Below are 141,083 nucleotides of genomic sequence, written 5' to 3'. Positions count from 1 at the left end.
TTCCTGATGTTTAATGAGATCTCCATTTATTGTTTAAATGAACACGCTCACTTACTGTACCATGATGAGCCTTGAATACCTTATGTTCACTGAAAGAAGCCAGTCACAAAAGCCTGCAGACTGTACAATACTATTTTTATGAAATGTTCAGAACAGGCAAATCTATAGAGACAGAAGGTAGATTAGTGGTTACCAGGGGCAGGCTGGGGGGCAGGGAGGGGTGACAGCTAATGGAACTGCTAGTGGGAGATCCTTTTGGGGGTGATGAATATATTCTGAAATTGAATCGCAGTGGTGGCTGCACAACTCTGGGAATACACCAAAGGCCACTGAATTGTACACTTTGAAAGAGTGAATTTTATGATGTGTGAAATATATTTCAATAAACCTGTTATTAACAAATGGACACCTATTCAAGTGAAGAAAGAGTAGAAAGAAATACAACAAAACACTGGATGGTAGTTTTGGGGGGAGAGTTACAAATTTGGGGAGAATAACTCCCAAGGGGGCTGGGAGTTACTCTTCCTTTAATAGGGAGGCTGCACGATCACATAATGGGGGTAGGGAAATACCGGGAGAAGTGAAGAACTGAAGCCAGTAATTTTACCTACAAAGAAGACAAAACGGAATGGAAGGAATCGAATGGCTGATGCAGAGCATCCCTGGTGTTCATGGGGAAGCTCTGGGGGGACAGGGTTCATCCAGATGTCCCACCAATGATACCACACAGGGAACAGCTACTCGAGTCTACTGGGCTAGGTCCTTCTGCAGAGGCTCCTCCGGCCTGGGGCTCAACTCCTCTAGGCTTCTCAGCTCCCGACCTTCCTACAGGATCCTGGACCCCAACCTGGTGAAAGGGATGAATTTCATCAGTGTCGGAGGAGAGTGGGAGGGAGTGAGGGGTAAGCTACTTCCCTCTTCCTTCCCTGGAGCCAACCAGCTCCCATCCCGGGCAGGGAGGTGACTTCTAAACACCGTGACTATTTCAGCAGAGACTTGATCTCAGGGTGGGCTGTGCAGGCAGCAACAGGGACAGACTCTAGGCAGTCAGAACCTGAGCTCCCAGGAGATGCAGCTGTTTAAGTCTTTGGACCAACCCGTTGACTTACTTGGAATCCTCCTCGACGTCTCCTTGAGGAGAACTAGAGAAGCAGAGTTAGAAGGAGTTACTCAGACCGCAATAGAAAGACCCCAACCATGTTATGAATTTAGGAAACATAACACTCGGGAGGCAGTCAGAGAAACAATAATGAGCTTCATTGAATGAGGGTGGTCTTGGTTGTTACTGTCACCAAATAGTTCTGCTTCTTCTGAATGCAGAAGAATTCTTGCCCCTTGGAGTTAGGGATGATGTTACTAGCTTTGACCAATGAAATGTGAGCATCCGTGGAACGTACCACCTTGGAGAGAGACTTTGAAATACAGGGAGTGAGTCACCAGATCTCCATTCAACGGCCATGGTCCTCACAGGAGCAGGCATTGAAAGGGAGTTCCCATGCACCTGAGTACCGCGATCAGAGCTCTCCTGATGCTAGTCCTGTCCAACTCTGTGACGCTGTGGACCGTAGCCCTCCAGGCTCCTCTGTCCATGGAATTCTCCAGGCAAGAACACTGGAGTGGGTTGCCATGCCCTCCTCCAGGGGATCTTCCCAACCCAGGGATCGAACCCGTGTGTCTTATGTCTCTTGCATTGGCAGGCGAGTTCTTTACTACTGAGCCACCTGCAAAGCCCACAGCATACTGTGACCCTTTCCGATCGAAGTGGATTGATTCTGTCCACCTCAACCAACAAAAAATGTATCCAAATAAAGAATTTGAGAATGACAAGGCTATGATTTTTAAAATGACGATACTAACAAAGATTGATGATAAGCTCTTAAATATAAAACTAAGACTAAATAATTATAGGGGTTATGCTTATGGGAAGGACGTATACGCATTCTAAACCTTGAGAAATTAAAAGGACCCAGAGACTGTCATAGAGAATGAAGTCAGAAAGAGAAAAACAAATATCTTATATTAACACATGAATGTGAAACCTAGAAAACGGTACAGATGAACCTATTTGCAAAGCAGAAATAGACACAGACGTAGAGAACAAACAACAGACACCAAGGGGAGAAAGGGAGGTGAGATGAACTGGGAGACTGGCATCGACACAGATATACAACCATGCGTAAAACAGAATGAGAGCCTACTGCATAACACAGGGAACTCTGCTCGGTGCTCTGTGGTGACCTAGTGGAAAGGAAATTCAAAAAAAGGAGGATATATGTAAACATATAGCTGATCTTCTTTGCTGTACAATAGAAACTAACACATTGTAAAGTAACTATACCACAATAAAAAAAATTTTTTTAAAGCAACAATAAAACCAATTTAAAAATGAGAGGGAAGAAGTGAGTGTCGATTTCCTTCCCCCCCCCCCCACCCAGTGGAAGTTTATACTGTCTAATATTGAAAAACAGAGTTTAAAATAAACCTGAGGATGCTAACCTCTCTCTTACTGTTTGCCTCACATTATTCTTTAAACTCAGGAGAAATGAACTTAGAAATGACTATATCTAGTGATGAAGAAAAAATTCAGTAAAGTTCAGCAATTCTTTCAGCGCTGTTCCACCTTTTTTCTTCTATTAAAATTAAGTCTTAACACGGTTGTCTTAGTTAGGGTTCTTCTGGAAGCAGACTCTAAATTTGAGTATTTCAGTGTGTGTGTGTGTATGTGTGTGTGTCGGGGTGGAGGGGGAGTTACAGGAAGGCTGGGCAGGCTATTGGAAACACAGGATGTAGGGGGGAGGAAGTGGGGCTAGGTATTAAAAAGAGGGGGCCTCTCTTTGTGGGAAACCTGGCTCAGCCCCACTGGGGAACTGGGGGAACTTCCTCAGAGCTGCCCCACCCACGGGGAGAGGACCTGGGGCGTTTGGACAGTCAACTTCCATCAAGACCGAGAGCTCCCTTGGTGTCACCTTCCCGGTATTTCTTCTCTTCCCTGTGCGTGGGCTGACCCACTCCTGCAGCCAGAGACCCCTCAGGCCGAGGAGATTTCGGTGCTTTTGAGGGAAGCACTATCCCCAAGGACAGTGATTGTCCACGGGATATAGCTGGACACCAACAGCAGCTGCTAAGTTTCTTAAGTTGAAGAAACCTGCATCATGGATCCACCCTCACTGAATTATGCCAAGCGACAGATGCCAATCTCAAACAGCTACATATTGTGCAATTCCATTTATATGGTTTTCTGGAAAGGTCAAAACTCTGAGGACAGAAAACAGATCCTTGGTTGCCAGGGGCTGGGGAGGCGTGAGGGGTGATTAAAGGAACTCTCTGGGGGTGGATGAAGATGTGGTGGTCCAGGACAGCACATTTGTCAACGTTCATAGGACTACACACCTGAGAAGGACAAGTTAGACCATATGTAAATTGTATCTCGAAAACTTGTCTGTGATGCTCTTAGAAATGTTTGCACACTAGATATCCGGTCCCATCACTTCATGGCAAATAGATGCGGAAATAGTGGAAACAGTGTCAGACTTTTTTTGGGGGGGCTCCAAAATCACTGCAGATGGTGACTGCAGCCATGAAATTAAAAGACACTTACTCCTTGGAAGGAAAGTTATGACCAACCTAGACAGCATATTAAAAAGCAGAGATATTACTTTGTCAACAAAGGTCCATCTAGTCAAGGCTATAGTTTTTCCAGTAGTCATGGATGGATGTGAGAGCTGGCCTATAAAGAAAGCTGAGCACCGAAGAATTGATGCTTTTGAACTGTGGTGTTGGAGAAGACTCTTGAGAATCCCTTGGACTGCAAGGAGATCCAACCAGTCCATCCTAAAGGAGATCAGTCCTGGGTATTCATTGGAAGGACTGATGTTGAAGCCGAAACTCCAATACTTTGGCCGTCTGATGTGAAGACCTGACTCATTTGAAAAGACCCTGGTGCTGGGAAACATTGAGGGCAGGAGGAGAAGGGGATGACAGAGGATGAGATGGCTGGATGGCATCACAGATTTGATGGACATAGGTTTGGGTGGACTCCGGGAGTTCTGGGAGGCCTGGCGTGCTGCGGTTCATGGGGTCGCAGAGAGTCAGACACGACTGACTAAGCTGAACTATTTGCTGTTTTAAGAAAAGTTTAATTCTCCCTTGAGGACGTAGGGACTTGGTTCTAAAAACAAATCAAGGCAGAAGTGAGGCTGTGTGAGAGTTGAGGTCATGAAAGATGGTGGCCTCCTGCCCTCTTACTCCTTCCTGGGTCACCTGCTTTGGGAGAGCCTAGAAGCCAGGTCATCGAAGCCTGAGAGAGGCCCCCTTCAGAGAGCAGCTGAGGTCTCAGGCCACCAGCTACATGAGAAACCATGTGGCTTCTCCAGCCCAGGCCAATCTGCTCCCTGGCCCACAGTCTGTAATCTCACAGGGGGCCCTGAGATAGACCCACCCAGCCAAGCAACTCAGTTCCTGACCCTCAGAAACTGAGATAAAATGACTGTTCCTGTTAATAAGCAGCTGCATTTTGGGTTCCTTTGTTCTGCAGCAGTTGATAACTACTACACTGACTTAAAATTGAATTCCCATTTTAAAATAAAATTATCCATTCCTGGAGATAAATGTATGCTAAGAAATGGCAACCCACTCCAGTTCTCTTGCCTGGAGAATCCCTGGGACGGAGGAGCCTGGTAGGCTGCTGTCCATGGGGTCACACAGAGTCAGACATGACTGAAGTGACTTAGCATTCATGCATGCATTGGAGAAGGAAATGGCAACCCACTCCAGTATTCTTGCCTGGAGAATCCCATGGACGGAGGAGCCTGGTGGGCTGCCATCTATGGGGTCGCACAGAGTCGGACACGACTGAAGTGACTTAGCAGCAGCAGCAGCAGCAAGAGACAGCGGGCATGATATCGGCATAAGGCAAATGTTTGTGGGTGGAATCTGGAGGTCACTGTGCTAGTATTTGTCTTCTTTTATTTTCTTGAGCTGTTTTTTATAACAAACCTGTGTCAATAAAGCAAAAAGGGAAATAACGACTTGGAGCCCGGGTCGATGCAGAGGCATTGTTTTCCGGGAGGCGCCTCAGGGCCAGGCTGTGTCTACAGGAAGCAGGAGCACCATTCCTTCAGGCAGTTGGAACACTCCCGGGCCTCAAACTCGGTGGCTCCGCAGCAACAGATGAGCCACTTCTGAAACTCGGCTTCCCTCTTGTGCATCAGGAGGAACTGTCCCAACAGGACGTAAGCCTGTGGGGAGAACACAGGAAAGTACTCAGCTATTCTCTTCCTTCCCCAGTGTGAGGACACCCGAGAAAACCAAGGATCGGACACAGGTCAAATCCAAGGGGCAGTGGCCGTCCCTGAAATGCTGACGTAGGCCATGGGAACTCTATCCTGACCAGAGCCTGGTCCTGGCTGAGAGGTGCCTGTGTGCGTGCTCAGTCGTGTCCGACTCTGTGCGACCCTCTGGACTATAGCCCGCCAGGCTCCTCTGTCCAAGGGACTCTCCAGGCAAGAATACTAGAGTGGGTTGCCATTTCCTCCTCCAGAGGATCTTTCCCGCCCAGGGACTGACCCATGTCTCTTATGTCTCCTGCACTGACAGGCGGGTTCTTTACCACTAGAGCCACCTGGGGGGCCCCAGTGAGACCAATGGAGAAATGCAAACTCCTTTTTGTCCATGGGAGGAACATACAAGGTGTGGAGCATGCTGAGCCTTGCCCCTCTTCCCTGCTGAAGAGTCTCTGTGGATGGATGAAAAACACACTAGTCAAAGTTCTAGGCTGTTCTCTGTTTTTCTGAGTCCTGGTCCCACAGCTTCTCATTCCTCTCATGCTGTTTCATCACTGTTACTACTGAGGGGAAAGGACCACATGGAGAAAGAGACATCTGAGATCCACAGACTGGCCGAGCCACTGAACAGGGAAGGCTGGAGATTTAAGGTCGCATCCAGTGCCCAGCTTTCCGGCCTGGAGTGAATAGGAACCAGTGTCCAGGCCTTAAGTCCTGGGCCCTCTCCAGGAAAACCCGCTGGTGTCTGGGTATTTCACTTACATAAAACCAAGCAAACTTCATTTGAACTATTGAAGGGATGAATTCTTTAAAAGACATTAAATAAAAGCTGAATTCCAGTCTTAAAATATACCTAAGCATTGGAGTTTGGTGGGTTTTTTTTTTTTTTTTTTTTTGCCTAGATCCAGTTTCTGAAAAGAAACAAAGGCCAGGATTTCATGGTCATTTTATCTGGTGTTTTAATCATCTTTTGTAAAAAGTAATGTTATTGCTGAGAATCACCTCATTTTACTTATCAGTATCCTCATCTTTTCAAGCGTGATTTTACTGAGTTTTTTTTTTTTAATTCAACTTTTTAAAACAATGAACATTTACTGAATATTGATTGAGCCCATTGCTTCAGTAAATGTGGGCAGTGCAAGATTAGGAAACACAGAGCTTTGTCCCAGGAAAGAGAACTCGATGATAATAGTAAGAGGCCCTTTTGAACTTCATCAACAGGCTCCAGACCCCTGAGACGGTTTCCTGCATTCCATCCACTCTCCGAATAGACTCACTGAAAACCCAGGAGGTTAGGACTCCTGTCCTCGGCCCCATTCCAGCGCAACCCAACTGCCGCCTGGCCTGGCGCCTCTGCCATCTGCTGGCATCCATCGCTGCTCTGGCCATCAGAGTCTCCAGGTCCCCTCCATGTTCCGCAGCCAGGATGCCAGGGAGTGTGTGGCTCTCAGGACCAGAGGTGAACTTCCCAGAAATCCTGCAGGCAGGAGGGCCTCTGGAGCTGGGTAAGTCAGCCTGCTTCTCTCTGCTCCCAAGGGAAGCTGGAGCTGTGGGCCTTCATCATGGCCCTAATAGAAACCAAACCCTCTTGGTTTCTCTCCGGGCTCCAGAGAGTGAATTCCTACCCAGGGAGCCACCCTCTGCCTCCTTGGGAGCACAGGAATCTGACCGCAGGGAAAGGGATGCGGGCACCCTGACGTACTTCCCCACCATCTCTCCCATGCCAGCCTTTGCCCACGTGACGGGATGGTGGCTCCAGGGAAAATGTCCCCTCAATGCCACATCCCACCTGTGAGCAGGTCTGGACCAGGCTCTAGCTTGCGTGCCCATTCCTTGCTCAACAGCAGTGATATTTGAGTCTGGGGTCCCTGTAGGTGACCCACGTTGGCACCCAGGCCTTGTACTCCGAAGCCCCACTTGTTTTCCTGTTGTGCTGGCGCCATCTTGAAATTCCTAATGAACTTGCACCAGGGGCCTCCCATCCTCATCCTGCACTGGGCCCGGCAAATTAGCAGCTGGTCCTGATCAACGTTCATTCAATATTTCAGTCTCCACAAGCACACCCAGACTTCTCAAGTACAGACATGCAGCCCCTCACTGTCTGCCTGACTCCTCTGCCAGCTCCCAGCTCCTCAGCGCCTGTGGTGAATGCATTTCACAGCACCAGGCACTGTGTGTGACCAACAACTTTTTCTGTAACCAAATGCTACATTTATGCTGTTGCTGTTCAGTCGCTGTTATGTCCAACTCTTTGCGGCCGCACAGACTGCAGCACTCCAGGCTCCCCTGTCCTTCACCATCTCCCAGAGTTAGCACAAATTCATGTCCATTGAGTCAGTGATGTTATCTAACCATTTCATCTTCTGTCTCCCCCTCCTCCTCCTGCCTTCAATCCTACCCATCATCAGGGTCTTTTCTAATAATTCGACTCTTTGCATCAAGTGGCCAAAGTATTGCATCTTCTGCTTCAGCATCAGTCTTTCCAGCGAATATTCAGGGTTGATTTCTTTTAGGATTGACTGGTTTGATCTCCTTGCAGGCCAAGGGACTTAAGAGTCTTCTCCAACACCAGTTTGAAAGCATCCATTCTTTGGTGCTCAGCCTCCTTTATGGCCCAGCTCTCACATGGGACGTGGCTGAGGAAGCTGCCATGAGCAGAGGTGGAAATTGAGAGGGTTCCTGTTCACAGCCAAGGAACCCCGGGGATCCCCAGCTTGGGGGAGGGGCTGCCATGCTCAGACCTCCTGTGGGCAGGACACAGAAAACCAGGAGCTCAGAGGATTATGGGGTAGAAGAATAACTCTGTAGGACATCACCATGGTGGATACTGGCCTTTCCTGATGGCTCAGATGGTAAAGAATCCACCGGCAATGCAGGTGACTTGGGTTCGACTCCTGGGTCCGGAAGATCCCCTGGACAAGGGACTGGCAACACTCTTCAGTATTCCTGTCTGGAGAATTCCATGGACAGAGGAGCCTGGCAGGCTACAGTCCCTAGGCTCACAGAGTCTGACATGACTGAGCAACTCTTTCATTTCACGGTGGATACAGGTCATCACACATGTGTCCAAACCCATAGAATGCATGACACAGAGCGAGCCCTGATGTGAACTGTGTACCTAGGAGGATTCATGTCCATGTAGGTTCTCCTGTAGCAAAGCTACCACTCCGAAGGGGATGCTGATGATGGGGGAGGCTGGATGCACACAGGGGTATTTCCACACTCTGAACTTTCTGCTCTATTTTGCTGTGAACCTAAAACTGCTCTAAAAAGATATAGCCTGTGGAAAGCACTGCAGGAGTCTGACTTTCTGCTGCTGCATCTGAGCTGGCTGCCCACAGTCCCCTCCCCTCTACAGACCTGTGGCCCCACCCACAGACTTGGCCTCCCCCCTGAAGCACCTGCTCATCTTATAGATACTACATTGGGGTCACCTCCTGGATCCTCTTAGAGGCTCAGCCAGGCTCAAGGAGGTGATACAGGATCTCAGCATAAGCCCCCTCCCTGTTGAGATAACTTCCTGGCAGCAGTCTTCTTGTGTGATTTTTGATGAAATAACCCATGGCCGTTCTGTCCTCACTCAGGACCTTGATCAAGGCACTCAGGCTCCAGGGCCTCTGTCTCTTCCTTTGTAAAGTGAAGATGGCAACCTCTCATCTCATTCATGGCTGGATGAGGAGCTCAAAACTAAGGCAGAAGGTGAAACCCCTGGCGTTAGTGCCTGGAATCAGTGGCCCTTGCAATAAGTAGATGTGGAGAGCCGGTCACAGCAAGCCAGGAGGTGGGGGACACAGAGGAGCAGGTCTCCAGAGACCTAGCCAGTTCCGTCTTCCCTGTAGCCCTAACTCTGTGTTTCAAGCTCTCAGATACCTGGAAATTTCCCATTATTCATTCATTCCTTTGTCTTTAATATGCCTGTCATCCTATCTATCTCAATTGAAACAAGTTGGAAAAGGCAAAACAATAGGGACAGAGAACAAATCTGTAGTTGCCAGGGCCTGAGGGTGAGAAATGTGAGAGGTAAGGGGAAATATTTTAATGCGATGGGATTGCTTCAGATCTTGATTGTGGTTGTGGCTATACAACTGCTAGCATTTGTCAAAAATGGCAGAACTGGGTACTAAAAAGGGTGAAATTTACCACATGTAAATTTAAATATTTTTTGAACCGAGTCTGGCTGAACAAGAACAAAACCTCACAATTACAGAGACATTAGACCAATGGTGGTAGAAGCCGGAATAGCAGTTATTTGTGGGAGTGGGGAGGTGGCGTTGACCTGGAAGACACACGGGGGAACTGTCTGGAATTGCGGAGGAGCCTGATCACTGGATGAGGGTGGTGGGGCTGTGCATGTGTGTTATTGTGAAAACTCACTGAGCTGAACCATCACATCAGTGTGGATGTGAGACACCACAATAGAAAAGTCAAAGGGATAATAATTTCTTCTAAAAAATAACAGAATTTCAAATGTCTCCCCTAGTCAGACTTGCCTGCTTTTATTCCTGCTCCCAAATGCCCTTCCCACCTTTATCTGGAAGGAAAGAAGCAAATTCACCTCTCTCCACCTTCCTGACAATCCCATCTACCAGACATTAAATTGTGGCAGACTAGGGTGATGTTCCAGAGAAGACAATGGCACCCCAATCCAGTACTCTCGCCTGGAAAATCCCATGGATGGAGGAGTCTTGTAGGCTGCAGTCCATGGGGTCTCTAAAAGTTGGACACGACTGAGCGACTTCACTTTCACTTTTCACTTTCACTTTTCACTTTCACGCATTGGAGAAGGCAATGGCACCCCACTCCAGCGTTCTTGCCTGGAGAATCCCAGGGACGGGGGAGCCTGGTGGGCTGCCGTCTATGGGGTCGCACAGAGTTGGACACAACTGAAGCGACTTAGCAGCAGCAGCAGCAGCAGCAGGATGATGTTCAGAGTGTTTAACGAATGGCTCAGGGCCGCGTGTCAATCAGAAAACTACAGAACCAGCCATCCCACCGTCCCTGGACACAGCCATGCACTGGGCCAGTGCAAACCAGACTGTTAGTCACACACGCAGTGGCACCGGTGTCCCTGGGTGTCTCTGCAGCCCCTTCCTGCCTGAGCCGTGGACTGGCTTTCAGAGCTAAAGGGAATGACCAGCCGTGGCCCTGCTGGTGGGGCCTCTGTCGACCGAGACCCTGTGGATTCCCGCCTGCCCACTTTCTCCGGGAAAAGCTCCCAGTCCTTCCTAAGGTACACAAAGCCTTGTAACAGCATCATAAAAACAATTATTCACACATAGACCTTTCTGATTCCATCAGCCACCCTCGAGGCCATGCCTGGACAGCTAGTGACATCTTACAACAACTCACTTCCTCTTACTCGGGTGTAGATGCCAGGCTGCTATTACTCCACCTGCCAAGGCCTAATAGGAGGTGAGGGATCTGCCTCCCCAATCCGAATTTCTTCAAGGCGGGCGGGGAGATCACCCAGGTCACCCATCCTGACATCTCGGCTCCAGACTCTGTGGCCGGCTCACCTCTGTCCGCCCCTGGGTGTGTGAGCACCACGTGAACCTCGCACAGCCCAGCTGCTCCGAGACACAGTGATTCAGTTTATGCATCTTCTGCAGACCCTGGTGGCTGCCCAAGCACGCGGGTCAGTGACACTGAAGCCTGTGGCACTCGGCCAAGTGGCAGCTCTGCTCTCTGATGGCCGCTGGCAGGGACACGTGGCAGCCACTGCCACCTGGCAGGATTAGGGGAGGTGGGTTAGGAGGAGAAGGTGGAGTAACAGGAAGAGGGATTACCTTGTTGAAACCTTTGGTAACCAAGTTGATTGCCAGCTCATGGCTGATCCCGTCCACCCAGGCAACATCCTTTTCTCCGATGGGTTCAGAGAGGAAAGCTCTCAGCCTGGGAGACATGTGGTCCATGTCCTATAACAGCAGTGGGGGCAGGGGTGTTAGGAGGCTGGAGAACACCCTCAGACTTCCGAGGGCGGGGGGCTTGGGCTAGTGATAGTGGGCGGCCTCCCACCATCCAGCGTTTACTGGAAATTTTTAGATGCCAAGGGCAATGCCCTGCTCACAAGCCTTTCCATACCCATCCCTACCTGCGTGGACTAAGAGAGGGGTAACAGTGGCCTCAGATGAGCCCAGTAACTCCCCATGAAAAGGGTGGGCTGGATGCTAAGCAGGGGTCCCCAGCCTGTTTGGCACTAGGGACCAGTTTCACGGAAGACAATTTTTTCACAGACTGGGGGAGGAAAGGGGATGTTTTGGGGATGATTCAAGGGCATTACATTTATTGTGCACTTTATTTCTATTATTATTACATCAGCTCCACCTCAGATCATCAGGCATTAGATCCCGGAGGTCGGGGACCCCTGATGCTAAGAACTCTGCTGGGTTCCTTTCCAACCTTCCCACCCTAAATGCTTGAAGAAACAGCTTGCTTCTCTGAGCTAATTAATCTATGTTCTCCAACATTTTTTTCATATTTTTATTTTAGCCTTTATCACACTCTATAATAGCTGGTTGTTTGGTTGCAAGGAACAGAAAACTCTAACTGGCTCAAATATTAAAAGAGACATTATATAAGGCAGAAGCCCAAGAGTGAGATTGGGTCTGATACAATCAGGATTGTGGATTCATTTCTCTGAGTTTTTCAACCTGGTTTCAGTTGGGGTTGGTTCCCCCCATGGTGGTGAAATGGCTGCTCCAGCACTCAGATTTTCACCATCCCCACCAACATCTCTGCTCCAAAAGAAGTTTCAAAAGAGAAGGGATGTGTTTCTTAGGGGTTCTGAGCAGGCTTCATCCAGCTGGACTCCCCGTCCTAGACCTGGAGGTGGAGTCAGCTTTCCCTAAGCTGTAGGAGCTGCACAAAATCAGGATTATTATGGATAGAGGGGCAGGTGGTGTGAAGGCTGTAACCATAATGTCCCATATGATCCACCTCTTTGACAAACTAATGTTGGTACCCTCACTTTCCCTTACATAAGCATCAGAAATACCCATACTTGGGTATTTAAATAGACTTACCCCCTCCCCCAAAGGGTGAAACCCCCTGATTCATTCAATTACTGCATTCAGATTTGAGTTCATATTTTCTGGGAGATGCATCAGACTCCCCATCATGTCTGGAAGTATTTACTCACAGGATGGTCACCTACGAACCAAGTTCTGAGGTTCACAGTCATCAACATAGTCAGCAATGTTGGGAAAAACCAGGCTATCTGCACCAAAGATTTCTGGGGGAGAATTCTCCCTTTTGAGAAGGAGAAGACGGGAAACACACTCCATTGCCACTGGTCAATAGCAACTATGATACTGGAGGTTGCTTGCCCTGACAGTAAAGGCAGGTCTTCCATTAGACAAGAAGGCAGCCCCCAGTTCTGGATGTTGGTGGACCTCCCGTGTCCACTGCCTGGTTAACGTCCTAGTGGGCTTGGGGTCAATGCCGCCCAAGGAGAGCCACTGCTGTAGCACTCTGCTTCTGGGGGTGCGAGCTCAGAGACTGGCCCGAGGGACAGGCCATCTGAGGTCACGAGTTGGCCACTTCCTTTGGCATCTCAGCTCCCTTTGTTAGCTGGGTTTCTTCTATACAAAGCTATGGCTGGTGGTTGAGGTGGAGGGCTTGACAAAGGTCTGTATCCTCGCTCTGTGCCTTGCCTGCTATCCTGCTCCTCAGACTTGGAGCATCTGACCACATCTCTGAGGTGGGGAGGCACCCCAGATTTCCTCCTCACCCCACTGCATCCCAGGGGGCATCTTCACAGGAAGGCAAATGCCCCATTTATCAAGCATGACCTCCTTCAGACAAGATTTCTCAGGAGAGACTTGGGAACCTGGGGGCAATGTTCTTCTGGGCCCCCCATCCTTTCTCATACTGAGTCACCTGACTTGTCCCTCATGTTCTAACTTTAGTCGGTTACATCCCCTTTCCCAACCCAACAAGACATGCTCAGGTCACAGGTAGAAAGGCCCTCTCCTAACAAAACTGCATTTTCATCTCTCCGCATTTTCCGATGGGCCTCCTTCCCCTGAATGTGAGCCTCCTGGGGTCTCAGTGAGGATGCAGAGGTAGCCAGTGTCCTGAGTACCCCATCAGATCTCCAGGGGTCCAGTCTCCATACAGGGTGAAGCGGGCCCACCAGAACCTGCTGCTTTGCTCCACGAGGGTCGCTGTCCTTCTCATTTGAGGGCAGAGAGACACAGAATTTCTGAGCGGGAGGAGGAGCCCAAGAGTGCAGGCCGGGTCAGCCACTTTGCCCAGGGAAAATTCCACTCACTGTCTGCACTGGCCATCTGTTAAGTTAAACATCTCTGCCTATTTAAAGAATACATGGAAAGTACAACATTGTTATCAGAGCCCCAGTGGCACGAAAGAGCCACTGAAGAGCAGCACCTGTGTGTTTGCCTTTCTCACACACCTGACTCCACTTTGGTCCTCAAGACACCAGTGCATAGGCGGCGGTTTTTACCCTCCCCAGGCTCACTGAGAAAACGTCCTTGCATTTGTTAGGGAGCCTTTGTCTGCGACAGGTGTTCTCAACTGGGGGTGAACACTTGGCAACGTGTCTGGAGACACTGTCACAGCTGAGGGGGAAGCGCCACTGGAGTATGACGGTAGAGGTCAAGGTTGCTGCCACACACCCTGTAATGCTTGCAGAGCCTGTCCACAACAAAGGATCATCCAGCCCCAAACGTCCACAGCGCCAAGGCTGAGGAACCCTGGGGTGACCTCAAGGGTGACCCTCGTGACCTCAGATGGCCTGTCCCTCGGGCCAGTCTCTGAGCTTGCGCCCACAGAAGCAGAGTGCTACAGCAGTGGCTCTCCTTGACGGCGGCATTGACCCCAAGCTCTCTAGGACGTTAACCAGGCAGTGGACACGGGAGATCCACCAACATCCAAAACCGGGGGCTGCCATCTTGTCTGATGCCATCTTGTAGTCCGAGGCTGGGCTACAAGGAGCAGAGAACCCTGACTCGACCATACAATAAGTACATTTCTAATCTCATAACCAAGAAACCCACAGTGAGGTGGACCCAGGCTCTGTTTCTCAAGAACGAGGCTAGCTTGCCCCCGAGGTCCCAGTATGCCTACAGAACTTGCTTGGGACCCTTCCTGACGTGGGAGAATCCAAAGGAAGGAGGGGCCGTGTCTGCGTGGATGTCTGTAGCACCTCTGCAGCAAAACTCCCCTTCCTGTTGTTGGCCAGAACCAGACCACATGCCAGCCCTGAACCAGTCACTGGCCAGGGGAGTGGGATCCCAAGAGGGGGATGAGGTCAGCCTCCTGAGCATGTGGCCTCTTGGAAAACACTGGGTTCTCCAGGAAGTAGAGAGGGAGGGACCCAGGTAGACGAATGACCTTGTTGGCTCCATATTCGAAATCCTGGACTAATAGTCACACTAACTAAGGTACACACCAGTCACATGGGGGTCTTGTTGAGAACTGCAGGTTTGGATGCCTCAGGTCTGGGGTGGACATGAGAGGCTGTATCTCTAACTGGTTCCTGGAAGATGTTGATACCGGGGCCCACACATCACACTGAGCAGCGAGGCATGGCGTGATGCCACTTATTCTTTTCATGTTATTTGATGTTTACTCATGGCAGAATACACAAAGCATAAAATTTACCATCTCAACCGTGTTTAAGCGTACAGTTCAGTAGGGTTAAATACGTTTATGTTGTTGTGTGGCCGATCTCCAGAAGTCTCTTATCTTCCAAAACTGAAATCCTTTTTTTGGGGGGGAGTCTGTTCAAGTTTTATTTCATGTGCAAGTGGGGTGTGCCCATTTCTGCCTTTTGGCTATTGTGTATAATGCTGCTATGAATACAGGTATACAAGCATCTCAAGACCCTGCTTTAGTTCTTTTGGGTATGTCCCCAGAAGTGGGAGTTTTGGATTCCATGGTGATTTTATGTCTAATATTTTGAAGAACCATCATCCTGTCTCCCATGTTGGCTATACCAATGGCATTTATTCTTAAACTTAACAGCACATTAGATCACGCTGGGAAATTGACACGTTACTGATGTTTGGGTGCCTCCTTCTGCACTTGAGTTAATTAGCATGAAGTGTACCCTGAATATTGGAATTTTTAAAAACTCCACAGGTGATTACAGTATGCTTCAAAGTTTGAGAACCACTGCTGCCTTGTCACTGGCTTCTTTCTCATAAAATTATAAGCAGGTTTTCTAGGAGGATGGGGTTCCAGCTAAGAGGCTTTGCCAAGGTCTCTGAATCATCTGTGTCGCTAGATGGCCTAAGAGCGATGACACGACGGCAGTGTCTACACCCCGCCCCGATCACCAGACATCATATCCTCACTAGCCATCAACAGGAAGATTTAACTGTGACCCTGACAGCTTTGAAGGGCTTCCGCAGTGGCTCAGATGGTAAAGAATCACTTGCAATGCAGGAGACCCGGGTTTGATCCCTGGGTCGGGACAGGGAATCCCTGGAGACAGAGGATGGCTACCCACTCCAGCATTCTTGCCTGGAGAATTCCATGGACAGAGGAGCCTGGCTGGCTACAGTCCATGGGATCACAAAAAGTTGGACATGACTGAGTGACTTTCACTGATGGCTTTGATGTCAGAGAATTCCAGAGCAAGCAGATCTCAATAATGACCAATGCCCCCCTTTTCAAATTTAGAAAAAGGGGGGATCTTTACTTCAAAGGAAATTATACCTGGAATCTTTTTTATATACAATAGATCAAGACAGAATTATTCTGTTGACTTGGGAATGAGCCGAGAACACCAACGCTCGCCCCAAATGCGGATCCGTGGCCTGGTCCCCTGGTGCTGCCCCCCGGTCCCCCTCTTGTCCAGCCTAAACCCCTCATCTCACTCATGAGAACACAGAGGCCCCAAAATGCATGTAGCCAGCTCGAGACCACGCACCCAGCAGAGCATGGCTGGCTCTGGTCCCCGGAAGAGGATCCCGTTCTAGTCAGTGGTATTTCTGGGCAGTGGGGAGGGGTGGAGGGGGAGGTCAGGAGTGGAGGCTCCAGTAGGGTCTGATTAAGAGCTAGACGGTCATGTGAGAAAACCACTGCAAATGCCTTAACAAAACCCTGTCCCATCAAAGACTCCTGTATTACAGGGTGTTCTTTCCAGTGACTTCATTCTGAATCTCCAACTGCTTGGGGAGGACACAAGGCGGAACGGGCTTCCCTGGTGGCTCAGCGGTAAAGAACCTGCGTGCCAAGAAGGAGATGCGCATTCAACCCCTGGATCGGGACTTTCCCCTGGAGAAGGAAATGGCAACCCTCTCTAGTATTCTGCCTAGGAGATCCCATCAACAGAAGAGCCTGGTGGGCTACAGTCCATAGGGTCGCACAAGAGTCAGACATGACTTAGCAACTAAACAAAACATCAACTAGAGAAGCTAGCATGGAATAAAACCTCCCCTCTTCATACATATCTTGTTTGCCTCTTTTACTCAATGCCTCTATTCTCTCTTTCTATGTTTATTTTATTTTTTTGGCTGAATGGCCTGCAGGATCTTAGTTCCCTAACCAGGGATTGAACCTGTGCCCCCTGCAGTGGAAACGCAGAGTCTTAATCCCTAGACCACCAGGGAACTGCCTCTACCTTCATTTAAAAACTCAAATCCAAAGCTCTTACACTCTGTATCAAAAAGCTGTGCAATGCTTGAAAATTATGGAGAACATAAATAGTTCCTAAATTAAGCAGATTTATGGATAAATTCAGGATCCATCCCTATGTCCTCAAAACAAAGCAGCCAATGAAACTAGTGATCACTTTGGCCACAGGGACTGGTTCATAGGTGAGTGCATTCCATAGCTGGAGCCAATTCTTTTTCAATTGCTGGTAAAGAGGCTTCCTTTCTCTGCAACGGTTACTCAGCTGGCAGAATGTCACACCAGAACTGCTGTAACCATCTCTGCCATCACCTGTTCTCAAGAACCTTCCCTTGATGGAGGATGACATATAGGCAAGTCAGATCTGAGATAAGGAGAGAGATTCCCCAGTAATCATTTGCAGGCCTGCATCTAGCCATGCCTAAAGGCAGGAGCCCCTCAACTTTTTAACTACATCGGGCAATATTTTCCACTTTTTAAAATTAGTTTCAGTTGAAATTGTATTTTGTCAGCAAAGAGTCCTAACTAAATTCACCCTCTGGTGTTCATTCCTTCACTCACTCATTCAACAAGCATTTGTGGTGCACTGGGGCTTCCCTGGGGGATCAGATGGTAAGGAATCCGCCTGCAGTGCAGGAGACCTGGGTTCCATCGCTGGGTCAGGAAGATCCCCCCGAGACAGGAATGGCTACCCACTCCAGTCATTCTTGTCTGAAGAATTCCACAGACAGAGGAGCCTGGCTGGAAATAGTCTATGGGATTGCAAAAGAGTTGGATATGACTGAGCGACTAGCACTTTCACTTTTTCACTTTACTATGTGCTGCTGCTGCTGCTGCTAAGTCGCTTCAGTCGTGTCCGACCCTGTGTGACCCCATAGACAGCAGCCCACCAGGCTCCTCTGTCCTTGGGATTCTCCAGGCAAGAATACTGGAGTGGGTTGCCATTTTCTTCTCCAATGAGTGAAAGGGAAAAGTGAAAGTGAAGTAGCTCAACTGTGTCTGACTCTTCGAGACCCCATGAACTGCAGCCTACCAGGCTCCTCCATCCATGGGATTTCCCAGGCAAGAGTACTAGAATGGGGTGCCATTGCCTTTTCCTACTATGTGCTATGTACTACTATAGGTATGAAAGCATCTTCATTCTACCCAGTCTTAGGGCAGAATCAGTCCCATGACTTAGGCATCAGGGATGGAAAGATCATTTTCAATGACCATTAATGTTCATCATTCAAAAATAATGGTGAGGAACTTCCCTGGCGATTCAGTGGTTAAGACTTCACCCTCCAATGCAGGGGGTGAGGGTTCAATCCCTGGTTGTGGAGCTAAGATCCCACATGCTTTGGGGCAAAAAAACCAACAAAACAAACAGCAGAAGCAATATTATAACAGAAGCAATGTCGTAACAGATTCAATAAAGACCAAATCTTAAAAAAATAAAAGTAAAAAAAGAAAGTCCTCACCCTTAGCTCCAGTTCTACAATAGCAAACATCTTTGGTGGCTGTCTTACACATGACCTTTTAATTACAGCTCTTTCTCTGGATGGGTCTACCCCTGATGCATACCCAAATAACATCAATGATTTTGCAGGTCTTTACTGAGCACCATGTGTATGCAAGTCTCTGTGAGCTGTCTATGAACCTGTAGGACAAGTCCTCCCGTAGGTGCCTTGCCCAGAGGAAGCTTGACTGGCCTGTCCAATAAGAGAGGCTGTTCCCCGAGGCAAGAGGGCCACTCTTAAAGGAACTAGAAAGGAGGCAGGTTGGCTCCATGGATTGTAGACCCCACTCCAAAGGCAATCTGGGTCTGAAGGCCATGGCTAGCCCCCTGCTGGGCATCCTGGTTGGGTGTCAGAGACTTACTTGAGTCTCAGCCCAGCTCTGCCCATGACTACAGTGTGAACCTGGGCAAGAAACTTTCATTTCATATTTATAAAATCAGAATGTTGGGTTCACTGGAACACACCATTCTGGTCCCTTCCAACATGGTGTGTCTTTGTTAATTTACAGTCTGCGGATGGTACGGAATTCACACAGGTTTCCAATCCCTATTTTGCCATTTTCAAATCCCAAATCCAAAAAGCTCTGGAAACCAGATATTTTTTTTAAACTTCTTGGCAGCAAAACCTAGTCTGAACTGACATGAGGCTATTTATAGTCTTTATTATGCCACTTGGTGTGAATATTTATACATTTTGCCACAGGCATATTAATGGCTTTGTTTACAGGGTACTGAGCCAGACTCCACTGAGAACGGTCTCGGACGCACAGAATAGGCACTGTATTGCTTTTCTAAAATTAAAAAAAAAAATCTGAATCCCCCAAAACTTCCACCCCCAGCGGTTCTGAGAAAGGCTTTACAGACCCTGAGCTAAGATCACTGCCTGCAGCCTAGACCACCTGCGACGGTCCCCTGGAGAAGACACCTATCTCCCCTGCTCACCCAGACATCACCTCTCTTGTCCGTGACTCTCAGCCTCCTGACCCCCTTTCCCTAAAAATACTTGCCCCTTTGTCTGAAATCCTGTCTGCCACACAGCCTTTGTCTGAGGGTGGTTCTAGCTGGGACTGTTCCTGGCTATACTTTTCTTTCATGAAAGTATTTCCTCTTCTTCGGGGGCCTGTTCTTTCCAAAGGATCCAGGGATGATCTAATAAAAAAAAAATCACCTAAGGAATAGATGAGTATATTAGCTACCCTCCATAGACAAGACATCTGCTTTGGTTACAGATGCCTTTTTTCCTTCACTTTTAATTTTTAATTATGCTACAAAATAAAGTAAAATTTACCATCCTAGCCAATTTTCAAGTGTACAATTCAGTGATATTAAGTCTATTCACATTGTTCTGTGACCCATTCTCAAATCTTTTTCATATCCATTAAACAACAGCTCCCAGGCCCTGGCAAACACCATGTTAGTTTCTGTCTCTAAGAATGTGACTACTCTAGGGACCTCACAGAAATGGAATCGAACAGTATTTGCGGCTGCCTTAATTCACTTAGCATAATGTCCTTACTGCCCACAAATGTCCGTCTGGTCAAAGCTATGGCTTTTCCAGTAGTCATGTATGGATGTGAGAGCTGGACTATAAAGAAAGCTGAGCGCCGAAGAATTGATGCTTTTGAACTGTGATGTTGGAGAAGACTCTTGAGAGTCCCTTGGACTGAAAGGAGACCAAACCAGTCAATCCTAAAGGAACTCAGTCCTGAATATTCATTGGAAGGACTGATGCTGAAGCTGAAACTCCAACATTTTGGCCACTTCATGCGAAGAGCTGAGTCATTTGAAAAGACCCTGATGTTGGGAAAGATTGAAGGCAGGAGGAGAAGGGGATGACAGAGGATGAGATGGTTGGATGGCATCACCGACTTGATGGACATGAGTTTGAGCAAGCTCTAGCAATTGGTAATAGATAGGGACTGGCATGCTGCAGTCCCTGGGGTCAGAAAGAGTCAGACATGACTGAGTGACTGAACTCAACTCAACTAATGTCCTTAAGTTCATCTATTTGGGTTCCCAGGTGGCTTTAGCAGTAAAGAACTCACCTGCCAATGGACACATAAGATACTTGATGCCTAGGTCAGGAAGATCCCCTGGAAGAGGGCCTGGAAACCCACTCCAGTATTCTTGCCTGGAGAATCCCATGGACAGGGGAGCCTTGTGGCCTACAGTCCATGGGGTCGCAAAGAGTTGGACACGATTAAAGTGACTTAGCATGCATGCACACATGCTGTATGTGTTAGAATTTAACGCTGAATCATAATATTTCATTGTGCGCACGGACCACGTTTTAGAATCATTCACCCGTTGATGGACTTCTGGGTTGATTCCACCTTCAAGCCATTGTGGATAATTCTGCTATGAACATGGGTGTCCTATAACAGACACATTATTTTAACTTCTTAATTTATACAAAGCTTTCAGATTCCTCCTCTCACTGCCACTATAACCCCAGAAAGGAGGGGGCAGCAATGCTGTCTTGGGAGAAGCTTCCCCAGATGGAAGAAGATTCTAGAAAGAGGAAAAAGAGAGCTCACCCCATTACTCACCAGAGGAAACAGGATGTTTGAGAAGCAGGTAATAAGGGACAAAATTCTCAAAGTGGGCAGACACATTGGATTCCAGAGGGAAAGTTCTGGCTCACTGGCTGGGCCATGGTGATACTGCATGAGACCCAGTGGCCTGCTTCCCTGGGCTTCCCAGGTGATGACGAGAACAGGCTCCTGCCAGGGGTGCAGCAGCCAAGAGCAAGAGCTGGGTAGGTGAGCCTGAGCACCAGGCAGAAGATCCTATAAGGGCTGATGGGTGAGCCAAAGCCTGGAGTCAGGATGAAGCAGTCCTAGGATTGGGGACCTAACAACTAGGGCAAATGGCCGAGCCATAGACTACAGCACTGGGTGCCAAAATATCCCTAGAAGACCAGAAGGGGCTGGTCACCCCTGCAGACCTCAGGGGTCAGGCCATCATCCTGCAGATACCACTAGGACTCAGAGCTCCCCGCACCCCCAACCACTGCCATCAAGAACTGTAAGTGTTGTCCCAGCCCCACAGCCCGGAACTCCTTAGGGAGGCTGGAGACGGGGAGAGCAGTCGTAAGAAGACTGTCTCTGAAAAGAGACCTTTTAAATTGGCCTGGACAGTGGACCGCTCACACTGAAGGGACACAGCCTGAACTTGAACAGAGGATGTGCCTTAGGTGCAGTTGGCGCCAGGCCCAGATCCCCTGGACCGGCCCAGCTGCTAAAAGCGCTGCCTCCAACAATCAGCGGAGGCTCTCCCGGGGTTATCTGCCTGCAGAGGATGTACCACACCCAGAGACGCCTGGGAGGCTGAGGGCAGCAGCGACCCTGACACTGAGTGCAAAGCCCGGTGCCCTCGTCCTGGGGCGGGACCAGCTCCCTGGCGTGGCTCCCACTCCCGGGCTCTTGCGAGGTCAGCCTCCCAGCCGTGCTCACTCCTCCCCCTCCTGCTTCTCTCCTCCCCTGGGCCAGGTGCACCTGCATCCTGGTCTCAGGTCGGCTTCCAGGAACTGACCTCTAGCCTGTGTTTGCCTGGATCCCAGTGCGGAAGAACAAAGTGCATTTTCTTCGAACATCTAGGTGCGGTGGAGTGCGTTTATGACCGACAGTTCAGTTCAGTTCAGTCGCTCAGTCGTGTCCAACTCTATGTGACCCCATGGACTGCCGCACACCAGGCACACGACAATACGGTCACAGTGACCCGGTTAAGGGGTTGTAGGCCCTGGGGTGAAGCCCCTGGAGACAGAGACGCTGTCAGGCGGCCGATGACCCTTCTCAGCCGCCTCGGACTACAGGGCTAACTGGATGGTTGCTGGGCTGATTTCAAACTCAAACCATCGGTGAGGGTTTGTGTCCCCCTGACAAGGGTGGCCAGGTTTAGGAAACAAAGACACAAGGTGCCCAGTTTAATTTAAATTTCAAATAAACAAATAACTTGTTAGTATAAGCCTGATCCAAGAATTTCACAAAGTATACTTACTCTAAAGAACTTATTTGTAGTTTATCTGAAAGTCAGATTCTACCGGTGCCTCCCACATGTCTCCGAGCCGCCCTCTCCCCACCTCTGACTCCACGGAAACCCCTCCATCCACCCACACTCTGGCCCGTGAGCTGCAGAGTCAGGAATTCTTCCAGTTGGGATTTTGTTCCTGGCTTGGCCTCCCTCGGGCCAGCATTCTGCCTCCCTCTCTGCATCTGAAAGCCACAGACCACGGAGCTGGAGGGGAAACCAGCTGATAATACAAGGCTGGGGAGATAATTGCGGTTGAGCACACAGATGACCCATCACTTAGAAGTCGCCTCGGAGGCAAACACGAGTCTGGATTTAGCATGTCCTGCTCATCTGGAGAGACGGTCAGTGCCAGCCCGGCTCCCCCTGGGGAAGGAACAGAATGTCTGCGGTGGGCAAGTGAGGGACACAGAACCCAGGGACTCACGTTTGCTGGGCACCTGCTGCCTCTTCACGGTCATGGTCACACTTAATCCTCAGAATTAATCTGGCAGCACAAGAGGACTGTTCCCCTTCTGAGCGATGGGGAAACTGCAGCCCAGAGAGGCAAAGAGGGTCACGAAGCCAGTGAAGGGCCGCGAGGGGATGTGAGCTGAGGTCTGCTGCTTTAGGATCGGAATTCGAATAATCAGAACCATGAAGGCAATTTTCTCAGAGGCAGTTCCTGCCCCACCCACATCCCCTGGGGCTCGAAGCTTCCACTGCAGGGACCTGCAGGTAGATAAACACCCAATTCCTCCCCCATCCTGACCCCCCCAACTCCCGCAGGTGGACAGCCCCAGGCAGCCACCTGCTCTGAACGCAGCTCCAACTTCCATGGGCTTCCCAGTTGGCACTAGCAGTAAAGAATCCATCTGCCAATGCAGGAGATGCATGTTCAATCCCTAAGTCAAGAAGATCCCCTAGAGTAGGAAATGGCCACTTACTCCAGTATTCTTGCCTGAAAAACTCCGTGGACAGAGGAGCCTGGCGGGCTACAGTCCATGGGGCCGCAGAGAGTCGCACATGACTGAGCAAGCATACAAGCCTCCCACCCTCCCTTCCTGGGCAACTCTGCCCCCACCCCCCATCCCCGTATCCCCTCCCAAAAGGCTTCTTGCATTTAAGTCAGATTCAGTGACTGCTAACTAACAGCTGGCTTCCAGTGTTTGAAACTCTTCTCCTATATCATCTCATTTAATCTCCTCATCAGGGTGTGGAGGTAGGGTCTACAATGATCCCCTTTTATAGATAAGAATGCATGAACAGGCCCTGGGCACCGAGAGGCCTCAAAGCCACGTGTGCTCAAGCTAACATCTGGTTCCCAAACACTGAGTCATCAAGAAAGGCTTTTGCTGCATTCCTGGACAGTCACTCTCTCCCCATCAGCTCTGGACTGAATTCCTCTGCTTGGGTGCAGATAGATACCAGCGAGGTCTGCAGCTGTCAGCCGTGGGACAGGAGGGAAGCTGTGATGTGCTGCGCTGGGAGCCGTATAGTCAGTCAAACACACAAAGCCCGTACGTATGTGTGCGTCTTCCACTTGCCCTTTGGCAAGATTCCTAGACTCTAGTCCAGGTTCTGGTCTAAGACTCCTCTTTATCCCTTGGCTCACATGAGTGCTCCTGCCCATGTCTGGTTCTCAGCACTGCAGGTCCAGCCCCTTCCAAGGGCTGTGAGCCGGGGGACTATGCTCCTGTGAGTCTCAGTGTGAAATTAGCTGGGAGTGACTCGCTCTATCTTCCCAAATGCAAAGTCCTGCTTAAGACTCAGGGCTTCCCAGGTGGCATTACTGATAAAGAACTTGCAGGAGACTTATGAAACTCGGATTCAATCCCTGGGTTGGGAAGATCTGCTGGAGAAGGGCGTGGCAACCCACTTCAGTATTCTTGCCTGGAGGATCCCATGGACAGAGGAGCCTGGTGGGCTATAAGTCCATAGGGTCGCAAAGAGTCAGACACAACTGAAGAAGTGACAGCATGCATGCTTAAGACTCAGAGTCTTGTTAATTCTGGCTTCAGAAAGCTGCTCTCAGCCAGAGACTTCTGTTTGCGTTCCAATCTGTCCCCTTTCAAAAGTCATAAAGAAAGGATTGCCCAAAGGTTACCATTGGTTTCACTCACTGCTTGATTATCTGAGTAGAACATGAACTACCTGTCTTGTACATAGGACCTTTGCAGAGACTAGTTTCAGGAATTTCTGGACACCTTTGGGTGTTTCGTAGCCATCCCGAGATAAGCCTGCCCATTTGTAAACACACATTCCTTAAAGGGAAGAGATTCCAAATGCCCTGGCAGGGCTGTAATCTGCCCCTACTAAGGGTCAGTCTCCATCCTGGATCAACAGGGAAGAGTTTAGGCTGGAAGCAATCTCAGTTGACCAGATACCATGGGGAGCCTCTATTCCAAGTTCATATTAAGAGGTTACAAACGCAAAAGCCAGAGGATCCAAGCAAGTGAACATAATAAACCCGCGAGGAAAAACAAGGTAAGGGTGACGGTAAGTGTGGGCTGATGTTTGCGGTTGATTGGGGAGGCCACAGAAGGTGCAGATGCCCCACCAGGGGCCCCACCCCCACCTCAACCAGGGAGCCCTTCTCAGGGGTGTGGGTCCCAGGTGGCCAGAGCTTGTGAGTTATTTCGAGAGACACCAAAATTTTTGTTTTTATGTACAGGTTCCTAATTTTTAAATGTTGGACCTGAATTCACATAATTGAAACACAGTGCGGACCCAACAAAGCTGAGCTGTGCCACCAGCTTGCCTTTCCTACTATAGACTTTCTTTTCAGAAAAATGCCCCACTCGCACATAGAAAAAAATTTGATGTCCATTTTCAGGGTTTGGGAACCAGTGCCTCAGACTGGGCACCCCTGCTGCCATGTCGATCTTTCGAGAAAGGCACTCATTTTCAACTTTGGACGTGGCTTCCTGGGGACATGTCTGACCTTCCCCAAGCAGTGTATCTGCAAGCAGGTAACCACCGTGCCTGCCTCTACTCCCTTCCCCACTCAATGGCTAGATGCTCACAGCACCTCCCCTTCAATCCCACTGGGACTTTCACCCGGAAGCATCTGCCAGTGAAGCTTTGACTTCCTGGGCTTGCAAACCACGCCTGAAAGGCTAAGGCATGGTCCCCGGTCCCTTCCCTCTGGGCGGCCTTGAGGGCTGATGGCCAAGCATTAAGCCATGCTTGGCGCTGGGCTCTGCTCTAAGAGGTCAGATACAAACACCCCACTCTGCTCATGACATCTGCTTCTCTGCCTGGCCTTTGGACCAGGTCACTTCAAAGTGACCAGAGACACATATCCCACCCCCTGCACCCTGCCCCGTATACAGAAGACTCAGACCAGCCCTTTGTCCTTTCTGGGCTCTAAGCCATTGCCATCTTCTAGTGAAGGCTGCTCCTCTCTGAGTAGCCATGCCAGGGCAGGAGGGAGCCACACCAAGGCTTTGGGTGGACCAGGTCTGATCTTGGCTTTGCCCCTTAGCACCTTGGAAGCTGGCCCTGATCCCACCTCTCTGTTCCCGCCATCCCTTCAGGAGCCCTTGCTGTGGATGGACCAAGAGCATTCCCGTTTCACAGGCGTAATATTACTAAGGGCTTCCCCCAGGGTTCAGCGGTAAAGAATCTGCCTGCAACGCAGGAGCCTCAGGAAATGCAAGTTCTGTCCCTGGGTCAGGAAGATCCACCCGGAGGAGGGCATGGCAACCCATTCCAGTATTCTTGCCTGGAGACTCTCATGGACAGAGGATCTTGGTGGGCTACAATCCAAATGGTTGTAAAAGGTGTGACTACAACCGGTGACTTAGCATGCCCGAAATCTTATTGAATCCTCCCAACAAAACTGGGAGGCAGGAATGCATTTCAGCTCCATTTAACAGGTGAAGAAACTGAGGCTTAGAGTCTACACAGCCGAGATGGTACGCTCAGCAGGGAGTAAAGCGTGGCTCCTTCTTGTGTGGCTAATATTTGTGAGTCCCACTGACTAACCAACGGCTGTGTTCTCTTCTTGATAAACATGAGTCTTGGAGTGGCAGAGAAGGGCCAGGACCAGGTCCTCAACAACAATGTTGTTGTAGCTTTCACGCACGTCAGCGCTCCTCGGCAGTGACGCACAGCCACTTCTGGATTTAGAATGCATGCTCATCTCCTGAGCGTGACCTTCCCTCGGGGTCCTCCTGCCTGGCGCACTTGGCACCGCTGGTGGTGGCCAACTCTTCTACATCTGCCCAGGCATCAAGTCTCTTCAGCCTCACAATGTGGGCATCTTGCAAGTCAGGTAGCCACGGGCTTCCTACACTTTCTGCAGCCGTCCAGATCTGCAATGCTAGGGCCGGTCCCAGGCACAGGAGGTCCTCTGGGTGCCTACCGCCCCTCACAGCACCTTTGTGCAGGAATGTCTGGGAGAAAGAAGAACACTCTCCAGTGGAAGGAAAAACCCCAGGGCTGGGGACGGGGCCCCCGAGGTACAAGGTGATGCTTCTATACAGCGTCACTTAGGCCACTGAGATAGCAGCTAGGACTCAGCCTGAAATTAAACAGCGATATGACCTTGTCCAAGTCACTTCCCTTCCTCGGCTGCTTCGTCCATCAGGTGAGAGGGATGGAGTTAGTTTAATTTTCCAAAGTGCGCTTAACAGGAGTATGGTATCTAATCTTTCCCCAGCCCTTAGAGATTCGCAGTGTCCGCCAGCTTATTCAAGGCCCTGACAAGTCCTGCACAGAGAGAGAGCAGCTGACGTGGCCTAACCCACTGTCTCCTGACTCTCCTGGACCACTCGGCCTTTGAAATAATGTCAGTTAGCATCCCTGTTAACTGTCAGGTTGTGAGGAAACTGCCATGGCTAATTTCCAAGTCTCTTCTGGAGTTTAAGTTCTTCTTTAAATCTGCAGCCCCTCTGAGTCCATGCTGGGAGACAGGAGGCCTGGGTAGTTCTCCAGAACTGATAGGGGGCCTGCCCTCTGCTTCCCCAGCCATCACAGAACACCTGTCTCTTGCCAACCGTGCTAATGTCTTGGCTTCCCAGCAGTGTTCTCTCCTTTCCAGTTTTCATGAAGAATCTCCCCTTTCCTGCCCTCATTCCACGAGGCTCAAGGGTTCTGGGCCTCACTGCCTGGCTCCAAGGGCCAATATGGAACCCAGGCCTGGTCGCGAGGTGACACAGCCTCCTGGCCACGATGATGGGGACCCCATGAGGTCAACCAGAAAGAACTCTAGCACATTAGCTAGAAAGATCAGTGAAGAAGTGGGGCCTCCTTCCTGCTATGGGTGCAAAGCAGGGCGAGGGGAGGGGGGCATCTCTCCATTACTTTGGAGTCTGCCAGTGAGATCTCAGGAGAGGCAGATCTGAAGATGGGGACAAACAATTTTCTGGCATCTCTGAGGGCCTGGATCCAGCCATTCCTGAAGCCCTTGCCTATTCCCTGCTGGGCTGTACTCAAAGAGAGTTTTGCTACTCCCTGTGTGGGTGTGGACCCTCACAGACTTGGCACCTCCTGGGAGTTTGTAGAGGAATGTAGAGTTTCAGGACACTCCCTAGACCCACTGGATCAGGATCTGCATTTTAACAAGACCCCAGGTGGTCTGGGGCAGATTCCAGCCTACAAAGGCCACATGGGATTATGGCCATGTGGCCTCCTCCCTTTTATTCAGGGTGCATCCTGACTTGCTAGGGCCAACAGGATGTGCTGAAAGTGGTGCTGCTGGGCTATGCTTGGCCCTCCAGCAGTCTGGTGGCTTAGCTTCCTCTAGTAGAAGCCAGCTGCAGTGTGGCTGGTGGCTGAGAGGTGGCCACCTTTTCACAGTGCCACAGTTGCCACACACACACACAAAATCCCACATGGAGAGGAGCCCTGCCCAAAGAGCTGACCCACAGAATCAGGTGAAATAGCTAATTATTGCTCTTGTAAGCCACCAGTCAATCCTAAAGAAAATCAACCCTGAATATTCATTGGAAGGACTGATGCTGAAACTGAAGCTCCAATACTTTGGCCATCTGATGCAAAGAGCCGACTCATTGGAAAAAACTCTAATGCTGGGAAAGTTTGAAGGCAGGAGAAGAAGGGGGCGACAGAGGATGAGATGGTTCAATGGCATCACTGACCCAGTGGGCATGTGTTTGAGCAAACTCCGGGAGATAGAGAAGGACACGGAAACCTGGAGTGCTGCAGTCCATGGGGTCAAAAAGAGTCAGACAAAACTGAGCAACTGAACAACAACAGCAAGCCACTAAGTTAAGGATTATTTTGTTATTTAGCTGAGGAATGGCTGCCCAGCCTTCTGAAGGGTTTCTCTTGCTCTAGACACTGTGCTGAGCACTTCCTATTTGCCAGCTGCCATTCCAGGTGCTGTTCCAGATGTAGGGAGGAGAGGTGAGCGCAGATAGCACCCTGCTCTGGCAGGACTGACATTCTTGTCCAGGAACAGCAATAGATAGGAGAACACACAAACCCAATGTAGGGCATCTGGATGTTTGTGTCACCTCCAAGTTGACTGGTTGAAATCCTAACCCCATGTGATGGTGTTAGGATGTGGGGCCTCTGGGAGGTGATTAAGGTGTTCAGTTCAGTCGCTCAGTGGTGTCTGACTCTTTGCGATCCCAGGAACCACAGCACGCCAGGCTTCCCTATCCTTCACCATCTCCTGGAGTTCACTCAAGCTCATACCCATTGAGTCAGCGATGCCATTCAGCCATCTCATCCTCTGTCATCCCCTCTTCCTCCTGCCTTCAATCTTTCCCAGCATTGGGGTGTTTTCCAATGAGTTGGCTCTTCGAATCAGGTGGCCAAAGTATTGGAGCTTCAGTGTCAGTCCTTCCAATGAATGTTCAGGATTGATTTCCTTCAGGATTAATTGGTTAGATCTCCTTGCAGTCCAAAGGACTCTCAAGAGTCTTCTCCAGCACCACAATTCGAAAGCATCACTTCTTCAGCACTTATCCTACCTTATGGTCCAACGCTCACATCTGCACATGACTACTGGAAAACCCATAACTTTGACTATATGGACCTTTGTCGGCAAAGTAATGTTTCTGGAGCCCTTGTAAACAGGATCAGTGCCCTTATCAAGGGAACTCCAGAGAGCTCTCCCTCTCTCTTTCCACCATGTGAGGGTCAGAGAGAAAGTGGGCGCTTGCAACTTGACAACAGATAGTCACCAGACCCTGACCCGGCCAGCACTGCCAGACTTTCAGCCTCAGGAACTGGAAAACATTAATTTCTATTGTTCAGAAGTCACCCAGTCGATGGGATTGTGCTACAACAGCCTGAACTAAGACGCATGATGATTTCAGAGGGATAAGCGGTGATTTGGAGAGGAGGGTGGGCATGACTTTAGACAGTGTAGGGAAGGGCCTTTCAAGGGGACACACTTGACCTGAGGTCCCAATGTTGAGCCAGAGGAAAGGGGTGTCACCAAGGGATGGGGAAAACGCTTAGGCCTGTTTGGGGCAGGGGCAGCTGGTCTGGTAGGTGAATGCAAAGAGAGAGAGGAAGTTGAGGGTGGGGATTAGGTCAAGAAATGAAGTCATAGAAGCTGGCAGGGCTATAGTGGCACTTTACAGTTTAGCGGCCGATGGTCACACTGGGCTATTTTACTTTGAAGTTAAACTTACATGAAGTGAAGTGAAGTGAAGTGAAGTCACTCAGTCGTGACCAACTCTTTGTTACCCCATGGACTGTAGCTTACAAGGATCCTCTGTCCATGGAATTTTCCAGGCAAGAGTACTGGAGTGGGTTGCCATTTCCCTCTCCAAGCTTTCATGAAGGTGAAGTATAATCAAAAATGCGGTTCCACAGCCCCACGAGCAACGTTTCAAAAGCTCAACTGTCACATGTGGCTCGTGGCTACCGAACAGGGTGGCATGGATGGGAGTGAAATGCACCAAGTCCTACTGGCCAGCACTGGCTATGGAGCAAATCAGTAGTGAGCCAGGGTTCAAGGTCAGACCGGGTGTTCTGGGGCTATCCGTATATATCCTGTGAGGTTCTGGGTTTCCCTGGGTTTCACTGAGGTTCCTCCAGCCCTGTGACCCTCAGCAAGAGCCAAGCCCACGGATAGCGGAGCCGAGGTGTCACTTGGAGAGCACATTCTAGGCCTTACACCAGGTAACTGGCAGCAAAGAGGCTGTTTACTGGCCTTCTTTGCAAGCTCATTTAAGCTGCCAGTTTGGGGCTCCCTGATGTGAAAAAAAAGAACAGAGTGTGGCTACTATTTCAGGGCAACTAGCAGAAGGGAAATTGCCACAATTAGTTGGAGCTGTTTTCGATTAGCCGTATTTTCTTCCTCAGCACAAAACATCTGCTGGGGTCCCATCAGAGCCAGACGCACGGGCAGTGAACCAGGCGGGCCCATGGGGGGGTACCCAATGTCAGCCAACTCAGAGTTGGGGGCGGGGGCTAAGACAGCCCTGAGGCAGTTTGTTATTTGGAAGGGTAGGAAGAACCGTGCTTCCTTGCCCAACCTGGGAGGCAGCAGGTGGAGATGCAGACAGAGATGCAGGTGGAGAGCAGGCCTTCCCTCGAGTTAAAGGACTGCAGGTCCTTGGTGTCTATGACGTCTCCACAGCATCACCCCACTCTGGGCAGACACCCAACCATCCTCATCTGAGAAACACAGTGGGGATACCCACCCGAAGGGCTAGGGGAGGATCGCATGAAATAATCTCTGTGCACACACTTGATATACAGGAGGTGCTCAGTGAGTGTCGGCCGAATCGTGATTAGATAGGCAAGAATCTTAGGAGAGGAGAGTCAGGCTGAGAGATGTTAGATTCACGTGCAGGCTGGCTCCAACCTGGCGCCGTCACTCCTTCATTCATTCAACAAGTATTCACTCTGCAGACTGGCTGCGGCCTCTCCCCTTAACCAGCCTGGGGCCCCGGTTTCCTACCTGAGGCCCAGCAGAGCTGATCCCTCAGGTTCCTTCAAGCTCTCCCCCCTAACCATGTTTGCAGCCGCCCTGGGAGGCCTGACCCAGTTGGACTGAAACATGGAAAGTTAGCCAGGTGCTGAGACCCAGATCCTGCATCCAAGATACAGATCGGCCTTTCAAGATCTTTTTGGTCCAGCTCCCGATTGATCACAAGGGTCCGACCCCAGCCCTGCTGGCCGAAGGCACCCAGCTTGTCTAGACGCTTCGAATGGCTGCCTCGCAAAGCAGCTCATTCTATTTTCAGAGCTCTCTCATGCTGGACAGCTCGCCTGTACATGGAGTATATATAAATTCTAGGTTAAAACCCCTCTTAAAACATAGTTCCTGGTTTCTATGTCTATAAGCTTTACCTTTCTGTTGGCAGGATTTAAGGCAAGGACAAGGGGCAGCAGGTCTGATACACAATGGGTGTCTCGTACGTGTTCCCGCCCTCCTCTCCAACTGGGGGCTGGCATGAGGGAGGTGGGAGGTGGGGATACAGGTGGCCCCTGGGGCCCTCTGGCCCCTGGACTATACTTCCCATTCGGTGGACCTCGGGTGGAGAAAGCGTTCTCAGCAGACTTGTTGACAACTGACACCTGGGACCCAAGTGTGAGACGTGAACATCAAGATCTGGGTCAGCCATCCCAGGAAGAGGGAGGCGGGATGGCAAAGCCTCAGGGTCAAAGGTCTCTCCATGAATCCTCCTCGCTTACTGCCTGACGCGCTCAGGTAAAGCCAGAAGCCACTGAAAACCACGGGCCCCAGAACAACCGGCCCGTGGGCACCCGTCACAGAAGGCGAGTGGCCGTCTGGATGCCTGAAACTGATGGATGGGCAGGCAGAGTAAAAGCGTGGGGGGTGGCATGGCGAGGCTGGCCCTGCGCCCTGGCGTCCCTGCACGGAGTCCGGCTCTTGGCTGCAGACCATCCTCAGCCAAGGGCTGCTGGCCCAGCTGGAAGAGTCAGGGTCCTCTTGGAGAGGTGGCTACGGTCCCCATCACCTTCCTCTGATTTGCCTGCTCTCCTGGTGTGCTGAGCCATCTACCCTCTTCCCACCACCGGCTCACATCTCCCTCATTGTCCTGGAAGGGGAGGAGGAGACCTGACACACTGAGGGCTGTGGCGAGTTGGATTTAAAGCCTGCAGAGGGCTTCCCTGGTGGTCCAGTGGTTAAGAATCCGCCTGCCAATGCAGCAGGCCCGGGATCCATCCCTGGTCTGGGAGGAATCCATGTGCCATGGGGCCATTGAGCCTGTGCACCGCAACTACTAAGCCTGTGTCTAGAGCGCACATTCGAAACAAGAGGACAAGAGAAGCCACCCCAGTGAGAAGTCTGTGCATCACAGCTCCCCTCAACTACAGAAAAGTCCTTGAGCAGCAAGGAAGACCCGGTGCAGCCAAGAATAATAAATAAATTAATTAATTAAAAAAAATCAGAGACACAGAGTGTTCAGAGAGGGCGGGCCTTGGTGCATGTTTCTGGAGGGGTGGTGGTTTTGGCATCTGGTGCACACCCAAGGCTCCATCTGCTCAGCGCCCATGAGGTGTGTCCTCGACCGAAGATAGCCTATGACTTCCGTTCACCAGGACCAGGAGGTCAGGGGTGCTGTGGTGGACCTGCCATCTGACAGCCTGCCTCCCTGCCCCTGGTGTCTATCAACACATTGCTGGCCTTTGCCCAGGGAGCTGGGGCAGGTGGCAGAGTGGCCTGGAGGTGATTAGAATATCACTTCCTGCAGCTGGTAACCCCTCAGGCAGAGGCTGGAGAGGGGGTGAGGGGTTGGGCAAGCAGCTTCCCAGGAAGGGTCCCCAGGCTGGATGATGCTGTCGTGACCCATGAGACCCCCCAGTGCTTGGCCCACCCTGCCTGCCTGGTACTCACCAAGGGTGCCTGAAACTCGGCGCTGAAGATCAGCGTATCTGGGTTGCCTGGCCTGTAAGCGTGGGCCAGCCCTGGGGAGGGTCAGCTTATACCTCAGCCCAGGGGCAAGTCAACTCCCAGACCCTGAATGGACTACATTGTGATGTCACACCCTGGAGCAGCCTCCACCCGACCTGCTGTCCCCACTTGTATCAGAGGGTTCCCCCCAACCCCACCTAGAACTGAACCTCATCTGGGTGCTGGCCTGGGCCAGCTCTGCTGAGAAGCAGCGAGGTGTCTGCCCCGCAAGCCTGGAAGCAGCTTTAAACCTTTGGATACCAGGTGTTCTCCGGGCCAGGATCAACACAGTTAGACCAATTTCCCAACATGGTTAGACCGTTCATCCTTTATACATAAAATTTCCCACATAAAGTGACTACAGGGGGTACCTCCCACCTTTACCTATTCCCTTTTCATGTCCTGTCTGATTGATTTAAATATACAGAGCCAACTCCTGGTTTCTTTCCCCTACTGCCCACCTGGTGTGTTCAGAGGACAAGCAGAGGAATTTAAATATTAGCTCAGGAAAACAAACAGGAGCAGAGGCATCCCCCACCCTCTCTGTCGCTCGTCAAATCCAGCACAGACCTTTAACTTCCATAGCACTAAACCTTCACCGCTTTCCTTTTGAGGTCACTGGTAATCAGGTAAAACTTCTGTCTGATAAGCCCCAAAAGAAAAGGAAAACACACAAAAAAGGGGTCGAAGTCTCCAAGTTTTCTAGTGATTCCATCTCCTTCTGCCTCTGCTGCTGGAGGCTGGGAGTGGGGAACAGTCTAACCAAAGGGCAAATGGCCTTGCCTTAGAGACTGTCCTGGATGTTAGAGTCTCAAATAGTGGATTTCAAACTGGGGGCCGGGGAGTGGAGTCAAATCAGCTGCAAAGTGAATGTGAAGTCGGTCAGTCATGTCCAACTCTTTGCAACCCAGTGGACTGTAGCCTACTAGGCTCCTCTCTCCATGGGCTTCTCCAGGCAAGAATACTGGAGTGTGTTGCCATTTCCTTCTGCAGCAGATCTTCCCAACTCAGGGATCAAACCTGAGTCTCCTGCATTGCAGGCAGATGCTTTAACCTCTGAGCCACCAGGGAAGCCCCGGCGGAGGGCTTGTTAAATACAGATTCCTGGGTCCCACCCTTGAGGATCCTGATGCAGCAGGGTTGGGGTAGGGCCGAAGAATCTGCATTTTTAACAAGTTCCTGGGTGTTGCTGGTGGTCCAGGAACTACACTTTGAGAATCAATTACTCAAAAATGTAAAGGGTACTACTGATCTCCGGGGTCTGGTCCTGAAGGAGTGCTGCTGGCTGCTGGCCATACTGAGGGGCTCCAGGAGAATGGATAGGAGCTATAGCTTTGAGGGGCTTCCCTGGTGGCTCAGCTGGTAAAGAATCCGCCTGCAATGCAGGAGACCACGGTTCGATTCCTGGGTTGGGAAGATTGCCTGGAGAAAGGGATAGACTGCCCACTCCAGTATTCATGGGCTTCCTGGGCTTCCGTGGTGGCTCAAATGGTAAAAAATCTGCCTGTAATATAGGAGACCTGGGTTCCATCCCTGTGTTGGGAAGATCCCCTGGAGAAGGGATTGGCTACCCACTCCAGTGTTCTGGCCTGGAGAATTCCATAGACAGAGGAGCCTGGTAGGCTACAGTCCATGGGGTCGCAAAGAGTTGGACACGATGGAAAGACTAAGCACAGCACAGCACAGCACACGTAGCTTTCAGCCCTCTGGACTCAGCCACCCTGCCCCTGTTCCTCACTGGTGCTGAGCTGTACTAGGGAGGCACAGCGCCACGTGGCCTCCTGGTTCTACCCCTTCAGTGCCTGAGGGAGCCTGACCTCCAGCTGCTAGCACCTGTGTCTCTTTGATGGGTGGCTTTCTCCAGCTGCTGGAGCCCACCCTGCCTGCAGGCGGTGCAGCTGCAAGGCCAGGGATTAAAGTCTCCCAGGGGACATTCTCAACCAATGACTGTTGGTGGTTGGCACCCTTCTGCTTAGGTGTGGTCATTTGGAGGACTGCTGTGTACCATCCCTCACAGGTCCCCCAGGACGAAGCCCCTGGTGCCTACAGCCTACAGGGAACCGTTTTGACTATACACCCTGTCTTTTTGCTCCCTCTCCTGGCTCACTTCCACCCTCCCCCATCAGGACCAGCCCCCTAAATAAATGACTTGCCCTTGAATTCTTATTTCAGGGTCTGCTTGAGGGGAACCCAGACTAGAACATCATGAACAAGAAATGGTTTTTGTCCTTGATAAGGTCACATTTAGAGGAGGAAAGACAAACTGGCTGAGTAGCATCGGGAGTTTTTGGGAATTGCTGGCAGGTGTCGGGTCTCAGGGCAGAGACAGGTGGTCTGCTGGTGGCCCTTTGGGGCGTCATGAGGGTGCCCCGAGGAAGTGCAGGAGCTCAGCTGAGACTCTCTGGGGGAGGCCAGTGGGGACAAGGACTCGGCAACCTGGCCCGAGGCCTTTTTTTCCACCCAGGAGGCCTGAATGTGGTACCCTCAGGGGACTGAGTTGCTGTGTAAATTCCTCCTGTTTTCACCTTCCTGGACAATTCTTCCTGAAAGAAGAATTTAGAGGGGGACCTGGAACCATATAAAATATGGCTCTTGTTAGGTTTGGACAGCTTTCGGATGCTTGGAAGGGAGTTGATAAGAGTCTCTGCTGACCCGATGGGATGAATATGCTTTCCCGGGTGCCCACCTCATGTCTACACTGAGGCAGGATCAACCGGCTGTTTTTGCAGGGGGCTGTGGTCCCCCCAGTTCTTTTCTCTCACCCCTCCACATTGTTACCAGTCCTCCCACGGTCCCCCAAACAAACATGTAGCTTGAATGAAAACACTGTGCCTGGCATCAAAATATCCTTCAAGGCAAGTTCTCACCCCCTCAGTTGAACGCTTCATGTATGGAAATTCTAGAACTGCCACTGAGGAGCCCAGTGGCTGTTTGGCTGGGCAACTGCACAGGTGATTCTTAGGAAACGAGGCACCCAGAGTTCTTCTTGTCTCACATTTCCTTGTGGCTGGAGGGAGAATGAAGCCCATTGTACTGCCATGTGAGGTCAATGAGTCCGTACCTTCTCAGCATCACCCAGGACTCAAAACGTAACTGACTTTCTCTTTCTGATACTAGGCCGTAGGTTCATCTACCTCATTGGACTGACTCACATTCTTTTTCTATAGCTGAGTAATATTCCATTGTATATATGTACCATAAATTCAGTATGCATTCATCTGTCGATGGATGTCTAGGTTCCTCCCATATCCTAGCTATTGTAAAAAGTGCTGTAATGAGCATTGGGATACACATGTCTCTTTCAGTTATGGCTTTCTCAGGGTATATGCCCAGTAGTGGGATTGTTGGGTCATATGGTATTTCTATTCCTAGTTTTTAAAGGAATCTTCACACTGTTCTCTGCAGCTGGTGGGAATTTGCTGTGTGCTCTGTGACAACCTAGAAGGCTGGGATGGGGTGGGAGATGGGAGGGAGGTTCAAGAGGGAGGGGACATGTGTATACCTGTGGCTGATTCATGTTGATGTATGGCAGAAACCAGCACAGTATTGTAAAGCAATTATCCTCCAATAAAAAAATTTTTTAATTGCCTACAAAGCTGCCATCAGCTCTGCCTTTCTACAGAAGGATTGCATTCATGAAAGGGGCCCCCTTGTGAGACCCTAGCCCAGAGCTGAGATGGGAAGGGGGCTTAGCTTGTGCCTTTGAAGACATTAGTCTTGATGTTCAGTTCATATTTTATGCTCCCAAAGCCACAAAAATGCCTTGGACCTGGTCATTTTATTTTGCTATTAATATAAAATAAATAATCTATAATATGGGGGAAAATCTATGTATTCATACATTAATTTCAGTGTTATTCAGAAATGTGGGATGCTGGAAGTCCTATAAATGTCTAATAGAAAGTGAAAGTTTCTCAGTTGTGTCCTACTCTTTGTGACCCCATGGACTGTATAGTCCATGGAATTCTCCAGGCCAGAATACTGGAGTGGGTAACCTTTTCCTTCTCCAGGGGATCTTCCCAACCCAGGGATCAAACCCAGGTCTCCCGCATTGCAGGTGGATTCTTTACTAGCTGAGCAACAAAGGAAGCCTAAGAATACTGGAGTGGGTTAGCCTATCCCTTCTCCAGCAGATCTTCCCCACCCAGGAACTGAACTGGGGTCTCCTGCATTGCAGGCAGATTCTTTACCAACTGAGCTATTAGGAAAGCCCATAAATGTCTAAGAGAGGAATGTTTAAATCAGTTATATAGAATTCCCTTGTTGAAAGATTAGAAGCCATTAATGCAGTGATCATGAGCACTATAAGGCAGCAGAAAAGAATGGTAATATTAAGCGTAAATTTTAAAAGCAGTGAACACAAAGAATTACAACTATGAAAACACATGCCTGTGAAATAACGCTCGACATCATTAGTGATCAGGGAAATGCAAATTAAAACTACCACACACTCCAAGGGGGCTTCCCTTGTAGCTTAGTCAGTAAAGAATCCACCTGCAATGCAGGAGACCTGGGTTCGATCCCTGGGTCGGGAAGATCCCCTAGAGAAGGAAATGGAAACCCACTCCAGTATTCTTGTCTGGAGAATTCCACGGACAGAGGAGCCTGGCAGGCTACAGTCCATGGGGTTGCAAGAGTTGAACACGACTTAGCGACTAAACCGGCATCACCACACACTCCAACAAAGAGCTAAAATCAAAAAGCAGCCATACTAAGTGCTGGTGAAGATGTGGAGCACTTAGATTCCATCCATTGTAGATGCTGCACCAGTTGGAAAATTGTTGGTTAGTTTTCCACAAAGTGATACATACAGACCTACGCTATGTCCACTCCCAGGTATTTCCCCAAGAGAAAGGAAAGCATCACAAAGAGATGCACAAGAAGCTCATAGCTGCTAGATTCAAAATATCTCCAGACCAGAAACCAGAAACAACCCGCATGTCCATTAACAGGTGAATGAATGAACAAATTCTTGTGTATTCTTTAAACGGAATGTTAACCAGCAATACAAAGGAATAAACTGCTGGTGCATACATGCTGACATGATAATCTTCAAGAGCACCCTGAGTGACAGAAGCCAGAGACGGAAGAGCACACACTTGACTGCATTTATGTGGAATTCTGGAACAGGCCAACTAGTTCAAGGCTATAGATGTGAGTCAGTGATTACCCGAAGGAGGGAGGGAGCCCCGGGGGGAATGGGCTAAAGGGTAAAGGGAATTTTGGGGGAAAGGAAAGCACTCCAGTCTTTAGCACAGCAGTGGTTACTCAGGTGCACACCTGACAAAGTCAAAACTTATCAACCTGCACACTTAAAATATGTGAATTCTAAAGTACATAAATTATACATCAATAAAGCTGAGACTATGTGTGTATTTGTATTTGTAGTGTGTGTATATACAACACATATTACATATAATGTGCTTAGTCACTCAGTCGTGTCCCACTCTTTGCGATCCCATGGACTGTGACCTGCCAGGCTCCTCTGTCCATGGGATTCTCCAGGTAAGAATATCGCACTGAGTTGCCATGCTCTCCTCCAGGGCATCTTCCTAACCCAGCGATTGAACTCAGGTCTCCTGCATTGCAGGTGCATTCTTTACCATCTGATGCACCAGGGAAGTCCATATCACACACACACACACACACGCATACATACACACATTCTTATATAGGTATTCTCTCTATATATGTATAAATACATAAATAGACACACACAAATTACTTCCCTGGGCAAAAAAACAGAAGGGACTACACTAAAATGTGAAAAGTAGTTGTTTCATGAATGAGATTATAGATGATTGTTTTCCTCTTAGGTTTGCCAAAATTTTGTCTGTATGGTTCATTTTTCACTTGATAGAATAATAAATGTTCATTTAAAAAAATTGGCAGCTGCTGGAGACAGGCTTTTGTGATGGTCTACAACAGACCAAGATTTCATTGTGTGTTCCTGTGGTGAAGTTGTATGAGTTGTTTGTGTTTTTTTTTTTTTCGCCTATATGTCCACCAATTAAAATCTTCAAACCAGGTACAAACCTCACAGCCCCTACCAAATCACTCATAATGTCTTTGCTGGAACAAATACTGTCTATTACCCACTACCTTTTTTTATGTTCTTTCTCTTCAACTACATCCTATGCTCATCAACAGCTAAAATAATATTTTTTATTCTTTGTATTTTCTATAGCATCAGCACAGAAAAAAAAAGAACAGAAATTTGGAGAAAATAGACCTGAGCTGACACAGGGTGACAATGCACAGTGGCACAGACCGAGCACTGCACAAGCTCCAAGCAGTGATACAGACGGCTCCCCCGGCTGTGTGGATAGCGCCCTCTGGAGTTGTGCAAACAGAGTCCTTGGTCAGAATTCTGTCCCACCACTTCCTGGTTAGTGACCTTGAGGATGCTACCCCCTCAGCGTCAGTTTCTTCATGTGTTTGGTAAGGAATATTAATAAGGAAAACGACTGAATGGAGATAGTATATGTTTAAAGCCCTCTGCAAACTGTAGCACACTCTACAATGTTAGACGTGATGATTCCTCTAATAAACCTGGTCTCTGCCTGGTGCTCATCACCACCATTTCCTCACCAGCTCTCACTCAGTTCCCTGAAGTTGTCAAACATGTTGCTGCCTTAGGGCCTTTGCACAACCTCTGCCTGGAAAACTGGTGTGCCTGCATCTTCCCTTAGCTGCTCCTTCAGGTGATTCTAATTTTAGTGAGTGTCACTAGAAGCTTCCACTGAGAATCCTGAGACAAGCTCCCCCCGCACACTCTCATTTTCTGTCTCACTGTCTTGTGCTATCTATTAGTACCTGAAATTATTTTGATTGTTTAATGCCAATGGTCACCCCTGCCATCCCAAACTTCCTTTCATGGAGGGTCTGTGTCTGTTCTGTTCACAGCTATGTCTCCAACCTCTGGAGCATAGGTGGTGCTCAAAAACCACATGCTGAGAATGAACAAATACTTATTGATAACTAGGCGACATGTCGTGTTTATTCAGTCAGTCTGCCAACTGTTTTCCGAAAACCAAAGACTGTGAGGCAAACATGGCTTTTTCCTCCTCTGCTGAGAGTGGAAACCACCCCAGTGGCTGAAGGAATCTGCCTGAGACGTGCTGGCGGCCGCAGGTCTGAACATTTGCCGGGGAGGCTCCACGTCAGCTGTGGTGATGACCGGGGAATAAGGAGGGCATTGTGCTGCCTGCAGAGACGGATGGTTCCAGAACAGCTTGGGGAAGCACCTCTGTAGCCAGGTGCTTTGTTCCTCTCTCTTTTTTTCTCTCTCGACTGTGAGCGAGGAAACCAGGCCAGCCAGCCTTACCTTTGTTCCTCCCGGCTCTCAACGTGGGCTTTCTTTAACGACTTGGTGTTGGTGCGAGCCTTGCCAAGGCCATGGTGAAATTTTCTAACCCAGGCCAAAGATGGAGCTCATTAACTTTCGTGTCTGCAAGAAAGCACTTCTTTAGGAATTGGTGGATTTTGCTTTCTGCTAGAGAGTGAGGCATCTCTGCAAGAAAGATGAATCTAGGTTTGTAGGTGGGTCATTAGAGGGAAAAACGCAGTGGACCCACAGAGCTCACAGGCTGGCCAGCGCCGGGCATTGTCCACACCAGAGGCTGCCACTGCAGTGGCCTGATGGCCTTGAGCAAGTGCCCACCCAGTGCATTTCCAGAAAGTCCTCTGCCCTCTCTTCCTTCCTCTTCTAAAATGTGCACAGTTCCTGGAAGGCTCACACCTGAGGCCAGGTGAGCCGTCTCCCCTGTCCGGACCTGACACCACTGTGTAAATTGCCAGGATCTTTTTACATAGCAGTAAATAATGTAACACTTTATCTTATTTATATATAGATGAAATGTATATTATAATGTTAAATATTTAATATGTATTGAAACAAACTATGTGTATTCATTAATAGAAAATAGTATAGAAGGGGGCTTCCCTGGGGGCTCAGTGGTAGAAAATCTGCCTGCCAATGCAGGGGACATTCAATGAAATGATATTTTTGTTTAGAAAATCTGCCTTTGTGTATATGTTGTGGAGAAGAAGAATGCAAAAATCACATGGATCTTTAATATAAACTTGAATGCCTTCCTGATGCAGATGGGTTAGAGGCTGGTGCCCCATTCTCACTGCCTGCCTTCACTTTCCTCTGCCTTTAGGGGCATTGCATGGTAAGTCAGTAATACTTTAGTGTGAATTACTCTGAGTTCATCTCCTTCTCTTTTTCTCTCACACTCAGGCATACACTCAGACACACACATACCACAGGTGGCACCCAGAACTCTTGTGAGAGTCTGTGAACTTACAAAGGAAGAAGGAATAAAAGTTGCCTAAATTAAACTGGCTAATGAAATTCTGCTGAGGACTGAATTTTTCTGCCCGCAGTGGCCAGCAGCAGTCTAAAGAAGAGTATCAGTGGGGCCACAGGCTCTGTCCTCATCCCCACAGATCTAATTTGTCTGCTGCTCACATTCAGATCGGAGACTGGATGCTTGGGCTGATCTGAGACAGTCTGCTTGATCTATTAGCTGGTGGAAGGGCTTGCCAGGCCAGAGGCAGAGAGCTGAGCCCAGTCACCCTCGTAAGCCCTTTCTGGATTTTCTTTTCTTTTTTGCTTCTGGTTTAAAGACGTTCTTCAAAACTCTCACTAATGATTAAAAAAGGAGAAGAAGCTTATTAACAGAGTTCAAGAAGAGCCACGTGATGATTAAGAGATTCAGGAAAAGACACAGGGGAAAAAAGGCTTAAGGAGCTGCAGTTTTTAGGCCTGGAGAAAAGAACCCAGAGAAGGGGATGGAATAATGATTACTAAGTGCCAGGAAGTCACTAATCAACCAATATGCACTCCATGAACACTGAACAGACACTGGAGTCGTGTGGGCATGCCTTAGTTGTGCCCTAAAGCCAAGAGAAATAAGACTTTAGACAAAAGTACACAGGGAAGTAGAAGGGATTTAAGACAGACACGAGAAAGGACTTCCCAAAGTGAAAAGCAGATCCTTGGCAGAACCAGAAATCACAGAGGATTCAGCAGGACCAATACATGACTTGGGCCTTTTATAAGTTACTAACAGTAAAGATTCCTGTACACAGAATCTCCCAGCAAACTAGTGCTCAGTTGTGTTGGGGCAGCCTCTCCAGGGGGCCAGTGATGGGGGAAAATGTATTCAGAAGTTTGGTGGAGGAACTAGTCCTATGAGCTGTTCAAAGGAAGAGAGAAACCAGAGTTGATCCAGCTCTGCTCCCACCATGAAGCAGGGTCTGGAGAATGCAGTGATGGCTCCAGAATGAAGCAGCAAAGATAGCCGTTGAAAGGGGGCAGGAGGGGAGGGTGTGAGACTGTGCAGAGGCACGGCGTGGGCACAGGTGGCGAGGGGCAGGGCCTACTGAATGTCTGGGGCACCGGGCTATGGGGAATCCACAGCAGTCAGGCAGAGAAAGGAAGACCTGACATCATGAGAACCATCTGAGTCTCCCGAAGGTGAAGCAGGTGTGAGATGGAGACAGTGGTTTTGGAGGGTTGCATTTGCTCAAAGTGAGGGGATTGATTGGAAAGAGAGAGAACACAGCTGGGCCTTTCGGGGCTCTGTACACACTTCATGCTGTTTACTTTGGAGCATCTACCTCAAGCTGGACGTTAGTCTAATGAATTATTGATTGCCTGCCCCACGCCTACCACAAGCTCACTGAGCATAGGATCCTGCTTTTCTTGTTCTCCATTGAGTTCTCAGCCCTGAGCATAGACTCTAGTGTGCAGCAGGGCTCCCTAAATGTTTATCAAAGCAACAAAATCAGGTAGCGGGGATGAAGTTCTGACATCCTGAGCTCTTTGTCGCTGGTAATCTTAGAAGAAAAGAGTCAAGGTGTCTAATGAGCTAGGCTAGTTAAGGAGGCTTTCTGCTCAGGGAGAGCCTTTCAACTTGATGGGCCTCAGACTGTGAATCTGCATGTCCAGTGTGAGGCATCTAGTCAAGCCAGGTGACCTCAGAGCCATGAGGTATTGCTTATGATTGGTGCATCCCACCTGAGATGGAGGGGTATGATTCCAGGATTCCTAGGACAATGAACCTGAGCAGCTCGATAGAGCAGTGTCTGCAGTTCACCAAATGCTTGCTGTTACCTGAGGAGCAAGCTTAACGGGGAATGCATGCAATCCCAGATGAATAGTTGACAGGAGGAAGGTTTCATTAATTCCTGTAGGGTCTGTTATACCTGCTCATTATCCCCCTGGCTTTTCCACAGCAATAACTTTGTCATTTATAAGTGTAATGTCTTGAGTGAGCTACTTAACACATCTCTGAACACCAGCTGCCTTACTGTAAGCAGGTAGTAATAGTAACACTTCTTTCTTATGGTTCTAGTAAAGATTGCTTGCAAAGCACTTTGGAAATAGGAAAGTACCAGGCAAACATCATCCATCTATTTCCCCTCCATATTTCCTTTGGGGATTCAGCCGGCATCAGGGCAGTCCTCATTTTCACAAAAGCTTCTATCTCTAAGCTCACTTCCAACATCAGCCACACAACAAACCAAACATTTTTGACTCAAGTTATCTTTTACTACCACTAGCCAGCATAAAAATTAGTAATTTGGGATCTCTCTTGCCATCTATTTTCTTTGTGTGAGTTTTCTTTTTTCTTTTGCCAGTTGCTATAATTTATCTACAGGCTTCCCTGGCGGCTCAGCGGTGGCTCAGCAGTCTGCGTGCAATGCAGGAGATGTAAGAGATGCAGATTTGATCCCTGGGTCAGGAAGATCCTCTGGAGGAAGAAATGGCAACCCACTCCTGTATTCTCGCCTGGAGAATCCCATGGATAGAGGAGCCTGGCGGGCTATGGTCCATAGGGTCCAAAGAGTCAGACATGACTGAAGCGACTGAGTATGCACACATAATCTATCTACCGAGGTGTTTTTGTAAGTGTACAACAACATTATTCTGATTTTGAGTAATGCTGCTGCAGAATTTAAATCGTCTGGGATGTTGTAGGTCCCCTGCTCGAGATTTTGCTAAACTATCAGATAAATGTGCTGACTGTGGAGTGTTACTGTTTCAAAACCTTTAAATCCTAAATTCGTGTTTAAAGGAGCTCATAGGGCCCTACATTCATTCATTCATTTGTTTATTCAAGAAACATTTATCAGTTTTGGATCAACTCAGTTGGTATGCTGTTCACCTCTCTTCTGCCACTCCTTTGCATATTCACAGCCTCTGATTGCAGACGCCAGCAACCTCTCTCGGGCTTTTCTCTAGGGGCATGCGCTGGAAACGCCAGGAGCAGTCTTCAACCAGCGACGGCTGGGAGCTGGTGAATAAGTATTCTGGCTTCCTCAGTTCTCAGATTGGGTACCTCTGAGGCATAAAGCTCCCTGTCTCCCAGGGCTCTTCAGCAGGATTAAGCTTCAGCTGCCCATGGTGGAAACTTGCTGGTGACACACTGTTTACTGGCTGTCTTCCTTCACCAGCTCACTTCTCCATACCCTTCCTAGTGATTCCTGGGATCACCTTCCACATAAAATGCTTTCACTCACATCTTCTTCTTAAGGTCTTCTTTAGAGGAAAGCCAACCTAAGGTGTTTTTTTTTTTTTTTTTAAACTAGAATCAAGGCATTAGGTTAGGGGTTCAGGGCACACAAGGATCCATCAGAACAAGCTATTGCCTCCAACAAGTCCACTGTTCAGAGAGGGTGTGAGACGTGTGTTGAAATGTCACCATAAGCACGTGCCATATTTCATATTCTGACATTTTCAAATCTTGTTGAGTCTGTTTTACACACACACACATACACACACACGCACATACCCTCCATTCCAGTCCAGGTGACTCTTCTTTTTCAGATTTTTTTTTTTTTTTGATGTGGACCATTTTTCAAGTCTTTACTGAATTTGTTACAATTTTGCTCTGTTGTTCCTGTTATGTTTCTTTTGTGGGGGCGCGCAGGAGGCATGTGGGAATCTTAACTCCCCTACCAGGGGATCAACCAGCACCCCCTGCATTGGCAGGTGAAGGCTTAACCACTGGATCTCCAGGGAAGTCCCCAGGTTACTGTTATATTCAGTGGTGTGAAGGAGTCAGCTGCCTCGTAAGAGCTGATTGTTGCATTTTCAGGAATTTTTAAAGCAGTTCATTAAATACAGTCACTATTAAACATTTTTATCATATAAACTTACAATGGCATATATTATATTTTAAAAAGTAATAGATACTCATCCTCATCATATCCTAATTATCTGACTGCATTTTACTATTATATCTGCCTTTAAGATGATTTATGAGATTATCTGATGGGAGTATTCACACCCCAGAAACTGCCAAATGCTACAAATTAGGAATGCTCCCCTACCCCCCACCTCCCATTGCCAACTGTTAAATATTTACCAGCACATCAACTGTATCTTGCCTGGAATCTTACAAAAGCCTTCAAACTGGTTCTTGAATCCTCTATCACACATCCTAACGATTCTGCCCTCCATGGATAAAGTAGATCTTTTTTTTTTTAGAGTGTTTTTGTTTTTTTTAATGTGGACCTTTAAAAAAGTCTTTATTGAATTTGTTATGGTATGGCTGCTTCTGTTTTATATTTTGGCTTTTGGTCGAGAGGCATGTGGGACCCTAGCTCCCCAACCAGGGATGGAACCAGCACCCCCCTGCATTGGAAGTGGGGTCTTAACCTCCAGGACTTCGAGGAAAATCCCTTTTAATGTGCAGATCGGATGACCTTACTCTTTTGCTCCAGGTTCCCACTTCCCCTGGCTGGATGGATCCTGAGGCCCCTTATCCTATCTAGCACCTTTCTGCCTCCTGGCCTTTGCCTTCCTCTCCCTTCCTCCTTGAGCTTCAGTCACACAGCCTTAAATATATGCATGTATGTATTTATCTGGCTGCACTGGGTCTTAGTTGTAGCACGTGGGATCTAGTTCCCTAACCAGTGACTGAACCCAGGCCCCCTGTATTGGGAGCACAGAATCCCAGCCTCTGGACCACCAGGGAAGTCCCCACACAGCCTTCTTTTTGTCCCCTGAAACAGCTGCCAAGCTCCTGTTTCAGGGCACAGAACTGGCTTTTTTCACTTATTCTTCCTTCTTTACATAAGATCAGCTTCTTCTCAACTCAACCATCACCTCCCCAGAAACATTTTCTCTGACCAGCCTCTTGCATCCTCGGCACCCCCACCCCCAAAGGCCCACCCCTCTACTACATGAGCCCCCTCTCCTTCCTTGCAGCCCTTGGCACCATCTTGGTTCACCTTGCTTATTTATCAGTTGTCTTTTTCTTTTCCTACTAGAATGTGGACTCCATGAAAAGAACCCTTTGCTGTATTCAAGGCTGTCTCCCCAGCACCTTGAACAGGACTGACATGTAATAGGTACCGCGTTGAATTCATCTGTTGGATGAATGGATCATGTTTCATCCCCTGTTTCGTTTCTCAGCCCCCACAGTTTGGCGGCCACCTTTTCACCTGCCCCTTCCTCTAAAGCTGTTTTGCGAAGGTCCCTCATGATTCCTGAGTTGCCATGTTTGATACACACTTCAGCCTTCATCTTGCTGAATCTCCAGGCTGCATTAACCATTCTTCACTTTTTAAAACTCTCTCTTCTGCAACCCCTCCCTCTCCTGATTCACCTTTTCCTTGTGTTTCTTGGTCTCAGTGGTAGGTTGCACCAGTGGCACCTTTTCTTCACCCTGTTCGTGTTTATTCCTCCCTTGAACCTGGGTTTGTCCACGTGAATGCTTTGACCAACAGAATGAGGTAGAAACAAACAGCTCTCAGCCTTCCAGGGACCTTGTGCCCTCCTGCTTGTTTTCTTTTCCTCTTTCTCAGCATCACCATGAGAAGTGAACCCCCCTCTAGCCTCTGATATCCCAAAAAAGGAGTGAGCCAAGTGAGGCAGCATCTGAGATGCTCCAATCAAACCCAGACAAGAGGTGTACCGCTCCCCACAGCCCACCCTACACAGGAACCAGCCAAGATCAGCCGAGCCTCAGCTGACCCATAGACATGTGGGCTCTAATAAGGAAACTGGAGACTTCCCTGGTGGTCCATTAGTTAACAATCTGCCTGCCAATGCAGGCAGTAAGGGTTCCATCCCTGGTCTAGAAAGATCCCACGTGCTGCAGAGCAACAAAGCCCAGGTGCCACAGCTATCGAGCCTGTATTCTAGAGCCCAGAAATGGCAACTCCTGAAGCCCGAATGCCCTTAGAGACTGTGCTCTGCCGCATTTTTTTTTAAATTTTTTACATGACATTTTCCTTCTGTTTGTCATTTATCACCCTTTTATAGTTGTTGATAAAGTAAAAACCTTTTTTTACACTGTAAGGTATCTTCTTCTCTTTCTGCCTACTCGTAAAAAAATAATTCCTTGCAAGTTAGAAAGCAAAGCCCTGTGGTGAGTTAATGGGCTGTACAAGGTTATTATTCTTGTATGTTAAGTTTTTCCTAATAAGAATGTTTGTTTTTAATATACAACTAAGATCCAAAAGGCCATCTTTTTTTTTTTTTTTCCTAGAGTTAGGCTGATGGCAGAATAATTTGCTTACAAACCAAATTCACCCTCTTCAGGAGCTCGTAATTTGATGGCATAACTGTCACTATCACCAAGGTGCGGCATGTTTGAATCACCTCTAAACGGGTCCCTTGGGCCTGTGATGCTCCCTTTTGAGACGCATCTCTCTTGACCCTCTCCTTCACCCTCCAGGCTTTGGCAAAACACTACAGCTCACAGGACCCATCGTGCACTGTGCCAGGCTAGATCACAGGCCTCTGTCCTGTTTTCCCACCTTCTGGTCAGTCTGGCTTTCCGTTCTCTTTCAAGCTACCGCTGTCAACTTCTGCTCTCCTCTGCCTGAGTGCACCTTGACATCTCTCTGACTTGCTTGCACATGACAGCCCCTCACTGGACTGTCATCCTAGGGGGTGGCAGGGACCTGATTCCTGAGCTCTGGCCTGGTGCTTGCCCTGAGCAGACAGACCCTGGAGGCTGTGCTGTGCAATCGGAATGACTTGATAGTTCTGGGTTTGCTGCAGGGCCTTCTGAGCCTGGGGAAGCCCCTGGCTCCCTCACAAGCACCCCCGTCCATCAAGTCCTGGCTCAGTTCCTGTTTTTCCACAGACATGCCTGGGGCGAGCACTGGGCTGAGATGTACTGCGGAGGCGGGACCAGGCTGAGGCTAGGTCCATGGGCACAGCAGTGGCTGTGAGGGAAGGTCAGGCTGGACGAGGGGTGCATTGGGGGTTGGGGGTGACCTCCTTATGGAGGTTGGACAAGGGGCAGGGACCGAAGAAAGAAGGCAAAGGCCGGGCCACTCGTCCATGCTAAACCATATGTTGCACTGGGGCCAAACCAGGCGTCAATCACAGGAGAGAGCAGACAGAAAGCTCTTTTATTTGTAAATACCCTTGACTCGCAAGGACTTTGTAACCCTGTGGTTCATTTAACAATGTTTATGGAACATGCACTTATGGAGCCCCTCCTCTGTGCAGGCGCTGTGTCAGCCTTGGGGTCACAGCTAGTAGAAGACGCTTGTCTGGACCCCAGATGCCCCAGGCACTCAGACTCTGCCAAGGGCTTCTTGCTGCAAACAGCTGCTTCTCTCTGCTGAAAGGCTGTCTCTGGCTTTAACTCTGGGTGAGTTAAAGTCCCTCCAGAAGAAGCCCTCTACCCACAAGGACTGGTGGGAGTCCCACCCTGTAGATGGGATACCCCTGGGCGAGTTCCACATGGCACCCATGTGCCCAGCTGAGCCCTGCTTGCCTGCAGAGGTCACTTGCTTGACACTGCACTCTTCATCAGCCCTTCCCATCCTGCTGTCCCTACTAGTGTTTCCTGGGATCATCTCCCAGGTGACTCCCTTGCATCCAAACCCTCCCAGTCAGGATCTGCTTCTGGGAAAATCGAAACAGGATGAATGAGTCTTAAGAAGGAGATCTCTGCCCATAGCAAGGCTTCCCAGGGTAATGGGGTCTTTACTGGGTCTGTGTATCACTCCTGGCTGTTTGCCAGCCTGGTAATGAATTCCAGGCACTCAACAAACACCAATGAATGAATGAATGAACAGAAGAATGGAAGAATGAACCTCCAAAACCCAGAGGGGATAGTGGTTGTCTTAGAAGATACACCCATGTTCAGAGAGCTTAACTGGTTTACCTATGGTCAACTATAACTATCTGGTAACATACAACAGCAGGAAACTGGAATTTTTGACTTTTATGTGGAGCGGAGTTCACCACTGGAAAAAAGACTGACTGTCCAAAGCTAATCCAGGTTAATTCCCCTTGATTAATCATTAATATGCTAGGGAACTGCTGAGATTAAAAATAGGAATGAACGGTTTAACTTCAACCCAATCCCTCTTTATTCTCTGATGGCTTATCTTTGCACATCTTTCTAACAACGGGTACAGTACCAGTGACAAAGGGGGAGGGAGTATGTGAAACTGTCCAAGAAACAGATATTGTGACGAGTACGTGGGGGTGGGGAAGGCAGGGGAAGCGGTGTGGGGCAGAACAGCCTGCAGCAGACCCCTTGGCCTCTCAGAAACCTTAATTTCAAAGAAATTGGCTTTGGCCCAAGTTTAAAGAGTTAGCTTTTAAGCGGCACTGATATCATGGTTAAACACCAGGCCTAAAATTATCTTAATTGAAAGATTAATTTGGTATGAAGAGAGTGTTTTGGCTTATATGGGGCTGGGAGTGGGGTGGGGGTGGGGCTGGGATGGGGGTCAGGGAGGAAGTCCCAAAAGGAAGCCGGTTTGCTCAGTTTTCTGGGAAGTGGGCGAGTTTATTTGGCTCAGACCTCTCTCCTCCCCATAGCTCGGCGTAAACGCCGTAAGTTCAGTTCAGTCGCTCAGTTGTGTCCAACTTTGCGACCCCATGGACTGCAGCACGCCAAGCTTCCCTGTCCAGCACCAACTCCCGGAGTTTGCTCAAACTCATGTCCATCGAGTCGGTGATGCCATCCAACCATCTCGTCTGTCGTGCCCTTCTCCTCCTGCCTTCAATCTTTCCCAGCATCAGGGTCTTTTCTAATGTCAGTTCTTCACATCAGATGGCCAAGGACTGGAGTTTCAGCTTCAGTATCAGTCCTTCCAATGAATATTCAGGACTGCTTTCCTTTAGAAAAGGATGAACTGGTTGGATCTCCTTGCAGTCATAAACAGAACTGCAATTGCGGCCTTGCTGCCAGCTGAGGTCTGGACTGTGCCTCGATGTAACCACTCTGAAAATGGGTGCAACTGAGGCCCGCCCTCCATTTCTCTGCGCATGGTCTGGACTTTCCGCCCTCGATCCTCCATTTACTCGAGAAAATTCTTTCTGGGGCCAATTGCAATGAACATAGGGACGAGCCCTCTCGGGACTGACCGCCGGCAGGACTTGTCCTCTCATCCAGCGCCCGGAGGGGGCGCTGCTGCGGGGGTAAGTTAGCTGGTTTTTAGACGAAGCATTTCTCCTGACGGTTCCCGTGTTGCGCAACCATCTGCTCAGGGTGACACCCACCGCCACATCAGCCCGGAGCGGGCCAGGGGCGCGGGCGGAGCGCCGCCTGGATTCGAACCTCCATGGCCCCGCCGGCCCAGAGCCTGGCCCGGGTCGGCGCCCGGTGGGCGGGGCCGGCCGGGGCCCCCTCCCTTGCGCGTGGCCGAGCGTCCCGGCCCCGCCTCGCCCCGGCCCCGCGCAGGGCCAAGCGCCGCACCACGCGGCCCCGCCCCCGCCCCGCCCCCTACCCCGGCCCCGCCCCCGCGGCGCCCCGCAGCTCCTCCCCTCTCCCATTGGCCGAGGCGGAGGCCCGCCTCCTAGCCCAATGGGCGCCGCCGCGGTTCGGCCGCCGGCGCTCTGACTGGCCAGCGGCCGACGGAGTGGCGGGGTGCGAGCCAATGGGGAAAGGCGGCTCGATGAATGGCTGGCCCGGGTGGGGAAGGCAGGAGGCGGCGATCCCTGCGGAGGGGGCCGTTCGCCAGCTCCGAGGCAGAAAGTGCCACGACTCCACACGCGCGCACGCAGCCAGCGAGCGGCCGGAGCGGACGGCGGACGGGGCGGGCAGCGTCGGGATCGAGGCGCCTGCAGCTGCTTAGGGGGCGGCTTCTCGGCAGAGGCTTGGCCGGCTCCTCTCTCTCCCGCTTCCGCGGCGGCGGCGGCGGCTCCTGCCCTCTCGCTCTCCCTCCCGCGTCTCCGGCTGCAGGTAAGAAACTTGGCCGGGCCCTGCAGCAGCGGCGGCGGCGCGCGGGCTGGGCCGTCGGGGCGCCGGGGCCGGGCTGGGCCGGGCCGCGCCGGGAGTGACACGTCTCCTTGGCGGCCCCTCCCCCGGCGGCGGTGCCGCCCGCCGTCGCCGCGGTCGCGGACCTGGGCGAGGGGGGGGTCCCGGTGGGCCCCGGGGTTGGGGGTGGCGTTGTGCCGGGCCCGAACCCCATGCGGGGGGGCGTCGGCCGAGCGCGCCCGCTGTGTGAACCCCACGTCCTCGCCGTCGGCGGGACCGGCCGCGGCCCCGCGGCGCGACGTGGCCGCCGCTCCCTCCTTCCCTTCGTCTCTGCCTGGCCGTCGGGCCGGCCCGCGAGCTCCGAAGTTGGGCGAAGAAAGTTGGCGGCGGGGCGGGGCGGCGCGCAGCTGGCAGAGGAAGGGGTTAAGCTTCGGGAAGCGGCCGGATGACGTTGCCGGGCTGGAGTCCGGGCTGGGGGTGGGGGGGCGGAAGGCGGCGGAGGCCGGCGGGGAGAGGGGGCGGGATTGAATGGGGGCCGGGGCTGAGCGCGCTCACTTCGGGCCGCGGCCCCGGCTCCGCTGGGCCGATCGGCGCCGACGGGGCGGGGCGGGTGCGGGGCCGCGGAGGTGGGGGTGGCCCGCCGTGCGGGGACCTGGACCGTCCAGGGCCAGACGCCCGGTGGGCCGCGGTGGCAACTTCCCGGAGGGGTGGCAGGCGACTCCCTGCTCCCCCTGGCGGCGGGGCCGGGGAGCGCCGTTTTCCCGGCTGGCCGCGCGGACCCGGCGCGAGGGCGCCCGGCCGGGGACGATGAATGGGCCGGCAGTGCCAGGCCCAGAGGAAGCGGCATCCCTGGCGCGGCCGCCCGGCGCTGGCACCCGGTCTGGCTCCTGCCCGGGGCACCCAGCCTCGCTCTGGGCTGGGGAGGGCGGGCTGCGGTCCGCGCTTTCCAGTGCAGCATCTGGGAAGCCTCGGGGAGCCCTCCCCCGATGGCAGATAAAAATCGGTAGCTTGGGTGGTATCATGGTCAAGGGGTTGGCTTCCGCAAGCCCGCGTTGTGGAGAGTCGGCCAGGCTGTTTAAACTTCGGGGTGCGGGTCCACGTCGGAAAGAGGGGCTGCTGAAGAGAGAAGCCTTGGAGACCCAGCACGCGTGGGAGTGGGCCACAGGTGTGAGAGGTTACTGTTGCATGAGTTTCTAGAGTGTTCAGAGGCCGGGAGGGAGGTGGGGTCTGGTTTTGCCTCCAACCAGCCCGCTGCAGACGCAGCCTTGCCACGTCCCAGAATCTGGGTCCCACCCCGTGCCACGCCACAGACCCTTTGCTCAGGGTTCTCAACCTCTCTGAACTCGGATTTCCTTATCTGTGGCCTGGAGATAGAACCACCCACTCACAATGGGGTCAGACAGGCTCCTGGTAGGTGCTGCGACATACGGGGACCTTGTGCAAACGAAGGCAGTTTGGCAATAACTCCTGGAGGTCGGAGGTCATCAGCCTAGGAAGCACCAAGGAAATGAAACTTTGCAGGCTCTTGGGAACCTCCCAGGTTTTGCCTGGTGTGCTGAAACTGTCTGGGCATTTTCTGGAGTTGGGGACAGCCAGAGAGCTTAACAGAGCTTTTTGACTGGTGAATGTCCCCAGAGACTCAGGTCTTTGGTCCAGCCTTTCCAGAAGGGCAGCTGTGTGCTTTACTCACGACCTACGTGGCTAGGGAGCACCTTGCGTCCCCTGATGCTGTCCTTTGTGCTGGGTCGTCCTGACTTCCATTTAAGCCGACACCGGGAAGTCCTGGTGACGTCTCCACTCCTTTGTGAACTCTCCAGAGGTCAGCCCTGCCACAGACAGCCAGTTCGTGTTCCTTCCAGGAAGAAGCTTCCAGTTCTGAGGTCCTAAACATGCCACATCCCTCTCTGTTTAAGTGAAGGAGGAAAGCTGGAGGCAGATGGTGGAGCCATGCAGGGTTTCTGGGCCAGTTGAGATTGGGTTGGGGGGAGGACCAGAGAGGGGGATGAGAAGGGTGTTTCTGGGACTAGAAACTGTGTCCTGTGTGCAGAGCCGGAGGTACCGTGCTGTGACAGAACTCTTTCCTTTCAGAGTTAGGAGTGTGCCTTTGAACATCTCTACAGAGAGTAAGGGATTAGATTGGTATCTTGGTGCATGAATATTTTTGGTGATGGGAGAGTTTTAAATAAATCCTGAATCATTGAGTCACATTTGAGCAATTATGCTCTTTGCTAAAGGGGGCCCTAGGTCAATAGGCTATAGTGATGATACAGCACCAAATTCCATGTAAGTGGTTGAATGCAAACAATTTGATGATTGGAATACTGGTTTATTTAGTAGCTGGGAGGACACAGCAACCCAGTCCAGTATCCTTGCCTGGAAAATCCCATGGACAGAGGAGCCTGCTGGTCTATACAGTCCGTGGGGTCACAAAGAGTAGGACACAACTGAGCAACTAACACTTTGAACATAACAGAATAAATGTGGATGAAATGAGGCAGACCAGCAACCTGGTACATTTTTTCCAGCTGTCTCACTGGACAACTGAAGCTCAACCCAACTTGATTTTTAAGGTTTACCGTTTAGAAATGGATTCACAACTTTGATCTCCATCTCGGGCGTCCATCCAGTGGGTGAGAATGTGGAGGCCCAGCAGGTCAGGCAGTCATTAGGCTAGTTCCTGCTGCCCAGCTGCTGGGTGATGTGGGCACAGCCTTCTGAATGTTCACCAATAGGCCTTGTAATTCCACACTCCAAGGGAGCACCTCGATCTGGACATGAAGAGTTTCAGTGGAAGGAAGGTGGGGAGTCAGTGTGAAGCATGGCAGTGAGTGTGAAGACCATGCTTTCATCTCACATCTTTCTTCACCATCTCCTGTGTGCCGGGCCTTCATACCCTGCAGACGAGTGAGTCTCACACGTGTCTGCAAAAGCTCCTGTCTACAACTGTCCAGTAGGGTAGCCACACAGAAGTATTCAAACTTTAATTAAAAGGAAGTTCATTTCTTAGTCACAAAGCCACATTTCAGTGCCCAGTGCCACATGGTCAGCGCAGATTTCAATCCGTTCCCCTGCCACAGGGAGTCCTGAACAGCACTGGTCTGAAGGTGGCTGTTGTTCCCTGAACATTGCTGCTGCTGCTAAGTCACGTCAATCGTGTCCGACTCTGTGCAACCCCCTAGACGGCAGCCCACCAGGCTCCTCTGTCCTTGGGATTCTCCAGGCAAGAATACTGGAGTGGGTTGCCATTTCCTTTTCCAATGCATGAAAGTGAAAAATTCAAGTGAAGTCGTTCAGTTGTGTCTGACTCTTCGCGACACCATGGACTGCAGCCTACCAGGCTCCTCCATCCATGGGATTCTCCAGGCAAGAGTACTGGAGTGGGGTGCCAGTGCCTTCTCCCCCCGAACATTGATGCCTCTGTTTTTCCTGATCATTTAGAGACAGTGTTGTGTTGGACCCTGTTAAGTGCCCATTCTGTAGGTCAGGAACAGCTGACTAATGGCAGTTCATGCGTGTCCATCTACTGACATGTCACCTTAGAAAGTACTTTTGGACTGACTAGGGTGCACCTTACAAATTGCATGTTCAGGGCAAGAAGCAGAAAGCAGGGTCCTGCTCTGGAGAGATTCCTGCCTAAAAGCAGCACCATCAAAATGGCCCAGTGTAACAGACATGGAAAATAGATATTGGGCAGAAAGCATATGGGAAAGTAAATATTTCATTCTAAGTCAGAGAACCTGGGCAAGAGTTCAGTGCCATTTGACATTACCGAAAATTAACCTGGGGACTTCTTGGAGGCTGTTTCCTTAGGCTCAAAAGTTCAGGTGAGTTTCCTGAGACTGGCAGGCTGACTCCCATGGCCAAAGGCCAGGCACATATGGCCTGTTTCCTTTAAGTGCCATGGGTGATGTGCCTCTCCCACCCGCTCAGCAACTCAGAGCAACTGTAATTTATAAAGAAGGTTTTGCAATTTCTACGTTGGATTATTTTAGCAAGGCTGTGCTAGCAGCCGGTCTCTGAACCCTGCCTGGTCCAGTGTCCTGGTGTTTGCCTGCTTGGCTGGCATCAGGTGTGCCCTGGCTATTGGCAGCACTTTGTTATATTCCATGTGACTTCGAAAGGATCATTGGTTAGTATTTGGAGAGAATTTTTCTGAGTGAGTGGCCTCATGTCAGTACTGCACGATAGAGCAGCGTCAACCCAGTTAACAGAGATAGATCCCAGAGTGACTGGCAGCTGCCTTCGTGTTGGTCGGAGAGGCCATGCTGGAAGTGATAAGCTAGCTATTGTGATCGTGAACATTGTCTGCTGGCCTCAAAGTTGGAATAAAAGACCATCTTAGACTCAGGGCTTTAATGTTGTGCCCTGACCCTGGCTGAGGTGTGAGTGAACCAGGTGTGTTTCGGGCTGACTTGAGACTGGTTCCTGGCTGGGGCCACACCTGCATGGAGGGCACTTGGCCAGCGCATGAGGTTTGTCCAGCCCCATGTTGCTAAACCACTGAGCCACCTTTTAAAATTGGAGAAGCTGTTGTTAAAAATCTAGATTTTGAAGCTTTCTTGGGGACAATGGGGATTTCCGGGCCCACTGGATCTGTTTCTTGGTGGCAGCCGTGGACTGCAGTCGCCTCCCTGAGCAGGGCCTGTGCTCTCTTCCCAGCCCCCACCCCTCACTGTACCTTGCTTGGGTCCCTGGGGGCACTGTCTGCCCCTACCTCTGAGAGCTACTCATCTGCCTGTGACCTGAGTAGTCCACCAGGGTCTCCCCCGAGCTGCAGCTTACCACTCTAATCCCCAGAGTAAGTGGTATGACCTTGGACATGACTTTGCTTTCCCAGGGCTTCAGTTTCCTCCTCATGTAAAATGAAACTGGGCCAGGTGGCTCCATCTTCCAGGCCACACACCTTGGTTTATCCTTCACTCCGTGCTTTCTCATATGTGTATCCTTCATGCTGGCAAACCTACCAGCTCCGTCCACTCACCCCGTACCCCCAGGCTGGCTGGGTGTGGAACCCTCATCCCCTGGTGTATTTCACTGGCTCTGGGTGGTCTTCCTGCTCTGTCCTCACCCTCGCCTACTGGTCTGTTCCCAGGGCAGGTCGTGCCACCCTGCATCAAGACGCTCCAAAGCCCCGCCTTCCCTCTGCTTCACTGCTGGCCCCACCCTCCGCTCCGCTCCCGTCACACCACTGCCCTCTTGTTTCCTGGGCGTGCTCTGGCCACTGGGCCTTTGCATGCGCTGTGGTTCTCCCAGGGGAACTGGTTCCCAGACGGCCACGTGGCCACTCCACCTACTGTCCTCAGGTCTCTGCAGTGACAGCCCCATGAGCCGTCCCCCTTCTCTGCACAATCACCACCTGATGTGTCGTGTGTGTGACTGACTTTGTCACTTTTGTCCCCGGAGCATAAGCTCTCCCAGTGCAGGGACGTGCCTGCTCGGTTTCCCCAGGCAGCCCTGGCGCCTAGAACAGCAGCGCACGGTAGATGCCTGTCCTGCCAGGCTAATGGAGAGGTGATTTTCTAGTGCGTGAGTTTTGTGAGTGTATTATGATTCTGTCTCAAGTAGCCTGGATTCCTCGAGTGTCAAATATAAACACGAAAAATAAAATTCCAAAGCCAAGGGACGGTGGGGTTCCCTTCAGCCTGGCTCCTGCCGGGAGCTGATAGTTCCTCGTGGCCACGCTGCCGCATGTGGGCTGTCCTCTGGTCAGCAGAGCCCAGGGCTCTGGAGTGACCCTCGGCAGTGGGCTCGGGCATCTGCTCTCCCCTCAGCACCCTCACCTGCAGGCCGTTAGATTGGCCTCAGTGCCACCTGTTCTCTGCTGTCTGTCACCCACGTGGGGCCTCGCTGGACCGGCCTGTTCTGGGAGGAGAATTTGCCATGAGCATCCTTACCTCCCGGCCAAGCTGAGGAGTTAGACTGGCTCCTGGGGCAGCTGAGCATATTGGTGACGCGCCCTTACCAGGAGCCAAAACACTCTCTTTGGTTTGAACAATGTGCTGCCTCCGAAAAGAGGTGGATTTGGTGCTTTGTGAGCAAGAGCGTTCCTTAGTGGCAGGAAGGTAACTGGCATTCCATCCCCGCTCCTTTTAGCCAGACTCTGTGGGGCCGAGGAGCAAGAGGGCTTGATGAGGCTAACCTCCTGCCTCCCCGACCGTGCGTCCTTGAGGTAGGGGCATGGGAGCTGAGAGGGGGGTGCTTGAGCAGGGGGTCTGGCTGGTCGTAGCCCCTTCCAGGCTGAGTCCACAGCCCTCGTCTCTTCCTGCCTTTGCTTTTAGGCAGAGGAACACTCGATCCTACACTCCAACCCCTTCTGATGGGAGGAACTGGCCCAGTCATTTCAGGAAGAACATGAGAGATCAGGTTCTGGCCCTCAGCCCAGGTGGTACCTTTTCCTGGCACTTTTCATCCAGTGGTTAAAAGGTTCAACTCAACTGTGGCAAAACCGATTTCCTTTTTAATTAAGACTCACCCTGCATAGGAATTAAAGGTAACTTTGTTTCTGTTGAGTATGTTTTCATTTCCTGGGAATTCTAGATCAGTTGTAGTCATAAGAAAGAAAGATAATCCTGTGGGGAATTTTGTAGTAACCACAGTGATCGGGGGAGGGAGTCAGTACAGGAGAGTGACTGGGTGACCAACGCCGAACCGGCAGTCTCAGCAACATGTCGGGCGTGGACGGGGCGGCAGTACCCATGGCCAGGCCCAGCCGCTTCTTCCCTCTTAGGTTGGAAACCCCAAGCCTTGCTCTGAACAGCCTGGTGTCAGAAGCCACCAGGGACAGTGTGGGCTGTGGGGAGTTAAGGCAGGAAGTGCCCGCCCGCAGGACCTTGGTCTCCGCTTCCCCTCTCATGGGAGCCGCGTGGTCAGAGCATGTGAGCAACCTGAGTGGTATAGGAGTTGCTGAGCGGGTACAGACCCGCCAGGCATCGCAGATGCTCCTTCCAGAGCCACCTGGACTTACTTTCCTACCAAGCTGGCATACGTATATTTATATGCATTAACTCTTTACTAAATTGAAGTTGCTCAGTCGTGTCCGATTCTTTGCAACCCCATGGACTGTAGCCTACCAGATTCCTCCGTCCATGGGATTTTCTAGGCAAGAATACTGGAGTGGGTTGCCATTTCCTTCTCCAGGAGATCTTCCCGACCCAGGGATTGAACCTGGGTCTCCAGCACTGTAGGCAGACGCTTTACCGTCTGAGCTACCAGAAAGTCCTTACTAAAGTAAAACTCTTTACTAAAGTAAAATACAAATATCGCAAAATGTACCATTGTGTCTACAGCTTAGTAAAGGTCCATGGGGGTAGCACCCTGTTTAACCAGCAGACCAAGAAATGTGATCCCCCAGCAGTTCATCTGGTGCCCCTCAGCTGTTGCCCCTCCTGGAGGGTCACTGCCCTCCTGACCTTTAGCTTGCGGGTCCCTCCAACCCCAGGTGAACTCGGGGGGAGTGGACTCACACGCGTGTTGCTCTTTGGGTCTCCACTTGACATTGCATGTGAACGTGAGGTCTGTCCGTGCTCTGGGGCTGTGGTGGGTCATCCCTGTGTTCTGTGTTCTCCACCTGTCGCTCTGGAGGGGCACTCAGGTAGTTTCCAACTTGGGGCTTCTGTTACGATATATAATAAGTTACATTATAAAGTGTAGTCTTGCCCCTGACTTTGATGACTGACAGTGCGGACTTCTCCCCCCAGCGCTGATCCTCTGTTGTACCCCCGCCACCGTTGTAGAGCCTGGACTGTAGTCCACAGTGGCTGACTGTAGAAAGGAACCAGGCGAGGCTGAGTTACCACTTCTCCCGCCACCCTCGCCCTGTCCTAGAGGTGGCAGTCCTTGGCTGCAGAGTTCTTCATCAATATGAGCCTTTGTAAAAGGCTCGTGGAAGGGTCAGATTTTACCAGTGGTGGTGTTTTAGTTGCTAAGTCTTGTCTGACTCTTGCAACCCCCGGGACTGTAGCCTACGAGGCTCCGCTGTCCATGGCATTTCTGCCCACAAGCAAATGCTGTCCAAGCAGAAAGGAAGCCCCTCGCTGTAAATGTGGGAGAAGCTCGCAGAGGAGTTCAACAAAGCCAGAGCTTCATTTTTAAAAAAGATAAGTCATGGTGACACGTATCAAGCAAAATTGGTCATGGAAAGGGAAAATAATATTGAGTGTCAAATGGGACTTCACTACAGATGTGGTGACATTGAAAAGATGAGTGGTTTTCACAAACAACTTGTGCTCAATAAGAGTCTACCAGTGTCCTAAGTGTTTATTAGAACCTGGAGGATCCAGGGGAGGAGGCTGCACTGCACTGTACGTACTAGACATCTTTTTTCATCCCAACGTGGCAATGGTTTTGCAACTTTTAGCAACATAAGTCAATTTCTAGGAAAATGTAATTTAACAACACTGAGCTAAGAAGACAACCAAGAACCTGATGAAAGGGGTGCCTTCAGGAGCTCTATACTGAGCATCATACTAAATAGCAAGACACTCAGGTATTTCACTTTGAGATGAGAAAGAATGGGGTGCTTGCTGACACTCCTGTCATGCACGGTGTTGGCGGTCCTGCCCTGTGCCAACACTCAAGAACAGTGAAGCTGAAGATAGAAAGATGGGAAAGAAAGGGACAGGATCTACAGGCAATATGCTTACATGTATAGAAAAAATGTTTTAATCTACACTGTTAGTAGAAACAGGCAAGGTTGCCCGGGGTGCGGGGGTGGGCAGGAATCACCGAACAAAGATCAATTACTTGTCGGTGTCACCAGCAACAGAGAATGAAACTTAGGAGAGGCAATGTTTGCAATAGTGTAAAAATGGAAAAACCAAGAAAAATACCTTTCCCCAGTAAGACTGCGTGGCGTGAGTTTTCTTCCTCCACCAAGGTACCTGTGCTTTTGCGATGTGGTATCAATGGTTCCCACCTGACCGATGTTTAGTGGAACTGTTGTAGGAAGGGGGAGGCCCCCCTTCAGGGCCCCAAGAGCCGGCTCTTGTCTGACACTCAGGAAAGAATTGTCCGAGGAGACATGTGCTGACAAAGCAAGAGATTTTATTGGGAAAGGGCACCTGGGTGGAGAGCAGTAGGGTAAGGGAACCCAGGAGAACAGCTCTGCCACATGGCTCGCAGTCTTAGGTTTTGTGGTGATGGGATTAGTTTCTGGGTGGTCTTTGGCCAATCATTGTAATTCAGAGTCTTTCCTGGTGGTGCTCACATCACTCAGCCAAGATGGATGCTAGCGAGAGGGATTCTGGGAAGTGGACGGACAGGCGGTGTCTCCTTTTGACCTTTCCTGAACTCTTTTGGATGGTGGTGGCTTATTAGTTCCATATTCCTTACCAGGATCTCCTGTCATGAAACAACTCATGCGAATGGTTACTGAAGGGCCTGGCCAGGGTGGGCGGCTTCAGTCAGTGGGCTTCCCCTAACAGAACCTGCATTCAGAGATGCTCAGGAGCATGGATGTGCTGGGGTCAGACTGAACGCAGTGGGAAAGCACTGATCCCACTCCCTGGGAGCCCCGTGTCCTCTGCGTATCTGAATGGCCTGTGTGTGTCTTGAGGAGTCGGGGTTCCTGATTCCTACTTTGTGGGGTATGGTCTTCACTGATGAGGCAAGAAAATTTAGATCTATTTATGTACCTAACTTTTCCAAAGACTATTATTTTGGAGAAACACAAAAACATGTCAGTGGTTTATTTATTTATTTCTTTTTCCTTAGGCAAAGAAATTGAATCTGAAATGGCCAATGAATAAGCCAAGGCTTGGAATAGAGTACATTTCTATTTTTGGTGTTTTAGCTTTCTTTAAAATGAATAGCATTGTTTCTTGAAAATAGGAAGTCAGTTATTTCCATCCTCTTAGAACATGAAATATATTATTTCTGAATATATCTTTCAGTTACCAATTTTTCTCTTAGTTTTTCTGGTTTAAAAGAAAAGAATTAGAGGTTACCCTTAAAATTTAAGATGAGGTGATCTGAAGATTTCATGTTAGATGGAGTTAATAAGGGAAGTGAAGTTGCTTAGTCATGTATGACTCTTTGAGATCATATTGACTGTAGCCTACCAGGCTCCTTCGTCCATGGAGTTTTCCACACAGGAGTACAGGAGTGGGTTGCCATTTCCTTCTCCAAAAGTGAAAGTCGCTCAGCTGTGTCCGACTCTTCGCGACCCCATGGACTGTGCAGTCCATGGAATTCTCCAGACTGGAATACTGGAGCGGGTAGCTTTTCCCTTCTCTAGGGGATCTTCCCAGCCCAGGGATGGAACCCAGGTCTCCTGCTTTGCAGACAGATTCTTTACCAGCTGAGCCACAAGGGAAGCCCAAATAAGCATTCTCTAAAAAATATAGCTGGGCTTGCAGGGTAGTAAAAGAGATTGCCAGAGGCCATAAGCCCCCGGGGAGGGGGGTAAGTGGCAGGGACACAGATGTAAGCTGGCCCTGTGGAGTGGGTGTCACCATCCAGTCTGGGTCTTGGGTCTTTGGCGTTTATGTCCAGGTGGGAGCTGTGTGAAGGGAATGGAATCCCCCTCCATATTCCCATGTAAAACCTGCGCTAAAAGGGCTGCTAGTTGAGGGGTGGGGGGCGTGGAGATGATAAGACTGTTTGTCCTGAGGCAGGAGAGGCTGGGAATGTTTGACTGGAGATGATACTGCCTCTAAAAATTTGTCCTCACTGTTGCTTTCTCCTAAGGCCTTGTTGAAGCAGAGATAAAATAGCTCTTTGGAGACAAGCCTGAAATTCAGACCAGACAGGATTGTCACTGATAAAATCCCCCCAGAGTCACTATTAAGAGGTATAAAAGTACTGAAAACCAATAATGGGGGAAAAATAGCACCAGGGAAAAAACAAGGCAAACTTGGAAAAAAAAAAAGAACCTCAAAGGACTGATTGATTACAGAGCTGGTTAGATTCAGCTGAAGAGACAATCGGTGAAGTGGAACACAGGTCTGAGGGTCTCTCCTGAGTGGTGGCAGAGGTTGAGGTGCAGTTAGGAGTTAGTGCAGAAAAGCAGGAGCATTGCCTCCCAGAACCCATGAAACATGTGAGAAAGCATGGTGAGCCTGAATTAGATGATAAAAATAACTACACACCTAAAGGTTTTGTTGAATCCTCAGAACCCAAAAGATGGATCTTAAAAGTAATGAGATCTTTTTTTTAAAGGTCTTATAAATGATAAATTGACAACATGCCTTTTAATACTAAGCACTCCCGCCCCACCCCCCACCAAAAAAAAAAAAAAAAAAAAAAGCCAGAGAAATAAAACAGTATCTTCAAAGCGGTGAGAGTAAGTAGCTCTCAGCATGGAATTCTGTACTCAGCTAACCATTCATGCTGAATGACAATGAAGAAAAGAAATCCTTTCAGGGCTGCAAGGACTGAGAATGCTGCTAAGAGGAGATTCTTGCTGAAACAGGTGATCAAGGATGTGCTTTGGGGAGACTCAGAGATGCAGGAGGCCTTCAACTCAGGAAGCAGTGACGGGCAGACAGACGGGGGACCATTTGGGAAATATAAGCATGAGTGTCTGGAACTGCAGAGTACCTGCAGGTGGTCCAGGTGTGTGTGAGGGAGAAGCAGGTGGGGAGGAAAGGAACCCCCCTTCATGGAGGCCCAGACCCAAGGCTTCTGTGGTTCTTCCTTTGTTCGGAAGTGTCTGCTGTCAGGTGTGTGTGTTAAGAGAATGTAACGGGAAAAGGCATTTTAATCACAATTTTTTTTTGATTAATCACCGTTTTTTAAAAGAGCACTTGCACATAGACACACACAAAAACAGAAGAGTGTAACTTTCAAGCGCAGAGGACAAGATGTCTAGTGGAATGCAAAATAAAATAAGAAAATGAGGAATAAGCAAAGAAAAAGTACTGTAAACAAGAATAACAAGATGAGGTGTAAATGAGTCCAAATACATAGGGAATCACAGAGGATGTTGATGAACTGGACCCACCAGTTACAAAGACAAATTGCCATGCTAGTCTTAAAAGAAAATCCAGCTATATGCTATTTTTAAGAGTTCCACTTAAAACATGACCCCAGAAAGGTTGCAAGTGAAGAACAGAAAATGATTCTGGGCCAATATTAACCCCCCCAGAAACTGATGTAACTTTTAAAATAATCAGACAATGAAGTGAAAGAAAATCATTAGGGATAAAGAGGATCACTTTATAATAGAGGATAAAATAGTAGGCACTTTATCAGGAAGATGTCGCAGTTCTGATTTTATAGTCTAATAAGATGCCCTCCTGATAGAGCACAGATTGACAGATTCCCAGGAGAAACTGACAAATCCATGCTCACAGAGGGAGATTCTTAAAGCTCTCAATAGCTGTTAGGTTAAATAGAAAATGAATGGGGTTCTGCAGAAGGTTATGCACCGGAACATGCAGTCTTCAGTCCACAGGGTACATTGTGGTTGTTCAGTCGCTCTCAGTCGTGTCCGACTCTTTGCAACCCCATGGACTGCAGCATGCCAGACCTCCCTGCCCCTCACCATCTCCTGGAGTTTGCCCAAGTTCACATCCATTGAATCGGTGATGCCATCCAGCCATCTCATCCTCTGCCACCTTCTTCTCCTTCTGCCTGCAATCTCTCCCATAGTACATGTTTTTAAAAGCTGACCACAATCTAGCAAAACACCCCAACATTATAATCCAAGCCAGTGCTTTGTCAGACTGCAGGCCCAGCATGCCGTGACCCTCAAAGTCAATTTAATTTGTTGTGAAAAACTTCAAAAAAATGTTGATGGCTTAGGAGATACCAGTGCAGGACACATGCTAATACTGAGTTACTGTTTCATGAAAGTCTTATTATTTACATGTTCATATACATACTGTTGGAGAAGGAAATGGCAGTGCACTCCAGTATTCTTGCCTGGAGAACCCCATGGACAGAGGAACCTAGCAGGCTACAGTCCTTGGGGTTGCAAAGAGTAGGACACAACTGAGCGACTTCACTTTGACTTTCATACATACTGTGCATATAAGAGGGTGCATGTATGTGTCCTGGGTCAAGTTATCTTCCTGGTTCATGGTTACAAGTGTAAAAGCTTCGACCTGTCTCACACAGAATAGATCCTCTGATGGACAGTGCAGTTGAATTAGGATTGTTGATGGTAATTCAAAGCCCTCACATGTTAGGAATGTTAAGAATGTTAGGAATGTTAAGTTAACGCTGCCACTTTGTGAGTCAGGTCTTTTGGGAACTGGAAGATACTTCAAACTGAGCACCGATGAAAATAGTGCATTGTAGCTTGGAGGATGAAGCTACAGTAGTACTTTACAGGAAAACTTATTACCTTAAGTATTTGCTGCAAGAAAAAAGAAAAAAAGGCCTGAAAATTTATAAATGTTCATGTCAAGCAGTTAGAAAGAACAGAATGAACCAGTGAAAGTTAGAAGAAGGAGTGATGAAAATTAATCATGTAGATTGAATCACAAACCCATAAACGGGTCCTGGAATCATCATTGAAATTGAAATAGCAGGTAAAGTCAGCTCTCTACCAAAGGGAACCTTCATACACAGTTGGTAGTAATGTCAATTGGTGCAGCCACTGTGGAAAAGAACAGTATGGAGGTTCCTCAAAAAACTAAAAATAGAACAACCATATGACCCAGAAGTTCTGCTCCTGGGTATGTATCAGAAGGAAAACAAAAGCACTAGTTCAAAAAGATACATGCACCCCAGTGTTCATAGCAACACTAATTACAGTAGTCAAGACGTGGAAACAACATGAATGTCCACAGACAGATGAATGGATAAAGAAGACGTCAGATGCATATAGAATATGAATATAGTGAAATACTAATAGAGTTCTTCTTAGCCATTAAAAAAAGAATGAAATTTTGCCATTTGCAACAACATAGGTGGACCTAGAGGGTATTGTGTGAAGTGAGATAAGTCAGACAGAGAAAGAAAAATACTGCGCGATATCACTTACGTGTGGAATCTAAAAAATACAACAAACTAGTGAATATAACAAAAAAGAAGCAGATTCACAGATAATAGGAAATAAATTAGTGTTTACCAGTGGGGGGATGGGAAGGGGGAGGGGCTGAACAGGGGAAAGGGATTAAGAGGTATAACTGCTGCTGCTAAGTCACTTCAGTCCTGTCCAACTCTGTGCGACCCCATAGACGGCAGCCCACCAGGCTCCCCCGTCCCTGAGATTCTCCAGGCAAGAACACTGGAGTGGGTTGCCATTTCCTTCTCCAGTGCATGAAAGTGCAAAGTGAAAGTGAAGTCGCTCAGTCGTGTCTGACCCTCAGCGACCCCATGGACTGCAGCCTACCTGGCTCCTCCATCCATGGGATTTTCTAGGCAAGAGTATTGGAGTGGGGTGCCATTGCCTTAACTACAAAAATAAAATGAAATAAAACAAGCCCTAAGAGTATATTGTACAACATGGGGAGCATAACCAATATTTTATAATAACTATGGACGGAGCAGTTTTATACTTAAAAAACCTTTAAAAATTGTGAATCACTATGTTGTACATCTGTAACTTATATAATCTTATACAGCACCTATATTTCAACTTTTTAAAAAAAGCAGCTCTATACCCACTCCTCCCCCTCCAGGAACAGATCGCAAAAAACCAGACTCTGATGGTTTTACAGGCCATTCTTCTGAATCTGCAAAGAACAGAGGGAAAGGGGTGACCCTTAGCTTATGAGACTGAGGCGACCTTGCTGCCGAAACTGTGGAAGCAGTGTGAGGATGATTCTGCCTCCCCTCACGTGAGAGCTCACAGCCCCGAATCCCCCAGGAAAATGTCAACAGGCCAAATCTAGTGAGAGATTAAGAAGGAAAAGACCCACCATCAAGAAGTGTCTGCACACTCAGAACCATCTGTGAGTTAACACTAGAATGTATGTTATTTTAGTTCAACCCATTTCAGACTAGAGAAAATGTCAACTGATAAAGAAAAAGCACTTGCTCAAACTTAATGCCTAGTTATTAAAAAGGAAAGGTAACTAGGAATATAAGACAGCTTAACCTGATACTCTTAAAAAGTTTTCTACCAACACAGCATCTAATAGTGACACATCAGAAATGGAGACTCAGCGACAAGACCAGCAAGCCTGTTCAGAGTTCTTGCCCGGCTCAGGGACGTAAGAAAAAGAGAGGCAATGATACGGCTTAGGAAGCAAGAAACAGCTGGCTTTTTTCATAGGTGATTTTTTTTTTTCTTGAAGAGAATCTACAAACTCCTGTATTTGAGGAAAGTTTAGCGTAATTATCTGGATAAACAACACATGTGTAAATATGAATAACTTTGCTGGATGCCTGTAGCTAGAAATAGAAAAAGGTATCTTTTTCTTGTACACCTAAAAATAGCAATAACCTTAACAACAACAAAAAAGACGTGTAAGACTTTCTATAGAGATCATTAAAGCTCTTTGCAAGTATAATATAAAAGGACATTTAAATAAATGGAGTGCTATACAACTACACACTCTGTTCAGTGACAGTTCCCATGGTGTACAGTCAACTGTCCCCACCTTCATCTGTAAATTCAGTCTGTTTCAAAAATCCCGATGGAATTGGGATTTGGAGGGGATGCATGGGCCAAAATATGGTATTGATGCTGGGCACAGATAAATATGCAGGTGGGACAGAGTGTAAGTTCATCAAACCTGGTGGCGCAGAGGCAACTGTGCAAGGAGGAGAAGGGAGGAGGGTGGACCAGTTCAGAAGGGGTGCCAGGTAATTTAAGCCGTGAGAGAAGCTGACAGTGTTTCCTGTCATATGCCAGAGTAAATCCCAGGTGATTAAACCGAACTACGGAAAGCTTTCTGAAGTGTGTGGAAGAAAATAAACAGTAAAGGACTTCTCTCCCAGTGGCTGGGACCTGGGTGGCTAAGGCAGGGGTATAGGGAGGTTTTTACTCTGTATCAGCCGTTTTGTGCCTTTTAAGTTTTGACCCCTAGAACTGCGTTGCCTCTTTACACGACTGAGTGATTATTTAGATTGAAAGGAGAGCAAAAGTCTTTTCCTTAAAAGAAAAAGGAAACAGATTACCTTTGACTCTGTGGCTTGTGTGCTAAGTTGCTTCAGTCGTGTACGACTCTTTGTTACCCCATGGACTGCAGCCCACCAGGCTCCCCTGTCCATGGGATTCTCCAGCCAAGAATACTAGAGTGGGTTGCCATGCCCTCCTCCAGGGGATCTTCCCGACCCAGGAATCGAACCTGAGTCTCTTACATCTCCTGCACTGGCAGATGGGTTCTTTACCACTAGTGCCACCTGGGCAGTCCCAGACTCTGGGGCAACAGCTGTGATACAAGAAGACACTGTGAAAACAAGATGGATGGAAATGAAACCAGAGACTTGCTATTCAGTTGCTAAGTTGTGTTCAACTCTTGGCACAGCCCCTGCAGCATACCAGGCTTCCCTGTCCTTCACCATCTCCTGGAGTTTGCTCAAACTCATGTCCGTTGAGTCAGTTATGCCATCCAACCGTCTCATCCTCTGTCACCGCCGTCTCTTCTTGCTCTCAGTCTTTCCTAGCATCAGGGTGTTTCCCAAGGAGTCAGCTCCACAGACTTGGATACATTGAAAACAACAAATGGTTCGTATCCAAGCTATGTAAAGGACAACTGTAAATCAAAGAAAAAGGCAACCCTTCAGAAGACAGGCCAAGCATGTGAGCAGGCTACATCATAGGAGAGGCGTGAAGTGCTCATCTCTGTGGGAGGCCTAGCATCGCTGGCATCTGGTGGGGACATGTCCAGAGGGTGAGTAGAGGATGGGGCCTCGTGCTGCCCCAGGGAGCAGTTGGCAGCATCTGGTGGCACAGTGCCCACCCTGGGCCGGTGGTGTGTTCTGGAGGATAAAACATTGTCCAGTGACACTCGCAGGGCTGGTCCCATGCAGCCCTTGCCAGGGTGGTCCTGGGCTTGTCTGGTGGGCACTCATGGCTGAGCATGGGGGCACACTGGGTGTTGGTCCTCTGTGGAAGGAAAGATGAGACACTGAATGTTTATCTAAAGTAAATGGGGGAGACTTTTTGATTTGCTAAACCTGGGTGGTGGATAAATGGCTGTTCAGAATGGTTTTCTTAATCTTCTGTATATTTGAAATACTTGATGATGCAGTCATATCTGCTAACGTCCTTATTCTGTTGTCATTCTGTTTTAGTTTTGTGCCTTCCTGGTAAGTCACCTTACACCCAGGAAATGGGGCTGGGTCTCTTTGACACCCCCCTCCCCACCCCCTGCTGTAGTTTCTCAGAGTGCCCTCACATGGCCCCCCACGGCACAGCTGGGTGTTGACACGGCACAGCCCGAGGAGTGCTGTTGAGAGTCCTTTTGCAAAACCAACCCAAATCCCTGTTGCCAGATTGGACTGACCTCGCCAAACTGCACTAGCCTGGTCAGACCGAGTGACTCAGCAGCAGTAGTCCATGCTTGGGGTGTCCATACAACCTCTGTTCCCCAGTCCTGACTCCCAGGAGCAGAAGAAAGCCATGCCCTCAGCACCTCCAAGGTGGGCCCAGAGTTTCAGCCACAGAGCCTGGGAGTGGTTCCTGAGCCTCGGGCCGGCCATCTGCTCCCTGTGCTGGCTGGCCTTCTGCTTCACACTCTAAGCAGATCCGCTGTTGTAAATAAACGTGTACATTTCGTAGAAGTTTCTGGGATCGACAGCACAGATTCTCTGTGGTCAGCCCACTCAGGATGCAGTGGCACACAGCAGAGTCTTAAAACCTTGTGGGAGGTTTCTGCCAGGCCTTTGACTGTGTGTGGAGCACCTGGCAGGCTAACCTTGAAGACTGACCTTGAGCGTATTTGGAGGCTTAGGAAGTGATGGCCTCAGATGTCTGTCTGCCCGTGCAGAGGGAACCGCTCTCGCAGCTGGCTTCTCTCCACTCTGCCCCCGACAGCGAATATCTTGCATCCTGTGTTTGCCTAACTTGAGAGCCAAAGCCAGCTTTCCATCCATGGCTTTTCTGCCCAAACCACTCAGCTGCAGAATCCATGGTGCTAGAAAGGGGATGAAGTTGAGGGTGTCGGGGGGGAGCTGAGATGGGCCAGGGCAATGCCTGTTCTGGGGGCTGGGGGCCCAGGGCCTCCATGGGACCTGCCCTCCAGGGCACGTTGGGGACCCAGGGCTTGCAGACCTGCAGCCGGGTGACCCAGGCCCCTGGCCAGGTGCTGCCTCTGGAAAAGGGCATTGCAGAGGGTTTTTGTATCTGCTCTTTCTCAGGTTCTTTTCCTGGATATTGAGTAGAGTTTCCTGTGCTACAGAGTAGGTCGGAGGATTTTGTCACCTGAATAGGATGGATGTCATGATTATGCTATCGCCTCGTACCTGAAACGTGTCTGTGTTGACAGAGTTCTGAGGGGTCCTTGTGAGGACCCAGCATTTCAGTTGTGGATGCCCACCGAGCAGCGGGGATTAGAAGGGGATGGTGGAACCTTCCAGCTTCTTGTCCCCACCCTCCCGCCTCCTGGACCCCTCCCGCCAGGCTTTTTGCACTCAACTGTGAGTGTGGTCCTGAAGGCTCCTGACTTCTGTGTGTGTGGCACCCATGGCCAGAGGTCAGAACTTGCTGCCCCAAGACCTGGAGGCTCCATGAGCCGCCTCGGGCTTGCGGACCAGAATGTGGAGTTTGACCCAGAGCTGCAGCCCCCGGCAACAATCTGGGAGAAGTAAGTGTCCAGCTGCCCCTGAGGAAGGTGCTGCCCTGGAGAGCAGGGCATAGTCCGCCTTCCTCCTGCAGGGGTTTTGTAGAAAGACAGCAAAGTCATACGTTTTTCCTATGATCAGAGTGATTTTCCTTAGAATAGGATGCTGAGCTCAGTCCCGCCTCTCAAACCCCCTAATGTCAAAATTTGGATTCCATGGCTGTTTAGAAGCCCCCACTTGCGCAGGAAGAGAAATCTCAAGTTTTAAGCCACTGAGAAGCCTGGGCCTGGCCTACCCCAGCTCCAGAGGTTTGGGGGACCACTTAGCTCTCCTCCTTTCCCCATGCCCTCCCCTAGCCTCTCACACATGCGTTCCCATAGCTGCTGCACTGCTGGTCCTCCTGGGGGAGCTGGGCTCTGTCTGTCCCTCCCCAGGTCAGGGGACTGGAATTGCGATAGCAGCAGCAGAATTAGTTGGTAAGCGTTGAGTGTATCCAAGAAATGGACCCCTTGAGTTCCTCACTGAAGTCAAGCGTAGCCCGGCTGACAGCTGTTGGGTGTGGACCTGGCCACATCCAACCCTGTGGACTTCGGTCCCCAGCCAGCGAGAAGGGTGGTTCATCCTCGTGGTTGGGAGTGTGTCATCAGACAAAGGGTCCTCTCCCCAGGGTGAGGAGTGGGCCTGGTGGCGCTGTCCCCCTCCCTCACTGCCGCCTCTGGTTGTGGAATTCAGACCTGAGGCCTTACTTGGTCGGCCTCCCAGAATTGATACGTCCTGTTTCCTCATGTGTTTTTCCTCACCACGTGTTGATCACCTTTGGGATTGTAATGCGTAGGTTCTCATCTCTGCCTCTAGGTGGGTGCTTGTGTTTATCAGCCTAGGGGAAGAGGGGGCAGCAGAGAAAGAGCGCTTATGAGACCCACTGGCCGGCACACTAAGCAAGAGCCAGCAGCTTTCTTTGATTTGACTCACATGGTATTCTTAATATCAGCCAACTTGAGTTGGGGTGGCGGCGGGGGAAATCTGTCCTGATATGAGAAAGCAAAAGATACATCAGCCTAGTGCTCCCATTTCTACAGTCATCCCCTATGACCGGGGGGCTCCTGCTCCTGATGTGGTTGGCACTTTGGCCCTGTCCTTGCCACTTCCAGTTATCTAACACTGGCCTGTGCTTGTGTTCATGTGCATCTTTGACCCTGTGGTGGGGAACATCTTGACCTGGGGTCAGGCTTCTGAGTTGCATGGGCGCCACATGCCCTGGTCATGGAGCTGCCTGCTGCCGTCTCTCTGTGGCTTTGTGTGTCCCAGCTTGTGTAAAAGTTGCTCGCTTCTGAGGGGGCAGGGAGAACAGGTGACAGCAGAGATTGCCTGGTTTGTTTCTTCTTTGATTTTATCAGTCTGAAGGATTAGTGGAGCCATATGTTAGGTGTTGCGAGTGGGGACGGTGACTGTCAAATGCCTCAGTTTCTACAGAAAGTAATTGCCATGTATGTATTTGGCAGGTGAAAGGAAAACCAGCCAGGATGGATATTTACGACACTCAGACCTTGGGGGTTGTGGTCTTTGGTGGATTCATGGTGGTTTCTGCCATCGGCATCTTCCTGGTCTCAACCTTCTCCATGAAGGAGACGTCATATGAAGAAGCTCTGGCCAACCAGCGCAAGGAAATGGCGAAGACCAGCCACCAGAAAGTGGAGAAGAAGAAGAAGGAGAAGACAGTGGAGAAGAAAGGAAAGACCAAGAAAAAGGAGGAGAAGCCCAATGGGAAAATACCTGACCACGAGCCCAACCCTAGCGTGACCATCGTCCCCAAGGACCCAGTGTGGGCACCAGCAGTGGCGGTGGCTCCAACCCCAGTCCAGTCCCCTGTGGCCACTGCCCCTGTGGCCACAGTACCAGCCATTCTCCAAGAGAAGCTGGCTTCTTCCCCAAAGGACAAAAAGAAGAAGGAGAAAAAAGTGGCAAAGGTGGAACCAGCAGTCAGCTCGGTAGTGAACTCCATCCAGGTTCTTGCCTCAAAGGCTGCCATCTTGGAAGCTGCTCCCAAGGAGGTGCCTATGGTGGTGGTGTCCCCAGTGGGTGCCAAAGGTAGTGCCCCTGCCACTAGCTCTACACAGGGCAAGAAGGCAGAGGGGGCCCAGAACCAAGGCAAGAAGGCAGAGGGGGCCCAGAACCAAGGCAAGAAATCAGAGGGGACCCCCAACCAGGGCAAGAAGGGAGAGGGGGCCCAGAACCAAGGCAAGAAGGGAGAGGGGGCCCAGAACCAAGGCAAGAAATCAGAGGGGGCCCAGAACCAAGGCAAGAAATCAGAGGGGGCCCAGAACCAAGGCAAAAAAGCAGAGGGGGCCCCCAACCAGGGCAAGAAGGCAGAGGGGGCCCAGAACCAAGGCAAGAAGGCAGAGGGGGCCCAGAACCAGGGCAAGAAGGCAGACGGGGCCCAGAACCAGGGCAAGAAATCAGAGGGGGCCCAGAACCAGGGCAAGAAGGCAGAGGGGTCCCAGAACCAGGGCAAGAAGGCAGAGGGGGCCCAGAACCAAGGCAAGAAATCAGAGGGGACCCCCAACCAGGGCAAGAAGATAGAGGGGACCCAGAACCAAGGCAAGAAGGCAGAGGGGGCCCAGAACCAAGGCAAGAAATCAGAGGGGGCCCAGAACCAAGGCAAGAAATCAGAGGGGGCCCAGAACCAAGGCAAGAAGGCAGAGGGGGTGCAGAATCAGGGCAAGAAGGCAGAGGGGGCCCAGAATCAGGGCAAGAAGGCAGACGGGGCCCAGAACCAGGGCAAGAAATCAGAGGGGTCCCAGAACCAAGGCAAGAAGGCAGAAGGAACCCCCAACCAGGGCAAGAAGGCAGAGGGGGTCCAAAACCAGGGCAAGAAGGCAGAGGGGGCCCAGAACCAGGGCAAGAAGGTAGAGGGGGCCCAGAACCAGGGCAAGAAGGTAGAGGGGGCCCAGAACCAGGGCAAGAAGGTAGAGGGGGCCCAGAACCAGGGCAAGAAGGTAGAGGGGGCCCAGAACCAAGGCAAGAAGGTAGAGGGGGCCCAGAACCAGGGCAAGAAGGCAGAGGGAGCCCAAAACCAGGGAAAGAAAGCAGAAGGGGCCCAGAACCAGGGAAAGAAATCTGAGGGAACCGCCAACCAGGGCAAGAAGGCAGAGGGGGCCCAGAACCAAGGGAAGAAATCAGAGGGGTCCCAGAACCAGAGCAAAAAGGCAGAGGGGGCCCAGAACCAAGGCAAGAAAGCAGAGGGGGCCCAGAACCAGGGCAAGAAGGCAGAGGGGAACCAGAATCAGGGCAAAAAGGCAGAGGGGAACCAGAATCAGGGCAGGAAAGAACAGAGTACCCTGGACCAGGGCAAAATGGTAGAAGTGGTTCAAAACCAGAGTAAAAAAGCAGATGGGACCCCCAACCAGGGCAAGAAGGCAGAGGGGGCCCAGAACCAGGGCAGGAAGGCAGAAGGGACCCCCACTCAGGGCAAGAAGGCAGAGGGGGCCCAGAACCAGGGCAAGAAGGCAGAGGGGGCCCAGAACCAGGGCAAGAAGGCAGAGGGGGCCCAGAACCAGGGCAGAAAAGCGGAGGCAGGCCAGAATCAGGGCAAAAAGGCAGATTCAGTTGCTAATCAGGGCACAAAGGCGGAGGGTGTTGCGAACCAGGGGAAAAAAGCAGATGGGACCCCCAATCAAGGGAAAAAGGCAGAGGGAACCTCGAACCAAGGCAAAAAGTCAGAAGGGTCCCCCAACCAGGGCAAGAAGGTGGATGCATCTGCCAATCAGGGTAAAAAGGCAGAGTCAGCTACCCAGGGCAAAAATGCAGACATGGTCCAGAGCCAGGAAGCACCAAAGCAAGAGGCTCCTGCAAAGAAGAAGTCTGGGTCAAAGAAGAAGGGTGAGCCTGGTAAGTAGCTTTGGTTTCTTTATGAATGTAGAGAGACGAGCTGTCTCTAAGTGGCTTGTAGATTCCCTTTGGGGAAGCCATCTGTATTAGTCAGCTATCGCCACAACAAGGCTGCATAACAAACATCCCAGAACTGAGGGTCCTGCAGCGTCAGTCATTCAAGATCTTGCTCATGTTTCTGTTGATTTGGGTGGAGGTTGACTGGTCTGTGTTACCTCTAACTAGTTTGGCTCCTGCCAGAGGTTGACTCTTGGGTCAACTTCCACGTGTTCATTCTGGGGCCCAGGCCAAGGCATCAGTGACTCTCGAGGGCAGAGGACCTTCTCATGGTCGTGGCAGAGCTGTAAAAAGGCACTTCTCAAACCAGGGTCCTGTTGCCCAGAGCAAGTTGTGAGACTGAGGCTGAGTCAACAAGAGGAAGTCCATTGGGGAAAGGTGTGAGTTCAGAAGAGGTGACGATTCCTTCCAACACACAGTCGAGAACGGTTCTGTGTCTTGCAGTCTCTCTTGAATGTCTGGCTGCGTTCTGTCAACCTGTTCTGCATTCTTGCCTCCCGCGGTGCTTTAGCATAGCTTTGTTCTTTTCTCGATGTTTATTGAGTGAATAACAGCAGGATTCTATCCCTAAGAAGCAGTGGTGTCCACACCCCCTGCCTCCCAGGTTTCCCTCTTTGCTATTTGCCACCCCAGTTGTGGAAGGAAGCATTATAGAACATTAAAATAGATATTATGTATCAGATACACATGTTGTTAGATAATGCATAGAACATGGATTTCCCATTATTGTTTCAGAGCAGATCACTGTAGAAACTCGACCTGTGGGTTCCTGTTTCATGTCCACCCCTCACTTGATAGAGTAGTCCAGTGTTTCCTTGCTCCCTCCATCCCTTTCTCTCTTTTTCTCTTGCTAGATTTCTTTCTTTCTTAGGTAAGCCATTAGTCGACTCGGAAGATTAATTGCATTTGTCTTGGTGAGGCATCTTAGGGGCCTAAAATATTGGGGCCTCTGCCAAGTAGACAGGCCCTCTGTTTGTAGCTGGCTCCCCTCTCTTGTCTTTTTCTGAAGCTGTATCTGCTTTTCTGCTGGGGGGACATTCTCTCAGACCACACTGTGCTCTGTGTGAGGTTCAGGGACCAGCCTACGTTTGCCCCACGGGTCATGACAACCTCTCAGGCCTTTGAAAACCTAGACACTCAGTGTTGGCCCCGGCCCCACGGGTGGAGGGAGCACACCTCCCTGTCTTCAAGGCAATGCTCTACCTGACCCAGGGCCAAGGGCCCTGGAGGCAGACGGCAGGGATGTAGGTGAGAGCCTGTCTGTTCTCTGGCTTCTCCCGCATCAGAGCTTCCTGGGATCGTCATGACCCTATAAGGCCTTGGACATTTGAAATAAGGTATGAAACAGAAACTTCACATTAGAAAGGAAGGCTAAATTGGCAGGTAACAAAAAGCGTTGTTGGGAGGAAGACCTAACTTCGACCTGTGTGAACCCACAAAGCCGCTCACCTGAGGTGTAGGATAAGAGGAAATTTGAACAGGAAAAAAATACCGCGGTTCAGGACAAGAAAGATTATACGTGATAGAATGATTATCACTCCCTGGTTAACTTAGTAGTTTATTATTCTTCCTGCCAAAATTTCAATGGGCTTGAAAGTCACCTCTCGAGGGAAAAATAAGTAAGAATACTGAATAGATTTTTAAGTGACTGTTGGAAGGCGGGGTCTGTCTGGTATGTGAACACTTTCCCAAACTGTTAGAATGACAATAGGGTGCTGGCCCGAGGCCAGCAGGTCGGGAAGAAGGCTGGTCCTGAGTAGACTGCATTGTCGTCCTTGGCCTGAGCGTAACGTAATGTATTTAAGTGCTCTGAAGCAGTGGGCCCTTCTGTTGCTGCTAAAACTAACTGCTGCAGTGACGCCCGTGTCCCACCAGGTGAGGGCCTCCAAAGCGTCAGGCCCTAGATGTGTTGCTGCTTCGTCAGAAGGCAGGTGTGTTTCTAACTCAGGGAGACAGCCCCGTCCACCTTGCCCACCAAAGGCCTGGCGCGGCAGACGGTCCCCTGGGTGATGAGCCCACGCGAGCATCTCACGTGGATGTGTGGAGATGGCGGTGATGTTGGAGGCCGTTAGGAACCCAGGTGTGGACGAGGGGAAAACACTTGGTTATGAAACAGAAGATTGGGTTCTCTTCCCAGTGTTTGGAGAAGAGGGAATTTATGGAATCCTTGCGAAGTAGAAATTTCTGGAATTGAAGCTCCCGAGCGTTGGCGGCACTGTCCAGGCCTCCCCTGGTTTGCTGTCTTGAGAGTCACTGCAGCCAGCATCTGCGTTGGTCAGGAAAGCAGCTTCTTGCCCAGGAAGTGTGTGGCCGTGGGGGTGCTTTGGGGCCCTCTTAACAGGGCTGTCTCTCCTGCTCCTGGACTCGCGTCCACGTGAACGTGGCGCAGGCCAGGCCCCCTGAACAGGACATGTGGGCTTGGGCTGGACAGGAGGCACCTTCCCGAGTTGGGCCCGAGTCCTTATGCTGCCAGGGGGCTTGGTTTGTGGGTGTCACTGAGGCGGGGAGCGGGGCAGGAGGGCGACTGGGCGGCCCTCCTCTTAGACTCGGTGTCCTGGCTTTATGCCAAATGCCATCCATCCTGCAGATTTGGGCCTAAACCTTGGGCCAGAGACCATCCCAGCTGGGCCCCGCCAGCCTCTGGGAGGTGAAGGTGCCCTTAGGCCCCACGACGGCTGAGTCAGATGTGCACAGGTCTATGTGGGGAAAGGCCGTCTTTGGGGGGAGGTCTGTGGGTGACTTTTATTTTCTTCCCTTCACCCTTCTGCACTTTAGTTTTTCTATAACGTGTATTCTTGTTAGTGGGAGAGAAAAACTCCACATTTGTCTGTGAGTTGAGGAAACAGGCTCTCATTGGACCACAGTGGAGCTTGCACCCCTTTGCGTGTCAGGAGGCAGCCCAGCCCTGACCTCAGGACCCCGAATGGCCTCTGAGCAGTGAGAGGGCCTCCTGCTTCTTTGGGGGCCCAGGGTGAGGAAGGAAGCAGTGTGTCCTTCTCAGTGTGTCCCCACCCCTGGGCACCTAGCTGATGGTGGGCACTGAGGTCGGATGAGAGAGAAAGGAGGTTTCTGCATCCTGGGGCCATCAACTCCGTGTTGTGAGAGGCCTCCTGCCACTGCCAGACCCCGGGAAACGCAGGAGTGGAGCTGTGTTCTGTGACCCCGAGTGGCCAGGAGAACATCACGCCGGGTGTGTGTAGTCTGCAGGGCCCCATCTCAGGCTGTATGACTGGACGGGAATTGCACCCCGGGGTCCTGCTGCACCCCAGCCTGGGGTGAGGGCAGGGGTCCTTCTATGCGTTTACCCCCCAGCGTTCTCTAAGGCGGGCTTGTATCTCTGCTTGTTCTCTGACAGCAGTAACTAGAGTTCAGCTCTGTTTTGAGATTTCCCAGAAGGGGTGGGGGGGCGGGGCACCCTGGGCCTGGGTCTCCGTCTGTGCCCGTCCCTCTCCCCAGGAGACAGGGGGGCTGGTGAGACCATGCTTGATCCTCTCTTTCAAACTAAACTCAGTTTCTCAGGGTTGGAAGCTCTGAAGAAAACTACCGGCTCATGAGCCTTTATTTAATTCACTTTCTGTGTAAGTTTTTCAAACCCAGCTTTTCCTTTTCTTCTTTTTCAAAAGAACAAAACATCCCCTGGGGAAGCGAGTCTCGAGTCAGTGCAGCACTATCATGGCTAAAGAAGCTGCTGGAAGACATTCTTCCAGAACTTCCCGGTCACTCCTGGTCAGCCCTCTCACACGTGGCAGCACCGGGTCTCCCGTCGCTGCCGGGACAGGGGCCCAAGGCTGTCGTCCCCCGTCCTTTCTGCCGGCTGTAGGTCAGACCTCATGGCTGTCTCAGGCCCGAGGAAGGATCTTGTCCACAGGCCCTCCAGGGTTGTATTTCTTTAAGAAATACTGTGATGTGTTCTTTTTTTTTTTTTTTCAGATCTAAAATGGATTTTATTAAAATTGGTGTGGGGGGAGCAAAAGTACATAAAGAGAAAAATAAAGTTGTTCAATTTGTAGAATTAAAAAAAAAAATCCCATGAGGCATCATTAATATGGACAAGCTCCCAGTCTGTCAGCAGGTGACTTTTGTCTCTAACCAGATGAGAAGGCCCGGCTCAGGGCCCGGTGGGATTGCTCTCGACATTGCTCGTGCTTTGCTCCAGTGCCCTCAAGATGCCAGTTGCCAGGGGCCAGCGCACCACCGTGCAGGGCCCTCACCCTGTCGGGGGGCAGACGGCCCGGGCGGTGCTGGGCTCCGGCCTGAGATGCCCTTGCAGTCGACTATCTGTGTGCTGCCCGGGGCCCTCCACTGCTGTGGTCACAACCCAGCTGGAGCCACAGCTGTGCCTCTGCCACATCTGGGGGCTCTTCCATCGAGGGCCTTGGGGGGAACCCCTTTCCTGAAGGCTCAGGAGAATCCTTCACGGCCACTGTCCGTGCTCCTGGGGGTTGGGGGCCGTGGTGGTGCTGGCTCAGGTTCCTGTTTCTGGAGACGGGTGGCCTCCCGGCCACTCTGATTCAGGAGCCGCCCTTTGCCCTTGGGGTCAGCGGGAGTCAGGAGCTTGTCTTGTCTCTGAGTCTGATGATTGCTCTAGAAGTGCTGGCTTCCGGGAGGGCAGGGGGCCCTTCCCGGGGTCCTGGGCCTGTGGCCTGCGTGTGGCTCAGGTAACTGGGGATGTCCTGGAGGGCTTCTCGAGGCTGGACTCTGCCCCTGTCCAGGGGACCATGTGCGGCCCCCTACCACACAGTTGGGGTGACAGCTGTGCAGAGGCTTTGGGAGCTGGTCTGGATGCCCCCCCGCCCCGAGACTGCACCCTGTGTCCTGCCCTCCAAGCCCCAGGGTTGACACGGGCTCTCTGTCGCCGCCCAGTTGCCTAAGCACGCTCAGCCCCTGGCCTGGATTCGTCCCTGACCGGCCTGGTCCCCCGGGGTCCTCAGGTGCAGACCCGGCTCACTCCCAAGTGATACTCCCTTGCCCACGAGGTGACACCCGGACCCGCAGGGCCTGTGACGCCTGGGAGCCACTGTAGCCCTGCCTGCCTCTGCTCTGCCAGCTTTGGTGCCTGTCTTTGCTGCTCCCTCCCTTCCTGGAGCCCCAGCCCTCGCTGCTCTCTGCCCAGAGCATTTGGCACGAGCATCTCCTGCGATGAAGGCCCTCCCAGTGTTGCTGCCATGGCCGCTCCCGGGGGTCCTTGGGGCTCTGTTGATTCCGTGTCTGGGGTCTCCTTCCTGCTCCTGCCTGGGAGTCCCTCCCACCTGCATTTTGCAGACTGCAGGGTACATAGTTGGTGCATACTTGCGGTCGGGAGACCCCTTAGGCAGGGCTTAGGGAACCTGCAGCAGCGGCCGGCATGGAGCTGGAACCTCCTGATGCCCATCCTGGGGCCTGGCAACGATCCCGGCTGGATCCCAGCTGTCTGTTGCGAGCGTGGTTCCTGGAGCAGCTCCGACGTCACCTTGTCATGGGCTGAGCCGAGCATGAGCATGGCAGAGCTTCCGGGGACTGAAGCAGCACGGGGAGCCCGCCGAGCGCCCACTGGCTGAGACCATTCATGGGCTTCTCCCCAAGGGACCCTGAGAGGGAAACTCCCGTGCCCTCTTTGCAGGACTGGTGTGATGTTGGGTGATTAAGCCTCCAAGTGTGGTCACAGACGGGAGTGCAGTTCTGGAATTTGAGGCTAGCGCATGTTATCCGAACAGTGTGTGCTTCGGGGCTGAGGGCCCGAGGAGACACAGGTTCCTAGCTTTTCCAAACGTGCTGCCCCTGTGACCTTGTGTGCAAGGCAGGGGCTACAGGGGCACAGGCCATGGGGCTCTGTCCCCGGGAAGGTGCCTGGCGCTGGCTTGGCATGATTTGTCTGTGGCGATCGTGGGGGGGACAGAGGAAGGGGACCCCTTCCAATAAGTTCCCTGCTGGGGTGCTGTCTGCTTAGGGAGGGGCTGGGTCTGGGGTGCGCCTGGCCCTGCTCATGGACCCTGTGGTGCTTGCCCTGTGCCCAGCGCGTTGCCATTTAACCTGTCGTGTAGGGGAGGAGTGATTGTCACCCTGCCTCATGGATGAGGAAATCGGCACAGAGAGGTGAAGCTGCTTGCCCTAGGATGCCCAGCTGGTACGGATTTGAGCCGGAATTCAAGCCCAGGGCTCCAGGGTCCTTGCTCTGACAGGGTGCCCACTGCCTGCAGGCCTGCAGACTGAAACCGGCCCGTGGACAGGCTCAGCCTTGAGCTGACGCTGTGAGACACTGGCCCTGCCTGGCCACCGTGCCCTCCTGCCACCAGCTCCCTCCCCTAGGCCTCCCGGCCTGTCCACACCTGGAATTTCAGACGGACCGTCGTGCGCAAAGCCTTGGCTGCTCCTGTCTTCAGGGAGTTCATGGCCACATGGTCTTGGTGAGGCCCGTGGCTTCACAGAACAGATGTTGAGTCTTCGAGAGATTTATCTCAGGGCCTTAAGATTTCCTGGCCCCAAGGATTCTTTCTAGCCTTGGAGTGTTTGCTGGAGGAATGTTAGTCCCATGAGTGGGTCAGCGTGCTGCCCACCGCCCGCCCCCCATACCTGGTCCCCGGCCCCTGTGGGCTTGAGCTTAGGGCTGGGGGTTTGGCCAGAAGACCTTGACATCCAGAAATAAATGCCACTCATGTGGGGCTCAGGTTCCTGCTTCTCGGTTCTTTTCTTTCAGTTTTACTTCCCCTGATGTGGGGAGACTAAAGATGGTACCGTCCTTAACCTTAATGGAGAAATATAATGTGACGTCTCTGAAGATAATTTTGAAGTATTTATATGGTGGTGGAGAAGGCTGTGAAATTTTCTGTTGGGGTGGGCAAGAGGAAGTAAACTTCACTGCTGCATAGCTTTACAAGTTTTATATTACTTTGTTTGATTAGGAAGTCTAATACAATTTAGTGTAATTATGTGAGACGGTTTTAGTAGACATGTATCAGGATGACACTCCCCCAGAATACTCTGAGGAATGGTCTGTGCAGCAGGCCCTCCAGAAGAGACGCACGTGTGAGACCCATGGGGTGACACTGTGAAGGGAGGGGTGTTCCTTATGGACACACAGCTGCATCGTCCAGCTGCTGAGTCCCCTTCCCCAGACCACTCCCGGGCCTGGGAGGACAGGCACTCTGGGGCAGGCAGTGCTTGGGGTCCCCAGGGCTGAAACAGAGTAGCTGGTATGTCCAGTAGAAATACAGCGAGCCACGTTAAGAAAGGCGAACGAAAGACAAGTGGAATTTGCTTTAATAATGTATTTCATGTAACCTAGTTTACCCCAAATGCTGTATCACATCAGCTTGCAATCAGTATGAAAAATTATTGCAGATCCTTGACATTCTTTTCATACCAGGTTTCAGAATCTGGTGTGTGCCCCTCCAGGAACCACTCCTGTTCCCACCACCAGCCCCCTGGCAGGTGCCCACGAGGCTGGTGGCTGCGTGCGGGCAGCGCGGGGGCAGGCCTGCCTCTCTGAGTCCAGAGAGCAGGAAGGAGGTCTGAGTGGCTGGCCTCAGCCGGGCCTTTCTGGCAAGTCTGACCCAGCGGGCGCCCTCTTCTGGAGAAACCAGGCAGGAACATCGGGCTTCCAGCTGACTGGATGAGAGGAAGCCCAGAGACCAAGGCGCTGACTGTGGGGTCTTCGTCCGACTGGTTCCTTCTCTCTGGGCTTAGCTGTCCTTGAGCTGTCTCTTGGGTGCAGAGTGAGTGAGTGAAAGGTGCTCAGTCGTGCCGGACTCTTTGCTACCCCATGGACTACTATACTGTTCATGGGATTCTCCAGGCAGAATACTGGGGTGGGTAGCCTTTCCCTTCTCCAGGAGATCTTCCCAACCCAGAGATCAAACCCAGGTCTCCGCATTGCAGGCGGATTCTTTACCAGCTGAGCTGCAACGGAAGCCCCTTGGGTGCAGAAGTTCTCCATTAAAATTATTTAATATACATATTTCAGTGACAACTGTGAAGACTAAAGGGCGCTACCCCGCCTCCCCCCCTACCCTCCACCCCCAGTTTTCATGACACCTTGCGCTCTAGGCCTGAACGTTAGCCTGGTTATCTTTCATTCCTGAGCTTTGCGGGTCGAGGAGTTCGGAGTGAAGGTGCTTGTAGCAACCACACACCCCCACTCCCTCGTCCCCTTTACAAGGGCATCCTGCCAAGTGTTTTCACGTGTGATGAAAATATTGTGACAGGCAGAGAATTTCGTGTTGCCATGGAAACCTCCCCCTCGCTCATCCTCGGCGAGGTGGGCTTGGCGGCAGGTGCCGCTGCGGGCAGCTGCTCCGCTTTGTTTTGGCTTATTTGGGGCCCTGTTTTCCACTGAGGGCAGGTTGGAGCCGCGGCATGAGAACAGGGGCGTCCCTGTTCACTCCGTCTTGCCTTTGGGGCTGCATGAGGACCTGTGAGAGAGCGGAGCTCTTGTGGGGATGTTGGGGGTATCCAGGGGTGACAGCTGGCTGTTGGCACCTGGCGCTGTGTCCTCTAGCAGGTTAGGTGCTCCTGGCCCAGCAGGTGGCCAGGCCTGGATGAGACTGGCCCAGCCATCCCTCCTGGAACCTGCCTTACTCTGCACCCGGAGAGAGCTGCAAATAGAGGGTCTAGACCGGGACACGTGGGAGGTGGCCTCCCCCTCCTCAATGTGGGGCTGCAGCCATCGGGCTGATGGCTCGCTGGTCAGTCTGGACCCGAGAGCCATGGGGCTGGGTCTTGGTAGGGCCATGAGCCTCTCTGGGTGGTGCGAGCCAGAGCTGGACCGGGCTGTTGGCTAGGGAGAGTGTACCTTGCCACGTCTGCTCCTGATGATGAAAAGGTCAGGGGTTGTCTCCAGCCCAGGGACACTCAATGTTTCTTTACCGGGGACCATCTCTGCGCTGTCTGGGAAGGACCCCAATTGGCTCCCGCTCCGGGGTATGCTGGGCTTGGCTGTTGTGCCTGTGTGTGACACCCACCCTCCCCTTCATGCACAGGGCCCCCAGATGCCAATGGCACTCTACACCTGCCCTACAAGACGCTGGTCTCCGCTGTTGGAAGCATGGTGCTCAGTGAGGGAGAAGCCCAGCGGCTCATGGAGATCCTGGCCGACAAGGCGGGCATCATGCAGGACACATGGCACAAGGTGGGCCCCTCCGCCATGTTTGGTACCACTGCGGCTGCGGGTAGCTGGCCAGGGGCCACCCCCACACCCCACCTGGTCCCAGGGCCCCGGCCTCCCTGGGGCTTGCCCAGCTGCACAGAAGGTCCTTGAAACCCCTCCACCTGCCTCCTCGCCACCCCTTCCTGGGATGGCTGGGTAAATCAGCCCGGCCGCCACTATAGGAGGGGCATCAAGGTGGGTGCAGGAGCTGGCCCGCTGGTTTGTGGCCAGGGCTTGGGGCAGGAGGGAAGGTGCTTGCCTGTCTGGATTTCCCGCCTCTGGTGCAGGGCCATGAGCTGCCCCCAGGAAGTGCTGTGGGGCACGTTTGTTCCTTACACAGAGCCTGCATCATAGGTAATTTTGCCAGAGGATTTTGTGGTGCCTCAGAGGTGAGAGATGTCTGGGGAGTGTCCTGAGAGCCAGCCTGGTGGCCCCTGTCCCAAGTCCACTGGGTTCTTTCAGCCCTGGCCCCTGCTGAAGGGGGACGGGCCCTGGGGTCTCAGGAGCTCTTTGCTCAGTGAGCTTCTGTCCGTCTCCTGGGCTTGAGTGGCTGGAGGTCATGCTGACCACACACCCCCCCCCAAGAGAGGCCTGGCCTCAGGCCAGTACACCCAGAATACACCCTCCCCCACCCCCAGCCCCGCCTCCACTCTTCAGCTGGCCCCACACAGCCGCTCAGGGCTGGGCACTGAGCCGGAAACGATGGCCAATGGCCCCCAGCAGGCCAAGGAGAGGCCCTGACCACCATCAACCTGGGTTAGGGAAACACTATGATCCCCACAACTGCCCCCGGGGTCCAGAGCTTTGGGTTCAAGTAGCTCCTGCACCCGCAGGCCCGAGGCCTGACGGGCTGGGCAGCTGAGGTGGGGCCTCCCCTCCGCGTGTGTGTGCAGTCGGCAGGGAACCACTCCCGCACTATCCAGCCAGGGCTTTGCTCGTGGGTCAGGGTTTGAGGGCTGGACTGGGGCTCAAATGCTGTGTCTGCTCATCTCCTGTTAAATGTGGCTCTGTGGGCCTCTCCAGGCCACTCAGAAGGGCGACCCTGTGGTGATTCTGAAACGCCAGCTGGAAGAGAAGGAGAAGCTGCTGGCCACGGAGCAGGAGGACGCGGCCGTCGCCAAGAGCAAGCTGCGGGAGCTCAACAAGGTGGGGCCGGGGTCTGGGCCCAGTGAAGACCCAGGACTCCAGGAGCCTGGGCTGTGCCCATGAGCTCCCGTCTTGGGGGTCCGGGCCACCCCGACATTGGGGGGGGGTCTTGCTCAGGGGCAGTTGGCACACGGCTGCTCCTGTCACAGCTCATCTGGGGTTTTTTTGCCCTCGTCTCTCTTGGGGAGGAAGCCCGGGTCCCTGAGGGCTGGCGACATCCCTTGTCTTGAGACAGCCGTGCTTTCCCAACAAAGCGCTGTGTGTGCCTGTCGCGTCCTCTCTGTGCCCGGCCTCTCTGCGGGGCAGCAGGTGCAGGGAGGTGGCCGGGGCCTCAGGACACCCCTGGCCCTGAGCCCTGGATCCTTTCATTCACGAGGAGTCTGAGTTTCTGTCCTGAGTTAGGGCCTTGGCTCCAAGCCAGGGGGGATGGTGTGTTTGGTGGGGGATGGACGGACAGACAGCTGGAGTGGGGGGCTTATCAAATGCTCTGGGTGGTGCTGGCCTTGGTTTCACCTGATGCACTCCTACCTCCCTGCCTTCTTCTTTCTCCAGGAGCTGGCAGCGGAAAAGGCCAAGGCAGCCGCCGGGGAGGCCAAAGTGAAGAAGCAGCTGGTAGCCCGGGAGCAGGAGATCACGGCCGTGCAGGCGCGCATGCAGGCCAGCTACCGGGAGCACGTGAAGGAGGTGCAGCAGCTGCAGGGCAAGGTGGGCACGGTCACGGGGTGGGGTGGGGGCGGGGCGAGGGGCTGTTCTGTCTGGCTGGCGAGATGTGCGTGTGTTTAAAGAGCACTTTCTGAAAATACTCCAGTCCCAAGTGGTCACGTTGGGACATGACCATCCCTTATTCTAGGGGCCTGTCGGTCAAGTTCGCAGCCTCTCCATGACCCTGGAGTCTTGCTAGTTCTGCCTTCTCCCTACGAGATTGGGAGGACCCAGCAAAACAAGGGGCCTGAAATCTGCACGGTCCCAGTGGAGGGCCTGGCCAGCTCTGGCCTGAGGACTTGGAGCCTTGCTCTCTCTCCTCTACCCCCCTGGGGTGGCAGGGGCTGTGCCAAGGGGGTCAGAGAGCAGGAAACAGGTGTCCTTGGGGTGGCTGTGGGCTCTGTGCTGTCTCAGGACCTTGGTCAGCAGCCGAGCGAACCAGCACACCTGGGCTTTGGGCTGAGCACTCTGCTTGGGGCTTTTGTCTGTGAGCTGTGAGCTTGCCGACCTTGCTCCCGAAGTGGCTGTCCTTGCGAGGTTCTGATGCCCCTCGGATGCCCTTTTAGATCCGGACGCTGCAGGAGCAGCTGGAGAACGGCCCCAGTGCGCAGCTGGCCCGCTTGCAGCAGGAGAACTCCATCCTGAGGGACGCCTTGAACCAGGCCACGAGCCAGGTGGAGAGCAAGTAAGCCCTGCGTGCGCCCCATGCTGCACTTGGCTCCCAGGGCCCGCCAGCCAGCCTCCCACCCCAGCCCCAGGGGCTGGGGGCCCTGTCTCTGCCCGCCGGGGAAGCAGAGCAGAGCTGGTCTTGGCCAGGTTTCTTGCCTCCCAGAGTTGGGGGACAGTTTTGTCTGTCTACTTCACCTGGTCTGGTACTGTCGCTTGGCTGGACAGTCAGTCCTGCCGTGAGGAAGTGTCTCTTGTGCCAGGGAAGGAGGTGGCAGGCTGACAACCTCCTTGCGCTGGAAAAGGTGGGCCTGGACCTGCCCCCTCAGCTCTCCTGCCCCGCTGGACTGCCTGCCTGGTCCCGAGACCCAGCTTCTGTGCAGCACTGAGGGGGTCTCTTCTGTAAAATGGCACAGCCTCCCACTTTATGTGGCCTCGCAGCCTGGTCGTGGTCCCGCTGGCCGGTGAGTCCTGTGTGTGGACTCAAGCCTGCCAGCAGCCCTGCCCTCGGGGTGGAGAGGCCCGTTCCCCTGTCTCCCAGGGCTTGTCTGGGCCCAGATCAGCCGTGAGGAATCAGTTGCTGCTGTTGGCTCTGTGGGCTGCTTTCAGGCCTGTGTTGCTCTTTGCTCTCACAGAGCCACCCACCCTGCTGTGAAATACCATTTTCAACAAAACACATCCCACCCCACGTGGCTAATGATACAGAGGGGCTTCAGCGGGGTGGGGTCCAAGACTCGGGCAATGACTTAAGAAAGAGCCGGTGCCCCGGAGGACGGGCTCAGGGCCGCCTGTCCCCATCACCCCAGGCAGCTCTCAGGGTACATGGGAGCCGACTCAGCCCTCTCCTGTCCGTCATTCCGGGGGCTGGTGACTCTCTTGCAGGCAGAATGCAGAGCTGGCCAAGCTCCGGCAGGAGCTGGGCAAGGTCAGCAAGGAGCTGGTGGAGAAGTCGGAGGCTGCACGGCAGGAGGAGCAGCAGCGCAAGGCCCTGGAAGCCAAGGCGGCCGCTGTGGAGAAACAGGTCCTGCAGTTGCAGGTGAGGGGCGGCGGCCCCCTCGTGCCCTTGCACCCCGCCCACCAGGCCTCTCCGCCTGGCCCATCTGGCCATCCGGGGTCGTCTGTCCTCAGCTGTGACTGTGGCCGCCAGAGACCCAGGCAGGGCTGGGACTGGAACCCTCAGCCTTGGTCTTGTTACTGGTGATGCCTGGTCAGCATCAAGTGGGCGCCATCTGTGTGCTTGGCATTTGTTCTAAACACGCACCAGCGTTAATTCTCAGCTAATTTCCCTTGTAACCCCATGGGGTAGATACTGGTATTATGTGCCATTTCTCCAGAAGGGAGCGGGAGGCACAGAGTTAAGCAAGGCCCCCCAGTTCACTCGGAGCCAGGACACGAGCCCCCAGGCATCACCCACCCTGTGTCATCTCAGGTCCCCACACAGCCTCTGGCTTCAGCACCTGGTGGGGCTTCTTCCTTCTCAGCCCTGAGTGTGGCCTGGGAGCTCATAGTTACCCAGGGGGACACCCGTGCCCCGAAGGGAGGAACCCCCACAGGGCACCGGGCAGCTCCCCGTCGGCCGAACGAGCCTCACACCCCCCAGCCGGCCTGTCTCAGGGCAGTTGTCACCCGCTGTGTGTGTGACTTCTCGGGAAAACACGTGAACCCAGGAGACCCACGCAGCTTGGCTCCTGTTTCTGCTCAGTCACTGAAGCTCAGCTACAGCACGTTGCACTGTGTCACGGAAAGGACCAGAAGTCTTTTGAGACTGCTGTGTGCGCAGGGGACCCAGGACAGGCACAGATAAACAGGGGGATTGTTTGGGTAGAACTGAGGTGGATAGTTTGATGCAAAGTGGGCCTGGCCTGAGCAGTGAGATGGGACTAGGCCCTCTGGGGAGGGCCTGGTGCGTGTGCTCCCGATGCTCCTAGGGCTAGAGCCACCACTCCCATACCAAGTTGTCATCGTCACTCTAGTCAGGAAGCCCCAGGCTCTGCGCATCTCCTCCTGCTCAGTCTTGCCATCCTCGGTCACACAGAGTCCCCACAGTGTTGACCCTGAGGCCCTGGTTTTTCCACCTGTAACGTGGGTGTGATGGTGGTACCTGTGTCTTGGGGTGGCCGGGACTCACCACACTGACACGTGGGCGCCTCGACAGCACCTTGCCCAGAAACGCTCAGCAGCTGTGACCATTTCCAGGTCCCACTCAGGTGAAAATGGGGTGACTGTTGGTCTCACCTGCAGCGTCTTCCCTGGGTGCCCACTCTTCAGGGCTCAGGATGGCCGCCTGGTCTTGTCTAGGGGGTGAACTGACCCGGATATCCGGGCAGCTTCTCTGCTTCGTCAGTGCGGGGCGGCAGGGAGTGAAGAGCTCTGGACGGCAGAGCCAAGAGAGCCCAGCCTCCCGCCCACACCCTCATGGCCCCCTTCCCTCGGCTGGTCCCCAGGCATCTCACAAGGAGAGTGAGGAGGCCCTGCAGAAGCGCCTGGACGAGGTCAGCCGGGAGCTGTGCCGCGCGCAGAGCAGCCACGCCAGCCTCCGGGCAGATGCCGAGAAGGCCCGGGAGCAGCAGCAGCAGATGGCCGGTGAGGGCGGTGAGGGGCCGGCCCCGCGGGGCAAGAGCACCCGGGACCCTGGACTCCTGCACCTGTTGGGGGACGCACGGGGGTGCTTGCGGTCAGGCCTGGGGTCTGGAGGACTGGCCGTGGGGGCTGGATGTGGGAGGTGGGCTCGGGTAGAAGACACTGCCACGAGGGCCGCTGCTGGCCTTCTCCTTCCTCCAGCTCAGTAAGGCCCAGAGCCAGGTCTAGAAGTGGGCCATGGTCCCCCGTGCTCAGGGCACCTGCCCCCTCAGGAGGTGGTGAGACGCCCAGGGCACTGCGGGCCCCTGCAGAGGCAGGGCAGGCAGTCCGTTGACCAGGTCACACAGCCTTGTGCTCGACAGACTTCCAAGTGGCCGCTGTGACCTGGAGCAGGTCCTAGAAGTGGCCAGCAGCGTCTGTGAAGGGCCACGCAGTAGTGATCTCGGCTTTGTAGGGCAGATGGTGTTTGTCACAGCTGCTCAGCTCTGCTGCCACAGTGCCCACACAGCCCAGGACAGACAGGCTTGGCCGTGGGCCAGGAAAGCTCTATTGACAAAAACAGGCTATGGATCGGGATGGCTCAGGGTTCTAGGCTGCCGCCCCCTGCTGTGATGGGCCTGGTGTGGCTTCAGGTGGTCAGGGGAGGCCTCTGGGGAGAAGGGTCTGGATGACGGGAAGAGGCCTGCCTCACAAAGGCCAGGAAAGGGCAGAGTGGCCGGCATGGAGCCCCTGAGGAATGGGGACAAACTTAAACTTGGACTGTACAAGAAAGACCGAGGAGATCGGCGTTCAAGGCTGGAGATGGCATCAGTGGCCAGTGTGGGGGCAGACAGGCGGGCCTGGGTGACTGTCCTGTGCAGTGATGAGGGCTGGGAACATGGGTGGGAGTGGCGGGACCAACCCCACTTGCCCTTCCGGATGCTCCCGCTCTGGCCCAGGAAAGGACCGAAGGGCAGAGTGGCCTGGGGACCAGGGCTGGGCCAGGCAGCCGCAGAGGTGCCCTGGGGGATTGGACCAGCAGTGGGCGTGGATCCCCAGGCCTCAGAGATGAGTGAGGGGTGGGCAGGAGGAGGAAGCCCTCAGCAGAGCCCCATACGTGTGGGGCGAGCCCCGGGCCAGGGGCTGTGCAGAGTCAGAAGAACGTGGCTGGCGTTCTGAGCCGTGGTGGGATGTTGTGGAAGTTGCCAAGGCAAGAGGACATGCTAGGAGCCCCCGCCCTTGTCTCAGCAACGTGAGCCGGTCTCCCAGGAGCAGGGTTTAGACTCTGCAGCAGACACCCGTTCAGATCCCATCGTTGCCAAGTGGTGGGGGCGCTTTGTTGTTCCCCAGTGTGCAGAAGCCTGGTGGTGACTCTCCACCAGCTAGCTGGTGGGCTGCCCCGGGTGCAGTGTGTGTCTCGAGCCCATGGGCGTGTGCTGGGCAGCCTGGGGGCATCTGTGCCGGTGACCCCCCACCCCTGACCCACCGGCCGCCCCTTCTGCAGAGCTGCACGGCAAGCTGCAGTCCTCCGAGGCCGAGGTGAGGGGCAAGTGTGAGGAGCTGCGTGGTCTCCATGGGCAGCTAGACGAGGCCCGGGCACAGAACTCGCAGCTCACGGAGAGGATCCGCTCCATCGAGGCCCTGTTGGAGGCCAGCCAGGCCCAGGATGCCCAGGTCAGCACCCCTCTCCTGAGGCCCCTCCACCCACCCCATGGGGCCCCCCGCCTGACGACCTACTGTCCAAGGCATGTGTCCTGGTAACCACGGGGCTCTTCTCTCGTTCCAGGCCAGTCGAGTGGAGGCTGACCAGCAGCAGGCCCGGTAAGAGGGGGCAGGGGCCCAGCCTGGGTGTAGGATCCGGGGAGGACCCCTGAGAAGCCCTGTCTTCCCCACCCCTCCTCCAGTGCCTGTGGGGAGCAGGAAAGAGGGCAGGACCCAGCCCGTGGGGAGAGTGGCCGGGCCTCCTGCTATCTGTCCGTTCATCCTTCCATCCACCTCTGGACGGGAAGGACTAGCTGGTCGGAGGTTTCTCTCCATGTCTACGGGAGGAGGGATTTTAGGGCTTAAAGTCATAACTCAAACAGAAAATGGGTCACGCACCCCGAGTGGAGAACCTGGGAGGTTGCCCAGACCTCGGCACAGCTCTGGCCGTGGTGCAGGGTCCCAGCTGACCAGATGCAGGGGCTGGTGCTGGGTGATGTCGGCGGCCAGCCCCAGGCTACTGAGACCTGGGGGAGGCGCCCCAGGCCAGGGGGCTGGATCCCTTGGAGCGACTGTCACCTTCGAGTGTGTGTCGCTCAACAGGTACCTGCGGGCTCACGGGGTGGTCCTGGCTGCTGTAGCCGGGGGCCCTCAGGGCAGCCACGTGGGGTGAGGCCTGGCCATGTCGTCCATCCCTGTGCAGGTGGTCGGCCTTGTCCTGGGCTGTCTGCTGACCAGGCTCCCTTGTTCTGGCTGCTACTGCTGGTGGGTCACCTCCCTGGTGCCTCCAGGCCACGGCCCGCATTCCCAGCTTCAGATCTGAAGGCTGGGGAAGGAAGCTGGCCTCTCGGAGGCCCCACAACGCCTTGTTGGAGACTCAGAAGCAAACCCTCTCTGTGTGGCTTTCCAGACAGCTCAGGGCAGCTTTGTTCCTCTTGGCATTTGTGGGGGTAGAAAGGTTGTGTTTATTTAGCATTTTGTTCTTGTATTTCAGGATCAGGTTCTTGGACCACACAGCTAATTTATAGGTACTTGGGTCATGTGGCAAATAGGGTCAATTCTAGTATTTTCCATCCTGCAGATGTTTGACAGAATGAGGGGTTTTTAAAAATTTTCTTCTCAGACTGTTTATCTGGAAGTTGTGACTAGGCCAGGCTATCCTATTCTGGGGTGGAGGTGAGTGATCCAACCCCATACATTCTAAAACGTACCTCAGGCAGTGGCCACCAAGCGGGGTGACTGTCAGCATGTCCTTGTCACCCGCTGACTGTGTCTTCTTCCTTGGGGGCGCTCTTGCAGGGATTTACAGGGGGCCAGCTGCTGCAGAATGCTGGCGGCTTGACGGAGAAGCTCTTGAGGGGTCCCAGTGGTGCTCTGAGGGTGGGGTCAGGTTCTGTGGCCTGAAACTAGCATCTTAGAAGTCCACACCAGCCATCTTCAAGGCTGGGTGCAAACTGTACTTAGAATGAAGGTGAGGGTCAGGGCAGGCAGCACACAGCCCTCCCGAGGGTGTTGAGTCTTCACACACTTCCTTAGGCTGGCAGTCCTAACCTGTTCACTGTGGCCCCTGGTGAGAAAATCAGAACACGTGTTCCCACTGGGGGCGTCCTCGGAGGGACTTCCTTCCTGACCCTGAGCCGTCCTGGCTGTGCTACTTCAGGTCAGCGCTAGTGGCTTCCTGTACTGTTCTAAGTTGAGACTCAAAAGATGACATGTTAAAGTGTTCATTTGCAGCCTCTTTCTCAGGACAGCCAGATACGTTCTAGAGCGTCCACCCCGAGCTGTCTGGGTGATGGGGGCAGACAGAACTACGCGGCCTTGAGTCTGGAGAGAAGCGTGAGGAAGTAGGGCTGAGTCCTGCTAGCTCCCCTGGTGTCTGGGTTCTTCTTGGGCCAACGTCTCAGAGCCTGAGCAGGACTGAGGGGGAGCCTTTGGGTCCCGGCAGAGCCAGGTTTTGGACACAGGGTGGTCGCAGCAGGAAGCCAGGGCCTGCCGGGCACCGCCAAGAGCGGGAATGTTCCTGATGGGCTGCAGGCGATGGTGCCGCCTAGTGTCCTCCGAGGAGGCCCAGCCGCATCTCTCAAGGGCAGCTGTGGTCCTAGGGAAGGGCCAGGGCCGCAGGCTGTGGGACAGAATGGGACCAGGCAGCAGAAGGAGTGAAATGAAAGTCGTTCAGTCGTGTCTGACTCTTTGCAACCTCTTGAACTGTACAGTCCATGGAATTCTCCAGACCAGAATACTGGAGTGGGTAGCCTTTCCTTTCTCCAGGGGATCTTCCCGACCCAGGAATAGAACTGGGGTGTCTGGCATTGCAGGTGGATTCTTTACCAACTATTAGGGAAGCCCTTAGCAGAAGAAAGAGCACCCCAAAAAGCAACGGTCCAGGGCCTGTACTGGCACTGGCCAGGCGTCTGCTCTGACCTCTCCTGTCCAAGCAGCTCTGTCCCCAAGTGGGACTCTAGTGGCCTCTGGGCTCTCGGGGAAGGGGCCTAGGCAGTTGCCCAGGCACCTCTGAAACCTGTGCCTTGTGAGGGAGGGGCCTGACCCTCGTCCCAGACCCCGTGTGTGCCCCTGGGCGCCTGGGACAAGGAGGGGCCCCAAGACAGGCCCTGTGGGGCTGCAGGCCTTGAGAGCCAGAAAGTGACCTGCTATCTGTCCCCAGCCTCATGGAGCTGGAGTCACAGGTGTGGTGCCTGGAGAAGGAGGCGACGGAGCTCAGGGAGACGGTGGAGCAGCAGAAGGCGAAGAACAACGTGAGTATGGGGCTGGGGCGCCTGCTGTGTAGACAGGGCGCGTCTGCGGGACCTTGGCCGCATCCCTGGCCCAGGCCATCTCCCAGAGCCTCTGCCTGTGCCTCCCGAGGCCTGGCTGGGCCAGAGTCGGCCTCCGGGTGGCGGGAAGCTCTTCTCTGAGGAGCCAGTGACTGCCCTCCTCTCCCCACCCCCAGCTCTGCAGACAAGTCTCCCTAAAAGGCACTGGGTCACCCCAAGCCGTCTGGCGCCAGTGCTGCCCAGCATGCCCTGTGGGGTCTGGAGGCAGGTCAGGGAGGTTTGCCTGCCCTGCAGAGACCAGCCTGGCTGTTGACCATGCCCCTCTCCTCCCAGGACCTCCGAGAGAAGAACTGGAAGGCCATGGAGGCTCTGGCCTCGGCTGAGAAGAGCTGCGAGGAGAAGCTACGGTCCCTGACCCAGGCCAAGGTCAGTGTGGGCTCCAGGCTGGCCTTGGTCAAGCTGGTCAGCAGAGCTTGCAGCCGTGTGCAGGGCAGCCCTGGGCTCAGAGCGGCTCCAGAGTCCACCCGGGGCCCAACCCTGCCTCTTCTTGTGTGCCCTCTGCCCACCCTCCCGCCTGTTTCCCCTGGAGAAGTGGGGAGCAGTGAGTCCTTTATGCTGCTTCTCAGCTGGGCCTTGCCCTCCAAGGCCACAGGGGCACCAGGCTTGGTCTGTCTGCGTGGACTTTGTTGGTGTTGCTCTTCTGCCCTGACATCTTGTCTGAATGGTCCCCCTGAGCGCCCGGGCTGACCACCGCACTCCCCTCTTAACCCTGCCCGGACTCCCCACAGGAGGAGTCGGAGAAGCAACTCAGCCTGACGGAGGCCCAGACCAAGGAGGCCCTGCTGGCCCTGCTCCCGGGGCTCCCCACCCCCACCAACCAGGTAGGAGGCAGGGTGCCTCCTCTGGGTGCCTCCCGCCCATGGAGAGGTGTATCCCATCCAACAGCAAAACATTTCTGTTGCAGAGTTACACCGAGTGGTTGCAGGAGCTCAAAGAGAATGCTTGCATGGAGTTGTTGAAGCAGCCGCAGGCGAGCCCGGAGCCCTTGGTGAGCACGGATAGCCATCCAGCCTCACAGCCTGCACTGTCCCCCGGGGGTGCCTGGAGCCGGTCATCAGGCTTTGGCTCACCAGCCTCTCCCACCCCTCCCCTTCTGCCTCCACCCTCAGGACTTGGCTGCCAAGCTGAGGGAGGCGGAGGAGACACAGAGTGGCCTGCAGGCCGAGTGCGACCAGTACCGCAGCATCCTGGCTGAGACGGTGAGGCCCGGCGAGGAAGCCCAGCGGTTGGGGGTCCCAACCGGGTTGCTGGCTCTGTGACCTTGGGTGGGCACGGCCCCGCTCTGAGCCCTGTTCCTGTGGCCGAATGGTGAAGAGGGGTGCTCAGGGTGAAGGTCTGGGGCGAGTCCAAGGCGGGAGGGGAGTGGTTGGCTCTTCTATGACACCAGGAGCCCAGCCCTTGCCCTGAGGCCGGTTCTTCCTGGGCTGCTCAGGCCCACCTGCTGCAGACCCATCAGAGATGAGAGTCCCGACGGCTTTGTCTTCTGCATGCTGGCCGGGCGGCGGGGGCTGGGGGGGAGCCTCTCCAGGGCCGCCCTTTCCCCGCTGCATGGCCGGCAAGGCTGGGATCTGAACAGGGTGGCCGCTGGGGTGGGGAGGGAGCTGGGGGATGTATGTGGGGTCTGCAGGCCGTGCTCATGGCTGCCCCAACAGGAGGCCATGCTCAAGGCCCTGCAGAGGAGCGTGGAGGAGGAGGAACAGGTGTGGAAGGCCCGGGTGAGCGCCGCGGAGGAGGAGCTCCGGGAGGTACGCTGCCCGAGGCACCCAGGGTCCGCCTGCCCGTGCCAGGCTGCCAGGACGGAATGCCTTCAGTGCCAGGGGGACGCCCACAGGGTCATCTGGGTCACTTGGGGAGGTCAAGTTTTGGTGACGCCACATGAAGTGTGGTTGCAGAAAGACTCGACAGCTGAACCCTGGTCTCCAGGAGACCCCACCCCCAGGAAGAGGGGCTGGTCACTCTGGGGGGCAGGGGCACCATGGGCTTCCTGGGATGGATCCTAGGACAGTTGCGAGGAGCCGCGGCAGCGCGTCCCTGGTCAGATCCCCCAGGGCTCATGCTTGACTGCCCCTTCCTTGTGCTTTGTAGTCACGGGTCACCGTGAAACAACTCGAAGAGGTTGTCGAGAAGCTCAAAGGGGAACTCGAAAGTTCTGATCAGGTGCGTGGGGGCTCTGGGCAGAGAGCGCCGTCCTCTGACGGAGGCTCCTGTGGTCATTTTCTTTCCTGGTCCACATGTCCCTGCTTTTCCTTATTGAGCGGTTGCGACCTCGGGGTGGCTGGAGGCAGCATGCCCAGCGTGGTGCACCGTGGTTTCTGCCGTGGCCTCAGGAACTGTGGGGGGAGGGTGCAGAGTAGCCCCGCCATGCTTGTCCATCCACCCTGACCTTGGAGCAGGTCCCCCAGCACCCACCTTGCAAGTAAATCTCGAGGCCTGAGAGCTCATCCTGTCCCGGGGTGCCTGCATGTGCCTCCTGCGTGTCCCCGAGGTGCCGAGGAGCCTGGGGGCCTCCTGGAACCGTCGGGCCGCAGAGGCGCCCCCGCTCAGCCCCTGTCCCCGGGCCGGCCAGCCCTGGTCCTTGTGGTCGTCCCGTTCTCATCCCACCCGTTTGTGCCCTCTGACGCACGTCCTGTCCAGGTGAGGGAGCACACCTGGCGCCTGGAGGCCGAGCTGGAGAAGCACGTGGCGGCTGCCAGCGCCGAGTGCCAGAGCTATGCCCAGGAGGTGGCGGGGGTGAGTCCCGTCCCCGGCAGCCCCGAAGGCAGGGCTGGGTGAGGCCGGCCAGCCTGGCAGCGCGGGAATTCCTCCACCTGGTGCAGCGACACCATCCTCATGGGCAGGCATTGAAACGTGACATTCAGGCAGCAGAGAGGACAAGCTCAGCACCCCAATTCTGATGTGATCTAAGACTTCTGCCTTGGCTTTGTAAGACACTCCGTAAACTTGTGAAGGCCTGGGAGAAGCCACGTCCTGAACGCCATGCTTCCCAAGTCTTAAAAAGAGCAGAAGCTGCCGGAGGCTGCCTCCCCCCCCCTCCCCTGCAGGTTCCGGGGGCGGGTGCTTGCATGTGTTGGGTTCCCTGAGAGGTGCTCACAAGAACTGGTCCTCTCTTCTTTCTCCCACCACCTGGCTCCATTTTCTCAGTTGAGGCAGCTGTTATTAGAATCTCAGTCTCAGCTGGATGCAGCCAAAAGTGAAGCCCAGAAACAAAGCGACGAGCTCGCCCTGGTGAGTGGCCATGGTGTGACCGCTTATGTTATGGGGGCCGGGTATGCATGTTCCCACGCCCAGTCAGAGGGGGTGTGGGTGGGGTGCTGGAGGGGCTGCTGGCGCGTTTGCTCGACCCTGGGCCTATGGCTGCTGGGACCACAGTGTGGGCCAGAAGGTCCCCTCCCTTGCTTTGTGCACCTCAGTGCCGCATGTACCACATTCCCCCGAAGTTGCTGGGCTCCATGCCACTGGCCTTGCAGTGAGTGGAGTGTGTGCACAAGGCCAGTCTGGGCCCCTTGGGGGTCCCTCAGCTGCAGTTTGACTTGGGCAAAGGGTCTTGGTGCTGGCCTCCTGCCCCGCCAAGAACCTGCAGGGGAGCCCACACAGGCCACGCTCATCAGAGCAGGTCCCCCAAGGGGCCGTGGCTGCCGAGAATGCCTGCGGTCCTCCTGGGGAGCTGCGTGTGTCCAGCCATGCCTCAACACAGACCCAGTCTCCCTGTTCCAGGTCAGGCAGCAGCTGAGTGAGATGAAGAGCCACGTGGAGGACGGCGATGTGGCTGAGGCCCCCCGAGCAGAGCAGGACCCTGCCGAGGTTAGAGGGGCGAGCCGGGTATTGGCCACTGACACTGCGCGGGCTCCTCCACCCAGTGCAGGCCGGGGACGGCAGCCCCGACGCCTGATGATCGCCAGCCCCGCTCTGCCCAGACACCCCGCTTCTGAAGAGATGCAGAGTAGAAGGAAGGGCGAGGGCTGGTGTGACTGGTGGGGCACTCGCCCTCCAGACCCCTGATCCAGCCAGCTATCAACAGCCTCCCCATGGTGGTGGCGGCCTTAGGGTGGGATGGCCTCCTGGGCCGGGGCTCACATGGGGCTGAGGCTTCTCTGTCCTGGGGTCTCACCAAAGGACCCCACGTCCCATCGGCATCTCTCCCCCATCACCCAGCTCCCTTCCCCAGCGGCTGGGCCCTGCCTCCCCCCACGGGAGCGTCGGACCGGCTATAGGGCCCAGGCCACCCCGTGTGTCCATGGCAAGGGCAGGGTGGGGTTGCCCTGGGTGCTCAAGAGGGTCCCGCCTGCCCCAGATTCCAAACGTGTTTGCCTGCAGCTGAAGACGCAGCTGGAGCGGACGGAAGCCCTGCTGGGGGACGAGCAGACGCGGCGGCAGAAGCTCACAGCCGAGTTTGAAGAGGTCAGGGTGCTGCTCAGCTGATAGTTGTCCATCAGGGCCCTCGTGGGTCAGGGTGGCAGGGCTGGGCCAGCTGCAGTCCACCTGGGGGACTGTCACTTGCTTTCTGTATGGGTCCTGATGCACTGCCCCCCCCACCCAACCCCCCCAGGCTCAGCTCGCGGCAAGTCAGCTGCAGGCGGAGTTGGAGAAGCTCCGTTGCACCAGCGCCCTTGGGTCTTCGGAGGTGGAGGAGGCCGCGCAGCTGAAGGTACTGGGGCACCATCACCCCACGCTCCCTGTCATCCCTGGAGGCCCCCTGGGCATAGTCCACCCTAGTTTAGGGGTGGGTGAGGTGGGGGAGTATTCCTGAGCCTCCAGTAACACAGACAACTGGATCAAGTAGAACTTAAGGCCAGTGTTCAGCAGCCAGTGACCCTGGGGGCTACAGCTTCGAACAGCCCTGTAGAAACGCTCCTGATTGTGGCCAGGAGACCGTGTCCTCCTGGGCCTGGTGTGGCCCCACAGGCACAACCAGGGGGGCGGTCCTGCTGCATGTCATGCGTGGGCTGATCCCCTTCAACCCTCCAACCACAGGAGAGGCTAGAGAAAGAGAAGAAGTTAACCAGTGACCTGGGACGTGCGGCCACCAAGCTGCAGGAGCTTCTGAAGACGACCCAGGAGCAGCTAGCGAAAGAGAAGGACACGGTGCAGAAGCTGCAGGAGCGGCTGGATAGACCAGTGAGTGCCAACCCCATGGGGCAGGGGTTAGGGGTGCCCAGGACCCTGGAGAAGGACAGCAAGGAGGAGACGTGGACTCGGGCTGGAGGGGTGAGAACAGAGATTCCTGAAAGCTGCCCTTGGTCCCCTGCCAAGCCCTCCGTGTCTTCTCCAGCCCCAGGCCACTCTGGTGTTGGGCTGCAGGCCGTAGTTAGGGTGGGTTAGGAGCCGGGGGTGAGTGCCCCACCCCCACTCCCCGGCCAGCCTCTCCCCTTCACCCTCTGTCCACAGGAGGACGGCAGCTCAAAAGAAGGCACTTCTGTCTGACTCTCCTGCAGAGAAAGAAGTTACTGTTCAACTTACCAAAATGCCTTACACATTCCTTACAAATAAACCAACCGACAGCGTTATCCGGGCCCAACTTCGGTAGCTCTGAGAAGCCATAAAGACAAGAGTTTCTTAGCACCAGAAGTAGATCTTCCAGACCCAGTTTGTACAAGAAGAACCTTTGTCACATTTGAGAAACACTATCGCCCTGGCCCGGCCCTGGACCACCAGCCAGCAGACGCCAAAGCCCTCATCAGCCGTGCCACAGACCCAGGGCTTGTTCTGGGAGGCGGGCCCGGGGTCTGTATGTCAATCAGTGCAATTGTATCTTTCGCGGGGTTGGGGGTCGGGTGGTTCTGGTGCTGAGTCCCTAAGGCTGCAGAGCAGACTGGAAGGTCACAGCCAGCGAGGCAGCAGCCCCAGTCCCCGGAAGATGCTGCCCCCAGAACCGACGCGTGACTCCTGGGTGTTAATGCCATTAAAACCCGCGTGTCGCCCGGCACTCCGGTCTCGTCCTATCTTCCTTGGGGGCTACTTCCGGGAGAATGAGTGTGGTTTCTGGTCCCCAGTGCCCACTGGGCAGGGTGAGGGAGCAGGGCCTGAGATACCTGGGGGCCTGATGGATGCATGGACTGGTCCCCACCCTGAGGAACAGGGCTGCAGGTGGCCCAGGCCGTGGTCTGAAGTTCCAGGAATGAACAAGGGACTCTCCGTCCTGGCCGGAAACATCCACTCCTCACGAGGGCTGGAGACAGGGTGGCCAGCTTAACTTGCCATGATTGTTGGACCCTCATGTTTTCGAGGATCTGAGTCTTTGGTCAAGAGGTGAGTTGGGGGCTTCATTAGGAACCTGGGGTTTAAGCCAAAAGTGTATTTAGAGGCATGGTCATGGGAGTGGTCACATCAACCCAGAAACAGTGAACTGAAGCAGCCCCCAGGGGTCTCGGTGGTACTTCCAGCTCAGTCTCAAGACTCAGAAACCTGGGAGAGGGGTCTGACGGACTGAGTGTGGCTGGGGGAAGACAAGCATCTGGATGGCAGGTGCACCCAGATGGGAGGGAGTGGGGGTCTTACCCCTGCCTGAGAGCCTCAGCATCCCATACCTCCAGGCTGGGTTTGACTGCCCTCCAGGATGGTTGTCACCAGCACCTCAAGACCTCGGGGAGGGAAGGTTCTTCTAGCTGCCTTCGGCACCATACACAGGTAGCGGCCAGGGGCTGGGCAGTGCTGACCTCAGGCTGCACAACCAAAACCAGGTGTTGGCTTGGAGAGGGCACTTGGTCCGTGGGCCACCTGACTGCTGAGTGGCACTTACGTGTGGTGACTGTGTTGGGATCATGGTGCTGGAAATTCTCGGATGGTTTTCCAGAGACAGAGCAGGACCTGGAGTTTGCCAGGAGGGAGGAGGGGTCAGGGCCAAGGTGACAGGGGTGCAGAGAAACGGGATGAGGGGCCAGGAGGGTGGGTGAGAGGGCCCCTTGGAGCTGGGTCATGAAGGCAAGGGGTCTGGACGGCCAGGGCACTAGAACCACTGAGGTTTCCCGGGAGGGGAGATGAGACCAACCTGTTCCAGACCCCTGCAGGCGGCTTAAGTGGAGAAAGGAAGCCCAGGGCCGGGGGACACAGGCCATGGGTTCTGGGCAGAAGCCTCAGTGGGAAAAAGCTACTGACGATGCCTGACAGGCCACAGGCTAGGTTCTCATGTGACATCTCAAGTGCCCGTGGAAGGGGCACCTCCCCCATCCTGCAAAGAATCCCCAGGAAGTGGGAGGAGCTCACCTGGTGAAAGGCAGGGCAAGCTTCTGGCCGCCTGTAATACCTGCTGAGTCTGGAGGCCTGGGGCCTTGCCTTGGCTGGAAGGGAGGCTTGTGACTGTGGAAGCCATGACCAGCAGCCCCTCACCCCACACCCCTGTGAGCTCCCAACTCGGGGCAGGGCTCACGACATCCACACACAGGAACCTTCACCCGAGGGCAGTGGTTCAGGGCCGTTTTCTGGTGAACAGCCGGCCTTGTGTCCTGAACAGGTCACCTGCAGGACCTCCTGCAGGTCCTGCATAGTCTGTTTCCACTAAGCTCCTCTCCCCAACCACGCAGCTGAAAAGCTGGGGACCCTTAAGCAGGGGTCCCCTGGTGGCTCCAGCAGTAAAGATTCTGCCTGCAATGGGTGAGACCTGTGTTCAATCCCTGAATCGGGAAAATCCCCTGGAGAAGGGAATGGCAACCCACTCCAGTATTCTTGCCTGGAGAATCCCATGGACAGAGGAGCTTGGCAGGCTACATACAGCCCGTGGAGTCACAAAGAGCTGGATGTGACTGAGTGAATAAACTTAGGCTGGGCAGAAGCCCCTTGAAGGCAAAGGAATGGGGTCACCTCTGGGGAAGGCAGGCTCAAAAGACCCTGGGGGTGCCGAGCTGCTGCCTGTGGGCTCCATCCTCAGACCGCCTGGAGGGCTTCAGCATCCACATCTGGGGATGGGCAGGTTGAGGGCCTCGGCCCAAGGGCCCAGCAGCCAGAGGCCTGGCAGCGGCAGCTCCCAGCCAGCAGGGGGAGCCTGTGGACCTTGCTGTCCAGGGGCCAGGTCCACCCTCAGGCCCAGGAAGATGGGGGGAGGCGGGGGTAGATGGGGGCATGGAGAGGCAGCCACCTACCCCGGACCCCAGGTGACAGGAGAGCTGGAAGCTCTGAAAACATCCACGTTCAAAGGTTCCCAGGGTTGACCTGAAGCTCAGGGTCTCAACGCCCATTAGCAGCCCCTCTAGATCTGGAAGCCCCATTGCAGTTTTTTGGATTACCTCTGGTCACTTGCGTGGGGGGGGGGGGTCAATAAAACGCACAACCCCTGGGATGCCTGGCCTTCAGGCAGTGAAACCACCAGACACTCTCCACAAATGCCTAACAAGACTCAGAGCCCAAAAGAGTTGTTTTCCTTCCTGCCTCAAATGGAACAAAATCTAACTCAGAATTCCAGATTTCACAAATAACTCACCAGGGGTGTGATGGGAGTAGCTTGGGGGGCGGGAGCGGGGGCGGGAAGAGACCCGAGTGCTGTGAGCTTGGACAAGCTACTTTACCTTCCTGGACTGGCTGAGGCACTGGCTCAGGAAGTCCCCTTCCAATGCCCCTCCCCAACCATGTAGTGACCTTCCAGCCCCAGCCCAGCTGGAACTTGGTCTGGAGGTGGCTTCCACGTTTTGAAAATACCCCAAATCGTGACAAATCAACGTCTGTCCTCACGCCCATTCAGGCTCTGAGTCCAAGGACAAGCTGGTAAAGAACGGAAGCCACACGTGCGCGTGGACCAGCCGTACTCTGAGGGGTAAAGGGCTCCAGGAAAGGAACCCACTGGACCAAGCCCCATCCTTCCACCCGAGTCACCGTGTTCATGGTTTTCTCCGAGATTAATATTCTCAGAATAACTAACTTCACAGCCCAGCTCTAAATGTCTGTTAGCTCTAAACGTCAGTGGTGCTATCTGCTGCCGCTTCCTCGGGGCAGAAGAGCAGTCATTCAATGAACCCTGAGTCAGCTTTCCACCTACTCTTCAGCAACGTGTGAACACCTGTAAAAGTGTAATATGTGCTGGAAGCAGAGAATACCTGCAGTTAGCTGAGGTCTAAGGCTCTCATTTTGCAAGTTACCTGTAGTGTTGGTGAGCGAGAATCTAGGGCCCCAACCTCAGGAATCCAGAAGCTCCCTGGCAGAAAGATAAGTGACTGTTAGCATTTCCCAATTTCTGGAGCTGAGTGCCGGGAGCTATTTACATGTCACACCCACGGGCACTGCGCGAAACCTTCCCCACAGCACCCCACACACAGACCTGCACGGAGGCTCCACACGTCACAAGGTGAAACCACCGAGAAGATGGTCTCCTCCTGAACCTTCTGGCTCTGCCTGCAAGGCTGACTCTTCACCAGGGCTGTCTGGGGCCTGCAGTGCTTCTCGGGCGCCTGTCAATACTGAGAGCACTGCTCTGCAGCAGAGAAATTCAGGATGAAAGAATGACAAGCAGCCTGTATGCAACCAGTAGCCAGCACCGTTTTCTAGATAATCTGGAAAGATGTATTTTGATAACCTTTTTTTGGCTCCCAAACAAGAGATAACAGCCTGGCATTTAGATAAACATTTGGAATCAGAGAACAGCTTCCAAATATACACCAACCTTTTCATTCAATCAGAGGAGGAGGGAGCGGTGATCTTAACTGTAATTGTCTGAAATAGCCAAGCCTCCCCACCTAACCACACATGTGGAAGGCAAAATCCTTTATTCCCAAGTCACGCATGAATAATTACACAGGAGAGAAGTTACAAATGCTTCCTTTATTACATAAAGCCAGTACTGCTATTTCTAAATTCCACTGTTTGTGCATCTCTAGGTTGTTCAGTGTTATGCCTGTGATGTGAAGGACAGTCACTTCTAGGGGTGCTCAGCGTGGCCTCCCGTGTTGTCCATCACACCTGCTCCCCACTGCATGTACAGCTGCAAGCTACTCTAGGAGAGGAAGTTCTCCCGGGCCCTAGAGTAAAAAACATTCTTCCATACTTTATTATAGCAGAAGCAACAGAGTTCTGAAGGAGACATAATTAGTTAAAGACAGTACCGAGTCGCAGTCTGTCAATACATCACCCTCACCGTTTTCATTAACAAACTGGGTTACGCTGGAGCCCAGATCTGCTTTACAATTTGCTGTTATAAGATGGTGCACACTCTCCTGAATCCAGGGTGCGAGGCCGCTCTCAGAACAGCCTCCTGACCAGACCTGTGCGTGAGCGGCCCCAGGCTCGGGAGCGGCTTCCTCTGCCAACTATGGGCTGCAACAGTGCCCTGCAAGGCCAGCGCTGGTTCGAAGCCTACACCCTTCAAGGCGGTCTCCACCATGCATCCAGTAGAATCACCAAGTTAGTACTTCAGTGTTGTTACATGTTGTGAGGAGAACTACTTTCCATGATTCAATTTATCTCAAAGGAATAAAGACATTTGGGCCAAAAATACAACCAGATTATGACCAAATCTCTAAGCAAAAAAGCAAAAAGTAAATACCTGCTGGGGTTAACAAAGATACAGTAATTCTCTTCATGTGGCCTTCTACTGGTTTGTGAACTGCACTATTAAATATTAAAAATAATGAGCTTTAACAAAAATGTTTATAACCAGCCAACTCATCCAAACAGGCATTTGGCCAGTAAGAAGTTAATTTCACACCAATAAAGTTTTAGAGTGTAGATTTATTTAGGGCCATTTGCACATGTTCATAGAATAGTTTACCCCCACAAATGACAAGACAGCTCCCCTTCAGTGAGTCCCTAGCCTAAACATTATCTGCTTTACTTATACATAGCAAGAGGATAACATTAAACACGGAAGCTTTCGATTTGTGGCACCAGATGATGGTCTACACAGGGCATCCTTCAAAAGCTACAATTAGGGATCCACCTAGCTTTTCAGCAATACAAGCCCGATTGAGGTCTTCTGGCCCATTTGCTTGACATTCGTGTTTTATGCCTAGGGAGGAAAGAAAACAATTATGTTTAGTTATGGCAGCAGTTTACCTATTTCTTTAACATAGCAAACCGTTTTAAAAGGCCGGTTCAAACGGGCGGGACAGCTGTGGCAGAGCTAACCGCGGCCGAGTACACAGTGACGAGTCATCTGAAAGCACGGACACCGGCAAGAGAGACTCGCACGAACTAGTGCTGACAAAGAGGCGCCAGACCTAGCAGCGCACATTCTAGACGCTTCCACTCACATAACAAAACCAGCCAGAACTACTCTATGCTGTTAGGGGCAGCAGTGAGGCTGGGGTGCTGGGCATCAGATCAGGAGACAACCACGCTTCACCTATGCTTTCTATAGGTACGCTGTTTTCAACAAAAAAGTTTAAAAGCAGGAGTAGGAATCCTTTTTCTTGGTTTTGGAAACACGGAAATACATGAATTTGATACTTTGATTCAGTCGGCTGGATTGAGAAGTAAGAGCACAAAGGGGATCATTCTGCCCAGAAAGCAGCCCTCCGGTGGCTGCACACCCCACGCCCGGGCAGCCCTCTCAGAGACGGCCTAGTGACAGCCTTCTCAGGAGGACAGCGCACGGCACCTCAAGTCCCGTGTACAGAGAGGCTCTGGAAACAGCTGCTCGCTTCCTAACAGCTGCCTTGCTTTCTGGTTTTCCGTAGTTTTGAGACCATTTCTTGAGCTGCTTTCAGCACAGCGGGGCAGCTTCGAGACCACGCGGGACTGCCGGGAGAAAGCCAGCGAGGATTTCACTGGGGAGGAGGGCAGGAGGGGGACGCCTCCAAGTCACCAGAGCGCGTCCACGGAGCAGCTCCTCTCTGGGGGGGGAAGGCGACACGGAGCTGGGACACACTCCATGCCAAACAAGCACGTGTGGAGCCAGGCAGAGACGCAATGAGGCGGCACCAGGTTTCAGGGAAGGAAGCGAGAATTTTGTTTCCTCACGTAAAACAAGCTAAGGCAAATCTGCTCTACTGCAAGAATATAAAACTAGTCACAGTGAAACCAAATGAACATGACCCTGGGCCAAGCCCTTGTGACCTTGGCTCTCCCAGCGGTTTGGTTTGAAGCCAGTCACAGCAGGAAGGCAGGCGCCTTCCACTCTCAGCTGGGAGGACCCAGGCCCACAGAGGTTATGCGGTCTGGGCCAAGCCACACAGCAGTTAGATGACAAGCTTAGCCCTCAGTGGGCTATGGGCACTGGCCCCATGCTCTGTCCATCATACCAGCATCTCCACCTGGTTGAAGACAGTAAGCAGGTCCAGGCCATCTTCTCAGGATCCCTGTGACCCAGCAGCAAGTCACATATAACAGGCCAGCCCTGGCCAGTCTCCTTTGGACACAGGTGAGTCAATAACCTAAAAATCATACCATTCCAAAAAAAAGCCAGCAATAAGAGCGTCTCTTCCCATTTATGAACACGTCCTTTTTGCTACCTGGCTACGTTCAGAGGCAATAGCAGATTTATCACTTACTATGACTGATGTAAACCAATTTGTCTCCACCTGCCCTGAGAGAAACTTGGCAACGTCTGAAACTAGTTTCAACTAGGACGGAACAAGCCACACCCCCACACACAATGTTGAGAGGGCAGTATCAGGTACAGGCCTCCCGGCCCAAGGACCTGCAGGAGGCAGAGACGTGCTGAGAGCCGGCTCTGCCTCCAGGTTTCCTCAGAACAAGCAGTGCCCTTCGCTCTCTGTGGAGGTTTGCCAAGACGAGGCGCCGCTCTGAAACGAAGCCCCGGCTCCTTGGCTTGCCACACCCCTGACACCTGGCGGAGGCTAGACCTTACCTTGGAACTTCTTTTTGATGGCATCCTTGGAGCTCGCATAGATCATTTTACTCTTCAGAGGAGCTAGTTCTGGTGCCCTGGAGAGGAGAGGGGCCCAAAAAGAAGAAAACCAGTTTAGAGAAAGCACAGCTAACATCGCATTCCGCATCTGCATTAGGTGGGGGAGGGCCCTCAACCTTCCGGGAGAACTTTTCTAACTGCAGTTTTCCAGTTCCGCTCCTCTGAGACTGTGCTGGACGTGCATACATAGAGCAACTTGCATTGACCAAGGAAAAAAGTCAGGGACCAATGATCAGATTCAGTTAATGGGGCAAAAAACACCAGATAATCCACTGTATTATCAATTGTCTTCTTGAAAATAACTTTTTATCATTTGTATCAATTAAGGATTGAGTTTAGGCTATAATAACCACCATCTTCGTGAGAGGTTTTTTAATAATTTCTGGTGGGAAAAACTTTCAAAGTACAGGAAAGTATAGAGAATAATCTGTAAATCAAGAATCTGCCACCCACAATTAAGAAATGCTCCCAGTTTTTGTTTCAGGTTGTTTTCAGGAGAAGAATGTCAGTGAAGCCCAAGCCCCCACACTGCCCTCCTGGCCAGCCTCGCACCCAGGCCCACTCCAGCAGCAAACTCTGACCATGCGCACCTGTTTTCCATCTCGGTCTAGCATCACAAGACACAGCACAAAGATTTCTTGTTCTAAGCTTAATGGAAGTTCAGTGATAATGACGTCTTGATAATATTACTATTACGTTACATTCACAGACTTTTCAGTGCCGCCCCCTCTTGAAAAAATACGGCATACACTTTACCACATTTGTTAGCAGCAATACTGAAAAACAGATATATTAACAACGCACAGAAAAATCTCATCTCCTCAAACTGCACAGCCACACATGCATTATTTCTCACTGCACCACCGAACCTCAGGCCCGCCTGCATTCTACACCACACGACACCAAAGGGTACAAGGAGGCTAGTTAAACACTTTTAAGCACTTAACAACCCCATTTGGTGGCCACATTTCCAGGACATCAACAGTCATGAACACCATGGACCTGTGTGGCCCTCACCTAGTCTGATGCCCGCCAACAGCAGGTGAAGTCTATTCTTGGGAACAAAATGTGCATTCCTCCCAACTCTAGGGTCCAAGGAGGGTGGCAAAGCCACAACGTGCACCTCAGATACACAAGTGACAGAATTAAGTGGGTACTTTTCTTATGCAAAATAGGTCAGGGACAAAAAAAGCTTTAGCTGTTCTCATTTTACTCTAACCAGATCTTTAAAATACTTGAAGAGCCATTCCCTGGGCCCTAAACAGAGTCTTTTACAGGAAACTCCTAAGATAAGGTTTTATCTTTTAAAAAGTAACAATGCAAAATAAAACACAGCACTAACACTGGAATTTTCTCTTCTCCATTCATTTCCCAAATGTTCTTTAATGAGGATGTATCATTTTCTTAGCGGGGAAAAGAAGGGATAAAAAACCAGGATAAAAATAGTGCAAATAAAGGAAATATTCACCCATATAAAAGCTTAAACGTTTACCTGCTGTATCTGCGGCTCAGAGTAAATTCCAGAGAGGCCAGGGCTCTCCCTGCTTTTTTCACAACTACTTTCCCAGCCCTAACACAACACCTGGCATGTAGCAGAAATAAAAGTTTAACAGATGCACTTTCATTCAACATGCTTGGTTTAAGACTCAGTATTATCTTTAAGCATGTTGTCTGTGGCTACCAGGCCTGTTCCACAGTAAGAGCCCAATATGACCTCACATCTGTAACCCCAAGGCATCTCTGCAACCCCATGGCATCTTTGTTCCCCCAGGTGCAGCCAAGGGCCGCAGGGGACTAGGGGTGGCCTAGAGTCACATTCCTTGAAACCAGAATGCTCTGATCTCCCAGTTCCCTGGCGCACAGCTAAGAGCTAAACCCCTGCTTGCCTTGCCCAGCTCAGGCCAAAGGATCAAGAGGACCCACAGGGCCCACCCCTGCTCCTCAAATCACAGGCCATTACCACCTGCCCCTTTAGAAGCTAGAGAGATTCTCACTACGTGGCAATTCCATATCATGGGATGTACAGTAATATGATTAAGTGAGGATCAGGGTGATGTTCGAGTCAAACTTAATCTCAAGTATGAACTTACTTGAAAAGACCAGAATAATTTAAACAGCCTTTCAGGAAAAAGGCCATGTAAATGGCTTTACAGTTCTTTTCCACTGTGTAAAGCAGCACTGTTGACAGAGCTTTCTGCAGTGACAGGAATGTTCTGTCTCAGTGCTGCCTAACGAGGTGACCACTCATCACATGTGACTACGGGGCATCTGAAATGTGGCGACTCAAACTAAAGCTGAACTTGTGATTTTGTCTCATGTCAATAGCCCCAAGAGGCCAGCAGCTACCCTCCTGGAGAGTGTGGACAAAGAAGAAATCCCAATCGGAGATGACGACCGCACCCACTTCAAAAGCACAAATCAACTGGAAGAGGGCTGGCTCTGGGCACAGTGTGTTGAAGACTCTGGAGAGGAGCTAAGCTGACAACAAGAGATTAACTCTGAGTTTATGAAAGCTTGATATTTTTAACAATGCTTACCACAGGAAAAACATCAACTCCTCTTTTCTGGATTCCTTTGTTTCAAAGCTTGCATCATACAGAGCATAGCGACAATCTTTTTCAGGAAGCATCCCCACAAAATGCTTGAAAGGATCGGTTATGGTGACACCAACATCTCCCACCAAAATCTCCTTGCCTTCCTCCACGATGATGCACTTTTTATCTGCACTGAGACAGAAGATGACAGCCTTCTTTCTTTTCTTGATTTCTTCTGGCGTGGAGCACTTCCGAACTTTCATGTCATAAAAAATGCGACATACTTCATCGGCAACTTGCACTCCTGAGGCCTAGAGTGAGAAGAGAAGAATGCCATAAAGGGGTACAACTTTTATCACGCCAAATAAAAAACACTATGGCTTCTGGTTATAGACTGGTATGCACTTACATGTCTCCTACTAGGAAGACTAGAAAATCTGAGCTGCAAACACTCTCAGTCATTAAACTTTAAAAAGATGACATGTACAAAGCCGTTCATCACATTACGTGGGAGAAAGGGAAGATGTGGCCACAGCGGCTCCTCTGACCCCAGAACCTGGAGACAGAGCTTCCTGGGGTGCTAGACTAGCTTCTTCTCACAGAGGTTGCTCAGAGCCCAGACTGTGGGTAGTTATCTCTCCAGTTCAGGTGTTAACACCCCCTCCCAAATTCTTTTCATAATGAATAACAGACCGTCAGAGTGGCTGGGTTGGGAAAACTCCACTTCTACAGCACACCCTTTGCTAATATAATGAATATTTTAAAGGTTTTTGTTCTATTCACATGCCAAAATTATGATTAATATCCAGTAATGTATCAGTCACATACCTTTAAAATTTCACTTAAAAAATCACCAAGTTTTAAATTAAAATTAGAATGAGTAAGATTGCTAGGAGACTAGACCTCAGTTATTTACACCGCGAGTAAAGAGGTATTTATGTGATGTGGCACAGGTCTTAGCTAGCTGACAGTGATGACTGTATCGCAGAACACAAACACATCAAAACCAACACCCTGGAGGCCCTAAGCTTGCATGGTACATATCAATGCTATCTTAATCAAAAGTAGATATTCACTGCTATAACAAAGAGGCTAGTTTAATTCGGGATTCTATGACCAGAATAAAATAAAAACGCACACACAACCTTTTATCATATTATATACTTGCCATCCCCAAATGAAGAAGTGGTCACACAAGATGTTGGTAAGAGAAGATCCAAAACTAGGTTTTGACCTTTTCATCTTAAGGAATGTGCTATTCTCATTAACTTTATTTACAATTTTTCATGCTTCATTAACTACTTTGGTTTGCATGTTAGCTTTTCTAAAACAAGAACTGTAAACTTACTGGAATTTAACTACTGAACAACACCAATTGTTAATGATACCCAAAATTAACATCAAGTTTTTTAAGAAGTTAAAATGCATGTGAGATGAAAAAATAACCTGCACACTATGAAAAAATATTTGCAAATGATACATCCAATAAGAAATTTGTATGTAGACTATAAAAAGAAACCTTATAACCACAGTAAAAAAAAAAAAAGCCCAATTTAAAAATAGGCAAGCGATCTGAATAGACATTTCTTTAAAGAAAATTTAAAAATGGCCAAGAAGCATTTGGAAAAAATGTTCAACATTACTAGTCATTGGGAAAGTGCATATCCAAACCAAAATGAAAAAATACTGCACACACACTAGGATGGCTGTTAACAAAAAAGATGACAACGACAAATTTTCTTGAGGCTGTTGAGAAAATAGGGCCCTTAAACATTGCTGAAAGAACCTGTTAAACAGCACAGATGCTTCAGGAAACCATCTTGCAGTTCCTCAAAACATTAAACATGGAGTTAACACCCAGCAATGCCACTCTTAGTTATACATACAAAGGAAATGAATGTCCATACAAAGATCTGTACCTGAAAGTTCATGGCAGCATTATTCCTAACAGCCAAAAAGTAGAAAGAACCCAATGTTTATCAGCTGGTGAACAGATAAACAAAACGTGGCAAATCCATACAATGCAATATCACTCACCATAACAATGAGATGCTGACACCTGCTGCACTTCAAACTGTACCTTGAAAACCATTATGCTAAGTGAAAGACCGAACTGGGTGCTGAAGAAGACTCTTTAGAGTCCCTTGGACACCTAATCAGTCCTAAAGGAAATCAACCCTGAATATTCACTGGAAGGATTGATGTTAAAGCTCCAATACTTTGGCCCCCTGACGTGACGTGTCGAGTCGACTCATTGGAAAAAACTCTGATGCTGCGAAAAATTGAGGGCAGGAGGAGAAGGGGGCGACAGAGGATGAGATGGTTGGATGACATCACTCCATAGACATGAGTCTGAGCAAATTCCGGGAGATAGTGAAGGACAGGGAAGCCAGGCATGATGCAGTCCATGGGGTTGCAAATCATCAGACACGACTTAAGCAACTGAACAAGTGAAAGACCAGATGTAAGAGGCCACACATCTTACAATTCTATTTTCATAAAATGTTCAGAGCAGGCAAATCCATGGACAGTAGAGCGGTTGGAGAGGGAGGAGAGTGACTATGGAGCCTCCTTCTGTAGAGACAGAATGTTCTGGAATTTGACAGTGGTGATTGGTGCACAACTCTGGAGATAAACTGAAAATCTGTGAATTGTACTTTATGATCTATGAACTGAATCTCAATAAAGCTGTTACTTAAAACTGCATGTAAGAATGCTGGGGGTTAAAATACACAAAGATCCTAGCAGTTACTTAGTATTAAGGTAACTGGACCATTTAATCATTCATTCATTATAAGAGTCAGACATGGCTGAGCGACTGAACCACAATCCCACCTAATCTAATCCATATCCAATCACTAAAGTTAACGTGTCAGTCGCTCAGTTGTGTCCCACGCTTTGTGGCCCCATGGACTGTAGCCCACCAAGCTCTTTTGTCCATGAGATTCTCCCGGTAAGAATACTGGAGTAAGTAGCCATTCCCGTCTCCAAGGGGATCTTCCCAATGTAGGGATCGAACCCAGGTCTCCTGCATCACAGGCGGATTCTTTACTGTCTGAGCCACCTGGGAAGCCATAATTCACCTCCAATCTCACCTGATCTAACCCAAATCTAACCATACTCACTTCAATCCTAACTAATCTAATCCACATAGATACAGAAAATTAAGGCCAGAAAACTACCTCAAAAGTTGCAAGTATCACTTTCCCACTTCTAAAAACTACTTTCTTAAACCTTCTGTTACTGCTTTAGGAGAAATATTGTTCCAGTCGTCACAGTCATCTATGTAAAGCAAGTTAAGAATCTTTATTTTGATTTTTTTATCCTTCTCTGCCTCATTCACTCTTTATACCTCAGATTAATTCTCTCAAACCAAGTTGAGTTAAAACCACTACCACATACTTCATGTGTCTCTAACCCATGACACTCACTACAGTTTCAAGTCTTGTCTGTAAGATTATTTGACTGTCTCCCCAAAGGGGTGGTAAGTGCCTTAACACTCTTAAGTCTTGTTCACTTTTATATTCCCTTGAATTGAAAGATGAATCAGATTCTCAAGGACACGCACTGATGGAGAAGACGAAGACAGGGGTAAAACACTCATTATTCCTTGATAAACTCCAACAGAAGGGCGTTTATAGAAGGCCAACTGGGGGCGAGGTGGGCACACAGGAAAGCCACAGAGCGCTTCCACTCTTTCGAGTCACTCTTTCTGAGGGACTGGAAGGATGAAAAGACAGTTCCTGACCAACAGGACCCAGCGTGCACAACACGAGAAGAGGGGACTGAAATGGGGATGGGCGGGGGGGAGGGGAGAGGCACTGGATATTTTCAACATAAAGTAAAGGTGACCAGAGTTGTGCTTTTGGAAAATAATGAAATGACGCATAAGACAACCAAGCAGGAAGAGAACTGTGGCAAGACCGTCACCTGCAAGGCCGATTCTGTCAGCAAGGCAAGAGCTGATGAAGACCTCATCAGGGAAAGGGGAAGCGCACACAGAGGAGGACAGTCACCTGTGCACCACACCCTGGCTGGGAAGGGAGGGTCGGAAGGAGTGAGTCAGGATCAAGTGTTCAGTCAGCAGGAGGCTGACTAACATCATGAAACACTCATCTTCTCTAACTTGACATTGCTGTTGCTGCTGCTGCTGCTGCTAAGTCACTTCAGTCGTGTCCGACTCTGTGCAACCCCGTAGACGGCAGCCCACCAGGCTTTCCCGTCCCTGGGATTCTCCAGGCAAGAACACTGGAGTGGGTTGCCATTTCCTTCTCCAATGCATGAAAGTGAAAAGTCAAAGTGAAGTCGCTCAGTCCTGTCTGACTCCGCGATCCCATGGACTGCAGCCTACCAGGCTCCTCCATCCATGGGATTTTCCAGGCAAGAGTACTGGAGTGGGGTGCCATCGCCTTACAACCTCTTTGTGACGCTGTAACACCAACTTCTGCCCTTGAAAGTAATTTAAAAAAATGCACAAGGCAACGTGTTTATTAGATTCAATCGTAATGAATAAAATATGCTTCAATGTGTTAGACTTTGGTTTACTTAGCATATACTTGCAATATATTTGGTATGGAAGATTAAACAACTGGTCCCTAGACCCCTGATAATGACTCTTATGAAGCTGAACTAAAACAAAAGCCGCAAGGGCCAACTGAGAAGGCAAGGGAACCACTCCTCCAGCCCAACCAGCTCTGCCTGCGCCCTCCACCTGCACCCCCCACAGCCTCGGGGCACCAGCAGGGCTCTTCTTCCGCCTTCCATCAGCAGACAACAGGGAGCCAACTGCAAAGCTGGGGTAAAGACTGGTGGGATGGAAAAAAGGAAAACTAATCCTTAAGTAACTCTAGTTTACTAACTTTTTAGAGGCCAAAAGAAGCTAACTTGAAGTTAAAGTACCAGAACTATGAGAGCAACAGGCCCACCCAAGCTTCCCCACGAACCAGCTGTGTCACCTCGGGTGTGCCATTCAACATCCCCAAAGTAAATGAGTCCCTCAGCTGACTTATTCAGGGGCGAGCACTAGATCAGTATCATTACCTGGGGATCCTGTTAAAATGCAGATTGTGCAGATTCTGATTCATTGTATCTGGGGCAGACTCTGAGATTCTTACATGTCCAATAAACTCCAGGCGAAGATCGCTACACTGTTGCTTTAAGTTTCAAGAAACATGATAAAATCTTAGCACTCATTGCTATTTTACTTCTCTGCCTAAAAGTTTAATTTTTATAATGAAGCAGTAGCGATAAGAGTACATTACAAACACTAATAGGCCCAAAGTCAAAGCATTTTTGGGAACACAGTCTCTTTGTAAAGCCTAAAGGGGTCTCTTCTCAACATGGTGTTGCAAACAGAAGACACAGCAGTAAAGAAGCCAGTTATTCTAAAATATGGCTCATCTATCATAATGATTAAGAATTTCTGTAACTAGTAAGTCCTGTGGATTTGGTACCACAAAGAGAATTTTCAAAACAGGTGTAACCCTGATACACACAATCTCTTGTTTACTGTGTTTTTACCGAACAGAAAAGATCCTCTCCCATAAGTATCAGTTTTCAGTACTTTTCTAAAATGTTAATTATTAACATATTAACTGCTCAGCTGTCAAAAAAAATCCAAAGTCTATTTTTTTTTTAAAGGAAAACCAAGCTCAGTTGGGATTCTAAATTAATTTCTCTGGTGGTTCAGGGGTTAAGACTCTGTGCTTCCACTGCAGGGAGTACCGGTTCAATCCCTGGTTGGGGAACTAAGATTCCACATGATGTCCAGCAAGGCCAAAAAAAAAAAAAAAAACAAATTTATTTCTAGAGTTATTTTTATTCAACTGCAAAGTTTTAACAATAAAGACCTTTAAAGGATACTCTGAAATAGGACCAAAATCAGCTGCAGTTAGGAAAGAAAATCTTGAGAGCAAAAATAGATCTGCTATTACAAGAGCCTTGTGATTACCTTAAAAAGATATGTTATCCACGATTTGAGTTTCTCTGTTCTGTATCAGTGACCACTGGAGAATTAGCAGTTGCTCTTAGAACTCCACCCCCATGTCAAAATAGTTGCTGTTAAGTGATTAACTTCATTGTATTTTATCTCACGTGGCTACCAGTTTTAACTTGTTCTTGAAGCATGGGAGTGCTTAGCCTGCCAAGCTCCTCTGTACATAGGGATTCTCCAGGCAAGGATATTGGAGTGACTTGCCATGCCCTCCTCCAGAGGATCTTCCCAATCCAGGGATTGAACCCAGGTCTCCTGCATTGCAGGTGGATTCTTTACCAACTGAAACGGATCTCAAACCTGAGTCATCTCTAGAAGAGCTTCTGTAAAACACTGATTCAGAGACTAGATGAATACATGGAGGCACTGCCTTTTATACTCAACATTCACTCAGTGTACACTTCTTTTTAAAAACTTATCTTTACTAACAGAGAGGGAAGGAAAAGCTACAAAGACTGTGAAACACTGGGTATTTTAAAGTTGCAGATGAGTGAACACATTTAAAACATCAATTCTCTCCATTCTAGTGGAGGGGTGGTAAGCTTCGAAAGAAGCTCAAGTTTCTGATTCAATTACTGTAAACAACTGAACCAGCTAAAATGTGATGGTTCACAGCAGCCCATCTTTCCCCAAAATATCACAGTGGTCTATGCCTATACCACCAAACGCAAGGAGGATGCCTGACTGGCTCCAAACTTGATGTCAGCTGTGCCTAACAGAGCCCTCACTCACTGCAGAAAACAGGAATGAAAGCTACTGTCCTACCTCCGAAAATTACTGTATTAAAAAAAAATTATTTCTCTAAGCTCAGAGTCTGAAATATTTGAAAGTAGGATATTGCACAGCAGACAAATACAATTTCAAATTTACAAAATCCTGGCAGAAAAAAAGGCATTAATTACGTCCTTTCTCAACCTGCCAACTCTTAACACCCAGCATAAATGCTAATCAAAGGAATTGGGGAGTTTTAAAATGAGTTCATGAATATCCTTTACCTACACTATCCTTGCACAAGGGCCAGGAGAAACAGAAAATTACCGACTACAAAATATTTAGGCGTCTGCCTACTACAACCAGTGCCTCAGAGCAATAATGTTGAGATAACAAATGAGAGTGACAAGTATGTCAGGGACATTTTTACATGTAAGGTTTAAAAGCCTCACAGATTCTGGGTCAAGAAGGGTGCTGAACACATACATCTATCTCCCTACCAAAATGCCACTGAATGTTCAAATAAATATGAATGAAAGTCTGAGAAGCACTTAGGTCCTCAGGTCTCCTCCTGAACTCCACTCTGCCGCCACCCCACATTCCAGGAATTCTGGCGAGGGTCAACAGAAGAGGTCAACAGAAGAGTCTTTCTGGCTCAGTTATCACTCTGAAAACAAGAAAATAGGTGGCCGTGTGTACGTGTCACTCTACCACCAGGCCCTGAAGCCTGACCACGCATCTCTAACTCTGCAGTCCACTGTTCCAGAGAGCCGTGCTGAGCCACAGCACCTTCTGTGATGACACAAATGTTCTCCATCTGCACTGTTCAACGCAGCAGCCACTAACCACACGGGGTGATTGAGCATGTGAACTACGGCTGATGCAACTGAGGACTTTAAATAGCTTAATATAAAACAACATACAAAAATTAACTCAATATGTACTAAAACAGTACACTTCAGGTAAACAAATTTATAAAGCCTATTCATGTCATTTTCTGTCTTGGAAAAACTATTTAGCTTTATAGATGCCTCATGTCATCAGGAACCTCAGTTACTCTACTAGGCAGTAAAATAATGCCTCCAAAGGTCAAGATTTCAACTGGAGTTCAGTAATTATAGCCAACTAGCTGGAGGTGAGGTGGCAATCTCGGGGGCGGGGGCGGAATTTAGATAATAGACTCTCTGAGAGGGGTGTATTCTTTGTGTTAATTTGGAAAAAGTCAAAACCACCAGATAGTTTAAAACTTACAAACCTGACCTGCAGCAATAAACCACAATTCACAATGGTGAAAACTTGGACCTGTGGGGTGAGCTAAGTTTCTGTCCTACAGTCTGTCCCTGCCCAGTAAGTATAGATCAGACCAGCAAACACACAGCATCCTCTATCCCTTGATCCCTTGTTAAGTCCAAACTGTCCAGACCTGCTGAGGATGGTTTTATATATTGTGCCTTGCTCAAGGGGGCCTGACCAAGGGCGCAAGAAGGAGCTAATTAAGTTCCTGCCCCACTAGCCAAGATAGGTAGGTGCCCACAGGACCTCGATGTGGGAGAGCCTGTCTCCCAAGGCCACCCCACCCCAAGGGATGGCCATTCTGTCATTTAAACAGTCACTACACAAACTATCAGTGACCCAGAAAACGTTCCAAGTTAACCCCCTGCCCTAACTCACTGCTTCATTCCCCCAAACCAGAGCGACCAAACAGCGTTAAGTCGATTACCACTTGTACAAGTCCTTCTTCACCTTACAGCAAAACACAAGCCACGTCCTTGAGACAGTCTATGGAGATCAAACAGCAACTCTACCAGCCATATGGCAAAGTTCAGAGGTGCACAAAAATGATTTTATGGATACACCTTACTTTGTTGGGGGAAAAAAAAAAAAACCTCTCCTTCAAAAACCTAAATTTTCTGAACCACCAGCCATAACCCCACCAGAAGAAAAACAAATCTTACAGAAAAATTATTTCAACATCCAAAGTAGACTAATCATAATAAAAGCCCAGTTGCTAAAAGACAGTCTCTCTTACTCGGATTGCCTGCACTCATACAGACAATCTGACTAGGTTTAACAGGTTCCTCACCCCACCTGGGAGGCAGGGAGTCAGAAAGGGTGGCGAGGAACAATAACAAACCGGACAGAGAAATAAAACCTAACAATAATAAAATAATTAACAAAAACTTTAACCAAAAACAACACTAAAAAACAGTAACAATAAACCTGACAGAGAAAATAAAAGTCCCCATTCCCCCTCCTACCCACTCCCAAAATGTAGACAGGTGAGCGGGAGCACACGGGCAAACAGTCCTGGGGCTTTCCTGCTCTCTTTCAAGCGTCTGATTTCTGTCAGGATAAGCCCACGCCACGCCAAGTCCTCTATGCCGCATCTTTCCAGTCTCCTTTCCCACCTCTCCCCGACACCTACCCCATAACTGCAGTCGGGCGCAACTGTGACTCCCTGAATGCATCACACGCATCAGTGGTGCTTCACTTTCCTCCTCTCCTCTGGCAAAGCCCCCAGGGCTCAGCTCAGGCATCTCCTCTGGGAAGCTAAGGCTTACCTGGTCCCTCAACCACCATCTGAACCTGAGTGACTCAAGGCTTCCATGTGCCAACGCAGAGGATTATCATTCCTAGCACAGCATCACCAAGGACGGGATCAACTTTCTCCAGACTGCACTCCTTAAGGGGAAGAACTAACTATTCTACCTAAGCAATATCATCTACTTGATTAGGTTCTGGAAAATGATTATTCCATTTTCATGAAATGCCCTTCAAGATGTTTTTCCCCATCCTTTATAGTACAATTCTTACACCAATGAAAAGATTATATCTCAAAACTTTAGGGTCTCCTGAAGGAAAAAAGAAAAGCAAAAAACTTGTAAGCAGAACTTCAGGGGTCCAGAGGCTGAGACTCTTCACTCCCAACGCAGGGAGTCTGGGTTCCATGCCCGGTCAGGGAACTAGAGCCTACATGCCGCACCTTGGACCCAGAGCAGCCAAATAAATAATTTTTGTTTTAAATTTCCTTTTAAAAAAGGAATTTCCTTTCTAAATTTCCTTTTCCCTGGTGGCTCAGATGGTAAAAAGTCTGCTCGCAGTGTGGGAGACCCGGGTTTGATCCCTGGGTTGGGAAGATCTCCTGGAGAAGGAAATGGCAACCTACTCCAGTATTCTTGTCTGGAAAATCCCATGGCTTGGGGAGCCTGGCGGGCTACAGTCCCTGGGGTCGCAAAGAGTCGAAGACGACTGAGTGACTTCACTTTCACTTTAAGAACACTTCTAGCAATTTCTGTTCATCTCCCTTAGACTGTTTTTTTCCTGATGAGACATGCTATTCTTGCCTTTTTCCTAAAGACACAAAACTTCAGTCCTCTGAATGCTGTTTGCAAAATTTTATGTTTGTTTTTGAGGTTCCTCATAACTGATTGACAAAAAAAAAAAGTTTTAAAGGAAAAATTTCACATTACTTCATTTTATAAGTGACAACTCACTGCGTATCACATCAAGGATCCATGAAAGTACTTGTAAAGATGGTGAAACTGAAAGATATTTTTTGCACTATAATAGATAAACTTGTTAATTTCAGGTGTACAGTACAATGTAATGATTCAGTATTTGTATACACTGTGAAACAGTCACCGTAAGTCTGGTTAACTTCCATCAACATAAACTTACAATCTTCCGTCTTGTGATAAGAACTTTTAAGGATTTATTCTTTTAGCAACTTTCAAATATTCAGTAAGTATTATTAATTACAGTCACCAAGCTGTCCATGACATCCCAGGGACACTGGAGGTTTGTGTCTTTAGATCACCTTCATCCATTTCACTCACCATCCTCTCTGGCAACCATCAGCTTGCTCTCTTATCTGTGAGTGTGGGTTTTTTCTTTAGACTCCTTACATAATTGAGATCATATGGTATTTGTCTTTCTCTGTTTGACTTACTTCACTTAGCTTGTTGCCTTCAAGCTCCATCCATGTTGTTGCAAGTGGTAAAACATCTTTTTTATGGCTAAATAATATTACACTTATGTATTTATAAGTGCACATATATATGCCACATTTTCTTTATCCACTCGTCCATCAATGAACACAGGCAGCTTCTATGTCTTGTCTATTGTAAAGAATGCTGCAATGAACAAGGGCTTGTATACATCTTTTATTCCTTTGGATAAATACCCAGAAGTGGCTCACATGGTAGTTCTTTTTGAACTTTTGGAGGAATCTCCACATTGATTTCCATAATGAAAAAAATAAAAAAGAAAGAAAGTGAAGTCTCTCAGTCGTGTCCAACTCTTTGCAACCCCATGGACTATAACCTCCCAGGCTCCTCCGTCCACGGGATTCTCCAGGCCAGAATACTGGAGTGGTTTGCCATCTCCTTCTTGAGGGGATCTTCCTGACCCAGGGACCTAACCCGCATGGCACGCAGATGCTTTACCGTCTGAGCTACCAGGGAAGCCTGATTTCCATAATGATTGCACCAATTTGTATTCCCAGCAACAGTACACAAGGGTTCCCTTTTCTTCACATCCTCACCAACATTTGTTATTAACATTTTTTTCTTATAATTGATATTCTAATGTATATATGGTCAATTAATTTACCTCAAAAGAACCAAGAATATACAGCTGACCCTTGAATATCTTGGGAGTTAGGGGGCCCGACCCTCGGTGCAGCTGAAAAGCAGCATATAATTTTGCAGTCAGCCCTCTGAATCCGTTGTTTCACATTGGTGGATGCAACCAACCACACATTGTGTAGTATGGCAGCACAAATCTATTGAAAAACATCTGTGGCTAAGTGGACCCAAACTGGTGCTATTCAAGGGTCACCTGTACAATGGGAAAGGACAGTGCTTTAACAAATGGTGCTGGGAAAAGCAGACAGTCATGTGCAAAAGAATCTTACAACATAAGGAAAGTGACTCAAAAAATGGATTAAAGACTTGAATGTAAGATGTGAAATGGTGACTCTCCTAAAAAAAAAACACAGATGGCGAACTCTTTGACAAAGGTCTTGGTGATGATTATTTGGATCTGACTACAAGAACAAAAGCAACAAAAGCAAAAAATAGTGGAACTATATCAATGAAGAGACTTCTGCACAACAAAGGAAACCATCCAACTGAACTCTTGGGAGAAAACATTTGCAAATCATGTACCTGATAAAGGGTTAGTATCTAAAATATGTAAAGAACTCACTCATACAATTCAGGAACAACAAAAAATTCAATTAAAAAATGGGCAGAGGCTCTGAATACACATTTTTTCCAAAGACATACAAATGGCCAAGAGGCACATGAACAGGTGTTCAACATCAGGGAAACAAAACCACAATGACACACCACCTTAACTCTGATATCTCTGTCAATGTCCTCTGCCTAACACAATCCCCCTCTACCCACGACGGTATCCTAAGTGCTGAGGTCAGTTCTTGGCATATAATTTCTCAAGTATTTACTGAATAAACTGTTGATGTTGTAAACCTTGGGGCTTCCCTGATGGCTCAGATGGTAAGAGTCTGCCTGGTATGCGGGACACCTGGGTTCAATCCCTGGGTCGGGAAGATCTCCTGGAGGAGGGCATGGCAACCCACTCCAGTATTCTTGCTTGGAGAATCCCACAGACAGAGGAGCCTGCTGGGCTACGGTCCACAGGATTGCTAAGAGCTGGGTATGACTGCGCAACGAACACTGCCACTTCCATTGTAAACCTTGAGGGCCAAGAAGAACTGTGTTTCAATCTCCATTAATTACTTCAGGAAAAATATGAGTGGAAGACAAGATTTTTTATATTTAGAATCAAAGTCACCTGAAAAGTCAAATAAAAAAGTTGATTATAAAAAAAGATCATGTATAATGATTCCAAGTAAAATAACATGAATTTAAATAATTAAAAAGACTATGTTTTAATGCACTCACCCACTATTTGCATTTTACTTAAGTATGCACTAGCGTAATCAGAATATAAAGAAATGAGACTATCCGTGTATTTGAATCAAAGGTGGTTTAATATGACTATTTTAGCCAATGCTGATAAGCAGCACTTAACCATGTGCCAGGTATGCTTTAGTTTATTACATACACACCTCACCCAGAATGCTGTGATGGCAGGTACTATTACCATCCCCATCTGGGAGCATGATGAACTGCAGACACAGCACAGTCCGTCATGTGTCTAAGGTCATATAGTTAATAAGTGGCAAGAGTCAAACACCTAGACAGCCAGAACCGGTGTACTCTCACAGCTATGATACAATACCCCTTCCCTGGGCTGCTGTAAGGATGAGTGAGATACAGTAACACAATGCCCGACACACAGTAAATACTTATAAGTTATCTGAGACAGCATTACTTCTCGTTCTTTCATTTGGTAAGCTTTCAAGTGCTTTTCTATGGTTCCAGATGCCTCAGCGAGCATCAAATATCATTATTTCATTTTTAAGAGAAGGGAACTGGCACTGCTGAGGGGGTTTCTGTATGCCAGAATTATTTCAAAGCTGCCACTCTGACAATACTTGCCTTATCTCAAAGGATTTTCACTTTAGACTCAAATTACATTATAACACTATACAAAGAGAAGGTACTTAAAACTCAATTTCGACTGTATTTTTTTAAAAAAGGTAAGGAAGAATATAAAGTATAAAAATTAAAGCAGTCCATCTCTATCGGAACCTGCCCCATCATAACGAAGAATTCCTCTTGTTCACTTTCATTCAGCAACATCTGTTGCGGGCCTACTAGCAAAGACCTCATGCTATTGAAATACACAAATCTTATCTTATGGAGCTCAACAGTCCAGTTCCACAAAAAATCTTAACAAGTCCCATAAAACAGTGCAATCAGTAACAGTGCTATCTCAGCACAGTCATATGCAAACATGCAGAGAATTAACAAAAGTGCTGGTATCCACATTAACTTCCCCTTACAAATTAAATAGGCCAATCCACAAAGTCTGACGCTGGTCCATCAAGGTAGCCGCTAACCATATGTGGTTTACTGAGTCCATTAAATGTGGCCAGTGTGGTAAGGAACTGCATTTCTAATCGTATTTCACTTTAATTAACTTAGGGACTTCCCTGGTGGCTCAGACGTTAAGAAGTCTGCCGGCAATGCAGGAGACCTGGGTTCGATACCTGGGTCGTGAAGATCCCCTGGAGAAGGAAATGGTAACCTACTCCAGTACTCTTGCCTGGAAAATCCCATGGACAGAGGAGAGTGGCAGGCTACAGTCCATGGGGTCGCAAAGAGTCAGACAAAAAAGAGTGACTTCACTTTTACTTTCTTTAACTTAAAATTTAAAATCAATTATCCATTCCATTACTGGAAAACTAAATATGCTTGGGGCAACTTAGGTATGTGAATCTACTTTTTCAACTGTAAAGTTTATATCTAAATATATACCAAATGTGTCCAGTGAAAACTGAGGGTCTGAACTGAGATGTGTTGAGTATAAAAATATATACTGGATTTCAAACAATTTGTATGAGAAAAGAATGTAAAATGTCTCATTTTTACATTGATTAAATGTTGACATATTTCAGATATATTTCATCTTCCCTTTTTATTTTTCTAATGGAGGTACTGGAAAATTTAAATTCACATTTTATTTACGTAAGTAATTCACATTTTATTTCTATTCAACAACACTGGTCTAAAGATGACTTAAAACATTCTCAACACAGTGATTTGAGAATTCCTCAGAGCTTCGACAACTGACTTGCATGATTGCTCCCTAGCAACCTAGAGAAGTTTTACCCATATTTGCCTATGCTTTACTTTCAGCTCTATTACTACCAAAAAAAACAACTATGAGCAAAAATGGGCTACATGAAACAATTTAAAAATAAACACTAATTACATTTACAAGTTGGCAATCTCCTGAAAGCAGATCAAGATAGGAATAAAGGTAGAAAATTCATCTTTCTTTCCTGTGATAAGACAAAGAGGAGCAACAACTCATAAAGTAACACAAAAATGTTGAAAGGAGTAAACAGTCTTCCCTTAACATGGTCCAAAAGCACAAACACAAAGATAAATTAGTTTTAAACTAGGTTTCCTGCTATAGTATGCACTGAAGTTTCTACCTTTCAGGCACTCATCCTCAACCTTGTAACAGTGTAAGAGTTCTTTGATGGTCCCTTGTCAAGTCAAAAATAAATAAAGCCAAAGTCTCATTATTTCACAATACAAACTAAAATATGAATTTTAAGAATTTTGATTGCATTTTTACTGAAATCAGCTATTTTTTAAAGATCTACCAAAAAATAGATTCTTCAATTTTAACACAGCAGACACATCATGAAATAGGGTAAAGAGCACATAAGCGTTACAATGTCAGCTACTAGAAGGCAATCTTAAAAGAGTTAACTCTATGGGGTCCCTTGTACAGAAGAGTCCATGATGAATTAAGCAACAAGTTTGTCAAAGCATTACTGAGATGGACCAATCTGACGTCTCTTCTTCTATGCTTCTCCCAATGTAAAATTTCAAGCAAGATGAATAGGGGACAGCTTTTAGAAGGACAATTCCAAGTGAAAACTCACTTGTAACACTGAGGCAAGGAGGTAGGGACAGAAGAAAAACGACTTAAAACATTTCTGAGTGCAACGTATAATACACATCTTTGGGCATGTCTCTCATGGACAACCTGGAGAGGAATATTATGCTATGTGGGTAGGAAGCTCAAGATGCTGAAATGATAAGCATTATTTAGGTATGCAAATACCGAAGAGTCCAGCAGAGACTAGACCTGGCTATTCAGACTTGAGCCTTACTCTGTAGATAAAAACAATGTACATTTTAAAACAACAGTTTTTAAGGAGTTTCAACTTTTTTTTCAAATTTCAAATTGAGTTCAGCTCAATTATTACTGAAAGAAAATAGCTACACTGTCACAAAACCACAAATGTTTAGCCTTCCTATATACTAAAAACATCATTTTGACTTAAACCAGTTCTATTTGTGAAAAATGATAATGGTTATTTTTGCTTTACTTGTTTTTAATAAACTTTTTAAGAGACATTTTGTTCACAGCAAAATTGAGCAGAAAGTACAGATTTTCCATCTATCCCCGTATTTGTTTTCTTTCTTCTTTTTAAAATATCTTGGCTATGGGGAGGGAGGTGGGAGGGGGGGTCATGTCTGGGAACGCATGTAAGAATTAAAGATTTTAAAATTAAAAAAATAAAAAACTAAAATATCTTGGCTAAATATACTGCTTAGGAAAAAAGAAAGAAAAGGATACGGATAAAGTAGAGGATGTTAATCTCCACATCCAGTCAAACATGGAACTCTCTTCTAGATCACTCTACCACTACCAGAGCCTCACAAGGGCAGCTAGCTGGAATTAAGAGTTATCGAGCTTAAAGAAAAGCAGGTGCCAGAGATGAGGGACATCAGTCTTCATTACGCAGGTCTGGTTCTGACACTCTCTCATTAATATTCTTTTAAGGTTGGATTTACTTTATGGATCCACAAATGAGCTGAGATGAAGACATAAGGAGTATTTAAACAATGTCAGCCTCACTGAGAATGTATGCATGTAAAAAATGAAAATATACTCAACTATTGCTAATGAGAGAAATGCAAACTAAAAGACTGAGAACCCATTTCACACCTATTGGATTGGTTTTCAAAGTCACATAATGCCAAGTAAAGAAAAGAAATAGAGAAACTGGCTGATGGGATGCAAACTAGAACTAAACCTCACAAAGCTTTTTCTCAAAGTTGCAAAAGGATGCGTGAAGCATGGTAACATTTATATAAAAACTAAAAATACATCAAGGAAACATAATACAGATACACACATGTACAGCTCAAAGTGTGGAACATCAATGAGAATCAAATGAATCAGCTGCAGGTGACTATGTTGAACTGTACCTGAGCCCTGTGCTCCTGGAAAGCAGAGACGATTAAGAAATCCACTCCCATCATTTTGTGTTCAGGGTAACAAAATGACACTGCCCTTGCTTACCCCGAGATTAAGACCCACCCCCAGGCTTTCTCAAGACTCCTCAGTTTATCAGCCCCAGGTTTCTTTCTTTTTGCAGATGTTCCTCATTTTAATTAATGTTCTCAATTGCAATAGCCTGCAAAAATCATCTCCTTAATTGGCCAGTAAGTGTATTACTTCTTTGACAAGGAGACGTTACCTCTAGGGAGGGAAGGAAATGGGATGAAGATGATGTATAATTTACCTAACATAAAAACCTGAAATATGGCAAAAAGTTAATCTTTTTTTGTACAAGGGAACCTGTTAATTCTGTGTACCTTCCTGCTTAAAATGTTTCAAAATTAATTTTTAAATTATTTTAAAACCAGATATGGAGCAGAAAAGGCCCCAAGTCAATTAATCCTTTACAGACTGTTTTCAAATATGTTAAATAGGCATAGGAATAATACATGACCAGCCTTTTCTACTGGACGGCGGTAAGTAAAAACGTTTTTGCTAATCATCAGGTGGCAGGATACACTTATAATTCATTCTGAGCCAAGAGCTCAGTTTGTTAGAGCCGAGTTCTGATCAGGGTGAGGTTAGGGAAGAATTGATGCTTCTGAACTGTGGTTTTGGAGAAGACTCTAAAGAGTCCCTTTGGATTGTTTAAGGAGATCCAACCAGTCCATCCTAAAGGAAATCAGTCCCGAATATTCATTGGAAGGACTGATGCTGCAGCTGAAACTCCAATACTTTGGCCACCTGACGTGAAGAACTGACTCATTTGAAAAGACCCTGATGCTGGGAAAGACTGAAGGCAGGAGGAGAAGGGGATGGCAGGAGAAGGGGACGACAGAGGATGAGATGGTTGGGTGGCATCGCGGACTCAATGGACATGAGTTTGAGTCAACTCCGGGTGGTGATAGACAGGGAGGCTTGGTGAGCTGCATGCAGTCCATGGGGTCGCAAAGAGTCAGACACAACTGAGCGACTGAAGGGTGCGATTATCACGCAGACCTTTACTGTTTCAGACGCAAGACTACACTGACTCCCCAGAGAGCCACACAGCTACGCTGCAAATGCATTTACACTATCATAAGAGTAGCTGGGCCAGTCTCCTGTGATGTGTCGATCCATACCCAACAGGAAGAACTACTCAGCAGATAACCCTAGGAATTTGATGGTAGGCGGGTAAATAATCTTCGTATGAGGAAGCTGGCACACCCAGTACACACGCACACCAAAGTTTTGTTTGGAGTGTGTATATGGTTCCTGTGAAGGGTAGGCTTATGCGGTGTTTTTTGTTTTTTTCTTTTTTTTGGCACTGTAATGTGAGACTATGCAAACATGAAATCTCATTTTAAAGTGCCCAGGGTGATTTTTGGAGTTGATTTCAAGTTACTTTATTCCCAAGTGTTTCTAGAAGTTAGTGAGTACCAGGAAGTGATTTTGTTAATGTAGAACAAACTCATCAGCAGTTAATATTTAATCCTTAAAAAAAAAAAAAAGCCAAGAAACTTGGAAGCAAGCATCTAATCAACAGATCTAAATAGTTTCAAACACAGAGGTAAAGTGCTATAGTCTGGAATAACTTTCAATCTTTTCAATCTTCACTATATTCTTTAACAGGGAGGATGCTCTTGTGCTCATAAGGCTAAACAGAAGAGTAACCTTTAAAAATAGTCATCTACACAAATGAACTTATCTACAGAAGAGTCTCAGACACAGAGAACAAATTCAGTTCATGGTTGTGAAGGGGGAGGGGGTTAGGGGAGGGATGGAGCGGGAGTTTGGGACTAGCAGATGGAAACTACTATATAGAGAATGGATAACCAACTAGGTCCTACTGTATAGCAAAAGAAATCATATTCAAATATCCTGTGACAAACCACAATGGAAAAGAATATTTAAAAAGAGAATGTATACGTGTGTATGTATATACATATATATGTACAACTGAAGCACTTTTCTGGGCAGCAGAAATTAACAGATTGTAAATCAACTACACATCAATTAAAAAAATAGAAATGGTCATCTGCATTCTGAACTCACATTGAAAGCATCAAAACAAGAGTAGCTCATAAATTCTTCCTAAGTTTGAAATGTATTCAGACTCCACCCATCTTGATTGATTTTTATTTCTCCTCCTCCTGAGCCATAAATAAAACCGACTGTTCATTTTATTTGAATGTACAGAAATAAAGAAGTTAAGCTTTAAAATTCAAGCATTTAACTAAAGTAAAAAGGCTTGATTCTTTTTTCAAACAGAAAATGAAATTATGTCACATCACAAGGCACTAAAGCAGGCTCCAATCTGATTCAAAGCACTTTCACTGGAGTGGATGGTCTTAAACTGATGAAAGCTCAAAGCCGTTGGATGAAGTCTTTCAGTGTAGAGTAATATATAAAGTAGTATAATCTTAAAGCAGTTAAAAAGTTGCAAGATGCTGATCCTTTCTGTAGCTCACAGAATTAAACCAAAGAAGATTCAAAAATCGAACAGCAAATTCTTACTCCCTATTCTCAGTCATCATGAAACTACAGATTAATCTTTTTTCTTCCACTAATGAGCCAGTCGGCATAACTATGAAAGAATACCTTAAGAAAACCCAAACTGTTACTCAGTGAAAACATTTGTACGCAGATGAACTGGTACTAGCAGCTTTCAGGCAGACAGATGCAATAACAGTGTAATATTTCTAGCAAAGTCTGGTAAGCCTTCGCCTGCAAATCACTGACCAAAAATGGTAACAGTGTGCGCCGACTAAAGAAATTGACTAAATGTTCTTCTTGGTTGTCCAGTTAATACCACGGTTCTACAGCAAACTAGAATGCTACTTTGGAGGGGAAAATAGGTATATTAAGCAAAAGGTCCAACATCTAGAATATGCGGAACATCTGTTTACTCTTAAGCAACTCGGATAACTTGACAGACTTGACAAAGCTTTTTCGTTTATTTTTATTAGCATCCCAGCGTCAGGCCACCCTGCTGTACGCCAAGGGCTGGCAGAGCCAACCTGTCTGCAGGTAAAAGAAAATCTGTGACCACACGGGGAGGCCAGACAGGCCACCGCCCGGCCGGACGGGAGAGACGCGGACCGAACCGCCGGGGGCGGCAGTCAAGTGCCACAGGCCAGGTACGGAATCGCCCGGGTCAGGCCGGGTGGTCATCCCGCGCCCTCCTCCCCGGCCCCAGGTGGCTCAATCAAGGCCTCATTCCTTTCCCTAGGGCACAGACCTACCCGGCCGAAACCACCCGAGTCGCTGACCGCCCGCGCCCGGCCACGGCCAAATCAGCGCCGACGAGGCCATCACTGGAGGGAGGGCAGGCGGGCCCTGGCGGCGAAGCCGGGGCGCCGGGGGATCGGCCCCGGCTGGGCTGCCGAGGCCGCGAGGGAGGCCTCGCGGCGGCGGCGACAGCGAGAATGTGGCGGCCGGCGACTCGCCCCGGGGCGCGGCCCAGTGGGTCGCGGCGGCGGAAGCCGGGGTCCCTTCTTCCCTTCCCTGCCGCCCTGACCTGGCGGCGCCCCAGAACCCCGCTCACCATGTTCGCCGCGGCGGTCGCAGAGCGGGGAAAGGGAGCCGGCTGGCGCCGAGTCTACGGAGCGTCCTCTTCACCGCAGCCCGGGCGAGCCTCCCGGGGGTGGGCGGGCGCCGCGGGCCCCTACGCGGCGGCGCACGTCACGCGCTGCCCACCGTTGCTAGGCAACCGGACTGCCTGGCAACGCCCCGACCCCGCGGACCCGCCCCACTCCCCCACCTCCATCCCCCACCCTCCTCTGACTCCGGGCAGGCGGGGTCCTCCTCAGTTTCCGGAGACGGGGGAGTGGACCCAGTACCCCTCATCAGTTAGTGGCGCGGACCAGGTCCTCCCCAAGCTCGGACGAGGAGGCGGAGCTTGAGCGAGGGGCGGGGCACGTGGCGCCCCGCCCACTGCGCTGCCGTTGTCCTTACATGGAAGTAGCCACCTGGCCAGGTGTGCGCTGCGGCGAGGGCCGGGGCCGGGGGGGTGCCGAGGAGGGCCGAGGGGCGGGGCCTGAGGGCGGAGGAAGGCAGAGGGGCGGGGCCCGCGGCAGAGGAGACTGCAGGGAGGGCCCGCTGAAGCCCGGCGCCAGCCTCGCGGGGGGCGCATCCCACATTTTTTTACCTACTTTGGTGCGATTCCCGCCAACCTCCAGTGATTGGCCCAGCCTCGGCTTGTCAGGCCCTCGGGCGAGGGGAAAAGTCTGCGCATTTTTCCTCCTTCCCAAGGCGACTGTGGCAGCCCTGAGTGCTCTGAGTCACCGCTAATTTCAGGTCTGGAAAAAAAAAAACAAGGAACGATTTATTTATCTTCGTGAACAGCGCGGGGAAGGAAGGCCTTGCCGCCCTCAGGGTGCGGCTGGAAACGGCCTGCTCGCCTAGGGAGGGTGGCGCCGGCCCCGCTGCCCGGCTTTGGGGGTTTTTAATTTGGGATTGCGTTTGTTTCATGGGCGGTTGCATCAGAAACACACTTTTCAGAGGGCCAGCGGGAATCCCAACGTTTTTTTCTGAGGGCGTTTCAGTGGAGGGTAAAGGGAACAGAGAATTTACAACCGGCATGATGACGTTTTACTTAATTTAGGCTCCCCAGAGCAAAACACGCCTATCCTTTGTGCTTTGTGCTCAGTCGCCACCGACTGTTTGCGACCCAATGGACTGTAGCCCAACAGCCTCTTCTGTCCATGGGATTCTCCAGGCAAGAATACTGGAAGGGGTAGCCATTGCCATGGCCAGGGGATCTTCCTGACCCAGGGATTGAACCCAGGTCTCCTGCGTTGCAGGCGTAGTCTTCACCATCTAAGCCACCAGGGAAGCTATGTGCTGTGCTATGCTTAGTCGTACCAACCCGAGGCTCCCGCACGTCTTGCATTGGCATGCAGATTCTTTATCATTGAGCTACAAGAGAAGCCCCAGCAGGCCTCTACCGGAACTATTTTAATTCTCCCAATGTTAGGCTTTTGGACGAGATAATCAATACGCTTTTTGTTTTTCCTGGGCACTATATAAGGTCTAGATTATATGTGCTTTTTTATTCTGGCCACTCGGCATAGAAACCCATTTCTCATTACTGTTCTGTTTTTTTCTTTGTTTTGTTTTTAAGGAAAAGTTTTTAAAAGTGGCAATTTTTAAGCCTTAGCATCGTCTGCAGAATTTTTGGCAGGTTAGAGCAGTGGTTTTCAACGTGAAAGAGAACTTAAAATCAGATTTGTGTGCCCTACCCCAGAGTTTCTTGATAGTATATCTCAGGTGAGACCCAGGAATTTCTAAGGATTCTTGGGTGATGCTGATGTGGCTGTTGGGTATTAGCACTTTGAGATGAAAGAGCCCACCTGTATCCACCTGCAACTGGCGCCTGTGTCTGGAACCCTGTTGGCCTGGGACTTATAGTCACCCTCCACCTTTGAGTCCTCAAAGACTTCCTTTCTAGTCCCAAACTGAATCATTTAAGGACACAAGTCAGGCCTGCTCCGGCCTCTCTTACGTCTTTTGTCCTCCACGCTGCCACCAGAGTTTGGTCCAGAAATAAGAATCTGATCCTGTTTCTTTAGTGCTTAAAATTTTCTATGACTTCCTCCAGAAATCTTAGCAGGTCAGTCCGGCCCTCCTGCCTCTGGCCTCAGCCTCCCTTTTCTGTCCTGTCTCCCACATCTTGCAAAGTTCCCGATTTCCTTCCCAACTAAACTTCTCATTCCAGAATTCTTATTCTGTCATGATCACGGGCCTGCCAGTCTCATCCTGGAATGTTTCTAGGAGTCTGGAGATCTCTGACCACTTTCCAAGGGATCAAGGGTGGGTCCTTCTTAAATGATACAAATGAACTTACGTACAAAACAGAAAGAGACTCACAGACTTAGAAAATGAACTTATGGTTGCCAGTGGGAAGGGATAGTTAGGGATTTGGGGATGGTCATGGACATACGGCTACATTTAAAATGGATAACCAGCAAAGAGCTACTGTATAGCACAGGGAACTCTGCTCAATGTGATGATGTGCCTGCCTGGATGGGTGGGGGGTTTGGGGGAGAAAGGATACACATATACATATGGCGGAGTCCCTTCGATATCTGCCTGAAACATTCTTAATTGGCTATGCCCCAATACAAAATATTTTTTGGTGTTAAAAGATTAAAATTTTAAAAAAGAGAGAGGGTCCTTCCTTAGTACCACCGTTCATCACTTCTCAAATCTTGATAAGCATCCAGACCACCTGAAGATATTGTTAAAATGCAAGTTCAGGTGTTTAGAAGTGGGGTCTCATATGCCCCAGGTGATTCACATGGAACTGGTCCTCAGAAGACACACAGTGAGGTCTTCTTTCAAGTAAAGCCACACCCCTTGACAGATAGTGGGAGCACCTGGCACTAACAACCCTGCTGCCCTTTGCCTCTTATATTGTTCCTGTGATTCATCTCATCTGTATATACTCACAGATAGGCATGCGTATAATATATACAAAAGCATGTTTAATTGAATACATTGGTGCTATTATTTCAGACGATCGTTAGATCAAATTAAGAATAAGAAAAATAAAACCTTTTATTTTTCCCTTCACTTACTTCTCTGATGTTCTTTTTTCATATAGATCCAAGTTTCTGACCTCTATTCTATTCCTTCTCTTTAAAGAATTTCTTGTAACATTTCTTTCAAGGCAGGTCTACTGCCAACAGGTTCTCTTAAATTCTGTTAGCCTGAGAAAGTCTATTTCTCCTTAACTTTTTTTCTTTCTTTTTTCTCATGGCTTGCAAGGAGAAGGCAATGGCAAGCCACTCCAGTACTCTTGCCTGGAAAATCTCATGGATGGAGGAGCCTGGTAGGCTGCAGTCCATGGGGTCGCTAAGAGTCAGGCATAACTGAACGACTTCACTTTCACTTTTCACTTCCATGCATTGCCGAAGGAAATGGCAGCCCACTTCAGTGTTCTTGCCTGGAGAATCCCAGGGACAGAGGAGCCTGGTGGGCTGCCGTCTATGGGATCACACAGAGTTGGACACGACTGAAGTGACTTAGCAGCAGCAGCATGGCTTGCAGGCTTAGTTCTCTAACCAGGGATTGAACCCAGACCCTCAGCAGTGAAAAAGTGCAGAATCTCAACCACTGGACTGCCAGGGAATCCCTTCTCTTTCCCTTTTGAAGGATGATTTTGCAAGGTACAGAATTTGAGGTTGGTGGGCTTTTTTCTCTCAACACTTACATATTTCCCTTTACCCTCTTCTTGCCTGAATGAGTTTTGTGGAAAAAGTAATTCTTATCTCTCTTCCTCTATAGATAAGATTTATCCTCCTTGCTTCTTTCAGTGTTTTTTTGTTGTTTTTTTTTTGGTCTTTGATATTCGGTAAGTTGAAAATGATAGACCTAGATGTAGGTTTTTGTGTTTTGTTGTTGTTATTCACCCACTTGGTGTTGTCTTAGCTTTCTGGGTCTGTGGTTTGGTGAAAATACTTAGGGGAAATTCTCAGTCTGTGTTCTTTCTTCTGTTCCTTTCTCTTTTTCTTCTCCTGGTTTTCCCCATTACCTGTATGTCACCTTTTGCTGTTGTCCCTCTGTCCTTGAATTATCTGTTCTGTATTTTTCAGTCTTAGTTCTTTTTCCTTTTTGTTTTTGAGGATTTTGTTGCTATGTTCTCTAGCTTAACTGTGTCCAGTTAGGTATTTCCCTAACCCAGAGGAGTTAGGCTTCAGTACAATCCTGATTGGTTGGGCTCTGGTTAACTAGCTTACCCTGAGGGTAGGCCTTGTTAAGAAAAACAAAGTGGGACTTCCCTGGTGGTCCATTGGTTAGAAATCTGTCTTCCAGTGCAGGGGACTTGGATTCGATCCCTGGTCAGGGAACTGGAATCCCACATGCCGCAAGGCAACTAGAGAGAAGCCCCTGCGCTGCATGCTGCAAATAAGACCCAGTGCAGCCAAATAAATAAGTATTTTAAAAAAGAAGAACAAAATGCTCTGGAGCAAGGGTCTGCTCCAACCTTGGGGAATCTAATGCCTGATGATCTGAGGTGGAGCTGATGTAATAATAGTAGAAATAAATAAATTTATCACACGATAAATGTAGTGTGCTGAAGCATCCTCAAATCTCCCCAGTCCATGGAAAAAAATTGCCTTTCATGAAACTGGTCCCTGGTGCCCAAAAGGTCGGAGACCACTGCTCTGAAGGATTTCAGAGTGGCTCCTTTCCCCATCCCCAACTGCAAGCAGGAGGGAATTTCTCTCTGGTATTTATTGTGGGAATCTGGTGGAGCTCCAGGAGGTAAACAGAGGGTGCGGGAGTCCCCCTGCGACTGTTTCTTTGGAGTTTTTCACTGTCAGACTTGTCCACCCTGAGCCTCCAGCAACGTGGCCGTCACAGTTCAGAGTTTCCCACCAGGCACTGGTTCCCACGGCGGTTTCCCCTTGTGAGTTTCTGATCTGGAAGCCGCAGCTCCCTGTGTTTTCTGTCTGTCTCCACTTTGAGGGGCAGCGGTTTGCCCTGAGTTCTCTCTCTTACGGATCCAAGGAGAGTAGTCTGTTCAGCTTCTGACTTGTGGTTAGGACAGAGTGGCAGCCTCCAGGCTCCTTAAGGGCAGAAGTAGAAATGTGACATCTACCTCTGCCTTCTAAAGAAACTTCCCAGAAGTGCCAGGCGGGGCTTCTTTTATCTCACCAACGAGAACTCAGTCGTATGGCTACAAGGGAATCTGGAAGTGTGGTCTTTTCTTTTAGCAGCAATGCGCTCGGCTAAGAACCTGGGATTCCTTTCCTGAGGAAGAAGGGAACATGGCTATTGGGAGGTGACAGTGGTGATGAGCACAGGTAGAAACAATTGTTAGTCCTGTTCTACCGATGTGGTGAGGGAAGGAGATGGTCTTTAGGAGCCCAGAGGAGTAAGTCGTCTGCTTATTATAATCAGGCTACATGACATCACTCACAGTGGTGCCAACAAGAGAACTGGGGACCCTTTGCTGCTGCAAGGAGATCCAACCAGTCCATTCTGAAGGAGATCAGCCCTGGGTGTTCTTTGGAAGGAATGATGCTAAAGCTGAAACTCCAGTACTTTGGCCACCTCATGCGAAGAGTTGACTCATTGGAAAAGACTCTGATGCTGGGAGGGATTGGGGGCAGGAGGAGAAGGGGACGACAGAGGATGAGATGGCTGGATGGCATCACAGACTCGATGGACGTGAGTTTGAGTGAACTTCAGGAGTTGGTGATGGACAGGGAGGCCTGGTGTGCTGCAACTCATGGGGTCACAAAGAGTCGGACACGACTGAGCGACTGAACTGAACTGAAATACCGCAGCAGGTGGTAGGTATACAAACCAAGGCAAATGGCATTCTGGGCATTCCTTTATCGTAGCCTAGTTCTGCGGGTCCAGGCAGCCCCAAGAGCCTATTTTAGAAAAGCGCTAAATATATTGTAGTGTATTCATGAGAACAGAATAGTCCCACATGGTAACACTATCAATTTCTCTGTTAATCCTTAAAGTCATATATTGCTATATAACATAAAATTTGAACACCTATGGCATGTATTTTTCAGGTGATAGTGTACTACTAGAGAAAATGGGGTAGAATGTCACACAATTATTCTGACCAGTGAGTTTTCATCCCTCTTGGCCTATACATTCCCTTCAAGAGTCTGCTGCTGCTGCTGCTGCTAAGTCGCTTCAGTCTTGTCCGACTCTATGTGACCCCATAGACAGCAGCCCACCAGGCTCCTCTGTCCCTGGGATTCTCCAGGCAAGAACACTGGAGTGGGTTGCCATTTCCTTCTCCAATGCATGCAAGTGAAAAGTGAAAGTGAAGTCGCTCAGTCGTGTAGGACTCTTCCCAACCCCATGGACTGCAGCCTACCAGGCTCCTCCATCCATGGGATTTTCCAGGCAAGAGTACTGGAGTGGGGTGCCATTGCCTTCTCCATTCAAGAGTCTGGTGAAAAGTAAAAAGCAATGTATCTGCAGTTATATTCTTTTTACTTCTGTAAGTCTAAACAAAGAAAATGGGCAGCACTCAACTACCTCTGACTTACAAAAACAGGACTTTCTTATGGCTCAGTCTAACACCAACCAAATAGGAGTCCTAGCAGCCTGGCCTTTTGAAAGGATGTTGCACCATCCCATCTGTTTTCACCACCCGAATTTCTCATATGAAAAAGAGGTGTTAAAAAATGGAAGTTTGTGTTTGGAAGCAAAACATTGCATTCACAGCAGGACACCACTTTGCAATTTTTTTTCAGTTAGATTTGACAACTGGATCCTACTCTTTGCCAGCTGTGGCTGTGTTGCCACCAGGAACAAGAAGATGAATAAGTCATGGGCCCTGCCACAAGGAGATCACGAGTGTGAACCGATCGATGCCAAGATAAACTCCGCCCAGGATCTCTTGGGAATTCTCAAGCTCCCACTGATGGGGCAGATCATAGCAGGGAGATGTTACTGGAGCTTAATGAGCGAGGCATCAGGAGAGAGACGAAGAAAGCATTTGTTCCCAACATGATTTCTTACTGAGGTTAGGGAACACGAGTCCAGAGGGGACGCTCAGAGATTGATGTTTGGAAGGAAAGAACACCAAGCCTTTCTACCAAAATGTTAGATTCCACAGACCAAGATACCTAGATAGATAGAAATGTGACTTTTTTCCCCCTCTGAGGGGATGCTCTGCTATGCTTCCTAGTTTTCCCTTCCTTTGGGGATGGGAGGAAGGATGCCAGATGATAATTCAGCCAAAGATACCCAGGTCTGCCCAACGAGGAGCTTGTGGCAGGCTCTGTGACAGCTCCCACACGGGAAACAGCCGAGGGACCGTGGTTGTGATGTAAAATTTGAGGGTCTTTTACTGTAAGACACCGGTCTTTCTGCCATCAGTTTCTCAATGAGGTGTTTGATACCATTGTCACCAGCTCCAGCTGTGACCAGCCATGTAACCCCCTGAACAGTGCCCCTCTCCGGGCCTCCTTGTCCTCACCTGCAAACTGAAGGTATTGATTAGTTTAACTTATTTAGCTCAAAAATGTGATACCTGCACTAAACAGAAGATTTATTGAGCATCTGGTGCAGTATCAGCCATTTGTAGAGCATCCTGTTCTAGTGTTACTAAGGTAGACCCTTGGAATTTGGTTGAGAAACTCTGGGCCTTGGGCTCTTGACACAGGGCCTATTTTTACAGCAAAATCAATAAGTCGTTATAATTGTCCAGGCTCATGGGCCCCTCTCAGGCAGCCACACCTGGGGGGAAGGAGCTGATTGGCACGAAGGGAGAAAATAGTATTAATGTCCACGTACTCATCCATGTCAGTGAGAGGCTGATATGTCACATCATACAGTCATTTGTTTATTTTTATTTTTTTGGTCAGTAAATTCAGGCTCAGTCATTGAGAGGTGGTCCCCTGGCAAGGTTTTCCACCCTGGAGCTGGAAGGAATCACTTGCTCATTTGTATTTCTCGTGCTGTGAGCCAGTGAGTCACTTCCTGGCTTCAAACTTCAGCTTCCTCTGTTTCCCAGCCTCAGCCTGGCCCCCTTCCCTCCCACCAATCTCTCCCCGCCAGCCCCCGAGCCAGGGCTCTGAACTGGTGAGCAGGAAGGGTCCAGGCAGCAGGCCGCACACCTTAAATGGCTTTGACATCTCAGAGAAGGACCCTCAATGCAGAAGAAAGTGTGTATGTGGTCTGGTAAATGCTGTGCTGGATTCCAGCATTTTCTTTTTATTTTAAATAATTCTAGCAAAGAAGTACCCATAGAAGGTACAGTGGAGTTTGGGTTTATTTTATGACTCACGGAAATTTCTAAAATGATAAATATTGGCTCAGCATGAGCCTTGACAGAAGAAACACTCAACCAAACCAGACGCTATGGTTACAAGAAACAAGAACAGTATAGTCAACAAATAAACTGGGACTCCTCTTCCAAGCTTTCAGAGAAAAAAAAGAGTCAGCCCTCTTGTGAGGTGGCCTTCCTGGCCAGCCACGACTTCGTGTGTTTTTCCTGAGTCCAGAAACTGAGCTGTTGCGAGACCTTCCTGACTAGGAAGCCATTTCAGATACCTTTGGTTTTGTACTTTAGGCCTGACTGTTTCTGACTAATATAATGAAAATACTTTACCAACCATGAAAATTGGTGTGGGTACAGTTGGAAATATTTTCCTCTCAGAAAAAAAAGAAAAATATTTTCCTTCCTGAGTAAAAATTCCTCCATCTCTCAGCGTAGAAGCAGCGAAGCATTCTGGGAAGAATGTTGGGAATCCAGAATACCAACTCGTTTCAGGGAAAACTTAGAAAGTCTGAGCCATAAATAATGGTTGGACTCCCCCTGAGTAGGATTTTCATTTCTCGTGAAACAAAGTCAGCATTATGTAACTTCCATCAGCTGATTGGATCTGCAGTGTTAGTCCCTCAGCTGTGTTGGACTCTGTGCGATCCTGTGGACTGAAGCCCACCAGGCTCCTCTGTCCATGGGATTCTTCAGGCAAGAACACTGGAGCGGGTAGTAAATTCCTTTCTCCATATTTTCTAAAGAAAGTATACAAATATTCATACCCAGTGCAAAGGCTGATGTCACAGCTTACCAAAACCTGGTAATAAGTAGCCTAAATCTTCCTTTCAGCTGCTTTATCCTATGGGACCAAAGTAAGTTTATTAACAGAGCAGCTTTACTTACTAATAGTGTTCTTCAGGGCGGCTTCTCTGGTGGTTCAGTGGTAAACAATCTGCCTGCAGTGCAGGACATGAAGGAGCCTCGGGTTTGACCCCTGGGTTGGGAAGATCCCTGGAGAAGAAAATGGCAACCCACTCCAGTATACTTGCCTGGGAAATCCCATGGACAGAGGAGCCTGGTAGGCTGCAGTCCATGGAGTCACAAAGAGTCAGACACAATTTAGAGACTAAAAACAAGAACAACAACAGTGTTATTCAGGACTGGCTTTCCACATACACACACACTTTACAGTCTGGAGTCATCGTAAATCCATAATAAGGAGGAGCTATGTTCTTGCCTGGAGAATCCCAGGGACAGGGGAGCCCGGTGGGCTGCCATCTATGGGGTCGCAGAGTCGGACACGACTGAAGCAACTTAGCATAGCATAGCATAGCATAGCATGAAGAAATAAAGTGAAGCCGTGTGGTGCTGCCAAAATTAAAAACAGTGAGAAAAAGCTCAGGCTACATTTCCTTGCCTCAGAGAAAATGGACTAACGACTGTCAAGCATGGGAGTGTCCTGAGCCAGGGACCCAGGACAAGGCCACAGATCTGAAAAGATGTCTGTGTCCATCTGCAAGGCCAGCACGAATGCTTCCTTAGGAAGAGTAGACCATGGTGGGATTGATGCGGACCTGCAGGACAAAGAACCTGGAGCAGTTTGTAAGGGAGGTCGGAGGTCAGAGGGCAGAGAGACGATGAAGTGACTATCTGTGCTCTGGTAGGGAAGCCATTGACCGGCCTGGATCACGGCAAGAGGGCAGCCAAACACTGCATCTGACTGCCCTTTGCCCCGGTGTCCAGGAAGCTTATCTCCAGTTTCCCGGAGGGAGGGAAGCTGTGAGAACCAGGTTATCAGGCACATGAGCCCCGGGCTGGGTATGGGTGCTGAAGATCTGGGACTTTGCCTTCCGGAGGCCCAGCCCATTGCATTCTTTCTCCCTTTGCGTCTCCATCATCTTATATTGATAAGTGTTGTCACCTGCTGGGGGGAAGCTCTTTCCACCCTTGAGGCTGTGGCAGGAGTGCCCGTAGCTAGCCATGGTGATGCTGGCCACACAGAGCCAGACGTTGTGGGAGGGAGGCAGTCTGATAAGAGCTTCCCTGGGTCATCTGCTGGCTGGGCCAAAAGACTGTAAAAATAATTACAGGTCAGAAATCACCTTGTTGCATTTTTTTTCCTGATTGTTTAAAAATGCAGGCTTACTTTTTTAGTTCTGAAAATGTATTAGAAAATGTTCCCCACTCATTGCCCCATTGCCTTAAGCCAGTAATTTTAGAAGGTGATTTTTAAAAAAAATTTAGTTATACAAATTACCTGGAGTAGTTTCTCTCATTTAAAAAAAAAAAAAACAGAGAAAATTTCAATTTCTCTCTCCTGAGTTCTTTGCCCCTTACCAAGATGAGGCCCTCACATTGGTTTGGAATGTATCTTTCAGTTTGTACACTTACACAACCACACACACACACACACACGACTGATCTTTCGATAGATATAGTTTTGCATTCCTATGATTTTTCAAAACCATGACCAGCATCATATTCTATCATCAGCGAGTACCCCAGTACAGGGGAGAACCCCGATCCTTGCCTATCACTTCTCTCAGTTCTCAGCTAAGATGTCACCTCCTCCGAAAGGCCTTCCCTGACTACCCTGTCTGAAGTTACCACGCATACCCCAGCCTTCCTGTCCCCTCTGCTTTTTAATGTTTTTTTCCATTTTAATATTATTTAATTCTACAGAAAAAACACATTTTATTATCCTTTTTTAAAATGGGCGAAAACTGTATGAGAAGCATGTCCGCACACCTCTGTGAGAGCTGGTTAATACTGATCTAACTGCCTGGGAGTCTCTCTAGTCACGTCCAAGAAATTATGTCCAAGGTCCATGTGAAGGGAAAGAGCTCTGGAGAGGCAAAAGGATTCAGGTAAAAACCTTCAGAAGATTGTAGGGAGATGGGTCTTGCTGCTTAAACAATGAGGTTGAGCTCTGAGCATCTCCATTTCTTAACACACCTTCTAAACCATTCACTGGGAGTGGTTTTACCCACTTTGGAGGGCTTTTATAAATTCAGAGATAAAAATATATACATATAAAAAGAGTAGAGAGTACTGAAGGCTTTAGCTGCTAAGTCACTTCAGTCGTGTCCGACTCTGTGCGACCCCATAGACGGCAGCCCACCAGGCTCCCCCGTCCCTGGGATTCCCCAGGCAAGAACACTGGAGTGGGTTGCCATTTCCTTCTCCAATGCATGAAACTGAAAAGTGAAGTCGGTCAGTCATGTCCAACCCTCAGCGACCCCATGGACTGCAGCCTTCCAGGCTCCTCCATCCATGGGATTTTCCAGGCAAGAGTACTGGAGTGGGGTGCCATTGAGCAAGGCTAAAAGAGACCCAATATGGCTAAATAGGTTCCCCCAAAAATGTTGGGTCCACTCCACCCCTAAACCTGTGTGTGACAGGTGAAAATGCACAGCAAGAAGCCGCAGTTCCCTGTTTTATTTTTCTCCATGTTACCTACCCCCACCTGACACAGGGCAGGTTTCATCTGTTTATCTTCTTTACTTTCTGTTTCCCTCATTTGAATATGAGCTCCCCAAGAACGAGGATCATTATCTATTTTTTCACTTCTGTCATCTCAGTGCCAGGAGAGTGTTGGCACATCGTAGGTTGTGAAGAACACCTGTTGAGTAAATAAATGAATCTGATTCCAAAGAGTTGGTGGGGAGACACTGCTGGTGTAGACCCTGTGGGTGCAGACACTGCTAGAGGGCAGCAGGTATCTTGTGAGCATGGGCACCAGAGCCACAAACCCAGGTCAGCACAATGAGAGTGGGAAGGAATTGGGGTCCACCAAGCCAGCCCTAAACTGCCTGCTTCTACACCCCACTGTATTTGGTTAAGCTATTGTTGGGTGCCTGTTCCATGTATCCGGATGCAAGAGCTCCAGTAATTCAAAGATGTGAATTTGAAGAGGATATCTTCAAGAGGCCAAGAAGGAGTAAAGAAATGGGAAGTCCAGAAGCATGTGGTATCTTGGACCCAAGAAAGAGTGGTTCATGAAGCAAGCTAGATGTCCATGGACAGAGGAATGGATGAAGAAAATGTGGCACATATAGACAGTGGAATACTACTCAGCCATGAAAAAGAGTGCAGTAACGCCATTTACAGCAAGACGAATGGACCCAGAAATTATCATACTGAGTGAAGACAAAGACAGATATCATGTGATATCACTTTTGTGGACTCTGTTAAAAGGGTACAAATGAACTTATCTACAAAGCAGAAATAGAGTTGCAAATGTAGAAAACAAACTTACGGTTACCAGGGGGTAAGGGGGAAGAGAGAAACTGGAGATTGGATTGGCATATACACACTACTATATATACAGTAGATAACTAATAAGGACCTACTGTATAGCACAGGGAACTCTACTCAATACTCTGTAATGACCTAAAAGAGAGTAGATAAATGTACATGTGTAACTGATTCGCTGTACTGTGTACCTGAGACTATTAATAACACAACGTTGTAAGTCAACTATATTCCATTAAACATTAAAAAGAAAAAAAGTAAGGGCATGTGGTCAACACCCAGATTTTAGTGAGGAGACACAAGAAGGGAAAATGGGGTGTTGAACTAAGAGTGTCTTTTGTTGACTCCTATTAATCTGTGAAGTCAGTCTTGACCATCTGCGATGGT

The 141,083-nt window shown here is 50.3% G+C and overlaps 4 protein-coding genes across 7 annotated transcripts; 1 reads left to right on the top strand and 3 right to left on the bottom strand.

The window, feature by feature from the left end:
• On the bottom strand, positions 5,091 to 11,194 carry BANF2 (barrier to autointegration factor 2). Its single transcript, XM_005688064.1, has 2 exons — positions 11,069 to 11,194; positions 5,091 to 5,237 (listed from the first exon to the last, which is right to left on the bottom strand). The coding sequence occupies exons 1-2, from the start codon at positions 11,192 to 11,194 to the stop codon at positions 5,091 to 5,093; spliced, it is 273 nt and encodes a 90-aa protein (XP_005688121.1).
• LOC108637351 (basic salivary proline-rich protein 2-like) lies at positions 50,965 to 52,460 on the bottom strand. Its single transcript, XM_018056854.1, has 3 exons — positions 51,994 to 52,460; positions 51,242 to 51,909; positions 50,965 to 51,179 (listed from the first exon to the last, which is right to left on the bottom strand). Exons 1-3 carry the CDS (start codon positions 52,458 to 52,460, stop codon positions 50,965 to 50,967), a joined length of 1,350 nt encoding a protein of 449 aa, XP_017912343.1.
• Positions 51,155 to 98,653, top strand: RRBP1 (ribosome binding protein 1). 4 transcript variants are annotated; one of them, XM_018057227.1, is made up of 25 exons: positions 51,156 to 51,423; positions 71,562 to 72,215; positions 72,576 to 73,947; positions 82,959 to 83,107; positions 84,149 to 84,271; positions 84,824 to 84,976; positions 85,540 to 85,658; positions 86,522 to 86,675; positions 88,084 to 88,222; positions 89,703 to 89,872; positions 89,985 to 90,019; positions 92,562 to 92,652; positions 93,004 to 93,096; positions 93,459 to 93,551; positions 93,635 to 93,718; positions 93,840 to 93,929; positions 94,383 to 94,475; positions 94,816 to 94,887; positions 95,365 to 95,460; positions 95,872 to 95,955; positions 96,445 to 96,531; positions 97,045 to 97,128; positions 97,277 to 97,375; positions 97,702 to 97,845; positions 98,116 to 98,653. In XM_018057227.1, exons 2-25 carry the CDS (start codon positions 71,583 to 71,585, stop codon positions 98,149 to 98,151), a joined length of 4,293 nt encoding a protein of 1,430 aa, XP_017912716.1. In that variant the 5' UTR covers positions 51,156 to 51,423; positions 71,562 to 71,582; the 3' UTR covers positions 98,152 to 98,653. The 4 variants fall into 4 exon arrangements, with proteins under 4 accessions (XP_017912715.1, XP_017912716.1, XP_017912717.1 ...); XM_018057228.1 differs by having other exon boundaries at positions 71,562 to 73,085; positions 73,536 to 73,947; XM_018057225.1 differs by having other exon boundaries at positions 71,562 to 73,947.
• DSTN (destrin, actin depolymerizing factor) lies at positions 102,453 to 128,380 on the bottom strand. Its single transcript, XM_018057224.1, has 4 exons — positions 128,241 to 128,380; positions 108,055 to 108,362; positions 105,458 to 105,534; positions 102,453 to 103,654 (listed from the first exon to the last, which is right to left on the bottom strand). Exons 1-4 carry the CDS (start codon positions 128,241 to 128,243, stop codon positions 103,545 to 103,547), a joined length of 498 nt encoding a protein of 165 aa, XP_017912713.1. The 5' UTR covers positions 128,244 to 128,380; the 3' UTR covers positions 102,453 to 103,544.

The sequence above is a fragment of the Capra hircus genome, chromosome 13 (assembly GCF_001704415.2).
Source record: "Capra hircus breed San Clemente chromosome 13, ASM170441v1, whole genome shotgun sequence".
Classification (NCBI taxonomy): Eukaryota; Metazoa; Chordata; class Mammalia; order Artiodactyla; family Bovidae; genus Capra; species Capra hircus.
This window is presented reverse-complemented; position numbering and strand designations above follow the sequence as displayed.

What these genes read in the sequence shown, in the direction of transcription:
- BANF2 (XM_005688064.1), bottom strand. Translation starts at nt 11,194, where the DNA reads ATGGACCACATGTCTCCCAGGCTGAGAGCTTTCCTCTCTGAACCCATC. An exon ending in TTACCAAAGGTTTCAACAAG is followed by an intron (nt 5,238 to 11,068) that starts GTAATCCCTCTT and finishes TTCTCCCCACAG; the next exon opens with GCTTACGTCCTGTTGGGACA.
- DSTN (XM_018057224.1), bottom strand. An exon ending in GAGTTGATGTTTTTCCTGTG is followed by an intron (nt 105,535 to 108,054) that starts GTAAGCATTGTT and finishes TCTCCTCTCCAG; the next exon opens with GGCACCAGAACTAGCTCCTC. An exon ending in CATCAAAAAGAAGTTCCAAG is followed by an intron (nt 103,655 to 105,457) that starts GTAAGGTCTAGC and finishes TTTCCTCCCTAG; the next exon opens with GCATAAAACACGAATGTCAA.
- LOC108637351 (XM_018056854.1), bottom strand. Translation starts at nt 52,460, where the DNA reads ATGATACCACCCAAGCTACCGATTTTTATCTGCCATCGGGGGAGGGCT. An exon ending in AGCCGGGGCCGCGGCCCGAA is followed by an intron (nt 51,910 to 51,993) that starts GTGAGCGCGCTC and finishes CCCCACCCCCAG; the next exon opens with CCCGGACTCCAGCCCGGCAA. An exon ending in TCCGGCCGCTCGCTGGCTGC is followed by an intron (nt 51,180 to 51,241) that starts GTGCGCGCGTGT and finishes CCCCCTCCGCAG; the next exon opens with GGATCGCCGCCTCCTGCCTT.
- RRBP1 (XM_018057225.1), top strand. Translation starts at nt 71,583, where the DNA reads ATGGATATTTACGACACTCAGACCTTGGGGGTTGTGGTCTTTGGTGGA. An exon ending in AACTCGAAAGTTCTGATCAG is followed by an intron (nt 94,888 to 95,364) that starts GTGCGTGGGGGC and finishes CGTCCTGTCCAG; the next exon opens with GTGAGGGAGCACACCTGGCG. An exon ending in TCACAGCCGAGTTTGAAGAG is followed by an intron (nt 97,129 to 97,276) that starts GTCAGGGTGCTG and finishes CAACCCCCCCAG; the next exon opens with GCTCAGCTCGCGGCAAGTCA.